Below are 144179 nucleotides of genomic sequence, written 5' to 3' on the forward strand. Positions count from 1 at the left end.
GAAAAAATAGGTATCTCAATGGTAAGGTTACAGAAGATCTCTCTCCACTAAAAATTTCAAATGCATTTAAAATCCTAACATATAGAAAAATGGTATAGTCAAAAGAGAAATCACTTAGACTTTTCAATACCTGAATTGAACATTGTGAAATCATGATAAACAAAAAGTGGTTGTGGAAGAATATAGCTCACTATTTTGAATTTTGTAAGCAACTAATCTAGCTTGATCTCTAATGTAAATTCAATGATTTAGTCATGTTGGGTGAAATATTACTTATTTCACAATCATATGAGTTTGAGGCATGGATGTGGAATTGCATTGAATAGGTGGTAAGAGGATTGAAAAAAATAGATTGGGATGGAATCATCAATGATAACAAGAATGAACAACTGGTAAATCTATAGCAAATGGAGAATTTTTAGCTCATATGGCATCTACTTGTTGGCTTGGATTAAAAATATGATGGATTGAGTTGCATGAAAAGGAATAATTGGAAGTGATTCCCAATGCTTAAAGGTACACAAATGCTACCCTAAGTTGCATTTGTATGCCAACAATGATTATGCTAGATTCAATGATTCTTTTATGATTTACATTATTAGGACTCTAAAAGGGAAATCATACATGAGATTATCATTTGATTCATTCATCTCCCTACTTCCTCTTAAATTATGTTATAGGGATTTTCTTTATAGTCATATAAGCTCTTGAGATATTGCACTAATAAAATGGTCTTGTTGGAGGTCACTAGACAATCAACAACTTATGAAAGAATTCATGAGAAGAAGAGGAAGTTAGGACTTAAATTTCCAATTTCTATTGGACATGAAGAAGTTGAGATGTGTATGTATTTGCACATAGTTGAAAGGTCATCAGAGGCACTTCATTTTAATCACCTACCACTTTTTTATGCAAGGGAAGATTGTGATCATTAACACAAAATTATATTGGTGGGAAGTGTGAAAGACCAACATAAAATGCACCTCGAAGATTTGTGGACCATTTGTAAATGAAAATGAGATAAATAACATGGTGTATTACAAGTTATCACTCAATATGATTAGGGCATAAAAGATCTTTTAGGTGATTGATCACATGGAAGGGGATATTAATATTATCCAAAAGGGATACATGTGAAAAAATGAAAGGACTATCCACCCATATTACTTCTCAAGATAATTTTAGACATTGATACATTATTTGCACTCATGATTGAATTCACAAAATTGTATGTTAATCAACATATCAATAAGTTGAAGGTATTGAATGATAATTTGACATATAAATTGATGGGTCATCAATCATTGCAAGGTGAGAGACAAAAGTATACCTTAGGAGGTATAATGGAAGGAAGATAAATCCCACTAGTAAGTGTAGAGCAGAGAAAGGGAAAAATTATTATTCAAGAAGTGCAACCGAGAGGTAGGCATGATCTTCATATTGAAAAACCCCAACAGAAGAGGAAAAGGTATGTAATACTCCATCATCACCTAGATAGACTATGAGCTTGAAAGAAATATGTTCTTTGACTAGGGAATAAATAGAGATACGTTGAAGGAGAACAGAGAAAGAAGATAACATGGTTAGGTTGGTGAAAGATAGAGAAAACATCAATGTTTATCAGGAGTTTGCATAGGGAAAAAATAATGTGCAAGATGTTTCCTTTGTAGAAATTCTTAGTTCTATCTTAGAATGATAAATGATAGAAACAAAGGTTCTTATGGGAGAAAAATAAGTTTTTGTAGTAAAGATAGAAATTCCTACTATAGAGGTGGTGACCCTTGAGACAATAGCCAATAGTCGTGTAGTTGTGGAAGATATTGATACAAGGGAAGTACAAAGGCAAAAGAAATTGATAATTTGAAATGATCAAAATTTTGTTAATTTAGGTTGGTTAAGAAAAAGGTTGTAGAGAAGTTAGAAGAAAGAGGTTGATTTTGAATTTGAGTTACAAAAAATTCTAGATTGAGTCAACTAGCTAGAGGAGAAAGGAAGGGCCAAGAGTTTTACAAAGGTCATCAAAGGAGACTCTAAATCTAAAACTCTAAAAATTTTAGTACATGTAGTTGATAAAACAAAGAATCAAATTACTACAATTAAGTACAATGTGAGACAGTTCAATCTAGGTCATGCCTCCTAAGAACAGGTTATTGAAGAGTTTGAAGATTATGTACAAGCAATGAAAGATAATGAAACTAGAAGGGAAGTATCAAAACTCAAAAAGAGAAATTAAGGCCTTGTGTGAATATCTAAACAATATAGTTCATCTAGTGAGAGAAGAGGGCCAAGCTTTCATTCCTACTATAGTTTTTCTAGTTGAGTCACTTCAAAAAAATTTATCAGTGTGCAAACACTTGGGTAGAGGGCATCCAAAATGAGGCATACGAGCATTTTGAGGACATAATGCAAATTCATGACAAGGCATTTGTCATCCTTTCTAGGATACATTCCATGGATGATTCATGGGAAGCTGAATTTATTTGTCAAGATGAGGTGATCTCACATTTATAGGATTTGATGGAGACTACTACATAGGTAATAGTTTGTAGTGGAGTAGTTGGGGAAGGAGAAATATATGATTTCCCTTTGTTGTTTAACACATTGATCATGATGAAGGAAATTTTTTAGCATTTCATTGAGTCCACTCAATTGAAGAGGTTAGTTAATAATATTTAGCAAGGGATATCCAACACAGTTGCATCATTTTTATCATTGAGATTGGTCGAGAATGAAATAACTACATATAGCCCAAAAAAGAAACTAGAATAGTTATTTTAGTTGAATTCCTTTGTGATGGTTGACTTTACGAACTTTATTTTCTCAAATGACATACACACAACCCAAGAATTTTTCCAAATTGGGAGAACATTTTGAGAAAATCTAAATGAGAGAAGACAATTCTAGAATTTAAATGGGAATCATTACTTAGTGTCAGTGTGCATGAGATGGGCATTGTATTGGGTGAATTATATAAACTCAAATAGAAAGCTCAAATATAGTTTTTTTTGGATAGAGGTGCATTTAATGCATAGTAGGTTTGCATAGTGTGCATTCATGTTGCCTTCCTCTCCTACTAAACGGGCATGCATAGTGGTCATTTATTACCTACTAAGATGGCAACTTCCTCTTGATTGCTCAATGTGGATGTCTACATTAATGTATATTTTTCTTCTTTTCCCTAACCCTAATAATAGTTGAGATGGAAAAAGCTTGATCATCAATTATTTTTTAAATCCAAGGCACTCGTTGTAATCATGGACCTATATAAAGGCTTCATCTCTCATTCATAAATGATAGAATTTTGAGATTATTGTTATGATCTATTGAGATAATAGAGTTTCCTTTGAAGTCTTGTGACTATTTGATGTGTCTTAATTCTTGTTTGTTCTTGTATTCCTAATTTAGATTAAATTGGTTACATAAAGTGTTTTGATTTCAATGGAGAATGTGATGATTTTTTGATGAATTCCATGGTTAATAATTTTGATGATTTGTTGATTGTAATTTGTTGTCTAAAGTTGTATTGAATCCTCACTTTATGAGTGCTTGACTTATATCACTCAATATGCATTATATTTTTATGATGCTCATTGTGGTGTAAAATCATTTGCATAACCCATTGAGGATTGCACCAATTTAAAAGTTGTAGTTTATCTTGGAAAAGAAGAGCTTGGTTATTCTAGAGTTTGTCCATTAAAGTAGTATTTGTTGTTTCCATAACCCTTAGGAGTAGCATATAATTCATAAACACTTTCCCTTTTTATTTTTGCATATTTGTGAAAACCAAAAAAAATACTATATTGCAATATGTTTTGATAGTTCCCCCATCTTGTGTCATTTGAAATCAACTCAAGTAATGTAAACATAATGCCCCTTGTGATAAACAAAGAATCACAATTACCATCAAGCATATACATGGTCAATACATGACAAAAAAGGAACCTTGGAATCAGTTGTGTGATCTTTTTCAATCTTAGCATAGAAATAATTTTGATCAAGAAAGGATGAGATATAGCAATACTTTGATATAATTTTGGTGAGACATAAAATGCACATGAATAAATTCAATGCTTCACTTGAATTTGGCTTTTAGGAAACTAACCACCAATGTATAGATAATGAGGTAAAGGAGCTTGAGGAAGACCTCAAGTATATTGAAGATGAGGTCATGGAGGAGGAATATTTGGAGATGTACATGTTGTATGAAGATGATGAGATTCATAAGTCACATCATTTGGAAGGACAAAAATGATCTAACAATGAAGCTGTTGAGATTAAGGAGACTTATACACATGTTTATTTACATTGCAACTAACTATTGAGCTTAATCATGATGTATATGTGTTAGTAGATGACTAAAATATTGTGGAAGAACTTACCAACATTGACATGTGAGTTAAAAGTGTCAAAGATGAGGAATGTGCATAGGATACAAGATTTAATAGTTTTTTTTTTTTGTAGAAGCAGTCAGAATTCTTTGCACTATCATAAGATAATAGACATTCCATTTGTGAAATATGGATGTATGGAGTTCCCTAGTGTTGACACTCTAACGTTGGTTGTAAGAAATAAATTATGTAACATAGATTTAGGACACAAAAAGTCTATTTTGGAAAATTAGACCTTGAAAAATAAATTAGAAAATTGATTGGTTGGAAATGAATCCTAGGATCAAGTTTTGGATGGACATGCAACTACCGTGGAAGAAGAAGTGTGCGAAGACATTTCCAAATAATTATTTTCTCCAATATCTTTTAATCCATCCTATGAGGTACATAACAATATTATATTTAGTGTTTATGTGTGCAAAGTTAATGGCACACATGTTTAAACTTATCAATCACTGAGCAATATCAAATCAACCTCTTATCATAGTGTTGATTATAAATCAAAAAATGTGTATGGTAATTATTTCTCACTTGGCCTGTAGAATTTGATTATTTAAGTAAAGGTTAATGATAGTGTGATTTATATAGCCTTAGGTCATTTTGATGTTTCTTTGTAGATGTTGGAAACTTATGATTTGAGCACTCCTAAAACTGGTGAGCATAATGATAGATGGTTTTCGCTTGCAATGTTTTAGGAACTTAGAAGTATGTTGGGGATATCAAAAAATCATTACCTACAACTTTTATCTGATAGAGATCATATTCTCATTCTCAACAAAATCTATTACAATTCTTAGAAGGGGAAGGAAGAGGAGTTTGATGATCTCACCTATGAGCCTAAGGTTACCATAGGCTCATTGAAGAACAATCAATTGGCTCTTTAGGATTATAAGTTATGAATTGATGAGCTTACTGTACAGTTGAGTTTTGCACAATCATTACCATCTTCAAGTATAGTTTAGGATTTCATGGAACTAGCGGTTGTTGGGAATCTTATGTCCATGGATTATAGATGTGATAAGGTTGAGGATGTGTCTACACCTATCATAGTCCTAGGTGAATTTTCTACAGATGGGATGAGTGCATCTATTGAGAGAATAAGAGAACTATATGTTTCACTAGGTATTTTTTGGTTAAATCCACCATAGGTGTTGTTGGTAGTGAGTCAAATGACAAGGATTACATTTAAAACTGTGATAGTCATCCATTGATTGGGGTGGGATATTTTTATAATGATTATGTAGGGACAAATACTCATCACTTCTTTTCTAATCAATGCACTACATTGGTGTGAATTGGCTCTAAGGCTATACAATCCTTTTGTGGGATGGGTACTCACCATATTCACTAGATGCAAGCATTAGTTTCAATTATTTGACTCCATTTTTGGTGGGAAATCACTTGTAGAGTCACCACATCCATGGGAGTCTAGCAGGGGTTGGAGATAGTTATGGCCATGTTGCAAAATATTCCAATGATTCATATCTACACATAGAAAATAGATGTGAGTTCAATCTTCTACGAGGCTTGAGTGATGATAGGGTTAGCATCACAATTTCAGTAGGTCCCATTGGTTGGATTTTCCATTTTTGGTAGGATGAACTTAATATTAGAGTTGAGAAATAAAATTTTGAGGATGTTCTTCTTGGAAGGCTTCTATTCAGAGTTTCAGATATCTCCAATATATTGATATCTGAAATAGAGCTTATTGAGGAGTTTTCAAGTGTTTACATAGTGAGGAGTTCCTAAATTATTACTTTTGATCCTCATGCACACTACCCCTTTCGGATATATGGTTTAGATGTGCTTGAGTTAGATAGTGTGTCTAACAATTCAACTTGCACAACTTTGGGAACTAAATTTTGTCAACCTTCCAATTTGCTTCCCTTTGAGTTGTCTCCTCCTACAACACCAATTATTAGTATTGGTTTGGTTTGGTATGTATGTAATAGTTATTCTAGTGTTCGTGTTATAAGAGCTAGTAGGTATTAGTAGCAACATTATACAATTTTTCCCTTGGGAGCCAAACAAACTAGTGTGTTATTTTATTTTTGATATTTTTTGAGCACAAGCAATTTCAAGGAGGAAGAATTTTAATGGCCCCTCATGGGATTATATGGTTAATGATTGGTTTATCTGATTACCTCGACCCATGTAGGCTAATTGATATGGATAAAAGGTTTTAGAAGAAGCTACTTGGGTGATTGGTGGCATCGCTCCACTCTAGTGCTTTTCTAGGTTCTAGAATTTACCTTGGTAGTTTCTTTTGGGCTCAAATTGATGGACTTACTATATATAGTAAGGCAATGGTAGTTAGAGAGGGGACCTTACTATTTAGAGTAAGAGAACATGGTTAGCAGTAAATCTAGTGGGTTATCTGTTAAAGTTATATTTTAATAATAATTAATTATTAAGTGCATATAATTAATTGAGTTAAAGAGTCACTATAATAAAGTTATAATATAAAATCCCTTTATTAATTTAAGTCCAAAAACTTGTAAAGAATCCATTTCATTAGAAGAAAATTAAAAGATTAAAAGTAAGAGTATGCACTTATTTAAGAAGCTATATAAAAAAATCTAGTATTCATTCATTAGGGATATGTTATGAGAATTTTATATAGAAGCCATTTCTTCTTGTTGGTAAAAGTTGGTGACTAATTTCTAAGAACAAAAACCCTTAGAAAGTTGAAGGTTGGACACAAACCTAGACCTTCTTGGGAGTATATTTATTTTAGCCTATAATTGAAATCAATACTTAAGTTGGATTCTTGAATAATAGATTGTAGACACAAGAAGAGAAAGTACCATTTAGAGGAGACATCTATTCTAGCTTTCATAGTTTAATGAATGATTGAAGAAGTGGATTTGTGGTACAAACACACATCCTAGTACCAAAATCTTTGAATCTCTATTTTTATCAACATTTTTTAGAGTTGAATTGGATATTCGGAGGTCTTAGTGTTACCAAGTATGTAATATATTCTATAGAATATGATAGATGATTGAATTGGGTTTAAATGAAAGATTTTGAGCCATATTTCTTATCATAATTTGATAATATCCTAGAACTAGGTCTGAAAGTGATAATTAGTAGAAAATAGGCCATCCCATGTCTTATGTTGCAAGTTGGAACATTATTAAATTGACACTCATAAAATTACCAATTGAAAAAGTAAGGATTGATAAGTAGGAGATATTTCCACAACAAGTCAAACTGTGATATTGCTATCAGGATTTTACTGTGTAGTTTTTGAGTCAAATTCACTGACCCGTTTCATGACTAGTGATTCGCACATGAATCCATCTCTCATGAGAATAAATAGAAAACTTAGCACCTATTGTATCTAGGTGATGCTCATAGAGGTGAAGTCTCGGTGCTCCACTTCTGATCACCTAGATACAATGAGTACCAAGTGTTCCATTTATTCTCATGGGAGATGAATTCATGTGTGAATCACTACTTATGAAATATGGGCCAGTGAGTTTGACTCAAAAACTACACATTTATATCCTGATAGCAATATCACAAAGTAAGGATTGTGTATGCTTTGTCAAATGTTCCCTTATAATTTTGTAGTAGAAAATATTTCATTGTCTCTAGATTGTATGCAAATTGAATGCCAAAATTTCACTATAAATTTTGGAACACTTTCAAAATACATGGCATCCAATTTTTTGTAAAAGTGTTTTCTTATGAAATTGTGGACACTGTGGGAATAATTTTGATACAATTTTCTAGTGTTCATTGATATGTTGATACAAAAGACATTTGATTTGGTGCAGTTTGGCTTGGGTTCTAAGTGTAGGGTTTATGAATTCAAAATTCAATTAATTATTAAAAAAATTAATTATCATGGATGTGTTTGACAATATTTCTATGCGAGGAAAATTGTGTTTGTAATGTATTTTTGGCATCATTCCAATAAGGGATCTTACAATTGAAAATGTCAATACTTCATGGATTATCCCTCTATTTGGTTAGCACTTGGATGATTTTCATAGATGTTGTAAAGATGATAGGATTTTTCATTTATGACAACATATGTGCTTATATTCATGATAGACTAAAAAAATTATATATTGCACATATATATATATATATATATATATATATATATATATATATATATATATATATATATATATATATATATATATATATATATATATGTTTGTGTGTGTGTGTGTTTATATTGTAGATTAATTATCAGAACTGCAAGGTCAGTGGTTGAAAAAACTAGACATGGGAGCTTAAATGTGTGCAATAAAATAAGTGTAGACATTGTGTCTATGCTCTCTATACTTTGTGTTATGATTTGGCTAAGTTATAGGTTGCTTGGTGAAGATTGGTAGTAGACCAATGAACAAGAAATAATGACAAAGATAGTTGCAAGTATTTTTTCTATATCTTATTGGTGAACAAGAATTAATTCTTGCAAGAATAGAAGGTGGTAGAAGACTTGTTCATGCACTATCTTTGGAAGTAATAAACATCTGGATTATTTTGAAAAGGTTTCTATTGTGTAATGTGTAGTATATTTTACTAGTAGTCTATTGTGTTGAGAGGGTGTTTGATTTATCATTGGAAAATGTAACATCTTCTTTGTAATGTGTGAAAAACTTAATGCAAGGGTTGTATTTATGCTTATGAAGATGTGTATTCTTAACATGGTCCTATACAATTAATTGTACATTGGGGAAGCTCTAAAAATTTGATCTAATTAAACTATTTGTATAGGGTATAAAGGAAATTTATTTTCCTTTTTTGAGAGAGATGATGAGATGATATGATGTATGATATGTCTGGATACATATGATGCAAGCCTTGATTCACACATGAAACCATCTCTCATGAGAATAAATGGAACACTTGGCACTCATTGTATCTAGGTGATTCTCATAGATGTGAAGTCTACTAGTCTATTGTGTTGAGAGAGTGATTGATTTATCATTAAAAAATGTAATATCTTCTTTGTAATGTGTGAAAAACTTAATAAAGTGTTGTATTTATGCCTATGAAGATGTGCATGTCTTAGCATGGTCCTATGTAATTAATTGTGCATTAGGGAAGCTCTAACAAAATAACCTAATTAAATTATTTGTAAAGGGTATAAAAGAAATTTATTTTCCTTGTTTGAGAGAGATGATGAGATGATATGAATATTCTATTTCTAGATACATATGATGCAAGCCTTGATTCACACATGAATCCATCTCTCATGAGAATAAATAGAACACTTAGCACTCATTGTATATAGGTGATGCTCACAGAGGTGAAGTCATGGTGTTTCACCTCTATGAGCATCACCTACATACAATGAGTGCTAAGTGTTTCATTTATTCTCATGAGAGATGGATTCATGTGTGAATCACTACTCATGAAATATGGTTTAGTGATTTTAACTCAAAAAATACACAATTAAATCACGATAGTAATATCACAAAGTAAGGATTGTGTATACTTTATCAAATGTTCTCTTCTAATTTTATAGTATAAAATATTTCATTGTCTCTGGATTGTATACAAATTGAATGCCAAAACTTTACTATAAATTTTGTAACACTTTAAAAATATATGACATCCAAGTGTTTTCTTATGAAATTGTGGACACAGTGGGAAGAATTTTGATATAACTTTCTAGTGTTCATTGATATGTTGATACAAAAGATATTTGATTTGGTGTAGTTTTCCATGGGTTCTAAGTGTTAGGTTTATGACTTCAAAATTCAAGTAATTATAACAAATTTTAATTATCATGTAAGTGTTTGACAAAATTTCTATGCAAGAAAATTATGTTTGTAATGTATTTTTGGCATCATTCCAATAAGGGATTTTACAGTTTGAAATGTCAATACTTCATCGATTGTCTCTTGGTTAGGTTAGCACTTGGATTATTTGCAAAGATCTTGTATATATGATAGGTTTTATCATTGATGACAACATATGTTCTTATATTCATGACAGACTGAGATTATATATATTGCAGATTATTTATCAGAACAACAAGGTCAGTCATTGAAAAAAACTAGACATGTGAGCTTAAATGTGTGTAGTAAAATAAGTGTAGACATCATGTCTATGTTCTCTATACTTTGTGTTATGATTTGTCTAAGTTCTAGGTTGCTCGGTGAAGATTGGCAGCAAACCAATGAACAAGAAATAATGACAGAGATAGTTGCAAGTATTTTTTCTATATCTTATTGGTGAACAAGAATTAATGCTTGCAAGAATAGAAGGTGGTAGAAGAATTTTTCATGCACTATCTTTGGAAGTAAGAAACATTTGGATTATTCTAAAAAGGTTTCTATTGTGTAATGTTTGGTATATTTTACTAGTAGTCTATTGTGTTGAGAGGGTGTTTGATTTATCATTGGAAAATGTAATATCTTCTTTGTAACATGTGAAAAATTTAATGCAAGGGTTGTATTTATTCTTATGAAGATGTGTATGTCTTAGCATGGTCCTATGTAATTAATTGTACATTGAGGAAGCACTAACAAATTTACCTAATTAAACTCTTTGTAAAGGGTATAAAGAAATTTTTTTTTCCTTGTTTGAGAGAGATGATGAGATTATATGAGGTATGGTATGTCTGGATACATATGATGCAAGCCTTGATTCATAGATGAATTCATCTCTCATAAGAATAAATGTAACACTCGGTACTCATTGTATCTAGGTGATGCTCACAAAGGTAAATTCTTGGTGCTTCACCCCTATGAGCATCACCTAGATACAATGAGTTCCAAGTGTTTCATTTATTCTAATAAGAGATGGATTCATGTGTGAATCAATACTCATGAAATATGGGCCAGTGAGTTTGACTCAAAAACTACACGGTTAAATTTTGATAGTAATATCAAAAAGCAAGGATTGTGTATGCTTTGTCAAATGTTTCCTTCTAACTTCGTATAATTTCATCATCTCTAGATTGTATGCAAATTGAATGCCAAATTTTCACTATAAATTTTGGAAGACTTTAAAAATACATGGCATCCATATTTTTGTAAAAATGTTTTCTTATTAAATTGTGGCACTATGAGAATAATTTTGATACAATTTCTAGTGTTCATTGATATGTTGATACAAAAGATATTTGATTTGGTGCAATTTGCCTTGAGTTCTAAGCGGTGGGTTTATGACTTTAAAATTCAAGTAATTATAACAAATTTTAATTATCATGCAAGTGTTTGACAAAATTTCTATTCAAGGAAAATTGTGTTTGTAATGTATTTTTGGCATCATTGCAATAAAGGATCTTACAGTTTGAAATGTCAATGCTCCATAGATTGTCCCTCTATTAGGTTAGCACTTGGATGATTTGGAAAAATGTTGTATAGAGGATAGGTTTTTCTATTGATGACAACATTTTTTTAAAAAAAATTTGATAGACTAAGATTGTATATATTAAAAATTATATACATTATATATTATTTATCAAAACAACATGGTTAGTGATTGAGAAAACTAGACATGCTACCTTAAATGTGTGCAGTACAATAAGTGTAGACATCATGTCTATGTTCTCTATACTTTGTGTTATGATTTGGCTAAGTTACAAGTTACTTGGTGAAGATTGGTAGTAGACCAATGAACAAGAAATAATGACAGAGATAGTTGCAAGTATTTTTCTATATCTTATTGGTGAACAAGAATTAATGCTAGCAAGCATAGAAGGTGGTAGAAGACTTGTTCATGCACTACCTTTAGAAGTAAGAAACATTTAGATTATTCTAAAAAGGTTTCTATTGTGTAATGTGTGGTATATTTTATTGGTAGTCTATTGTGTTGAGAGAGTGTTTGATTTATCATTGGTAAATGTAATATCTTCTTTGTAATTTGTGAAAAACTTAATACAAGGGTTGTATTTATGCTTATGAAGATGTGTATGTCTTAGCATGGTCCTATGCAATTAATTGTACATTGGGGAAGATCAAAAAATTGGCCTAATTAAATTATTTGTAAAGGGTATAAAGGAAATTTATTTTCCTTGTTTGAGAGAGATGATGAGATGATATGATATACGGCATGTCTAGATACATATGATGCAAGCCTTGATGTTGGATTATGAGAGTAGAGTAGTGATGATGTCGGTTGATTAAGTTTACTTCAAAGGAATTTTTTTGCAATTAATTTTCATATCAGCCATCTCATCCTCATTGGATATGTCATCATGAAAGTATTGTCTTTCACTTTTGTTAGAGCACTTAGACAATGGGTCTACTTGTTCTTTTTAGTCTTTAATAGAGTTAGAACCTTCTAACAAGGGTTCAAGGTCTCCTAACATAGATGTATCCTTTAACATGAACTATTGTATTAAATGAATTGTATTTGACCCCTAGCAGGGTCACACTCTTTCACAAAGAATGTATATATTTGTACATTATCTTGTGGGTACCATCCCCACCAAGGTTATCCCTTTGATCAAGGGTTTCCCTAGTCAATAAATCATTGTATTATGATGTATCATGTATAAATTTTGTGCATCAATATTTTAATTTTTGAAGATCAGATTAACAAGTTTGCATTTAGTTATATTTGTTCAAAACTAATTCACCCCCCTCGCACCCAGCTCTTAGTTGTGTGTGGACTTTACTTCTTTACAATTTGTATCAGAGCATCAAGTCCTCTTAGAAAAGGAAGCTTAGAATCTTGAGGAGATCTATTATGGCTTACAAGAAGGAGAAACCTAAATTTGATGGTGATAACTATGAAAAATCAAAGAACAAGATGCAAACACATATGATATAGTTTGCATTTAGTTATACTTTACTTCTTTACAATTTGTATCAGAGCATCAAGTCCTCTTTGAAAAGGAAGCTTAGCATCTTGAGGAGATCTATTATGGTTTACAAGAAGGAGAAACCTAAATTTGATGGTGATAACTATGAAAAATCAACGAACAAGATGAAAACACATATGATATGTGTGGGATTTGATTATTGGTTGATTACAGGAGATAAAGTTGATGTCACATCTAAAAGAGATCTATCTTCATTCATTGATGAGGAGAAGAAGATATTTCACTTCAAAATTATTGCAAGGAAAGAATTCATAAGTCCCCTATTTGAATTAGAATTCATTAAAATATATGAATGTGACCTAGGACATGATATTTGGGCTAAATAAGAAAAGTTATATAAAGGAGATGAATATATAAAGAAAGTGAAGTTGTAGAACTGGAAAACTAGATTAGAGAATTCTAGAATGCGAGAAGATGAAACTAGTAGAGAATATGTGCAAATATTTATTGAAATTACAATAGGGATACAGAGCACGGGAGGAACTATAACAAAAGATGAATTTCTTTAGAAGATTCTCAAATTTTTAACACTAGCTAAAGAGAACAAGGTAAACGTAGCTGAGGAATTTGTCTCTCTCATCAAAAGTTTTAACAAGGAAATGTTAATTAGTAAGTTACAAGCTTTAGAAAATGGAAGATTGAAAGACCCTTTACCTAGAATTGAGACTCCATATAAAGCTAATGTACATAAGGATAAAAGAGTACTAACCAAAAATGCAAGCACCAATGGCAGAAATCCCTGAGAATATGTAAGTGAAAAGACAAAAAGAAGAGAAAAGAAAAAGAAAGATGGATGAACTTGAAGACTTGATTGTGAAGAGAGAACAAAAAGGTAGGGGAGTATTTAAAAGTAAGTTCCCTATGCACTATTATAAATGTACCAAAATTGGTCATTGGCATCAAGATGGCCTACAAGATACCCTAAGGTTAAACCTAGAACTTACAAGTGAAATTTTCCTAAAGAATATATGTATGTTAGTGATTATGAGATTGAGATAAAGATATTAATTTTGAGCATAATGATAATGATGATGAAATAGGATTTGTTGCTATTAAATAAGAAAGACATGTTAAAGAGGAAGAATCACTTGTTTCACATGTTGAAAAAAAGAGAATAGATTGGATTATAGATGGTGGATGTTTTTGTCACATGGCAGGTAACAAAAGAAAGTTTGTAGAGTTGAAAAACTATGATGGAGGTGTTGTCAATGTTGGTAACAATGTACCCTTCTAGATAAAAGGAAAACATTCAATATCACTTGATGGTAAGACTAGCACTGATGATGTTTTTTTTATTTATGGACTGAAACATAATTTGCTAAGTGTCGGATGGCTTAGAGACAAGGGAAACATAATTGCTAAGTGTTGGACAACTTAGAGACAAGGGTTATCATTTACAATTCATTGATGAGAAATGTTCAATTAAGGATAACGAAAGAAATAAGATTTTAACTAGTATTAGGACTAGAGGTAATTTATTTCAATTGAATCCATTAGAGATAAGCTTTTTTTTTGGAAAATTTGATGATAATTGGTTGTGGCATAGGATATTTTTTCATATAAACTTTGATAACATAGTGAAGGTTTTTAGTTCCAAGGTAGTCAAGGATCTACCTAAAATTTGTGAAACCTTCTGACATGATGTGTAAGGAATGTATGATCACAAAGAAGAAAAGGAGTACATTTCAAAGAAAAACATTTACTACTCTAGAGAAGTTGGAGATTGTACACACAAATTTGTGGGGACCTACCAAAACAAGAATATTCTATGGTGAGGGATATTTTATTCTTTTTTTTCATGATTTCACTAAAGATGATGTAATTTTCTTTTCTAAGAGACAAATCTGAGGCATTTGATAAGTTTAAGATCTTAAAGACAAATGTTCATAATGAATCATGACTAAAGATAAAATGTTTGAGATTTGAAAGAGGTGGAGAATTTACATCTAATCAGTTCAATGCATATTGTGAGGATAATTGAATTTGCAAAAAAACTTTAGTCCCTAAAACACCACAACATAATGGAGTAGCAGAGAGAAAAATAGAATAGTTTGTGAGAAACCAAGAGTGGTGTTACTTGAAGGTTAAGTGGGACATGTGCATTCAAGAGAAGTAGTAAATATTTTAGTATACACTGTGAACAGAGTTCATGATTTTATAAAAGGAATGGGTAAAACACATTATGAACTTTGGATCTCATACACCTACTATTAAGTATTACAGATTTTTCAGAAGCAAATGTTATATCAAAAGAGATGATGAAATAGAGAAGTTTGATCCTAAAATTGATGAAGGTATATTTCTTGAATATTCTACTAAATGTAAGGCTTACATATATTATAACTTGAGACTACTAAGATTGTTGAAAGTGAAAATGTAAGAATTGATGAATGATTTCAAGTACAAGAAATAAATTTTGAGTATGATTCAAATAATGATACAAAAAAAGCAAGCACAAGTCAAAGATCAACACAAAACCAAAATGCAAAGCAAGAACTATTTTTTTTAATTGGCAATGGAATTCATGTTCAACTTGATGAACCTAGAGAATAATGAAGAACACCAAGGTATGTTTCTTTAAATCTATTGGAAACACAATAGGGAAAGTAAACTCTAAGGGGGGGGGGAGGGGGGAGAGTGAATTAGCACTTAAAACTTCAACCTCATAATCATTCACCACACATTCATCTTACAATTTATATATGTAAACTGAAATACCAAATTAAACATATACATATATAGCATGAAAGTAAAAACATTCAAAACATGTATGACACAAGATATTTGGTTACCCAGAAACCCTCCAAGGTGAAAGTAAAAGTGTGGTGGGGATGACACCCATAAATCTCCACTACTGCAGTAATAAAGTGTATCTAATGAAGGTTACAATTTTGTTATCATGAAATATGGTCTACCTTGTGAAAGGTTTTCCCTGTTAAAGGCTTACAAGATTGTTAGATCTTACCCTGTTAAAGGATTTCAACACCCTATTAAAAGTGTGCCTAGTAAAAGGACTTTAACTTACAATGAAGTAAGCAACCTGTTAAAGGATTTACAATAGCCTATTTAGACTACTTTGTTAAGAGATTGAACTAATTCACTTGTTAGAATGTCTCAACAATGATCCTTCAGTTAGCACTTTGTTTCTTGATGATAGGTCACCTCTTTCCTTATGTGTACTTGATCCTTTCTGATAAGATGTATCCCTATTTTTTTCTAATTCCTTTCCTTTGTTCTCCTCTAACTGATTCTTCTATGTATCACAACTCCTTAGTCACCATGAATTCTCTATCTACACATACAAAATTCTCTCTTTTCTCATTACTACATTCATAAAAAGTTTAGGTTTTGTCCTCCTTAAGAAGACCTAGGTGACTTAGGGTTAGGTATGAATCAACATTTTTTATTCACCCATATTGCCGCTTAATCCTTCCCTTTTCCTGATTTTCTACATGTAATGCATAGAGATTCACAATAAAGATTCATTCTTATCATCTAAGATCGCAAAAAAATCCTTAAGATGGCTCAAAAATAGTTGACATAGAAGTTTGTGCCATTACAAAACTATGTCAAAACTATAATACTCAACACTTGAAGTCTCTGATGCTCAACATCAACTGCAAGTTCAATGTTGTAACTTGGCCTCTGAATTATTTTCTATCCATTTATCACTTGGTCGGCACATATTATCTACTCGGCACTTGACTGACTTGGCACTTACTAGTTACTCAACACATACTAAATAGCTCTCACTCGGCATATACTATCTGACAACTTATGGTCAGTATGTATTATTTGTTCGGCATGAACTAAGTAAATTACTTAAGTAAATTATCACTCATATGTCAAAACCAATCTAAGATTAACAATCTCCCCCTTTGACATGTGTGGCAAAATACTTGGTCATGCATGAATAACCTTAAGCCTTTCAAGCATAACTCAGATAATATCCACTTACATACAAATTTTCAAAACTTCAAAATTTTGCAAAAATTTATGACTCATCATTCATACCTCAAAATTCAATAACTCCCCCTAAGTTAATTGTGTTGTTCTATATCTAAACCAAAATCTTTCCTCCTACTGAGTAAATTTGCATAAGTTGATATGTGCACTCTAATTTTTTCATTGACTCCTCCTTTCTCAAAAATAGTATCTCCCCCAAAAATATTATCTCCTTCATTATCTCTCCCATACTTCTTTTTCTCTTATCTCTCCCCCTTTTTGATACTTATGTCAAAGGTTTATACACTTACAATGTGTTTGTCCAAAAAAGTTTATGGACCTCAAGAATAATTTTTAAAGCAGCATCCCAATTGTCACAAGCTACCTCCAATGATTTGATTTGGATGGCCAACTCGGCAACAAGGTGTATTAAGCCTTCATGAGAAGAAAGATGTAGATCTTTCTTCATGAGTGTTTCAGCAAAGGCAAGTTCCTTGTGCAATATCTCCATATGTGGAGTCAATATAGATTAGATGTTGATCAGTTTAGCCTTTATGTTTGCTTCAACTACATGTAGCACTAATAACTAACTATGGGAGCTCACAAGATTCCTGAAATGTTTCTCACTCTAGGATGGAGACCTTGGTAGAGTTATGCCAATTGACTGCATGACTCTCTAAATTTATTATGTGGCTTCTGACTTCCTGAGTGAAAAGTTTTGGATTGCACAATTTGGTGTATAAAGAGAAAATGTTATTTAGTACTTTCTTCACATTGTCAACTTTGGTCGCTAACTCAACCTGTGATAGTGCAATAACACTTGATATCTTTTCACTAACCTTATTTTGAAACTTTCTTTCATAACATTCAAGTAATTTCACATTTGAATCCAAGTCTGTGTCATTAACCTTCTCAACTAAGCTATTTAACTGCTCTATGATAGGCTTTGTTTCTTCTGGTGATGGCAGGCTAAATGCATCAAGAAAAAATTTCTTGATATCTAGCAAAGCTTACTTCTTCCTATGCTCCCTTCTGAGTAGTTCTTGGTTTTTCTTCTTTGCAAGAGTATCATGTAGTATGCTCATATGTTCAATAGTGATTGTTGCAAGATCAAACTTTGGAAACTCAATCATTTTATCCAAGTTCACATCACCAAATGATGTAACTTCATCTACCTTGGATATGCTTGCACTCTACCTTGATGATTACAAATATATAGCTTCTATACTTAGCCTATGAAGAGCTTGACTTGGAGGAGTAGCAGTTTCTAGCAAACTCACCAGTATTTGTATTGCTAGTTGCTCCTCATGTTTTGTAGTCAAACCTAGCTCTTTAGTCCTATCCTTTGCTTTCTCTACATTCTTAGTTGCAACTTGATCTTGTGTTGTAGGTGCAAGAGTAACATCTTGTCCTATTTGTGCTTGTGTTCCTTCATTCTCTTCTTTTTCATATTTTTTCTCTCCATTTGTCTCATCCTTGTCATTTTATTTTTCCTTTTCATTGCCTAAGACTAGAGCACTTTGTACCAATGTACTAACAGTAGAAGTTGTTGTCTCCTTCCTTTGATATACTACACTAGGAAATGTAGCTTGTGCCATGGTGGATTAAGGAGGGGCTATAGATGTCTCTTGTGTCTGAATTTCCTCCCCTGTAGAAGCCATGTCTACCTTCTCAACCTCATCAACACTTACCAGTATAGGATTTTCACAAAGTTTTACCTTGGTAGTGGATTATATCAGTATCTTCTTCAAGTCTTCCTCTATAAGGGGGTTGATGTTCTAAGTGATAGTATCAGAAACATCCTTAATCTTTACAGTATCAGTTTCTATATTCAACTCATGTTGAGGACTAGCACTTGGCAGTAGTGTATCTAGTATACTCTGTTCCGTTTGTTGCTCAACCTCAGCTAGTGCCTATGTGTCTATGTTGATTTCAGTGCCTTCCACAACTATATCTTTTTCAATGTCTTCTTTGGTAACCTCAGTTACTTTTTTTTGTTCACCTTTGTCCTCACCTAGCTCAATAGGTGTCTACCCTATTGCCTTGGGTGTTGTCAAACCAAATAATGATTTCCACAACTGGGTGGTCTTCTATACAACATCTTCAATATTATTTTACAACATGTTGAATGTTATGTATTTAGGTGAAAATTTCCATGTGTACTTCTTTATTGCCTTTTTCATTATTTCCCTATCCAATTCTAGCATCACTTGTGCAAGTGTAGTCTCTCTGATTTGTATTTTTGTATTGAGACTATATTGTCACTTTTGCTCAACTCTGCAATATAGATCTTTTGGTAATGAGTTGGCAATCTATATCGGAGTTTGTTTGAATGTTTCCATCATGGTATATATTGACTCCCCTACTTGGTTCATCTCAATTTTTACAAGTTTATCAAACTCAATATGTGTGAAATCAGATCGTCAGCATTACTCTTTATTTTTTCACACATATTGTTTAAATCTGAGGAAGGACTATGACTTACCACTTTGAATTGGTTGTTTTCATTAGATTTTGTCCTCTCTTCATCAAATTCAACTAGAGCTATATACTTTCTCCTTAGTCTCTTCTTAGACTCTTCTTCTTTACTAGCTAATCAAGCTCTCTTCTATTTTGGCTTTTTTGCTTCTTAAGACTTTTTAACAGTAGCTCTTGTGTTATCCCTAGTAGTAGGAACTATAGGCTTAGGTTTTGTGGGTTTTGCAACCTTCTTTTGCTTGCTCACTACTGAAGTCTTAACTTTTCTCTTCTTTTTCTTAGTGGTTGTAGGTGCTTCACTAGCTTCTTCTCCCTCGGCACCTTCTTCAATTTCTACCTCTTCTTCTTTGTCTTCACCTTGACCTTGAGTAATGGCTAATGTTGCTTAGGCAGGTACATCTTCACCTTCTTAATCATCACCTTCTTCCTCTTATGCCCCCTCATCAAATTTCTCCTTGAGTTTCTTGACCATTTTATTCTTCTTTCTCATAACTAAGACACTCTTTAAATCCATTGTAATTTTAGATTTAGCCACATCATAATTTCCAAAGGTTGTATCCTTCTTATCTATTTCTTCTACAAGTAATGTTGTAATAGTTGCAGAGGCTTCATCCACATTAATCTCATAGCCTAGTGGTCTTAACCATCTTACTCTTGGGACTGCAGCCCATACATATGAAAAATCAATGTCAACTAGAAAGAAAACATCGTTGAAATTTTTCTCAACTAGTGAAACTAGTATCCTCAATCTTTTCTTCATTAACTGCTTAAAATCTTCAAAGTAACTAGTCATTACAGACTCAAAATTTTCTCCAAGTTGCTCAAAAAATTCACCTATTTGTATTGCAATAGATTTGTTTGTCTTCCATGCAACTTTACCAAAAGTAGGGAAAAAGTAGGGAATCTATTCTATACATAGAATAATATACATACAAGAATTGAATCAAATCCACTCTTGGTCTTCCTTATTGCTCCCAAATTTTCTATCATTTTTCGCAACTACATCTCGACAAAGTTATAAGTATGATCCTTCTTAGCTATCTTGTAGCCCATGTCAACAGCAATACAAGGTACATTGTTGAGCTTGTTAGATTGATAGAATTTGTGTGTTATAATCCTTATTGCAAAAGCAATTAGGGGATCTGAGATAGTTTCAATTGTCATTCCTCTTTTCTTCCACACTGCCCTTATATTCTTCTCAATAACTTCTTTTGCTTCAATCCTCATGGTTTTAGGTCAGGCTAGGGTTGGATACCCTATTACTCTATGTATAATCTTCTTTGTGATCTTCACCGGTCCATTTTCCAACCATATAGAATTATCATGAATTCTTCTCAGAACTATCTTTATCCACTTTGTTTTGAAGACATTGGGGAAATCTAGGGCACGAGTTAACCCTTTTCTCTCTACAATTTTGAATTTATCTTTCAATACTCCATTTTCACATAGTTTCCCTCACCTATGCTACCCACCTTACATGTGTAGCAACATCTCCCATCTTGAATCATTAAAAACTTGTGGTGGTATCATCGATAATGCACCAGATAAATCTTGCTTGTAAGAATTATCAGGAATAGCTCTAAAGATTGGTTGTTTGGTCTCATTTCTTATCAATTGTACATTCAAAACTTTCTTACCCTCTTTAACCTTAGTAGATGAAGAACTAGACGCCATTATGAAAACCTAGGGATTACAAAAATTCAAACTGCGTAGCTCGGCACATGATAAATACTTTATAAATCTGTTGTGGTGTTGAGCAACCGTTGTATCCTATTTGCAAATGCTTGGAATGATCTCTTCAATTCATCTTTAGCTCTTTGTGCTCTTCTTCAAATTCCAATGATGTCAAATGAGTAGAAATTGATTATATAGCCCTTAAAACATCGCATTTAATGTTAAATGCTTACATAGTTGTAAGCTCAACTTCAATAGAAATTTAGACTCACTCTGCTTCCATGTTATTTTTCCTCATGCTCAAAAACTACTATGAGCTCAGCCAACACTATCACCTTTGATAGCTTGACATCAACTAACATTTCACTTGGCAAGTAAAGTGAAACTCTTCATGCTTAGCAGTAACATGAAAATTGACAAAATTTAAAGATTTCTTCCAGATTCTTAACAACACTTTGCATCTTTCTCCATGCAGATATAATCTTTTCATAAATATGTCCTTGAAACTTATGTATAGTATAATTTTAAATATCAGTCCACCACATACCTCTTGATTTCTTAATTGGAGTTGGTGTGATCACCTGACCCATTGGGTGAAGTGATTATATCTGAACTTGATGTGTTGTAATCTTCCTTTCTCTTCCATGTCTTGTTCATCTCATCTTTGACATTTTCAACATCTTCCTTTCCTTTTCCTTTGTTGAACTCACTGCTCGATGCCTTTGACTTTGTTAAATAATTCTTGCTTATGTGACCAGTCTTTAAACAGCTAAAACATGTAGTTTGACTCAACCATCTTTTGTAGTCACTTTTGAAATGTGTTCTTATGCAATTTTCAGCAACATGTCCATACTCTTGACAATAGTGACAACTATACCTAGTATTATAATCCCAATTATAAGAGTTGATATTGTGTTTTACCTTTGTTTGCTTGTTTGATGACCATTTAGGCTTAGATCTACACTCATATTTTATATGTCCATACTTTTGACAATTATAGCAATATCCTTCAAATCTTTTTGTGCATATGATCTTGGTTATGCATTCATGTACCTGATGTCCTTTTTTGTTGCATTTGTAGCAATGACCGATGAACTTCTATATAAGATTTTGATTTGCAGTCTCGCTCCTGCAAACATCGGTAGTATGACCTATGTTACCACAATTATGACAAGTAAGTTTGGATTTCTTACCTTTGTTACTTCTTTCTTCACCACTTTTGGATGATTCTCCTTCTTCGGTACTAGTGTAACCCAATCCAAAAGTATCATTGTTGGATCTAGCAGATCTCATCAATTGCCCAAAGTACTTGATAGCTTCACTAGGTCTATTGAGGCTTTCAGCAAACTCTTTTTCTCTTTTCGGATCATTTCTCAGTTGTTCATTTTGCAACTTCAGTGTTGTGATCTCAATATCTTTTCCATTTAGTTCATGATTTGCAATCATCATTTGATTCAATGTTTCCAATTGCATGTGAGCAATCCTATTTACCTCTGATGTTTTCTCTTTCAGTCTATTGGTCAATATCTTTTTGTCATCTTCAATCATGACTTTGTCTTCTTCAAATTTTTTCTTTTTCATAGTCACCTCACACAGTAATACTAATTGGACTTTTTGTTCTCTCTTGAGATTTCTGACCTCTTCATTTAGGGCTCCATTCTTTACAATCAAATTTGCAACTGCTACATCAAATTCACTTGTGTCTCCATTTGTAAAAAATTCAGTAGTGTCAATCTCTTGGTAATGTGTGTCACTCTCTTCAATAATTATTTCCTTCCTTCTCTTCAATGATCACTTTAACTCATTTCTTGCTTCATTCAACTAATGTAGGGAAATTTGTATTTCAATCTTCTAGTTCTCAATAGTCTTTCCCAACTTGTAGACTCCCATCTCCAAGATCTTTCCTCAAAGTTGCAAAGCTTTACTTTTAGAGAACCTCGCTCTGATACCTATTGTTGGAAATACAACAGGGAAAGTAAACTCTGAGAGGTTGGGTGAATCAATACTTAAAAGTTCAACCTCAAAATCATTCACCACACATCCATCTCACAATTTTTATATGCAAACTAAAATACCAAATTAAGCATATACATCCATAACATGAAAGTAAAAACATTCAACACATGTATGACACAAGATATTTGGTTACCCAGAAACCCTCCAAGGAGAAGGTAAAACCAGGGTGGGCATGACACCCACAAATCTCCCCTACTACAATGATAAAGTGTATCCAATCAAGGTTACATCTAATAGTAGTAAAAAGAATATTTAGATACTTGAAGGGAACTTTGGAATTCAGTTTATGGTATGTTAGATCAAATGATTTCACATTATATGCCTATACTAAGGTTGATTGGGAAGGAAATGTTGATGACAAAAAAGTACTATCGAAGGAGCATTTTTCCTTCAAAGAATATTGGTTTCATGGTTAAGCAAGAACAAGATTGCATATCACAATCCACAGTAGAAGCCAAATATGTAGTAGTAGCAAACATTGTAATTAACTAAAATGGATGAAATAGATGCTAAAGGGTATTGGTGTAACACTCTTTGAACCTATTCTATGCATTATGATAATACAAGTACAATTAACATAATCTAGTTTTGCATTCAAAGACTAAGTGTATTGCAACTAAGCATCATTTTCTGAGAGAGGATCACTGAGAAGGAAATCAGATTGGAATATGTGAGTACAAAAGACCAAGTAGAAAATATATTTCACTAAATCTTTGAGTAAAGACACTTTTGAGTACCTTAGAGGTATGCTTGAGGTAATGACCCCACCTTGTGAAGAGTAATTGATGCAGATATGCATTAGTCTGGTAAATTCGAAGCACACACATTTATTTTGATGTGATGCTCAGTACTTCTTAGGGAGAGTGGTCGCATGGTGTAGAGCTAGTTCTAGAGCTCTTATGTGATGATTTTTCAAGAACAGAATTTGTTGGCACTTGACATTATTTTTGGTTGCAGATTGACTTGATCAACACAGGTACTTTGATTAAGATCACCATTAAAAGGGGAGAGAACATCAAAAACAGAGAAGATCAATGAAAAATATTGATATTTGGCATATTGGAACCCTTTCCATTAATGTCAAAGGGGGAGAATATTAATGAAAAACCTTTCATAAAGGAATGTATATGCAGGGTGTATCAAAATTAATCAAGAAAGGTATATGCACAAGAAGTTATAATTTTTGAAGATTGTATATGTTGAGGATATTCATAAAATTATACTTTTTTGTTTATTTATGGATTGATGGTTTTTCACAATATGTTGCCATCAATGCCAAAGAGGAAGATTGTTAGGAATTGAAGATATTGTTGGCACTTGGATGAGTTGCATAAATGTTGTATTGATGACAACATATGTTTTTATGTTCATAAAAAAATTAGATTATGTATATCGTAGGTCATTTATCATATCAACGAGGTCAGTGGTTGAAAGAATTAGACATGCAATATTGCATGTGTCCAGTAGATTGAGCATAGACATCATGTCTATGTTCACTAACTTTGTGTTATGATTTGGCTAAGTTACAGGTTGTTTGGTGAAGATTGGTAGTAGGCCAATGAACAAAAAATAACGACATAGTTAGTTGTAAGTATTTTTCTATATCTTATTGGCAAACAAGGATTAATGCTACTAAGCATAGAAGGTGGTAGAAAGCTTTTTTGTGTGCCAATGTTTGGAAGTGGGAAGCATTTGGATTATCTTGAAAAGGTCGCTAGTGTGTAATCTATGGTATATTTTACTAGCAAAAGATTGTGTTGAGCAAGTGTGTGAGTTATCATTGACAAATATAATATCTTTATTGTAATGTGTAGGAAACTTAATGTAAGGGTTGTATTGATTCTTATAAAGGTGTGTATGTCTTAGCATGGTCCTATGTAATTAATTTTATATTGGTGAAGCTCTAATAGGATGACCTAATTTCATTATTTGTGAAGTGTAAGAAGGAAAGTTGTTTTCTTGTTTGAGAGAGATGATGAGATGATATGATGTATGGTATGTTTGGATACATATGATATGAACCTTTATGTTGTATTATCAGAGCATAGCAGTGATAATGTTGGTTGATTAAGTGGACTTCAAAAGAATTATGTTGGCAAGTAAGTTGTAGATTAATTAGTACTTATTGAATATGTCATCCTAAAAGTATTGAATTTTACTTTTGTTGGAGCACTTAAATAGTGGGTCTTCTTGTTCTTTGCAACCTTTAAAAGGGTTAGAACCTTCTAACAAGGTTTCAAGGCCTCCTAACAGTGATATATCCTTTAACAAAGACTATTGTACTAAATGAACTATATTTTACTCCTAATAGGGTCACACCCTTTAACAAGGAATTTATATATTAGTAGATTATCTTTTGGGTACCATCCCCACCAAGGTTTTCCCTCTCTGATCAAGAATTTTCCTAGTCAATAAATTATTATGTTATGGTGTAAGGTTTATTATTCTTGTGTATCATTTTTTTAATTGTTGGAGATCATATTTATAAGTTTGGATTTAATTATATTTGTTCACAACTGATTCAGTCGCAACCTCTCCCCCCTCCTAGTCATGTGTGGACTTTACTTCTTAACACCCTCTTCCATGGGTTACAAATTTCCCAATCTAATAAGGGAATATATATTCCACAAACCAATATATTAAGGAGATGGTGAAGACTTTAGTTCAATGAACACTTACATGGTTATAGATGTAAATTAAGGATGATGAATCCCCTGAGGGTAAATAAACTTTATACATGTCCATGATTGAAAGTCTATTATATGTGATAGTTGCAAGGCCTACTATTATGCAAGTAATTAGATCAATAGTGTGGTTTTGAGTGGTACCAAAGGAAACTCATATGCAACTGATAAAAATATTATTCAACTATCTAAAGGGTGCTATAGATTTTTTGTTTTGGTATCAATGAGGTGAAGATTTCATTCTTAAAACATTTACAAAAGAAAATTAGACCAATAAAGTGTATGATAGAGAAAGCTTTGTGCGGGAACATTCTCCCAAACTTTTAGTTTTGTTGAGTTAAAAAAATGTTTCAATTTCTCTATCTACAGTAGAGTTGAAATAGATCGCAATAGCAATTTGTTGCATACAAGTTCTCTAGAAGAGATAGACACTAAAGGATATTAAGGTTAACTATGAACATCCCATCTCCATATTCTCTAACAATACAAATACAATCAACATCTTGAAGATTGTGGTTATGCAAGCCAAGGAAAAGCACATTCTAATCAAAAATCATTTCTTAAAAGAGCATGTGGTCAATCAACAAGTGGAGTTGGAGCATATTGCTACATAGAAAAAATGCAAGCATTAGCATTTTCACAAAGCCCATTTTGAGAATTTGAGGAGAAAGTGGAAGTGATGTTATGCTCATCCAGCCACTATGTTCTCTAAAACAAGCATTTGTTTGAGGGGAACTATGCATATTTGTTAGCCCCAAATAGTATTTTGTAGTAATGTTAGCAAGAATTGGGAGAGGCGAGGGGAAAGGGGGTCAAGGGCCGGTGGTAGAGTAAGGGAGTGTGTTTCCATTAGGGAAAAAGTTTGTCTATGTTTCTTTCTAAGATTATTTTTGTAAAGTTACCGTCAATGACAAGGGATTGCTAGAATTTGTTTCCATTGATATCAAAGGAGGTGAAAGGTTAAATGATGCCAGTAAGATCATTAAAGGAGGATTTTGATAATGTTGGTTGGCAGCTTTACATGAAGGAAAATAATTAAGTATTATTTTGGGTCAATGTCCTAATCTTTGACACCTTGTCTTGAAGAATAACAAAATTGAATAAAATTATTCTTGCTATGTCTTGGCCACACTTATCATGGCACCAAATTTGAAGACCTTAAAATTCAATAAATATATTGTATTTTAATGTTAATGGGTTTCCAAATCCATGAAATCATGTATGTTGTGCTTCTGGATTAGATTGTCTACGTGTGATCTAAAATATTGATACAAAAATTGCATATGCAATCTAATCTAGAAGCATTGTAGACATTACATATTATATTTTTCAAATTGTGCGCCAAACTATGTTAGTATCATTTTTGGAGGACTTACAAAAGTGAGAACTTTCTAGAGGTTGAGCATCCTCAATTAGGGACCCCTCTTGAGAATTAAAAGTGTTTTGGGTTAGGTTGATCCCTCTTGGAGAGTCACCTACTCTAGGCGAAGTGACATATAGTGGGGTAAAAAGAAAAGAAAGAGGAAGATATATTTGGCAATAAATTAATAAATATCCTTATGTTTCATAGCAGATGTAAAAGTATAGAATCAAAGCTTTGGAGCAGCCACATGGCAGATCTATGAGCAAGTTGTTGATGTGACATTGCTGATTTCTGAGCAATTATATGAAAAATTTATGAGAATATTGTTGACTATTATATTGCAAGTTTGTGAGCAAATATTAAGGCCATTTTTTATGAAGTCATAAAGAGATTTGTCAAGGAAAACCAAAGCAAATCCAAGAAGAAGTTTCAAATAATTATCATTATATGTTACCCCAAGTTTCTAGGATGGAGGGTTGGGGAAACAGATTTCCGAAACACGTTTTTTTCTCTGGTGTAAGGGACAGCAATGGGGCCAGCTATATTAAAATAGGGAAATTTTTAAATATGTAGAGAAATTTTATATATTCATATGAGAAATTTGATAAAACATGCTTATATACATTATAGAACCTAACATATAACATTTTTGTCAAATAATTTAAATTAAGAGTTCACATGAGAGTGCAAATCAAACAATTATTCAAAAGTCAAATACTAATTTTATGGGACGGCCAAGGGAGAAGTTTCTAGAGCATTCCAGAAAGTTATTTGAGGTCATAATGTACATTTAGTAACTAATGATTTCTTCGATAGCTTCTAATAAAAAAATACAAGTATCTACTATTGTGTCATAAAAGCATAAAAGAACATAGTTGATTTTCCACAATTTAAACCTTAAAGGAAAGTGATTGCAATTTACAAATCTAACAAATGTTAGCAACATTACAGCATACATATTTTATATTCTAGAATCATAAAACTAGAAGAATGAGACATGATAGAAAACATAGATATGCGTATGCGAAAAAAATAACTGTGTAAAAAATCCCACATTTCAAAACATCAAACTAATATATTATTTAGCAACAATTTACAATACATTTTCAGCCTTCACGTAGAGATTTACATCTTGCTCCATCCTAGAGAAAATTTGGTAGCATAACCCTACGAAATGAGACCCTCATCTCTCTCAGATCTCTTCACTAATACATTGAATTTATAGATTTTTCATGCATAAGGAAACTATTTTTAAGGCATCTACATTCAATGTATTTACAAAATATTAGAAACTTCCTTTGTGCACAACTCTTGCATAAAAATAAAGCCAAGAGAATATACCAAAAAGATAAACTTTCTGATTGTTACTCCATCACTGTAGAAGATTTGGTCTTATTTAGCATCTTTCTAAAAATGCATATATAATTAACCAATAAAACATCCTAAGGTTGAGTCACATTATCTTGAAAATCTCCCACTTGACGAAGACCTTACACGAGTCAAACAGCTACAGAATACTACCAATACTCCACTATGCTCATAAGCTATGCAGAAGCATTAAAAAATCAGCTTCTTAGCCCAACACAATTGTGAAGTAATCCTCAAGAAAACAAGATAAAACATCAACCAAACGGGTTGGTCCAATCCAACTGATAAACCCATGAGATTGAAAATAACATCCACAACGAATGCTAACCCATCCAATCACCCATACCTCAAAGCTATCGAAAACCAACATACTCATGCTAGCAAAAACAACCCATAGAGTGCAGAATCAAGATCTGTGTAGACTAGATGATAAAGACCAAACACATACAAAAACTCTCACTGCATGGGTAATGTCAAATCTGAAAGATCAAAAGCATACTAAGTCTATCGATAACAACACAAAGAAAGTGTAACCATGTAGTACCAAGGACTATCCACAAAGATATGCAAACTCTTGTAGAAAAATTGTTTCAAGTAATGTCTCTCTCGTCCAGTCTCCACAACTCTCCCATGTTCTCCACATCCAACAAACAAAAGAGAATTAAGGAATCACCATGTCATCCCCAAAAAACAATGAAGTATAAGTGATAACACATGACCATAAAAGAGTGATCACCGTAGTTCCAACTAAGATCTCAAAAATTAAAGTTACGTCAACCCAAACGTCTAAGAAGATATCAAGAGCAAAGAGAGAGCATGCAAATCGTAAACATGTAGCATGTCCTTCCACAAATACCTCTAAATGCCATTTGAACCAAGTATGATCTTCAAAATCACAAGAGAAAAGCACACCATCACCCAAAACTTTTCAACCTCAAGAGATCAAACATAGCATGATATCATGAATCTGCATGGATGTAAGCATCTCAAAGAAGATCAAACTACTCAATTTCCCATTTCAAGAAATCAACTCACTACCATCTCCTACTATCATCATAAATGAAAATATGTTTCAGAGAGATAACCATGTTATCCATCTCTCACAATGAATCCTCCAGAACCATCTAACTACTACTCAAGATCCATGAATATGAAAGAAAACATAAAGCACCTGAAAGTAACATTAGGCAATACTTCTCAAGTAATAAATTGTTGAGTAGATCAAGAGCAGGGAAAGAGAATGTTCCTCCAAGATATGCAAGTCATTGTGACTTATCCAAGAACAATCTCTTCATAGATCTCTATTGAACTCAAGTCCAACCAAGGAGTAGGCTCCTTAGACTTTTTGTTGAAATCCCATGAACAATATACATCTCAACATGTCTCTCATATCAAAAGAACTCTAGCCTCATCTAAGTCTCCAAGTATCCATGAGCACCTATAATCTATCTATATATCTATCTATCTATGTCAAACTCAGAATGCAACACAACACTATCATGAAGTATCAAGAAAATGATTAAAAAGTATTCAATACCAAGAAACCAAACGAAGATCAATGTCAAAGCTCCAACTATTGAGTCAGGAACATAAACATGACAGCATAATATATTCCATCTCCTTCATGGAGATAACATGCTCCAAGTGGACAAATCATGGTCTCGAGAAAAATGCATTATGCCAAAACTCTAATGTCCAATCAAGAGTGTATCACAACATAACACAAACATACTTTAAATTGTCGCTTGTCAAGCACCACATAAACCTCAACCAAAGACTCTAAGAGTACTCCATAGCTCTAAGATGTTCTCCAATGACATAAAGATACAATCTCCAACTAGTGAACCAACAAATGTGAAAGACCCTTCTGCAGCAATACAATGTAAGGCACCCTCCAACATTTGTAACACTAAAGATCATCCATCACTATGTATTGAATATACAGTCACTACTATAGCTCCCACTAAACATGATACTGAGCTCTCCAAGCATACGACACACCATCCCCCAAACCTGAAAATCATCTAGGCCCACACATCACACCAAGTGAAACCAAAATTTACAAACTAAGGAAATACACCATGCTATAGGATCCCATAACTGACTAAACAAGTACTCATTTATCATTCATCCTCTCACCCCAAACCAGCCACACCAATGCACAAGTGACTATAGACAAGGGCAACTAATAAGTTTGTCCAACACTGAATTAAATCAGGTGCATACAGACAACACACATCTAGGTTATCCTACTGCAATTAAATGGGTGGCCTACCCAACTAACTACATAACTTGTAGATCCAATCATTGCAACATGCAAACCCACTACCACATCGTTGACATGTAAAAATGAGATCTCAAATAGAACAATCATGTAGACAACGTGACTCAAACACCAGATCAAACACATATCTTGCCAATTATGTCCACATTGAGCACCATAGTCTAGGAATCCAAAAAGCATCACCATAGAAATGTTGAGTGAATGGTCATGTACGAACATCCCCATGCAAAGAAAGAATTACACCTCACACAACACATGCATGCATGTAGACCTACAACTATCTCATCCAATAACACCCTAAAGGAACCAAGGTCTAGAAAATAACTCTCCAATAGATCCACAAAAAACCACAACTTTTTCTTTGAGCGTGCAAAACCACTCTGTTCAAGAACAACCATGCACATCCACACCCACTTCTCATTTGGATGATGCAAAAGCCTGAAAACACTAAATAACTAAACCAAGAATAATGGATTGTCATAGATCATCATCACCCTAGATTCTTAAGGAGAATCGATACCAACAAACAAGATTCCAAGCCATGAAAGTACAATCATCCAAATGAAAAACGTAGTACAGGAACTCTAGGCCAACTTGTAGACCAACTCCACAACTACTACTAACATATGCATTTGAGAGAGATAGGCTATCCAGAAGCTTCCAGATCATCCAATGATCAACTGCATGGCCTCTATGCAATTCACGTAACAAAGGAGACACCTTCCAATGCCATGCATCAGGAATTATTCTGTTATCAACCAAGACCTCAGATCAATGTCATTTCAACATGAACAACTCCATTTTCTCTATCTTTGCCATACTTCAAAAAATGTTTGTTGTCCCTTGAAAAATGAAATCAACTACAAGACTTTCACTCATCAAAAGATTAATTATTAGTCAATTCTTTCAAAACAAATTCCTTCAAGCTCTGCAAGCTAAGATATATTAATAGAAGAAATATCGAGAACCAAAAACACTCTGAATGTTCACATGCAACTCACAAAACTAAGCTCTAATACCAATTTGAAGGGAAACAAGAGCATCCCGGAAAGTTATCTGAGATTAGTATGTACATCCAGTAACCAATGGTTTCTTCAATAGCTTCTAATAAGTAAATACATGTACATACTACTATGTCATAAAAGTGGAAACAGAATACTTGATTTGTCATGATTTAAGCCTTAAAGGAAAGTGATTACAATTAATCTAACAAATTTCAGCAACGTTAAAACATACATATTTAATATTCTAGAAACATAAAACTAGAAGAATGGGACATGATAGAAAACACAGAAGTACACATGGGGAAAATCTTTCCATGTAAAAAACCCCACACTAAAAAACATCAAGCTTATGTACTTTTCAACAAGTTAAAATACATTTTCAGCCTTCATGTGGAGATTTACATATTGCTCCAACCTAGAGAAAATTTGACAGCATAACTTTGTGTAATGAAATCCCCATCTCTCTCTCTCTCACATCTCTTCAGCAACACATTGTATTTATAGAATTTTGAATGGTTTTTAAAGCATCTGCATTCAATGTATTTACAACCTATTAGAAACTTCATTTGTGCACAATTCTTGCATAAAAACAAATCCAAGAGAATATGCCAAAAAGGTAAACTTTCTGATTTTGGTTCGAAGTCTATCCTTGTAGAAGATTTGGTCTCATTTAGCATCTTTCCAAAAATGCATAAATAATTGACCAATAAAATATCCTAAGGTTGAGTCACCTTATCCCAACAAACTTATGTCAGAAACACATCTTCAGATCACATTGTTATCATACTACTCATTTGGAGGTTGGTGCCTCCTGTGCAGATTGGAAGGTTGGAGCCTCTCATTAAAGAAGATTGGTGTCTTTGCTAGGTTGGTGCTTAGTGCTGGGTGATAGTTGTCTTCAGTGGGATCGTGCCTACATATCATCAAGATGGCAGATGCCTACAAAATATGTAAGAAGTTTTTGTACAAGCAATATTTGTTGTGGTTTTTTTCGTATGAGTCTCCATGTATCATGTGTCTCTTATATATGTGGATTTTGCAATTGATTTACTGCAATATTAAAGTTTACTTAATTAAAAATAGTCATTCCCAACCCACCAGTATAATGTGTTCCATTAACTCAATTTGGTTTCATGACTTAATTCTCTTTTTATCCCCATGTAATTATGTCAGTCATTTTTTCTTATTAGCTGTATCTTTTGTACATTTTCAAAATCTTATTACAAAACTATTGCTGTCAAAATAACAATACCAAAAAACTCCATGAATATACAGAGGTACTAAGATTACAATCAAAATAAAAAATGCCCCACATACCACCTCCGTAGTATCTGAAAGGAACTGAAGCTGCATTAGAGGGCTTTTTTGGTTATTGTATCTATGAAAAGGTTAGATAATCAATTTCCAAGTATCTTGTGTACATTTTGAAAATCTTATTGCAAAACTATTGCTGTCAAAATAACAATACCAAAAAACTCCATGAATATACAGAGGTCCTAAGATTACAATCAAAATTTAAAATGCCCCACATACCACCTCCGTAGTATCTGAAAGGAACTGAAGCTGCATTAGAGGGCTTATTTTGCTATTGTATCTATGAAAAGGTTAGATAATCAATTTCCAAGGCACTCACCCATCCATCCACTCATCACACACAGCTCGCCAAATTTCTAACAATATGTGAGCGCACAGAATACACCTGCTAACAAACTATCTAGTTTTGAAGAAAAAGCAGATAATCATAATCAGTAGCAGCTCTATTCTAAAAAACATAATGATTTTAAAATAGCATCACTTTTTAGTTGTTAAATTTCTATGATTTAACAATCAAATCATTATTCAACTAAACGATTGTGTACAGCTTTCACCTTTACCTGCCCCCAAGAGCAAAAGTGTGAAACTCCATTCCTTAAAATGTGGTGGGATTCTTCATTGAGAATTATGGCAATTCATTTTAAAATAGAGAGGTCAATACTTATATATGGGCCTAAAATATTTGTAATACCAATTATTTTAAAATAAACAAGATTAGGGCATACTATACATGACTTAATTAGACAAAATATCATAAACATTTTCAACTTACAACAGCAATTGTTATAATGTGCCAATGTGCAGCACACAAATTCAGAATCATAGAAGATACAAAAACATTTTAACACTCGTTTGAAATAAAGCTTCCATAAATAAGATTTGTTGGGATCAAAAGAAGACTGTTAACTATTTAAACTTATAAATAAGCCAAGGACAATTAAAGGAAAAAGATCCCTCTATATACTTCAAGAGCTGGCATAAGAAGAATGAATGCCGGGCTTCAGCCTCTATAAACTCTGTGTCCAAAAATAATAATATTTCACTTATAAACTGGATATTACCAATTGAAAAATGATGGCCCGGCCTTTTCAAGTAGCTCTTTCCCTGCATCTATTCCCATGGAAACCATGTCCTCGTATACATATCGCCCTTTTCTTGAAGTCTCAAGCACTACAAAATAAACATTAAAGATATTAGAAACAATCTTATTCGTTACTGGACTTACTTTTAAACAAGAGAGGGATGACATTATATGCATCTGCAGGTAATAGTTCATTTAATATTTATTTTTTAAATAAATTTGGCCAAAAGAGGACTAAAACTCCTCTAATCATATCCAAATTACTAATTGCCATGCACAAACCATCTGATCATAACAAAATCCCTTCATCAAAAACTAGATTCAAAACTACATAGTTTAATAACTAGAAAGCATGCTCAAATATTGAATCAAAAACATGTGGCATTATAGTTACATTGTAAGATAACAGAAGGTAATAGGGAATACCTTTTTAATGGTGCTAAGAACAGTAGAAAGTCTCGTTACCAATTAAACACATCTTGAGAACCCATAACCATTATAACTCAATTTGGTGGCAAAATTTGGGTTATAATTATGCTACGTTAGTAGTTATGCTAACACCAATGAACTAACTCTCTCTCTCTCTCTCTCTCATGAAGTGAGCTTTCTTCATCTGCATCATTATAAACTTGTCTCAAATTCTACTTCCCTTTGCATGGCCTTCCTAGATAACTCAGCAAAAAATACACAAATGGTATTGACTGATGAATAATGTAACACAAGAGCACCACTGCATCTGCCTGTTGAACATATGCATAACAGTTCAAGTTTTTCAAAATGCAACTATAGAGTTTCCCATCCCAATTCCTATCAAAGTGGTTAGTGTTCAACTCTTCTCCATCATTGCAGCTGTTTAATTTTAAAATTTGATGCTTACCAATGCACTAGTTGACACTGTAAGAAGGATCACAGGCATTACATCAACAGTTCAACATCCTAATCTATCTTCTGTTATACTGACATTACCCAATATGTTGAAATTGGATTATAGGCATTTGCAGGAAGATTTCCATGGAGACTGTACACAAACTCACAGCTATCTTGGAGTTTTCTCTTTTGACAAACATACATGTTCTTGTCAAGCCCTAGACACATCTTACATCATCCTTTAGTTGGAAAGGAATCGCTTATTAAAGGAGAAATAAATAAATCAGTAGTCATATGAAATTTGAATTGATTTCTTGTTAGAATCCAACTGTAGCACAAAATTTAGAATGACACTATTATAATAAGATTTCTTCAATGCTTCACTTCATGATTAGACTGCTTCAGACCCTGGCAGTCCAAGCAAGCAAAACTAAATGTTAAGACTTCTTTGCTCCTACACAACCAGATAGCCATGTACCAGGTTCTGCATGAACCCTGGCCAAACTTGAACCAGTCTCGACCAGATCTTGATCCCCTTAATGGTCTGGCTTTGATTTGCCCATGGTCCTGCGTTGGGCCTCTAGATTTGAACCGGGTACATAAGAACATACCCAAGTTGAATCCAGGAGCCCAAGCCAAATACAAAGGCCCAAAGGAAGAAATCCACTGAAGCCTGAGACCCAGAAAAAGTGTTTTTTAAGGAAACAAAATATTGAAAAACTCAAACTTGAGAAACAGCTTTCCTTAGTCTCAGTCAAGAATGAGAAGCATGGAGCTTCTATATAATGTCATTTGCATGGTGCAGCTAGTGAGAGTGACACCAGCATGGCCTGCCTTTAATGAACCAGCTGATGACATTGATGTTCTCAATGAAGAGCAATATGATGATTACAACATTTGATGTGTTAATGCCTTAGTTACTGGTTCTCTCCTGGCATGCCGGATGCGGATGCAGATGCACTCCAGAGGTGCCCAGAAAGCACAGAACAGGCCTTCTGGATACGCTGTGGAGACACTGGAGAGCATCCACAGAGCATCTCAATATGAATTTTCCTTGCTTACTATTGATTTGACCTGAGGTTTGTCATTTTAATGACAGAACACAACTGCAATCTGAGGTGCCATCAGGGTTATGTCCGATTCATCTACTTAGCAACCCAGTATAAGGGTTATCATCACAATTGACAGTACCAAGCCTAATCACTCACCATTAGAGGGCTATTCGCAGCAGTCCCACTACTCAACGTTCTTTATTGAAGGGCGATAATTAAAAGAAAGAAGCAACTATTTACCTGGGACTCCTGCAAGCACAGATTTGAATTAGAGTCACAGAACATGTGCTGCAGCATCCAGTCTGATCACACTGAATGCTCATGGTGCAGGCAGTTTAGCAATCAGGTTTGAGGGTTAAACTGCCTCAAACACTAGCTCTGTTCTTAACTATTTTCTTCCAGACAGAGCTATACTACCTACAGCAGTCCCTTACACGTTTGCATGGATTTTCTGATTCACATTGAAATCATGAACATAGAAGTATATGACATGATTTATTAGTTATTTAAATATTTGTGAACTATCAATTAGCATTTGATATTTATCTTGATCAATGATGAAGTATCATACTATCAAATGACTTAGTTTTGTATTTTTTTTGCATTTCTTTGTATGTGTGTGTGTGTGTGTGTGTGTGTGTGTGTGTGTAGATAGATAGATAAACGCATCCAAAACTCCCAAAAAAAAATCGTGCATCCGTGCACCTGATTTTCACACCTGCATCCATGCCCAAACCCACATCAGCAACTTAGGTAGATGTAACTACAATCCACTTTGATTTATCTTTAACATTTGAAAATGTCATTGAGTTATTAATTATCAATTGTCTTCTATAATTAATTTTGTACATATTTTGCAAATAATGTATATTTCTATACATATATATGACCAAATGCCAGCCATACCAAACCCAGGGGAGAAAACAATTAACTGCCAAACCTGGACTGACAACATAGCCAAAAAGATTGTTTATTTCTACCTTTTTTTAAGAATTTGAACAATACTATTTTTGCCTGATTGACACATAACAAATTGGGTACTAAAGGAAAAGCAATTGCACAGTTATAGCTCTGTACAATTCTTTACTACAAATACAAGATGATGCAAACAGTATAAGCTATGCCACTGAGTCTGGGAATCCAAAAGTTGGCTAAAGCTTAAAAAAATCTCTGGCTTATCATAAAAAATTAAAAAACAACAATGTATCATAGGTCCTGAAAAAGAAAAACCAAAGTGTGAGGACTTGAAATTGCACTTATTTGATATTTGGGCAATCAAACAGCTCAACATCTCTTCACACAGTCCCATATTCTACTACTATATTACACCAAAACTCAAAGGATCAAAATGGCTTATGCTACCAAAACTGTGCTGAAGTCCATTCCAGGAAATTATACTCAAGTGGCACAGAAACAAATTTCAGTCCTGAATGCCAAATTATTAACTCAAGCTTGTGCTCTACTTCAAATCTAAGTTGCCAGTACAAGTTTGGGTACGAGTAGAAGAATCAAAGAAACGTGAATCAGAATTGGATCGGAATCGGCAAGGCCGAATCGAATCGTGAATCGGCAATGAATCGGCAAATTTGAAAAAACCCTTTAAATTTAAAGATTTTAACAATTTAAAACTTATTTCATGCACCCTTTATTGAATATAACTTAAGCACACTATAACATCATCAAATAGAAGTTAAAACTTAACATACATAAACATGGAACATAAAATCCATCACATACGTAACTATGTTATCTAAAATGTAAATTGTAGGCTAGCTGAAGTATATAGAAATCAAATGATCATAATGATTTAAATCATAGAATGTATGTAAGATGATCCATAAGACATCAAATCATAAATGTATGTAAGAATCTAAGATGAAGATCCATGAAAGTTTGAAACATATGTCTATCAATGATTCAGTATCAAGATCTGTAAACAAAATATAAAAACAAGGCTCCAGCTCAAGCCTCAGGCTCATAGTCATCATCATCCTCAACATCATCCTCAAGCTCGGCTACAGCCTCAGCCTCAGCCTCTGAGTATCCAGTCTGCCTAGTAGCAAGGCGTCTAATGTAGGTCCTAGAGGACTGTCGAGCCATATCTCCCGCATATAAGATGGGCTCACGAACGTCGCTAGGGCCTGTGTCTGTGCGTGCACGTGTGCGTCTACCAATGCCTGAAGAACGTGCTCTAGCTGCCTCAGCCTCTATATCCACCTGGTCAATCCACGCACGGTCTTCCTCAGTGAAGACTGGATCTACAACCTCTGTGAGCCACTCTGATTCTGGATCAATCTCCTCCAGAATGATCGGAGAGGAGTGAATGCCCAAAATCTGTCTGATCCTAAGACGGAGGTTGTAATGAACGAAGACAAGATCATTCAACCTCTGCACTGTCAACCTGTTTCTCGTCTTTGAGTGGATGTGCTCGAACATGGACCAACTGCGCTCACATCCAAAAGCGCTGCTTGGCTGACTCAGAATACGAATGGCAATTTTTTGAAGTTTTGGGGTTGTGGCCCCAAACATTTGCCACCATCTATCTAAAATAAGGGAAAATAAAAATAATTAGTCTCATTTACAAATTACAAATTACAAGTTAACTCTAAAATTACTAAGTTACACGGGTACCCCTCCCCCCCCTCCGAACCTCGAACTGGTTCGAACCGGTTCGAGATTCGGGTCCGGTTCGACCACGGTTCGCCTAGGGTTCGATTTTCGAATCCTGGTTTGAACCATGGTTCGAACCCAGGCGGACCAGGCTGGGAAAATCGAACCAAGTTCGAACCCAGCCAAGAACCCGCCCACGGACGCGAAATTAAAGTTATTTATTTGCATTTTTTAATAATTTTTGGGGTCCACGTACCCTAAAAAGGTGTTATGAATTGGTTTTTTGCTCTCTCATAGTCATTTGTTGTTTCTAAATAGGTTGTTTTGCCTTGAAGGAGAGCACATAAGTTATTGAGCAAGCATCCGGTTGTGCAAGGAGGAGTTTGAAGATTGACTTGTTGGTGTTCTTGAAGTGTTTGTGCATCATTTATACACATTTGCAAACTTGCAATGGCTGGAAAAGGACCAAGAGGTAAGATCTTATTCCATTTACTATTGTTTTATTCTAGTTTTTCCATTTTTTTTTCATTTCTCTTTCAATCTTCATATGTTCTAAGTTCTTGAATCTTTTCCATTATTTCAAAATTCGTCATTTTCTTGCATATAGATTATGAACATATATCTAATTAGTAATTTATTGCCATAGGGAAAGGTTCGAAAGTAATGTCATCTACCTCTTCATCAATAGGCAACACCGAACAAAGAATGGAAACCAACTCTGATTCTCCTCTATGGAAGTATGTAGACATTATAAAACCCATTCCAGGAGGTGGTGCATTCCGTTGGAGATGTCGAGGATGTGATGTAGAAAGAAATAATTCTTATTATCGTGTGGTAGGCCATCTATGTGGTTATACTGGAAGAGGAGTCAAGAAATGCCCTGGCAAAAATGGTGTCCCTATACCAAATCACACCGTGTTAAAATATATTGAAGAGCATGAGGCAGCAGAAGAGAGAAGGACACATGGCAATAGAACTCGATACTAGTAGCAATAAAAGTAAAAAAGCTAAGGGAATGCAGCCCCCCTCAGATGTTATTGTACAAGACCATCCCTTCTTCAATACTACAATGGACATTGACACTGAATCTGTCCCCATTGTACACAAAAGAAAGGGGCCAATAGAAACTTCTTTTCAAAACAAGGCTCGGGATATTGCTGACATTAAGGTGGGAAGATGCCTCTATGCAAATGGGTTGTCTTTTAATGTTGTCCACTCTCTGTTTTGGAAGGACATGTTGAGGGGTGCCAATGAAGCTCCAAAAGGGTATTGTGGCCCCGGTTATGAGAAAGTGCGCACCACCTTGTTGGATGATGAGGTCCAACGGGTTGAAAATCAATTGAAGCCCATAAGGGACTCATGGGTTGAGACAGGGGTGACAATTGTTTCAGATGGCTGGAAGGATTCTAGGAACCGTCCCTTGATCAATGTCCTTGCGGTGTCCCCTAAAGGGGCAATGTTTCTGAAAGCGGTGGATTGTGAGGGCAAAGTAAAAGATGGGCCATTTATTGCTGATATCTTAATTGAGGCCATTGAACAAGTGGGTGCAAGAAACGTTGTCCAAGTCATAATGGACAATGCAAAGAATTGTAGAGCAGCAGGTTTGTTGGTTGAATCATGATATCCACATATCTTTTGGACACCTTGTGCAGTCCATTCACTCAATCTTATGCTACAAAAGATTGGGAACCAAATTGAGTGGATCAAAACAGTGTATGAAGAGGCCGAGGACATACAAATGTTTGTCACAAACCACCACATGACTCAATCTCTTTTCAGGAACTACTCAAAATTGGAGCTATTGAAGGTAAATGAACTTGAACTCAAATTAGTAATTTAATTTTTAATATTTGACAATTTCTGATTTTTCATATTTTACTTGTGCAATTGCCAATGTGTATACTTTTCTTAGTTTTCTAAAATATGTATCTAATAGTTGTTTTTTGCTCTAATTTATGTCACAGGTTGCTGAGACCCATTTTGCATCACATATAATCGTCTTAAGACGACTTGTGCAAGTGAAAGATGCACTTCAAGGTATGGTAATCAGCAACAATTGGGGTGTATAGAAGCAAAAGAACACTGAAAGGGCAAACAAAATAAAGGATAGGCTATTGGCTGACTCATGGTGGGAACGTGTGGAATATCTCCTTAAGATCACCGAGCCCATTATGAGCATGCTTAGGTACACTGACATGCATAGGCCTTGCCTTGGAGAGATCTATGATGGCATAGACTCAATGATTGAGAAGATCAGGCAAGTTATAAATGAGCAGGAGCAAGATCCGCAAGAGACCTTTTTCAAACAAGTGCAAAAAAATTATTGATGAAAGATGGAACAAAATGACCACTCCATTACATTTGCTTGCCTATGCCTTGACCCCCAAATACTATAGCTCACAATATTGTGATCTACCAGGAAGGTTGCCACCATACAGAGATATGGAAGTGTCTGACGGGTACCAAGCAGCATTTAGAAGAATATTTGCTGATGATGATATAAGAGATGTAATCATGGATGAGTTCATAGCATTTGTCAATGCTAGAGGTCTAAGTAATGATGCTCTTCGTCATCGGTTCAAGAAGCATGCTCATGGTTGGTGGTACCTCCATGGCCAAAAATTCCGAAAATTGCAGCCCCTTGCAATCAAAGTTATATCACAAGTAAGTTTTATTTTTTTTTTTAAATTAGCTCACTTTATCTTCAAAAGAATTTTTTAATAAGATTGAATTAATTCCTTTTTAATTGCCTACCCTATGTTGTCTTTATAGGTTGCTAGTTCTTCTGCATCAGAAAGAAATTGGAGCACCTATTCTTTCATCCACTCGGTGAAGCGCAATAGGTTGCAATCAAAAAAAGCCGAGAACCTGGTATTTGTGCATAACAACTTGCGCCTTCTTTCACACAAGAGTCAAGAATACAAAGAAGGGGAGACAAAGAAGTGAGATGTAGATGCAGAGATTGCGGACTTGGATGCTTCCACTGGTGCGCTTACAATTGATGATTTTGATAACTTTGATGCCAATACCATTGTTGATTCTGCTGCTGATCCCATTGGCCTTGGTGCAAGTAATAGCGTAGGCGAAGAAGGAGATGAAAAAGAAGATGAAGAAGAAGAAGATGAATATGAAGAAGATGAAGATGAAGAATGAAGAACTTAGAACTAGAAATTCAGAATTTTAATAGATTTTCATTCTATTAGTTACTGTTAAACATTGAACGTGAAACAATGACACTTGAACTTGATATTTTAAATGTTTTGAATCTTTCATCTTTGATGTTGAAGTTGATTGAATTATGTTACTATATGATGGTATGCTCACCATGATACATTGATATGTTATTGTTTATGCTGTTTTAAAGTTTTAAATGTGTTTATGGTACTATGTTACATTCTAATTTTAACTCATGCTTCATAAAAATATATATATATATATATATATATATATATATATATATATATATATATATTTATAATTTTTACATTTTTTGTACTAACAAACCCAAACGAATCCAAACCCCTTTCCAAAATTTCGTCGAACTAGCGAACCGGTTCTCGAACCCGAACCCAGAACCGAACCACGAACCGGCAACTTAGTAAAATTACATAATCAACTTTAAGTTTAGAATCTAGATTCATGAACATTGAATATATTATTTAATTTTTACCTGGCTGTATTGTTTCCCGAGCATCTATGGCTACCCTGCTAGAGAAAAGTGGCCCTTCTTTATTATTGAACTTATCAAGCTCAATAATTGCAGCACTGCTATCCTCATCAGTACTCAACCTCTGGATCACTGTATATAATCCGGTGAGAACCTCCTCATCCGCCTTGAAGTCAGGACGGAAACGAAATGCCGAATTCAAAAAGTAAGCTGCTGCATGGATGGGTCTGTGGAGTTGATTTTGCCATCTCCTATCAATGATGTCCCAAATAGGGGCGTACTTCTCCTGCACTCCTGCATACTGAGCTCTAATGGCCTCCTTGGCCCTATCCATGCCCTCATATATGTAGCCCATAGAGGGCTTCTCCCCATCAACAGTTCGTAGGAGAGATACAAGGGGCTCAGTGGCCTACATATAAAGTAAAACAAAAATTTGAGTCAAAACTTAAACATAGAATAATTCAATAATATAACTTAAGGTAAAACTAAATCATTAAACAATTAGCATAGTAAACTGTAAAATATTAAATGTTAAATTGCAATAAAATTACCTTAAGGATTTCTCTAGCAAGTTTCCAAAAACCATCATCATCAAATATGCAATCCACCACATCTATCCCTGCAGTGGTCGTAGCATAGGAAGATGAAATCCACTCCCGCCCAACAAACATGCTCCTCAAATCATCCCTTGATGTCAACAAGGACTGCAAGGTGATGAAATTCGAGGCAAACCTCATGATCCCTAGACGAGCTAACTCTTTGTCTCCTGTGTACTTCCTCATTGTGCTAAGGACAAATGAATGATTATAAATAAACTTGCATATGTTTTTTGCCCTTTCCACACATGACTTGACCCACTCAAGTTTGCCAATTTCCTCCAACATGAGGTCAAGGCAGTGGGCTGCACAAGGGGACCAAAATATGGTGGGGTGCCTCTCCATCAAAAGTTTGCCTACAACAATTTTAAGATAATTAGAAATTCAAATTTCAAACATGTTAGAACTTAGGAAACTTAAAAATTCTAAGTTAGAATTAGAAAAAGTTCAAAATTCAAATAAATTTATTTTCAAAACTTAAAAATTTAAAAGTTTACCTGCAGCAACATAACTTGCTGCATTATCCGTCACCACTTGCACCACATGTTGTTCCCCCACCTCTGCTATAACTTCCTCAATAACCTCACATAAGTATGTGGCGTTTTTTACATGAGCAGAAGCATCAATGGATTTGAGGAACATGGTATATCCTACAAGTAACAAAACAACGAATTATAATTACTATTAGCAATCAACAAATCAAAATTTGAAATAGTCAATCACGATTCAAAATTATGTATGTAGGAAAGTAGAATGATCAATCACCTCCACAGGATACAAGAAAATTGAGGAATGTTCTTCCCCTCCTATCTGTCCAACCATCAGTCATGATGGTGCAACCCTTTTCGATCCACTCCTTTCGGTTGTCCTCAAGCTCATGCCTCATATCCTCAACCATTTCCTCTAGGAGGTATCCACTCAACTCAACCTCAGTTGGGGCTTTAAACCCCGGCCCACAAATGGTAACTGCATCTATCATGTTCTGCCAATAAGGAGTCCTGTCACAAATAGATAATGATATTGATTAGAAATTTAGATGTCAAAAACTAAAATCATAAAACAAGTAGATATAATTAAAGTTTTACTTTTACTTTTAACTTTAACTTTGAAGATAACAAAGAAAAAAGAATCAATTACCTGGCTGCAATAAATGGAATGTTGCAAAAGTACCAGAATTTGCAAATCTCTTTTCTGGCAGCATCATGAATCTCCTCGTTCAAACCCATGCCCTCAAGTGTGGGTTGGGAGCCAGGAGTAGTGCGAGGCACAAAGTAACTATCCATTCTGTTTTTCCGCACTCTAGGCCGCAATAGGTTGGTGTTGGACTCTGTCTCAGTATGAGACCGACTACCACTAACACTCACATGAGCACTAGCACTAGGATGAAAAGGAGGCCTAGAAGAACCCTCTCCAACACAACCTACGGATGCGGAAGCTGATGCAGATGCACTTGCAGATGTAGATGCGGTTGCGGATGTGGGAGCACGGGAGCCAATACCTCTTAACCCTTCAAGTTGCATTTTCTTAGTCAACTTGTCTTGTTCAATTTTTTCTAATGCCACTAAACAAGTACATTTTGCCTCAGCGGTTTGATGAGTGCAAACTGTGACATCATGGCCAGGTATGCCAGCAATGTGGTATTTCAATCTATAGATACCTCTCGAATTTATTTTTTCTTTGCAAAATATACATTTTGTTTGATATTTGGTTCTCCCAAGAAACTCTTCATTATATTTCCAGCATTCATCTTTTTTACCCATTGTGGAAATTGGAAAATGAAAGCAAAGGGCTGCTGCAATAAAAAAATTCATGTAAAAAATCAAAGTTTGCAACTAATAAACAAAAATTACAAAACAACAAACCCTAGTTTGCAATTTAGTAAAAATAAAAAACATTCAAGATTTGCAAATGAACACTAAAAAAATTTAACAAAAAATGCATACTACACTAACATGCAAAAAAAAAACCAACACTTACCTCTTGCAAATGAGTTGAGGAGAGTTGATATTGACTCCTTAATGCTCCCAATGCAATTTATGGCCTCCCCAGATGGACTTCTGATCTCTTTGGTGCTCTTCCTTCTTGCCGGTTGGAAACCTATGGATTCTCTTTTCTCTTCTTCTCTCTCACTCTTCCTCTCTTCTACTCATACTAAGCAAATAGAAGGCTCTTTAGGGTTATAACAAAGAGGAAAGTCAACTTAGAAAGCAAATAAAACATGTGTTTTTTTTTTTAAATTGAACTTTCTATCCTTGCTGCCGAGGCCGATTTCTGGAGATTCACGATGGCGATTTTGGCGATTTTTGCCATGAATCGCCGATTTTGGCGATTCAGGTGATTCACAGGAAAAAATCGCCACCAACGATTTCCAATTCCAAAAAAATCGGGAGCCATGAATCTTATCGCAATTTCGGCGATTTCATGGCGATTTTTGGAACTATGACGAGAATCATATACGTGGTTATATGCAACTTTATTTGGCCCTTGGCAATGTAGGTTTGAATATGTATTTATATTATTATGTTATTTAATTTACAAAAAAATATATATATACAGAATTGTAAAAATAAATACATTTGAAAGTATGATACCTCGTCATTGATCAATGTCAAATGCCAAAATGGTATTATAAAGATAAATATTAAATGCCAATTGATAGTTCAGAATTTCAATATTATGTCATGTGGCATATGTCTAACTTCACAATTCAAATGAAAATTATTATAGTTACAAAATTGACAATGAAATAAAAATAACTGTCTTGTATCTTCATCAATCATCAAAGGGATGGCCAGAAGTCTTCGGGACGACCAGGGGACTCCTAGTTAGAAGCACCCTGCCTGTCCCTAATCTGTACAGAACTTCAGAAACATTTCTAGGATGGCTCCCAGAGTGATCAGGGACATAGAGGTTGGCCAAGAGTCCCCAGGACAGGCAGGGGACCCGTGGCCGTCCCAGGGACTGCTGGCCATCCCCTATGGCCCAGGCCACTATTGGACAGACAGTTCCTAAAAAAACACAACTTTTTTTAATTTTAAAAAGGCTGGCCAGGCCCAAAAGGATACCCAAACCACTTTAAACAATACCAAAACCTAATATATGCTTAAAACAACCAAAAAGAAGAACAAAATTCATTTGCAAAGGAGAAAAGTAGCAAGAGAAGGAGCATCTGATCAAGGAGTCAACAGCAATTGAAAGAAGAGAATAGGGCGTCAAATCTACTTGAATTAGACTCTTACACCGACTATATGCTGATTATGGAAAATGATATATTATTATGTTTTCTTAGTTCTATTTTTATTGTTTATAATTAATGTCATTTCATAGTTGAAACTTGGAGCCTTTGGGCATTTTTGTTACAATTCGAATATATATGCATGCTCATTGACAACGAAAGTTTCTAAAAAGATGAATCACTTCTCCAAATCCTTCTAAAATGTCTATGGTGAATGTTTTATAAATGTCATGATCTGCATATTTGAAATTTCCCTATATTTTTAGAACTAGCTCCATTTTTTTACAGCTGTACACTGTTGTCCCTATAAAATGGCCCAAAAGTACCTCCGTAGCAGAAACACGTCCCACTGTCCCCTATCCTCTGTCCCTGAAACTCAGTAGAACATAGGATCAAATAACTCTATGCCAAAGCTGCAAAGACCCAAATGTTCATAACAAACCACATCTCACATGACACAAACTATTTAGTATTTTTAGATCATTGTCACAGCTAGAGCTACTGAAGGTAATTCAAATTTCAAAAGATGCTGTTTTTTAATTTTTATTTTTTACTTCACTAAATTATTAATAAAAAACTATATATATGTTATTAATTATTAAATTTTTTTATTCAAATAGGTGGTTGAGACTATATTTGCATCCAACACAATTGTCTTGAGACAAGTTGTGAAGGTTTGAGAGACACCTTTTGGTATGTTCAATAGCCAATAATGCACTTTATGGAGGCAATCCAGCACTGAGAAGGCGGCAAATGTAAAGCAAATGATTCTAGATGCAACTCAATGGGAACATGTGAAACATCTTAGTTTCATCAAGCCCATCATGAGTATGATCCACTTTATTGACATGATTAAGGCATGCTTGGGGGACGTTTATGATTGTATAAACTCAGTGATTGAGAAAATGAAATCAATTATAAATGCAAAAGAGAAAGATCCCAAAGAAACCTTCTTCAAAGAGGTGCAGTAAATTTGTGTTGAGTGTTGAAACAAAATGACCACCACACTCCATTTCCTTGCCTTCGCATTGACTACCAAATATTATAGTGAAGAGATCCTTGTTACGCCAACATAGGTGCCACCATATCATGATGCAGAAATCAATGAAGGGTTCAGAAAAGCTCTTACTAAACTCTTCCCTAATATTGACGTGGAAGATGCAATTACAAGTGAATTTGCTGATTTCACAGTCTCCAATGGTCAAAGTACTTCTCTTCATGACAAGTATAGGAAGGATGCTCACTCTTGGTGGTACCTCAACGGCCACAAATTGCCACAAACAAAATTTTATCACAAATAAGTTTATGAATTTTTACCCTCTAAAATTCGTTGTCATTTGAAAATCATTTTTATATTTGATGTTTGATTTACAAAAGTGTTAATTCAACAAATCTAATAAGAGCACCCTTCACTTAAATAAGTTGATAGTTCTTCTTCGGCTGAAAGGATTTGGAGAAGATGCACCTTCATCCACTCAGTGAAGCACAATCAAATAGCATAAAATGGAATAGAGGAGTTAATTTTTGTGCAATCCAACTTGCGTTGTGTTACAAAAATGATGAGTACAAAGAAGGGGCAACAAAGTTGTGGGATGTAGAACTGGAGCATACTAACTTGAATCTTTGTTGCACAATCTCAGTTTATTGAGAAGTTGAGTAGAGAACATCCTTTTAATGCAAATGGCAGTGGGGTTTCATCATCTAATGTTCAAGTTGATGACAATCTGGGTCTTCATGATGACTCATATGATGTTGATTAGCATATGATTGATTACTAATTGTATTATTTAAATGTTAAACAATTATCATCTATCATGATATTCATGCTTGATACTAAAGATGAAAATACAAACTACCTAATAAATGAAAGACTTACTAAGATGACCATTAAAGAAACATTACAATATTCTAATACCCTCCCTTAACAATCATCATTTAACTACCCTGCAGAAGACTATACATATCTTGTGGTCATAAGTTCTTAAGAACATTTTGTTGTTGTCGCAACCCTCCCTAGATCAATAGAATGTCAATGACCAAAAGTAGCCAAAATCCATTTAGAAAAAATAGAGAAGGCAGACCCCTTCTTTAGAATGCTTTGTAAGAAGAGATGAGAGCCTACCATTGACTCTGTCGCTATCATGTCCCCAAATTCTAATGTAATAATTTAATTTAATTAATTAATTAATTGGTCTCAAAATTTAAATAATATAATAAAAGGACCTTTCATTAGTTACTTTAATTAATTAATATGGAGCCCAAGTTAATAATATTTGTATTTGTGGTTCCGATTGATTTATCATATCTCGGACCTATTTTTATTCTAATTGTTTCCGTAAGTGTTGCCATCAGCTATCTTTGTAAACCCTCGAGAGTTCCTCTAAAGAGTATTTAAGCACAGTATGTAGGTAGTAGTTGTCATGCGATTTGGGATTATTTTCTTTGTACTATGAATTCTTGTTGGAGTTCTTTGTTGTTCACCATTTCAGAAGTGAAAGATCTTCCCTACTTGGCTAGTTTGGTTTCGGTAAGAGTCAACCCTCACCCTATTCTGATTCTCTGTATTACTTTGTTTTAGATTTGACACATCTAGAGCACCATCATTGTCTACTAATATATATTTACATGATTTAGATTGCCCATCTGTGTGTTGATTTATGTTTGTTCTTGGCAATTGTTTTAACTTGTATTGGATTCGGCATCGTGGAAGCTGCACACACACTCCACTATTCCTTGGCACAGATCTATCTCCATCCGTACGGACTGATCGTCGTATGACACACCAACAACCATCACCCCGCCATACGTCATCACCACAACTTTGTTGTATGCCAACACCTCACATTCCCTAGTCGTACAGACACCGTTCCAAATTACTGTACGACACCTAGCCAACATCACCATACGGTTACATTACCTCCATTGCATGGACTTACACTCCACCTGCGCGATCTGAATCTTTCCACCATATGCACATACCATTCCAACTTCACTGTACGGACAACTTGCTACTACCATAGACCACTCGTTGGTCTTGGCTACCATACAAACAAGGCAAATTCCAGTTGATTTGCCGCATGCATGAAACTATATACATTCTTTAACCAAAAATTTGAGGCCAACGGGCATAGGAACATTGCAATGGTATCAGAGCAATTGGCTTCCAGACGAGATCCCCTTTGGGCCGAGATCATCGAGATCCACTTTGAGAAGTCATTGCCTTCGGGTTGAGATCCCCTTCAGATCAAGATCCCCTTCGGGCAGAGATTGCCTTCGGATCAAGATTGCCTCTGAAAAGAGATCCCCTTCGGGTCGATATTGCCTCCGGACAAAGATCCCCTTTGGATAGATATTGCCTCCGGACAAAGATCCCCTTCGGGACGAAATCCCTTTCCGGTCGAGATTGCCTTCAAGCCGAAATTGCCTTTAGACCGAATTCACCTTCAGGACATTATAGTGGTATCAGAGCAATTGCCTTCGGATTGAGATCACCTTCAAGCCGACTTTGCCTTCGAAACATTATAGTCACTAAGATGACTCTGCCACTAACCCTCCCAGAATCTGCAAACTAACCAAAAATCATCAAAAAATGCCCAACCTAATGTTGACTAACAAAATTGTCCCTCCCTGTAGCCAAAGACATGCCGAGAACAACTGCCATGATTTTGAGGAAAAATTGACAAACCCTCCAAAGTTTTTCAGAAGAGCGCAATGCTCCAAAATAGACTACAAATAATCACGATTTTTTACGAAAATATTGCCAAACCCAAGATTACAAATCATTGTTTTTTTTCTAGAAATAATCGGGAAAAATTCGCAAAGAAATCCCACACAACCTCGTGAATTACAAAATCAAAAATTTTGTAAGGAAAAAAATTATGAAAAAAACCATCAAAAAATATTAAGGGAAAAAATTATGAAAACTATTAGAAAGTCTTTAAAGGTACAAAATTATGAAAATCTATCAAAAAAAATTTAGGGGAAAAATTATGAAAACCCATCAGGAAAAACCTTTATAAACCAAAACACAAGACTTTACGTGGTAAACAACACATGCAGGCAACATTCAACTCATAAAAGAAATGTAAGTACATGCAACTATCATGCAAGTACATGCAAACCTTTGAAAATTGGAGACTTTTGCTCAAACCAGAAAATCATGCAATCAAAACCCTCGACTAAGCTTACAATGTTTAGCAAAAATCTTTGAAGATGAATCACAAAATTTTCATAAAATACCTCCAATTTTTATTTTAAAAACTTGGAAAACAAATTTCTGGAAAAAAATTCAGATCAAAAGAGGCTTGAATTTTTCTTTAAAACTTCGTCAAATTTTATGAAATCCTATCAAACCCACTTTGTGATATCCCAGCCAAAATAAAACTTATATAATTAAATTGTACATGAATAATTAAAAGAATAATATAATATAAGCAATGATATAATTATAATGCTATAATATTATAATATCACATGATATATTATGAAAATAATATGAAAGAATGAAAATGAATGAAATGATAGTTGAATATTATAATAAAATATAATTTTTGAATTGTATAGAATTATGTATATAATAAAATTAATACGAATAGTAATATTATTTGAATTGTATAGAATTATGTATATAATAGTATTATTAATATTAATAAATAATAATATAATAGATTTATTAAACAAAAAGAGACACCTTTTCTCATTACAAAGTATACAGAGGAATATTTAACCTAAGAAATAGATGTTCAAAAATATGGAGGAAAAATACATGAAACACTAAGAGGGTATTTTTAAGGCATATTAAAGGTCCAAAATTGGGGACAAACAATTGGTATCAGAGGAGTGTATCCTATCATTTTGAAGGGGCTAAAGTTTGTAGAAATTAGATTTTTATTGAAATCAGGCAATTATATATTGGAAACCAAAAAGGAGTTTACATGTCATGCTTGTTCTATTATATTCTGAAGATGTTATCGATGTGAAATCCATGAAAGTTCTGGGCTTTAAATATTATGCCGAAACTATTGCAAGGATTGACAACTCTTATAAACAAATTGTGCACTGAGATTTATTATCACTTAACAAAATTTGGGTGCTTATCTTATCAAAGTCTACTCCATACTTTGTTGTGCATGGGCCCCATTCAATATCATGAAACATTTCTGAAGCGCAGTGAGTAGTAGACTATGTTAATGTGTCATCAATAATTTTTGAACAGTAATAGCCAATTTAATTACTCCGTGGAACATTAACATTGGTAGAAGACTTCCCAGTGTGTTGATATATAACTAATTCTATATTAAAGGTTCTCGCCATATTTCAAATCATCTGATGCGGATATTATTATTTATTCAACCTTCCAAAGGCCTTGAAGGTGTATCAAACAAGGATTATATGTGGAATCAATGTTACATTTTGAAGAAAGGGTGTGACATTTATAGTCGTATATAGGTCTAAACCATGGGAAAATATCCAAATGGCCAATTTTATTGTTGGACAATGATATATTACATACTTGATACATGTTAAAGATTGTAGTTTCTAAATAATCGACATATAAAGATAAATAATAATGTTGCGACTATAAGAGCCTTGGAATAAATTAGCTTTTTCATCCCGACTCTTATCGCAGAATTTGTAAACATTTATTTTATCCCAGACAGTTTGTATTGAATGGCATAAGGAAGATGTTATTGACACCAAGACTGTATTTATTATTTGGCATCAAATCTTGATTGCACTCCATTTTCTTTTCTAACGTTGACCCCTTGGTGTGGATAAATACATTAAAGTTGGATAAAGAGAGGAGTCATTTGAAATTGCTTACCGTCAATCATCCTTTGCAGTAACAGTTCGCATACTTTACTACTGCCCTAATATTTATGAAATTCTAATGTAATTTGGGGAGACATCCAGATTCATTCTATTACAAGGAATGAATCTGACTATAGTAGACGTTCATCATATAATTTAGTGGAAACCTGTTGTTCCAGAAAGCCAACACATTGGAAGAAAAGAAATTACAATAGCAAGTAATTTGTAGATCATTTAACAGCCAACACTTGTGCTTAACACATTATTGAAGATATAGAATTTGATTTGACACCTAAACAGTAGACAATATTAAAAAGAAACAAATTTGACTACTATCTATCGCACCATAGGGAATATTTGTTAATTTCTTAAATCTAGTATCTAGGTAAATTGATCAAATCTAGACTCACACTACTAGATTTATTTAACGAAATAAAGCAGTGGAAAACTTAGAAAAGAAAAACACATTCATACACAGTTCATATGCTCTTCAGTCAGTTCATCATTTAAAATAACTTCAGAACTTACAAGAGCTCCCAGTACATGGGAAAATGGCTCTGAAACAAGTTACAAACAAAACAGAAAACCTAGAATATGCTTGGTATTGCTACCTTCTCCTTTACTACTAACTGTTGTAAACTTTGCTCTTTTTGTCCTACTGAAAATAGGCAATCTCTCTCTCTCTCTCTCTCTCTCTCTCTCTCTCTCTCTCTCTCTCTCTCTCACACACACACACACACACACAATGTCCTCTGTGAGAAAAATTATTGAAATCTATTTTAACCCTGAGCTTCCTTTTATAACAGCGATTGGGAAAAGTAGAGTCCTACTTGAAGTCTACTTCCATAAGTAGAGTCCTACTTGAAGTCTTCTTCTTAGGTGACTACTTTAATTAGTTCGATGGATAAAGTAGAGTTCAAGTTACTTCCTCAAAGAAGAGTCCTACTTGAACTCTACATCTAACTTACCTTTATGAGCTACAATTATCAACACTCCCTCTTAGTGAGAAAGGTATTCACCACCACTCCAAGCTTGTCTCAAACGAAAACAAACTTCCCTTTTACCAAGGGTGGTGAGTATGTCTGCAACTTATTCATACGTCGAAATATACTAAAGCTTAATTGCTCCCTTTATGACCTTATCTCTGATGAAATGATATCTAATCTCAATGTGTTTTGACCGGTCATGAAAGACTAGGTTCTCTAAGAGTTTTATGCAACTTTGATTGTCACAATTAATCACAGTAGGCTCCAAATCCTGATCAAATAAATTTGTAAACAACTTATGAAGTCAAATTGCTTCACAACTTGCCAAATTGGCTTCCATGTACTTAGCTTCAGCTGAACTAAGTGCTACTAAGTTTTGCTTCCTATTGAACCAAGAAATCATGGCTGACCCTAAACTAAAACAACATCCAAGAGTACTCCTCCGATTGGTATCACTCCTTGCCCAATCTGAATTAGAATACCCTTGCAACTTTACCCCATCTCCACAAAGGTATTGCAAACCATACTCCATTGTGCCCTGCAAATATCTGACCACATGCTTTGTTGCAATCCAATGAAATTGTCTTGGCTCTACCATATACTAACTCAAGGTGTTTACAGTAAAAAAAATCCCTGGTCAAGTATTGACGAGATACATCAATGAGCCAATTAATTACCTGTATTGTCTGGAATCTACCAACTTTGACTTTGAAGAATCAACCTTCTTCAAGTTGGTTATCATTGGAGTAGTCACTGATCTACTGTTCTCCATCTTGAATCTCTTAAGGATCTGTAGTGTATGCTTCCCTTGTCCAAGAAAGATCTCTCCCAATCTTTTCCAAACCTCAAGTCCCATAAAGTAATACATCAACCCAATGTCCTTCATCTCAAATTTTGTTACCAAATCTGACTTGCACTCATCAATTAACTTCTTTGCCCCTATAAGAATTAAGTCATCAACATAGAGCACCAAGATGAGGATCTCAAATCCAACTAGTATGAAGTATAGGTTGAAATCTACCTCACTCTTGGTGAATCCCATACTCTACAAATTGCTGTAAATCCTGGAGTACCATGCCCTCGAAGCTTGTTTGAGTCCATACAAGGATATCTTTAGTCTGCATACATGTGACTCCGTCATGTATCTCAAACCCTTGTGGCTGCTCTATACATACTTCTTCCTCAATGAATCCATTGAGGAATGTTGTCTTCACATCCATCTAGTGAATCCTCTACCCTAACTCTAAAGCAATGGATATAACAGCTCAAATAGAAGAATATCTATCAACGGGAGCAAAGGTCTCCTTGTAGTCTACTCCCTGTTTCTAACAGAATCCTCTGGCCACAAATCTTGCTTTATGCTTCTCAACACTATCATCTATTGCATGTTTGATTTTAAACAACCATCTAGAAGTCACTACTGACTTCCCCACTAGTTTTTGCACACATTCCCAAACATCATTCTTCATAATGGAGTTATGCTCCTCCACCATTGCATCTCCCCACACTTGTTGGCTAGTTGCTTCATCAATGCTGGAAGGCTCTGAGTCTATGATGTTGGTCATCAAGGCCATATATGTCGGAAACTTTTGTGGAGGCCTACTCTCCTTGAATGTGGTTCTAGGAGTGTCAACATGTTCCCGAGCATCTCTCAAGGTCTACTCAAACCATCTGGGCCTCCTAACTAATTTAGAAGGGACTAATTGTCCCTCTTGAAGTTTGGGCCTTTGTACTAGAAGTTTGTGAACTCTTCTCACCTTTTGAATCCTCCTGCAAAATATCCTCTGCAACTGTAGGTAGATCATGAGATTTCTTAGAGGCCAAATTTTCTTCATACTTGACATCCCTACTCACAACTATCCTCTATTGTGTTGGTATAAAGCACCTGTAGGCTTTTGACTCTTTATTGTATTCCAAAAGAATGCCCAACTTTGTCCTCTTCTCCACAAGCACATGAATATAGATTGGACAACCAAAAATCTTAAGATGTCCTATCTCAGGTTTAATCCCTGTGAATGCCTCCTCTAGGGTCTTGTCCTCTAGAACCTTGTGAGGGCTCCTTCTGCCCAAAGAAACAATGGCAAACTCCGATCATGGATCATGGCCTTTACAAAACTAATGATAGATATGTTCTTCCTCTCTGTAACCCCATTTTGTTGCAGATTATAGGCAATTGTCTTCTCCCTCTTCATTCATGCATCCCAGTAGAAATCTCTAAACTCATTTGAGGTATACTCAGCCTCGTTGTCTCATCTTATCACCTTGATCTTCTTCTCTACTAGATTCTCCACTTGAGCTTTGAACTCCTTGACTAGACTAAAGGCCTCATCTTTGATCTTCATGAAGTAGATCTAGGTCTTCTTGGAGAAATCACCAATGAAGGTGACATAATAGGATGCACCATTCATTGATGCCACTGACATAGGCCCACAAGCATCGGAATGTATTAGATCCAAAATCTCTTTGGATCGAGTTCACTATTGGGAAATGAAGCTTTGACACTTTTGCCAAAAGCACAACCTTTACATACCCCTTCTTGCTCTAGACTAAACTCTGGAAGTCCAATGACCATCTCTCTCAATATAGGTAGTGCTGTGTGATGCAAGTGCCTCATCCTCTTGTGCCATAACTCACACAAGCTCTCACTATTATGCACCAGTGCTTGAATGGAGTTACCTTGTAGCCTATATAAGTTGCCTTCCATTACTCCAATCCTCACAATTGTGTCTGGATTGGCTCCCTCTGGGCATATAAACACTTTCCCTTTCTGGAAGGTAATTGTATACCCTTCGTCCTCCATAACTGAGATGGACAACAAGTTCTTCAAACCAAGTACATACAACACTTCCTGAGCATCAATTGATCCTTCCGACTCAAGTTGGAACTGCACAATTCCTTGTCCCTTAACTGCATAGAAGGCATCATTGCCAAGCGCCAAGTGATCCCTCATTCATACTCAAAAATTTGACTAAACAACTCATGTGCTTCAGTCATGTGACAAGAGGCACCATTGTCTAGGTACCAAGTACTTCTAACTATAGTTCTAGTAGAAAGGCAAGCTACAATGGAAAAATCATTCTCAAACTTTGTTGCAAATTTACTCAATTGAGACTCTGTTGTTGTTGTTGTTGCTACTTGTTGTGTTTTCCTTGTGCCTTTCTTCTTCTCTGGATATTGAGAAGCATAGTGACCTTGCTTATGGAAAACAAAGCACTTGATCTTGCTTAAGTCTTTCTTTTCAAGAAGATGTCCTCCGTTATTTTTACCTTTATTGCTGAAATTTTTCCCTTTGCTTTTCTTAGTCTTGGTGATGAGGGCCAAGTTTTCATCACCACCTCCCAGCTTGTTGGTTCTAATATCCTCACGAGTCTCCTCTTGAATACAATCATCCCATAGCCTTTCCCAATCTGAAATGCTCTATCGAGCACAAATTCCCTTCACAAATGGTTCCCATGGCTTGGTGAAACCATTTAGAGCTACATTCACTAGCTCTACATCCAAGATCTTTTCTCCAACTGCTGCAAGCTGATCACGGATCTGTGTGATCCAAATAAGGTAACTCGTAAAATTATCAGATTTGGTCTTCCTACCCTCTCAGCGCTTGTTCTTCAGAACCATCTTCCGGTTCATATTATCACTTCGAAAAAGACCAAGGCATCAAACATGTCCTTGGCTTTCGTCTTTTCTGCTATATGCAGAATCAAGTGATCCTTTACAACATCTAGAATGACCCTTTGTCCTTTAGTGTCCTTATCCGGTATTGACTGAAGTGTAAGATCTATTTGTAGTGGAAGAACCTTTTCTACACTCTCCCACAAGTCTTGCCCTTTAAGAAGTAGTATGACTCTTGCCTTCCATGGCAAGAAGTTTAAAACCCTATCTAGCCTGTCCTCGAACCTGAGATTGTTGGCTGCCATATCTGTCTTGTGCTTTTCTTTTAGAGCTTAAAGCTCTGATACCGTGTAATTTCTTAAATCCAGTATCTAGGTAAATAGATCAGATCTATACTTACATTACTAGATTTATTTAATGAAATAAAGCAGCGAAAAACTTAGAAAAATAAAACACATTCATACACAGTTCATATGCTCTTCAATCAGTTCATCATTTAAAATAACTTCATAACTTACAAGAGCACTCAGTACATGGGAAAATGGCTCTGAAACAAGTTACAATCAGAAATTTCCCCTCTCTCTCTCTCTCTCTCCCCTCTCCTTGAGAAAGATTATTGAGATCTATTTTAACACCCTTAGCTTTCTTTTATAACAGCGGTTGAGAAAAGTAGAATCCTACTTGAAGTCTACTTCCATAAAGTAGAGTCCTACTTGAAGTCTTCTTCCATAAAGTAGAGTCCTTCTTGTAAGTCTTCTTCATAGGTGACTACTTTCATTAGTTAGGTGGATAAAGTAGAGTTCAACTTGAACTCTACTTCCTCAAAGTAGAGTCCTACTTGAACTCTACTTCCAACTTACCTTTATGAGCTACAATTATCACAATATTGTCTTTGTTTACTATCTGTATCGATATTGGGGTTTCCTCGTTCAAGTCCCTAGCCATTATTATTAAACAAATTGCATGGATTGAAGGATAAAACAGAAATAACACCCCATAGTCATACATTGCAGATTTTCCAAGACATGATCAGAAACAACAATTATCCTTCATCACTATAGGTGACAAGAGAATATTATCAACGTATTTTTTACTCCCATAGTAGACACACTGAGGAGAAAAGACATTCAAGTCATATGAGACTCAAAACAATCAATTGACTTTCTGATGAATATATATGAATGGAACAACAAGCAATTAAAAGAGAAGTTGATTACTTCTAAGAAAGATATCTGATTATAGGCAATTCCGGGTCTCCATACTGCATTCACATAAACTTCCGGCACAGCCAATATCATCAATTAAGACAGAAAGACACACAGGCAACACTCTATGCAACCCTATATCTAGCAAGAATAAGAATTAACTATTTTATTTATAACAATAACAAATTCAATAGGAGAAGGAACCACAACATTAGAAACCTTTGTAACCGTTATGTATAGTTTTGTTCATTTATGATCATGCATATTTAGAATTTCAATAAGAAATGTCAGAGCATTACTCTTAATTAAACATACATGCTTAAGACTAGTTATTATTTCTAAGTTGGGAAGAAGAGCAACATTGCAATAAGAGAGAGGCTTGTGTAAATCCAAGTTGTTCCCAAGACACGGTAGAGATCAGCGACCTCAAGCACCTTGCCAACATGTGCAAGAAAGGCTTAAGGGTTGGATTTGTAAAACCTTGATGGAAACCGTTTAGTTTGGTGTCTAAGCAACCTATTGCATATCATCATTCTCATAGACTGCAACAATAACTAGGATTACATGGACTTTTCAATCTGCATATAATCTATTACTATTTTACCTATAATGATGATCTCAGGAGAGAGAACAAAGGTGTATTTAGGCAAAGGCTGGTGCAAATCCTGCCAATCGGCTATTCCCAAGATAGGGCATGATAAGCGACCCTAAGCGCCTTGCAGGCAGGTCCCAAAGAAAGGTTTGAAGACTTGGATCTGTAAACTTTGAGGGAAAATATTGAGTCTGGTGTCTAGGGAAACTATTGAGTTTGGTGTCTAAGCAAACTGTTTACATCCTAAGTATCCTAAGTGTTCTTCTCGACTAAGAATAATAGAGCAAAACAAAACAAAAAACATCCCACTAAATAGGCCAACTCATATGGATGCTTAACACCCACCACTAAGGCCAAGGGGGCCAAAGTTTTGCTTTTGGGCTTAGTATGGGATTGGCTTGGAAAAATTTATCATGACTCACATTTTCCTTGAAAGTTATATATACACTTATCTACTAATGATCTCTTGTGGTTGCAAGATTCTATTGAAGTAAGTTTTATAAATTATTTTCTTGACCCTAATTCATTACAAGGCATTGATAAAGGATTCATGTATTATGTGTCTACTTCGTGTCATCATCCATTCATGTGTCTACTTCACATTTTTCATGCATTTATGTGTTCATTTAGTGTATGCTTCATATTTTCATGCATTAAGATATATACTCCATGAATCCCATGCTTCTTGCATCCAATTAAATGCTTTCTATGTTGGCTCTATGAGAAAGGTTATGTATGAATGATTTTTGCTCGAGGACAAGCAAAATTTGAGAGGGGAGAACTATGATATAACCACCAAAATAAAACATATAGTTAAATTGTACATGAGGAATTAAAAGAATAATATAATATAAGTAATGATATAATTATTATAATATCACAATATATTACAAATATAATATGAAAGAATTAAAATGAATCAATGGTGAGTTAATCAATTTTAAGAGGAGTTATCCCTCTATGAGCTATGGGACAATATTTTTTTTAAACTATTAGGAATGTGAGCTAATCTTAAGGCAAGGCCTAAGTGAGACAATTATGTCAGATCTAGGTAAACCCTTTATATGGAAGTTGTGTCCCTGATTACCGAGACTTCTAGGAGGAAGTCGATAGCTAGGGAGGGAGGATGTAAGGCCCACACTCGTACCCTATTATAAACCCTAAGGAATGAATATGATTAGGAGTTAATTAGGACATGATTGACATTTTTGTTATTGACAATGATTTATGAAACCCTATTAGAGACTAATGTAGATTTTCATTATTAAAAGGTTGATACTCTATCCAATAACATTAGGTCGATAAGATCAGACCACATGAAAACAAGACTCAATATGTTCAAGCTAAGAACCTAGTCACGAGACTCAAGGCAATTAGGAAAGCTAAATTGACATTCACTCTAATGAGAAAAACAATGAATATAGGTTATAATGAGAACAAGACACATGGTTATATTCGGAAATTGGTTTTAAATTATGATGACATAATTATGGAAACATTCTAACAGTATGAGAAATTAACCTTGGAAACTCATACACAAACCCCTCATAGTGTGATAAAAGGATATTGCTAGGAATGTCACTATGTTTAACTTGATTGAAAGGATACTAGTTAACAAGTCTGCATATTAGTGATTTCCACTTAAGACATTTACTAGGATCCATTTTTTTTGCTTAAATGATTAAATAGATATGACTTGAATATTTCATGGTTATGATAGACAAGTATTGCGATAGTGTTTAGAATGGTAATTTCGTTATGATAAGAAAGATAAATGTTGATACACATATTTTGATATTGCAATGTTTTGAATATTTTATGGAAATTATTAGATGGAAGTTAACTAAATATGTTAATGCGAATTAAGTGATATTGGATTATTTTACACTTATCTACATGTATTTCTATAATATTTCATTGGGCTACTGACGTTAAGTTGAGTGTGCAAGAAAGTGGAACCATGGATATTATTCGGGGAAACAAGGTTCAAACCTATGTGAACACGGTTAAGCCAAGGTGAATCTTTGGAAGATTCAAAACCTCATTATATTGTGTTTATTTCGTAATGTGATTGCGCATGGGTGTTATAAGTTTAAAGATCATGGTTAATTAGCGACATGTCATCGTGATGTGTAAAGTATTTAATGTGTATGTGTCACTTGACACTTATGTTGTTATGTGAAAATGACATGTCATGTAGGATTTTGGGCATGAAGTCACTTAACCTAAAGTTAATCCCCATTGTCAAATTAAGTTAACCCACCTTGGATAGTGTAGGATGAGTCACCTTCATGATGGAATTCAAATTAAAATTAGATAGGAACTTTAGAGAGCCTAAAAGTGGTTCCCAAGTGCTATATTGGTGAAAATAAGTCACCCACATGGTAGTAGTATAGGTTGGGGGTCTAAATATAACCATAAGTTGGCCTAGGGGACTCAGGAGACCCTCTAAACTAGTCACCTTCAAGCCAATTCGAAAATCAAAGTGTCACATGACTTTTGTCCTCATCCCTCCACTTGGGTAAGTTCCGATTGGTAGAAGGTACAAGGGTGTACGAGGGGTAGGTGAGGATGGAAGTGGAGATCTTTTTAGGGAGCTTGTGCCAAACTTAGGGGTTGTTCACCCACTCTCTAATTGTAGAGACAAATCTAAGGTTTTGGAAGAGGAAGCTTGGAAGCCAAGGAATGAAAGATCCTCATCACCATTTCATAACCATAGCTTGGAAGGAGGTTAGTGCTTCATGCCATGTTTTCTTTCATCTCATGGAAGTTAGAGATGGATATTGTAAGAGTGTCTCTTGTAGGATCTATGTGTTTGCATATGGTGCATGTTGCAAATGTTTGTGTATGTGAGTGAGCATGTTGAATCTATTTGCATTTGGTTTTTTTTTCTTAGATAGTGGTTGTGGTTTGAATGTTCTGTTGGGTGTGAAGGCTTCACTCACCCTTGGGAGGGAAGAGAAGCCTTGGGGTGAAGAGGTTAGTTGGGCTTTACATTGGAGTTGAGAAATCCTTCTCTTGGAGAGGGGATAGTTTTAATGGAGTATGGGCTCCATTGAAGCCATATGTCTTTCTATTGTTCTATGGGAGGTATAAGTGAGGATATGTGAATAAGTGAGGATATGTGAAGAGGAGTAAGTGTTAATAGCCTTGTTGAGGCATGTTTTATTGATGGCCTTGTTGTGGCATGTTCTTGGAGCATTATTGATATGTTGCAATTGCAAGATTTGTTATTTCACAAGGATATGGCATTCTCCTCCTTATAGAGCCCACCTTCACCCAATGTTTATGATTCCATCTGTGAATTATTGTGCAAGCCTTGGTTGGGGGTTGGAAATGTGTTGTTAAACTGTGGTATTCATGCTGATTCTTGTTATTGTGATGTTAATTGAATGTATCCCAGTTGAGCCTTGTTTCCCTTGGTGCGGGGGTGGCCTCCTTGAGGCCTAGGTTGGGAGGTGAGCCTCCATGGTTCCCCATTTGTCTCTCTTTGCAGGTTCTTATTTGATGATCTCGGAAGCTTGAAATTTCATGTGGTTAATTCATTGCATAAGAAGGAAAACTGAATGGTGTTGTGTTGGAATAGAGAAATAAACTCCATCATGTTATGTGATCATAATGTATTGTAGTAGTGTTGCCTTGTTCTATTTTAGTTGAGTCATTTATGTAGGGAGAAAATATATTGTTAGTGTATATTTCATTTCAGAATTAAGCCTTGACCACCCTATGTTCATGGATGACAAGAATGTAGTATGGAAGAAAAGAAAGAACTTTGGATGGAAATTATGTTGAGTTGTAATGGTAGTTATATTCTCTTGAATATGGATGTGTTGAAAGGAAGAATTAAGTTTCATGATGGACTTAGAAGAATAAATAGAAGATTATCAATTCTATTGCTCTTATTTTCTCAAGTCTCATATGTATAATTAGATGCATTTGTGCCTATTCTTAAATCTTATCAAGTGTAGAATTGCTGCTACTGAGAATGAATTCGTAGGCATGAAGAATATTTCACAATAGAATTTGATAAATAGAAGTTGCATGAAATTACAATTGAGGAATTGTGTTGTCTCTGAGGCAAGATATCTTGCAGTTTAGTTTGTTAGTTTTAAAGCATTTATCTTATTCTAATCATAGAATTCATTATGTGAAATGAGCTTGAAATTTCATAATACCAAGTCCAAATTAAGTCCATTCAATTTATGACTTACCATAGAAAAATAAATAAAAAGAAATGAACAAGGAGCCTGTAGATGAGTAATAGTTCTGGAAAATGTATGGCAAACAAAGAAATAATCTCTTCCAAAGATGCAGACAATAAAATAAGGATAGTAGAATAAATTAATCTTATTTTCCTATTAGCAATATAGATATAAAAGTCAACTACCATGGTAATGATGGCCAAGAAGATATATATATATATATATATATATATATATATATATATATATAAAGGTGTACTTGAACAAACAACAATGTATACACAGTTGAAAAGAAACCCCAAAAAAATTTAAAAAAATAAATAATATGTTAACCCCCATAAAGGAGGCAACCAGGCATTCATTATATGTCAGATGGTCTTGTTTTATTAAAAAATTATATAATAATTTAAATCAAGTGGGAGGGAAGGCAAGCCGTCCCATCCCACTAATGTTTTGGGCAGCCATTCCATGGTGGGTGGGCGTTTAATAAATAGAGTGCACGCTTTACTTATACGCCCCCTCCTCTCCTCATATTCACGTGGGCAATAAGAAATGAAGGAGTGGGGGGCACGTACAAGGAGTAGAAAAAGTGTTTTTTTTTAATAAAACCATGTCATGGGTAGAATTCGTAGAGGTTAAAGTGGTAGGGAAAAGTCATCGGGTATGTTAAGGGGTAGACATAAGTTAGTAATTTTTAGTTTGTTTAGTTATTGTTTATAAATGATAATGGTTAGTAAGTAGATAGGTGGTTAGAATGTTAGTTGATATTTATTTATTTTTTAAATTGTTAGAAGTTAGTATCAGATTTTTAGTATTTAAATTTATAGTATTAAATTTGTAGTATTAGATTTTTAGTATTTAAATTTATAGTATTAGATTTAAATAGTAATAAATTTATAGTATTAGATTTTTAGCATTAAATTTATAGTATTAGATTTTTAGTATTAAATTTACATATTAAATTTATAGTATTAGATTTATAGTAATGTAAATTAGTAAGGTAAATTAGTATTAAATTATAGAAATAATTAGTAATGTAAGTTTTTCTAAAACAAAAGAATATAAGTGTATTGGCTTTTCAACTTGTTTGTCTTCATATTTCAAGAACGTGTAGATATAGGTAAAAAGTTGATAATGTAATTTGTTTTAGGTTTGTTTTAATTTATTTATTTTTATTTTTATTTTTTAAAAAGGGTTTCTTGGATGGAATTAAAGATAGGTAAAAAGAAAATTGATAATGTAAATTGCTATTTAATATTAGTACATGTAACAAGAAAAAATTCAATTACTAATGTGTTAAGTTAAATTTAGGATATGGTAAAAAAAATTGGGGTGGTTAGTTAATTGTTTTTTTTGTTATATATATAGATTTAGTTACTTGAGTAAGTGTATTAGAGGCTAGATAGTTGATTGTTATTCTATTTATTTTATTCTCTTTTTCTTTTTAAGGAAAATTTAAATATACATAAACTTGCATTTAATTAGACTTGTGAATGTAAGTATGGTGATATGTTTAAAGAAATCAAAGTATATGATTGGATGGTACTATTATATGATTACTAATTGAACATTAGATGCAAATATAGAAATTTTAATTTTATATTAAATAATGATAATGTAGAAATTAAAATAAAAGATGTATATTAAGAATAGAAAGTATAGATGACTTTAAAATAGTAATTATAATAATAAAATAATAATAATAATAATAAAATATTAATATAAAGATAGTCCTAATATTAATAGAAATAAAATGATTAATTGATAAAAACATCTTCTCATTGAAATCCTTAGATCTTTTACCATTACACTGACAATTGGAATTTTACTTGCACATCAAATTGCCTCATATTAAGGGCTCATAACCATAACATCTCAAGTAGTTTTGAATTAACTAACTGGCAACCAGGTGTACATCTCATAGGGAACTTGAAAACCAGGTTTTGAGTAAAACAAACTTCGTTCCATCATCATAATTCATCACCTCCAAGCTAAGAATAGGTTACGTATCTTGACTTCAGTCTCGTCTCGAGTTAACAAAAAAAAAAAATTGTAGTTGTGTTTTTGCCTTGTAAAAATTAGGGCATGACAAGAGAACTATGATATAACCACCAGAGAACTATGATATAACCACCAAAATAAGACATATAGTTAAATTGTACATGAGGAATTAAAAGAATAATATAATATAAGTAATGATATAATTATTATATTATCACATTATAATATCACAATATATTACAAATATAATACGAAAGAATTAAAATGAATCAAACGATAATTAAATATTGCAATAAAATACAATTTTTGAAGCGTATATAATTATAAATATAATAATATTAATACTAATAATAATATTGTTTTGATTATGTAAAAATAGGTTTTAAAGGATCCAAAACCTTGTACAAAGTATCATAGAAACAAGAGCAGAGTAGCTCAGATGAAAAAAAGCCTCAGAATCTAAAAAAGAGCTGACTAAACACACTAAAAACAAGGGGCCAAGATACATCTATGCATAAAAAGACAGCAAAAGGAAAGCAAAAAAACAGCCCTGAGACAGCTACAGTGTCTTCAGAAGATCCGTTGCTTGATCTGCTAGGATGTTCATGTTTTCTGCAGAGGCTTTCATATCATCCAACTTTTTTGCTTCCACACCCTCGCTCTTCTTGGAGTTAGCCCTTGTACGCTTGCTAGGACCCTGGTCCTCTTTCGTATCCTTAGAGCCTTAGCCTTTACCTTGTTCAAACATGTTCAACAGGGTGTTAAAGTTGTCAGCCACTATCTTCAAGATAGTGCAGTTCTGATCGGCCAGTTGCTTTCTCCAAATTACCCGAATGATAACATAACAAAATGATAATATTAATAACTAATAACATAATGATAAATAATAATATAATATATTTATTAAACGAAAAGAGACCTTTTCTCATTACAAAATATATACAGGAATATTAAACCCAAGAAATAGATGCTCAGACATATGGAGGAAAAATACATGAAACACTAAGAGGATATTTTAAGGGCATATTAAAGGTCCAAAATTGGGGACATTACACACTTTGATACCATGTTACAGTAAATCGAAATTGTATTAAATAAAGGAGATGAAAGCTCCTTATATAGATTTACAAAAACAACATTTCCAAAAGAAACGATTGTGAACTAAAAACAAAAATAGAAACTACCTAATAAACTAAAGACTAAGATACCATGAAAGAAACATTACAATAAGCTAATACAGTTTTGTCTTTGTGGGAGCAGCAAATATGGCCACTGTCACAAGAAAAGAAACCAATGCCTAGAAAAATTGTACTAACCCAGTGCTATTAAAAGGAGCAGTAAACACTTCTTAAGTTGAAACAAAAGTGAAAATTTCTTTAGCACCTTATCATAAATAAATATATACAAACTTTAAATTCATAAATTTAATCCAAACAACAAAAATCAGAAGAACTCCTAGAAGCAGATTGTTTTTCTATAAGTTTTTAAGTTGTTAGGAAAGAGGACTAGTGTGACAAACATACTCTCTATCCAGCTGATACATACCTCTAGTTCCATCTGGTGATGCAACTAAGCCCCTGAAAGAACAGCAACCATCTTTATCACGAAATGCATATCCGGCAATTGGAGTTCTACAGGAACCATCCAATGTCGTCAAAAACGCTCTTTCACATGCCACTGCTAATCTTGTCTCCTCATCATTAAGGGAAGCAATATAGTTAGCCTGGATTCAAAGGGAAAAACCAGTCAATTAATTACATATTTTATATTTAATGCTTTGTAATATATATATATATATATATATATATATATATATATATATATATATATAAAAGATAGAATTTAAATGCAAGGTTAACAGAAACAAAGATGCAACATTACTGAAAGTAAAGTTTCAATTGGCAATTCTTAATTACATATATTTTTGGCATTATAATGTCATATACCCTAGAAAATAAAATCCAGACCAAAGTGCAAATAGATGAAGTGTAATCAGTCAAACTGAATAGCGTGTACAACATTAAGCCATAGAAGTACTAGAAAAAAGTGAGGCATAACCACATCAACTGTGACTCTATATTTATGCTTTTAACGAAAATAATTCTATTCGAGAAACTTTCAGAACTTATAAAATAAGGTAGTAACTAAATTCCAATGCAAAGATGCACTTCTCCTGTCATGTCCATGACTATAATTTATTAGCAATCAAAAAAGTTTCTCAATAATCTAAGGATTTGGAGATGTACAGAACTGATGGAAAGAACTACACAAGATTGCACTAATCAAGTGCATCAACAAAAAAAACAAAGGCCTCTCAAGTCTATCACAACCATACTTGGCAAAACTAGATAAGCATTATCAACACAAACTGTGTGGAGTACGCAACATTAAACATTAGCAAGAACAGCTAAAATGAGCTCTAGTCGCATTACATTTGAGTCAATGAGTGGCTTCTTTAAATAAAAGGAGTGATATAATAGAAAAAGTTACTGAAAAGGTATAGTCACATCAATTTTGAGTCAATGAGCATTTTCTTTTAATCAAAGGAATCATATACTAGAAAAATATATAAGTTACTAAAAAGGTATAGTTGAATCATGTACTAGAATAGTTTTGAAGGAAGTCACTGAAATAGCAATAATCAAAGTCCATTGCCAATATGCAATTTCCTTGTCATGATCACAAAAGTTTCTTAGAAACGTAAGGATTTAAAAATTTACAAAAAAAGAAACTACAAAGGCTGCACAGAGGATGTACAACAAAAAGGAATTATGGCCTGTTGAAGCTATCATGGCCATATGTGACAGATACTATCAAGAAAAGGAGTGAAAATGCAATGAATTACATCTGAAGAACTTTTGATTGAGGTTTCACTGATTATGTCCTTAAGATGATGGATAGAAAGGTTGATATTTCATAGCTTCTCTTTCCTTGGATTCTGTAGAAATGAAGAGTAAAATTATCTCTTACTCCAAGATTTCAAACATCTAATAGAAATCCAGTGAAGCTTATATGCACCCTGATCAGTCTTTGGATTTCTATTAAATAACTCAGCTCACATTTGCCTCACCAAATATTCTAGTATGCCAAACGCATTAAGACGTTGAAATTTTGGTGCCGCAATTTAGAGTTAATGCAATGATAAATATTACATGATGATTAGACGTACAACAGTTCCATCCTGAAAATTTATTAGATTAGTCCAACACATACCATCTTCTCATCATTATTTCTGCAAGCTATTCCTATTGCCCCTTGAGCAATTGCAGGAAGCATTTGATCTGTTGACAGGGCACAGGTAACATGTTGTGTCATGCCTAGACGTTTGAGCCCTGCTAAGGCCAGAAGTGTAGCATGAACCACCCCTTCATTTAATTTTTTCAACCTTGTTTGAACATTGCCTCTGAAATTGGTAACCTGCAATTTAAAATATGCAAATACATTCAGTAGCAACATAATTGTGATTCAAATAGCTTAAGTGCAAACAAAAATGCGAATACATGATATCAAAATGCATAAACATAAAAAAATTATATCATTTCAAGGATTAATTGTATAGAGAAAAATAAATGGCATTTACATGACATTGATGATATGAGCTCCCAGATGATAGTTCAATATAATTGAAACGGTATTGCTTTCCCATGAAATTTAATATAATGGGAACAATTCTGAGCTATAGATTAAACTGTATGAATCCTATATTTTCAAAATAAAGGATTACAAATATTATAAGATGTTGACTCAATATGCTAAGGAACAACCTATTGCAGCGGTGTGTAATAATCATTGGTAGATAGAGGACTATAATTCAGTGGGTAGGCATTGAAACCTTATACATTTGCATCTTTGAATGGAAATGTAGTCTCGGTAGCGTTAATGCGCACATTCTATGTATATTTCATTTAGGAGTTGGACTAAACAATAATCTCACACCTGACAAGAGGGCTCGAACGATTATATTGTATAATGGGAAGATCCCTCCATTATCTGTTACCAGCCCTTCCTCTATGGATACTAAACATGGTTCTACAACTCTTGGGATTCCAACTTCTGAGATAAGCGCCTTGGAACCAAAAGGGAAAAGATAGGCCATGTATTTTACCACAAACCTAGTTATACGTATTTGTCAATGTGTAGGCTTGAGAAGGTGCATAGGACCCCATGTTATGTGGGTGCAATAAACAAGGCACTATGGCAATGGGATACTTAATTGTGTCAGATGCATTGGAGGTACAGATGTTCTTATAAAACCAACAAACCTAATTGGCACCTTTTCAATATTTTTTGAGAAAGGAATTATTGAGCCAATTGAGGCCTGGCTCACTTGAGTTGCAAGAATCCTTGCAAATATTGATCCTAATACAAGAGAGAGAATTAGGTTTGGAAGGTGCAAGAGGGATCAAAGGAAAAGGGTTAAGGATATGGTGGTGAGGTAAATCACATCTATTTCATCTGCTATTTTTACTGTCATTAAATACAAAGACTAACAATATTAACCTTGTAGAGATCCATGAAGCCATGAATAGCATATCAGAAAAACAAAATGTTTGCGATTCATTAGAGAAACCCCACATGGCAGTTCTACAATGAGCATGTTCAGGATATCAGTTGCAGATGCAGAAGAAGTTGAACAGCTGTTTAAACATGATCATGTATGCAGTCAGTCTAAAATAGTTTGTTGAGAGCCCTACTAGAATCTTTCATATTGACAAGGAGGTGAAGAAGGGCTTCATGAAAGCCCTCAGTAAAATCTAGGGTTTGGAGAGCACTAAAATAATCAAGGCTTGATTAAATTAGGTAAATTTGATGCCTACAAGAGTTCAGCAAAGATACACAGACCAGAGAAGCACAGGACAAACTAGCATGTTGGAGACAATTACATGGGTTTCCATCATTTGTTACTGACACTTGCCCTTTGCCAACTCTATACAGCCGTATCCACTCAATTAAGAAGAACAAGCCTCTATGACAGCAGAAAATCTTGTCATTATACAAAGGGCCCTGTGTCTTGTTGATTGCAAGACAAACAAGTACAAGGAGATTCCAGCAACATAGTAAACTGGAGAGCCCAAAGAGTTAAAGCAAGTTGATAAGGGCCAGGGTGCTGCATAAATTGATTGAAGTCCTGTTGCAGGAAACAAATGAGTCTAGCAGTTCTAGTGAGAAACATGTTATTTCCATCTAATGATGAATCTGTTAAATTAGCATGATGTTAAATGCAGCCAAGCATTTCTCATTTCAGCATTTAATTTCGATGCTCAATTTGTACCTCAAACTCCATGAAGCATATTTTTTCAATGGTAGTTAATGATATTAATGTCAGATGGGTCATTGAAATAATTGATTGCCACTGTAAACTAAGCCCTGTTCAATCAATGTTTAAGCTATTGTTTATATCTTTTATATTTTAATTTTCAAAAATTAATTTGTATATATCTTTTCCACAGCTATCTTCCTGCCATCCCCACAATCTGAAAGCCTTTTTTTTCAACCCAGGAAAGCATCCCTTTGTCCCCAAAACTCATAGAAACAATGGGTGCAATTATCTTCCACAATTTATGATGAACATCAATATAGCAGAATAGGGGACAATTTGGCCCTTGTCACAAAAATGCTTACCAAGAATGTCACTTAATGATGCAATAAGTTTCCAATATAGATACTGAAAAGCTTAGTTTTTAACTGATTTACTAGTTTGGATTCACAAAGAGGTTCCGTATACACAAACAGCGTGAAAAAATTGGGGCTGCATTTATTTTGGGCTCATCTGTACAAAAATTACATAAAAATCTGATCAATTACATGTTTGTATCCTAAAAAAAAATAGTTTATGGGTTCATCTGTAAAAAAGTACATAAAAATATAAAAACTTACATGCGTGTATCCTATCAAAAAATAGTTTATTGTATAAAATTAATATTGAAGTTGAAAAAATCATAATTCATTGTCATGGCTCGCTATACATCTTCACATAAAAAAAAGATACTTACAAAAAGATATTTCATTATAATGTTATATGCATTCAATATACATCATTTTCAAAATTCAATAAATTTAACCTAAAGCTACAACTTAAATTATTAGAAGTTAGGTTGTGCACAATCCAAGACACAGAATAACTAGCCGTTGAGCATAAAGATTGATCCTCTAACCATGGTCGAGAGGGAAGATCAGTCGTCTATCCATTTCTCATGAGAGTCAGTTTTAGGTTTGTTTCTCTTGTCTAGTGGGTCCTCTATCCATTCCAAATGACAGGTTTATGACATATTTTTTGTCGCTGATCTGTTCATTGGAAAGATGTCTGCAGCCTGGAAAAAGGACACAATTCTAAATTTTTCTCTCCTGCTGCTATCTCCCGACTCCTGTCACTACACATCCACTCAATCATTCCACACTTCCGATGCAATATTTGGAAATTTAAAAACAGTCAAAAAAGTTAAGTTAAATGCTGCTGGTTTTCCAGATTCATTAAAACAAATCCAGCCCCATTTGGTGAGACTCTGGGTGTCCCCAAAATTGAAGCAACCAGGAATCCAGCCCAGGTACAAACCAGGACCAGATCTGGCTCTTATTAATATAATATTATATTTACTATAATGGTCATCTTAGGTTCTATATTAAGATTCAGATACTTATAGTAGTTTAGTCCACTATTTTAACTGTCCCTCTTTATAGAAAATTCTGCCTTGTGATTTTTTATTTAAGTCCTTCTCCTCAGTTTAATGCAATCATGTAGCCAATTTTGTTTTTTAATAATTTTATGATATCAAAGCGGGAGCTAGTCTGGGTATGATTCCCTTACTGGAGGGTTTAAATAATTTTCTCCTCATAAATCATTTGTTGGGTTTTAATAATTTTTTTGAACTTTTCTCAAAAATTATGTGTTTTGTATTCTCAGATCCGGGTTTGTTCGGTTTTGATTGAATTTTCACCTCAAAAATCATGTTTGTTTTTGGTCAATTTTTCTCCTCAAAAATCACTTCTAGTTTCTGTAATTTGTGAACTTCGCCTAGGATTTTTTGTCAGGGATTTATGTTTTATCATTTTCTCCAAAAAAGCGATGCTTCATGAACTTCAAATTATGGTATATTGCAATCGGTTTTGGGGCATCCCCTCATCTACAATAGTTTGGAAGATTTGGCATTTGTCTCAGCGTACCTCTATCTAGAGGGCAGGGCAGCTCAATTATCCAACATCAGGTTGGATGTTATTGTGATAATTTCTAGTCAATAGTTTTGCAAATTCTGGGAGGGCCAATAGAAGGGTCAATGGCAGGCTCTACTCTCTTGTTGCAAACCATTCTAAAAAAGATGACAACCTTCTAAACTTTTTGGCTACTTTTGGTCATTGACATTCTGTAAATCCAAGGAGGGTCTCAGCAGTAGAAAAATGTTCTAAAAACATTGTGACCACAAGACATGCAGTCTTCTGTAGGGTAGTTGATGCAAGAGCATCCTGGGTGCAAGGACAATCTTGCATCACCCAAAAAAATTTATTTTCAGTCTTTTCCATTTAAATAAGGACTAGTAGACAGGGTGGTTACTATTTATGAGAACGTACTATTTTTAGTAAGTTTGTCGTACAAGCTCGGAATGTTCTCATTTTCTATAGGAAGGTTAATTTTAGAGTTGTAAGCCTACCATAAAAATCTCATTGCTCAAGCATTAGTATCAGAGAAGTTATTGCAGATTTTTGGTGGAAAACTTTGCAGAAAAATCTTCAGGCTCACTGTTGGAGGCTTTAGAGTGCCCAGATGAGGTCCGAAAACTCGACTGAAGAGTGCTAGAGCAGTTTCGAGCCTGTAGATCGGGAGTTGGCATTTCTGAAAAGTGGTTATAATAGCCAATCGGAGCAACGGTTCGTAGTTATGGCCTTTGGAAGTTGGGCTACCGAAATTTCTAAAATAATTTGTCAAAGATGTATTTGGCCGACTCTATGTGTATTGTTAGGGTCTATCGGGCCCTAGGTATTAAGTTTGAGCATCTAAAACCTTCTCTGGCGACATAAAACTGCCTCTTTAAGAAAAGCCCAAACATTGTCTAAGACAACTCGAGGTGATAGTTCACAGTTTGTCTTGCAAATTATTGTACTGAAGGTGCCCATGTGGGTTAGCATATTATACTTATGAATTCTATAATTCCACATTTGCGGTGCAAATAAGAAGTCCATATTTTGTTCTCGCATTTCCTGTTGTTTCTATGTTTCTGTTATGAGTTTATGGTATTAAGGGGAGCTTCCTGCATCAAGTGGTATCAGAGCTAGAGTTCTTGAGTGTATGGACAGATCACCGACTGTGAGGTAGTTCACACCAAGACCGTGGTTTGGGCTGAGTGTGTAGACAAATCGCTAATTGTGAGGCAGTTTGCACTAGGGTTTCAGCGAAAGCACAAAAATGCCTCCACGAAGAGAGCATAGCGAAAGAGCTGTAAATGTTACACCTGAGAGTTTTTGAGCCCTCCAAAGACAAATGCAAGCATTGGAAGAACAAATGCATAGAGGAATGAATCTTCCCATAAGAGATGAAAGCGAGGATGAGGATGAAGTAAAAGAAAATGCCGAAGTAGAGGCAGTTCTAAATCCAGAGGAAGAGAGGCTTTTTAGGGCCATCTCCAAAATTGGAAAAAGACCTAAGTTTGAGGTTCTCACGTTTTCGGGAAATCTTAACCCAGAGGAGTTGATCAATTGGATCAATGAACTAGAGCAGTACTTTGAGTATGAAGATATTGATGATCCTAATAGGATCAAGTTTGCGAAGGCAAAACTAAAAGGACATGTGAAGATTTGGTGGCAGGAGGTTTAGTTGGAGCGAAATAGAAAGGGAAAGGACAAAATCACCAAATGGGATCGGATGAAAGATAAACTGAAGCAACAATTCATTCCCGTGGATTATGAGCTTGATTTGATGAAAAAGATGCAAGGGTTGAAGCAAGCAGGGAAATCTATTCAAGAGTATACTAAAGAGTTTTACCAAATTCTCATTAGAACCGGCCATGCAAAAGCTAATAAGGAGAAAGTCGCCCATTATCTTAATGGGTTAAGGCCCAACATTCAGGATGAGCTAAGTCTGGTTCGAATGAGCAATATTGAGGAGGCATACCAGTTTGCCCTAAGAGTTGAGGAGAAACTAAGCAAGAAGTTTGACAATAAGAACAGTGGAAGAGGTCGCGGTGGAAGATCTGGTGGACGATCTTATGGTGGTCGTAATGATGATCAAAAGAACAAGGATGAGGCTGAAAGTAGCAGTCAGAACTAGAGGGGAAACAATTTCAATCGTTTCCATGATCAGAACAATAGAGATTAGAGAGGAAGAGGCAAAGGACAAGGATCTAGAAGAGGATGCTTCTGTGGAAAATGCTTTCACTGTGAAGAAGAAGGGCATAGAGCATTTGAATGTACCCAGCGCCAAGGAAGGATAGATCAAAGAACAGAAGGTCAAGCGAGAGTTGCACATGTTGATGAAGATGTCAAATCCTCACATTCTGAAGATGTTGAAAGAGGAGAAGTCCTAGTTAACCGAAGAGTCCTACTGAGTGGTGAGAATGAACCTAAGCAAAGAAGGAGCTTGTTTCGCACAAGGTGCAAATGTGAAGATAAGTGTTGTGATGTGATCATTGATGGTGGAAGTACTGACAATCTGGTGTCAGAAACAATGGTCACCAAGTTGAAGCTGAAGAGACAGAAACACTCATGTCCATACCATATTGCTTGAGATAGTAAGGACAATTCAACCCAGATAATCAATTCATACTACCACCCTACCCACTGCCATTTAGACGTACAGAACCATGCCAAATCAGCACCTGAAGGTAGGGCCCAAAGCGGAACAACAGCTAGGGTGGGGCTTGAGACTAGATTATATAGTATGGTGCCCATAGCCCTGGCGGCGGGGGCCGCTACTCTACTATATACTGGTACTGATCTACTACTAGTACTTGTATCTTCACTCTCTTACTACTAGTGTCTCTATATAGGTAGGGTCGGTGCTTTCTACTAATCTGGGTACTGCTATACCTACGGGGTACTTTATTTGCTTGCTCTTGGTGCTGGACTTTAGATCTCGGTAGGGCATCTCGATCTCTAATGGGTACAAGGCGTGGATCAATACATAGTTGAAAAACTCGCCGAGTTTCCTAGCTCGGCGAGTTTTTCACCAGTTAACTCGCCAATTCAAAAACTCGGCAGACTGGTAAAAACTCGGCGAGTTTTTCAAAAAAACTCGCGATTTACTGGTGAGATTTTCGCCCGCGGCCTATGACGGATTAAAGCAGCAGTGAATGTGTTTTTTTCTCATTTTTTCTTGTATTTGGATTGTTTAGAGCCTTGAGAAGTGAAGAGAAGAAGGTTTGGAGGCATTATTGGCTGATTGCAAGTGATTTTAGGCACATTTGAGTAGATTGTAGAGGATTCTTACCGATTTTAGAAGACAAATTTCTTTCCAGGTATGTTCATCTTATCATAGTTTGAAAACTTTTTATAGTTTTATAACAAATGTTCTTTTGTTTTTCTTGTTGTTAACTTATTTGTAAATGTTTTCAAATCATTTAAAATCATTTTGAATCATTTTGATTTGAAACCCTAGCTTCTAAGGATATGGTTGAAGTTTGTTGTTTGCTAAGGATATGGTTGAAGTTTGAAGTTTGAAACTTTGAATCATTTGAAACCCTAGCTTCTAAGTTCTAACTTTGTTTATTCATTTTTCTATATATTTATGTGTAGGGCAGCGGTCAACCATTAAAAAAATGACAAACCCGCAAGAAGAGTGGCCACAAACACCATGCCCATCTGGATATATAGGCACTCGGCCTAAAAATGCAAGAGATAAGGCATGGCGGTATGCCTATGAAGCTCCAAATCCAAATGATATTGGGAAGGTGATATGCATTCCCTGTAAGAGAATTATTTCTGGAGGCATAAACCGCCTCAAATACCACCTTGCAGGCATAAAGAAACATGACTCAAATCCTTGTCTCAAGGTAACTGATGAAGAAAACAGATTCATCCATGCCCTACTTGCAGCTGCTGAAGAGAAAAAATTGAATAGGGGGAGGGCAAAATTAGCTATGAGGGCAGCCATAGCTGAATCAGAAGGAGCTCCTTTTGATATGCAAGAGGAAGAAGAAGCACTTGAGAACATACCACGATCTCTTCGTGGCCCACGGATCCACAAACAAAATTTCTCATTTACCGGTTCCACTTCTTCTACATCTCCTACTTCTTCATCATCACCATCCGGATCCCCATCAGGGATAGGTGGTTATTTTGTGCCCAGGAACACACCTGGAGCACAGCCATCATTAGAGGGCACTGCATGGTTTAAGGAGGTGCATGAGCAAACTGATATTGCAGCAGCTGATTTTTGGTTTTTCAACAATATCTCAATGAATGCCGCTGATAGTCCCTATTGGGTCAATATGGTGAATGCAATGACAATATCAGGCAAAGGGTACAAGCCGCCTAATCGCAAAGATATGAGTGGAAGGTTAGCATTTTACTATTTAGTAATTGTAAATAATTGTGATTCACTTTAGTTCATTGTTATATTTTAAATCTTAATTGTTATAACTTATTTCCTAATTTTTTACTAACACTTACACTTTATTTAATATTACACCTAAATTTTGTAGGTTGCTTGACAAAGCGGTTGGTAGGGCAACATTGTTGATAGAAGACCAAAAGAAAGAGTGGAAGAAGTATGGCTGCACCATTTTATCTGATGGGTGGATAGATGGAAGAAGTAGAACCATTATTAACTTCTTGATTGCTTGCAAAGATGATGTGGTGTTTTGGAAATCTGTCGATGCCTCCAACAAAGTGAAAAATGCAGCCACATTGGCTTTAATGTTGGAGAATGTTGTCATGGAGGTGGGAATAGAGAATGTGGTGCAAATAATCACAGATAATGCAGCAGCATATGTGGCAGCAGGTAGATTAATTTTTTATATTTGAATCAATATGAATCATGAATGTAATGCTATGGATAATGGTATTATTCAATTTAGATTTGATGTAATTTGTAAATACTAAACATGGAAAGTTTGTTACTGATTATTGATTTTTTGCTAATCTTTTAGGTAGAATCCTCCAAGAGAGGCATCCCACACTTTTTTGGTCACCTTGTGCAGCACATGTCCTTCACCTTCTTTTGGAGGACATAGGAAAACTTGATTGGGTGAGTCCAGTTGTGGAAGATGCTAGGCGAGTCACGAAATATATCTATAATCACCCATGGGTTCTCAGTTTGATGAGAAAAGCCACTAAAGGCAAAGATTTGATGAGACCTACTATGACAAGGTTTGCAACGGTCTTCTTGACATTGCAAAGTATTCTTGACCACATATTGGCTTTGAAGCAAATGTTTGTGTGTGCTGATTGGGTTGCTTCACCTTACTCAAAGAAGCCCGAAGGAGAGGCTGTGGCACGAATAGTCTTTGATGATAGCTTTTTTTGCAAAGGCTAAGGAGATTGTGGAGGTAACTTCATTATATTTTTAGTTTATTCAAGTTTCATTATCAATTCATAACTTACTATGTTATTAACTAATTTGTATTTTTCAAATTTCAAATGTAGATGTCTCTGCCCCTGGTTCTAGTCTTGCGCACATGTGATGGGCAGCAATCCCCAATGGGATGTCTTTATGAGGCCATGGATAGGGCGAAAGAGGCTGTTAGAAGTTACTATCACGGGGACAGTCTCAGATTTGACCCCATTTGGGAAATAATTGATAGAAGGTGGAACAATATGCTCCACCAACCTATTCATGCAGCAGGCTACTTCCTCAATCCCAAATTCAGGTACTATGATAATTGATTGTCCTTGAAGTTGGGATTTTAATAAGCCTTTATTTTACTTTACTTTTTAAGGTTGTGTAGTAAGACTTGATATCATTTTCTATTTGTTTTAGGGCTGATGATTCCTACTCAGATCCTAATGGAGAGGTCATGGAAGGTCTCTCTAAATGCATTGAGAGAATGATATCAAGTGAAGAGGAGAGAGACCTTATTGTGACTGAACAACAAATCTATGTGGAATCAAGGGGTCCTTTGTTCTCTTCTATGCTAGCAAAGAGAGCAAGATCTACTCAAGCACCAAGTAAAGCGTCAAACTTTAAAATTTTTGCTAATTGATAAGTTGTGCTTCTGATTTTTTTTTTTATTGCTTTATAACTTTTTTAATTTTGTTTTGCAGATGCTTGGTGGGCAAGTTGGGGTGGCAATACCCCCAATTTAAGGAAATTTGCTCTCAGAGTCCTATCCCAACCTTGTAGCTCATCCCATTGTGAGCGCAATTGGAGCTTATTTGAGTCCATCCATACAAAGAAAAGAAACAGATTGACTCAAAAACGGCTTAATGACCTTGTTTATGTGCACTATAATCTTAAGTTGCGCATAAAAAAGGCACAGCTCTTAGAACTACCTGGTCCGCTTAATCTAGATGAGATAGATCCTTATTCTGATTGGACAGCACAGGAGCCAAGTCCATTGTTTACACCAGATGAGATCGCTAATTTGGAGAGGCAGGCCATGGAGGGGGAGGCTAACACTGATTTTCAGTTCACTATGGATGACATTGAGGATGAGGACGAGGATGATGATGATTCAGGCGAAGATCAAGCATTACCATTAGGAGGAGATGCATCCTCTTCTAGGACGCCGAGCCAGTCAGTAGGGACGTCGAGCGAGGGGGCACAGCCACAGAGTTCACAATCACGCAGCTCACGCCCTATCCCAGTGCGGGGCACTTCTTCTAGGACTAGACCCCCTTGCTTTCTTGCTAGTGCAAGTGGAAAGAGGAAGATGTGATTGACATTGTCAAATTGTATTGATGTATTTAGACTTTTAGTATTTACTTCTAGTTTGACAGATTGAAACTATTTAGTAATTTACTATTTTGCTTCCTACCATGAGCATTCTGCATAAGAATGCAATTTTGTACGCATTATATATTTATATATATCTAAACTTTGTTTCTTTCTTTTGTATTGTCTTTAATTAACTTATTAGATGCATCTTCTCATTGAATTTTGCAAAATAAATGTATTTTTAATTAAATTTCAGCGGTTTTTTAGGTTCCCGAGTTTTTTTTTTAAATCGCCGAGTTTTTCCCAATTAAACTTTTAGGGGGCTTGGCCAGTTTTTGCATTTGGCGAGTTTTCCAACTATGGATCAATACATGGATATGGAACCCTTACCTATAGAAACAATGGACAAGGTCATGGTCAATGAGCAGTGCTCAGTGAAGTTCAAGATTTGAAGCTACCAGGATGAGGTACTATGCGATATCATACCTATGGACAAATGTCATATGTTGTTGGGTAGGCCATGGGCGAGCAAATACCTACACTCTAACTAAGGATGGAATGAAACATAAGTTGAAGCCGTTGAAGGATAAAGAAGAAAAGGTATGTAGTGGTACCAGAATATTGTTTTGTTGATGGAAAAGAGTTTCTTAAGGGTATGAAACATGAGCATATGTGTTTTGCTATAATTTCTAAAGATAGTAAAGAAGAAGTAGAGGAGGTACTTGCAAAAGTTGTAGATATGTTGGAAGAGTTTTCTAATATTGTATCAGATAACGTACCTGATGGATTGCCCCCAATGAGGAAGATCAGTCACCAAATGGATTTGGTTCCAGGAGCTAGCTTGCCAAACAAGGTAGCGCACAGAATGACACCAGCAGAAAGTGAAGAGTTGAACAGGCAAGTTCATGAGTTGTTGCAGAAGGGATTGATTCGAGAGAGTCTGAGTCCATGAGCTATACCAACAGTATTAGCACCAAAGAAGAATGGAGAATGGAGAATGTGCATAGATTCTCGCACTATTAACAAGATCACAACAACGTATAGATTTACATTGCCAAGGATGGATGATATTATGAACTATTTGAGTAGAAATAGAGTAGAGCTAAGTATTTCACAAAGATAGATCTGAAGAGTGGATACCATCAGATTCATATCAGAGAAGGTGATGAGTAGAAGACTGCTTTTAAGACAAGGGAAGGACTATATGAGTGGTTAGTCATGCCTTTGGGCTAACCAATGCACCAAGCACTTTCATGAGGCTTATGAATGAGGTACTGAAGGAGTTTCTAGGTAAGTTTGTCATTGTTTACCTAGATGATATATTGATCTTTAGTAAGATATTAGAGGAGAATTTGATTCATATTCGCAAGGTGTTTGATAAGTTGAGGGAAGAAAAGTTGCTAATAAACCTAAAGAAGTGCAATTTTGTAAAGAAAGAATTGGTGTACTTGGGATTTGTAGTCTCAAGAGAAGGTCTGAAAATGGACCCAGAGAAAGTGAAGGCTATCCTTGAATGGCCTACTCCAAAGAGTGCGACAGAGGTAAGATCTTTTCATGGACTGGCTACATTTTACAAAAAGTTCATAAGAAGTTTTAGCAGTATTTGTGGACCCTTGACAGAAACAATGAGAGGGGATAGGAAAGAGTTTAAGTGGACTATAGGAGTAGATAAGAGTTTTAATCTGTTGAAACAAAAAGTTACTGAGCAACTTGTTTTAGCACTTCCTAATTTTAACAAGGTGTTTCAAGTAGACTATGATGCTAGTGGTACTGCAATAGGAGCTGTTTTGAACCAGGAAGGTAGACCTATTGCTTATTTCAGTGAAAAGTTGAATGATGCTAAAAGAAAATATTTTGTTTATGATCAGGAATTTTATGCTATAGTTCAAGCATTGAAGAAGTGGAGACACTATCTTCTTCCTAAGGAGTTTGTTTTGTATATTGATCATCAAGCTTTGCAATATTTGAATAGTCAAGAAAAATTGAACCAAAGACATTTAAAGTGGGTTGAGTTTTTGCAGAGTTATACATTTGTTTTGAAACACAAGAGTTTAACAAAGTTGCAGATGCTCTTACTAGAAGACAACTTTTGCTGACAGAAATGCAAATAGAGTTGGTTGGGTTCAAGGAACTCAGTACATTGTATCCAGATGTTCTTGATTTTGGTGAAGTGTGGAAGGCTTGTACAGAACTTGTTACACTTGACAGGACAAAGTGGTTGGATTTCATGATCCAAGATAATATCTTGTTCAAAGGAAGCCAGTTGTGCATTCCCAGAAGTTCAATGAGAGAATCTCATCAAGGAGAAGCATAGTGGAGGATTGGTTGGACATTTTGGCAGAGATAAAACCATAGCTTTGGTTGCTGAAAATTACTACTGGCCACAGTTGCAGCAAGATGTGATGAAGTTTGTACAAAGTTGTAGAGTATGTCAGATGGTGAAAGGAGCGAAGAACAATACCGAGTTGTATCAGCCATTACCTATACCGGAGAAGCCGTGGGAGGATATCAGCATGGATTTTGTTCTTGGATTACCGAGGACACAGCGTAGGCATGATTCTATTTTTGTGGTGGTTGACAAATTTTCAAAGATGATACATTTTATTCCTTGCAAGAAGACTAGTGATGTTGTTCATGTAGCAAAGTTGTTTTTCAGAGAAGTGGTGAGATTACATGGTCTACCAAAGAGTATAGTTTCAGATCGAGATACCAAATTTGTTGGGTATTTATGGCATACATTGTGGAAGAAGTTGAAGATAGATTTGAAGTTCAATTCATCACATTATCCACAGACTGATGGATAGATAGAAGCTGTGAATCGCAGTTTGGGAAATTCGCTGAGATGCTAGGTTGGAGATAAACCAAAAGGATGGGATATGATTTTACCACAGGCGGAATTTGCATATAATAATTCTGTCAATAGGAGTACTGGTAAATCACCATTCCAGATTGTATATGGGAATAGTCCCAGAAACGCTTCTAAACTGAGGCAGTTGGATAAAGGAGAGATAAGGAGTGTTGAAGCAGAAGATTTTGCTAAACATTTGAAGAACATCCATGAGGAGGTGAGGAAGCACATCATAAAAATAAATACACAGTATAAAGCTAAGGCAGATGTGAAAAGGAGATATAAGGAACTTCAAATTGGAAATGAAGTCATGGTTCATTTGAGAAAGGAGAGTTTTCCAGTGGATACATATAATAAGTTGAAGATGAAGAAGTTTGGACCGTGCAAGATAGTGAAGAGGCATGATTCTGGCAATGCACATGAAGTGGAGTTGCCTGCTGAATTGAATATTTCACCAGTATTTAATATTTCAGATTTAACAGAGTATTATGAACGAGGTGATGGGGATGAAGTTGCAGAAGCGCAGTGGAGCATTCCAGCAACTAATTCGACTACAAAGGAGATTGAGGAGATACTAGACAATCGTGTTGGAAAGAGTACCAGAAAATAAACTTATGAGGAATATTCGGTCAAATGGAAAGGGAGACCAGTTGAGGATTCATCATGGCTAGCAAAGGAGGTTAACCGTCTTAGTTTACCTCTAAACACCTAAGATGTGATGGGGTCACTTCTCAAATTACCCTAGGTGTCTGATGTAGGAGCATCCTAGGTGCAAGGGCAATCTTGCATCACCCAAAAATATTTTATTTTCAATCTTTTCCATTTTAATAAGGACTAGTAGACAGGGTGGTTACTATCTATGAGAACTTACTATTTTTAGTAAGTTTTTCATACAAGCTCGGAATGTTCTCATTTTCTATAGGAAGGTTCATTTTAGAGTTGTAAGCCTACCATAAAAATCTCATTGCTCAAGCATTAGTATCAAAGAATTTATTGCGGATTTTCGGTGGAAAAATTTGCAAAAAAATCTTCAAGCTCACCGTTGGAGGCTTTAGAGTACCCGGATGAGGTTCAAAAATTCGAAAAAAGAGCACTAGTGCAGCTCCTAGCCTATAGATCAGGAGCTAGCGTTTTCAAAAAGTGATTATAATAGCCAATTGGAGCAACGGTTCGTGAGTTATGGCCTTCGGAAGTTGGGCTACCGAAATTTCTAAAATAATTTGTCAAAGATGTATTTGGCCGACTCTATGTGTATTGTTAGGGTCTGTTGGCCCTAGGTATTAAGTTTGAGCATCTAGAACCTTCCTGGGCGACATAAAACTGCCTATTTAAGAAAGGCCAAAACATTGTCTAGGACAGCTCGGGGTGATAGTTCGCAGCTTGTCTTCCAAATTATTGTACTGAAGGTGCCCATGTGGGTTAGCATATTATACTTATGAATTCTATAATTCCACATTTGCGGTGCAAATAAGAAGTCCATATTTTGTTCTCGCATTTTCTGTTGTTTCTATTTTTTCATTATGAGTTTATGGTATTAAGGAGAGCTTCTTGCATCAATAGTACAATGACCATTAAGGGAGGGTATTAAAATAATATTATATTTACTATAATAGTCATCTTAGGTTCTATATTTAGAATCAAATAATTTTAGTTCTTTAGTCCGCTATTTTTAGCATCGCTATTTATAGCAAATTTTGCCTTGTAATTTTTTATTCAAGGAGCTCAGTTTAATGCAATCTTGTAGACAATTCCATCTATTAATAATTTCATGGTATTATGGCGGGAGCCAGTCTAGGTATGACTCCCTTATGGAAGGATTTCAATAAAAAAAAATCTCAAAAATTATATGTTGGGTTTCAATAATTATTTACCCCAAAAATAATTTGTTTCATATTCTCAAATCCAAATTTGTTTGGTTCTGATGAATATTTCACCTCAAAAATCGTGTTTGGCTTTGGTTGATTTTTCTCCTCAAAAATCATTGCAAATTGCAAAGTTCGCGTGGGATTTTTAGTCAAAGATTTATGTTCTAGGGCTTTTACCATTTTTTCTGAAAAACAATACTTTGTGAACTTCAAATCATGGTATCTTGCAGTCGGTTTTAGAGCATCCTGCTCGTCTACAATAGTTTGGAGGGTTTTGCAATTGTTCTCAGTGTGTCTCTTTTGATAGGGAAGAGCAACTTAGTTATCCAACATCAAATTGGGTGTTTTTGTGAATTTTTTGGTTAACGGTTTTGCAAATTCTGGGAGGGTCAATGGAAGAGTAAGTGGCAGGCTCTACTCTCTTGTTGCAGACCATTCTGAAGAAGGGGACAACCTTCTCTGTTTTTTGGCTACTCTTGGTTGTTGACATTTTGCAGATCCAAGGTGGGTCTCAGCAGAATGTTTTGAAGAATTTGTGGCCACAAGACATGCAAAGTTTTATGTAGGGTAGTACAATGACCATTAAGGGAGGGTATTAAAATAATATTATATTTACCATAATGATCATCTTGGGTTCTATATTTAGATTCAGATAGTTTTAGTGCGTTTTCTCGCTATTTTCAATGTTGTTTTTTATAGCGAATTTTGCCCTATATTTTTTTGTTTAAGGAGCTTGGTTTAATGCAATCATGTAGACAATTTTATTTTCTAATAATTTCATGGTATCAAAGCAAGAGCCAATCTAGGTATGACTTCCTTATGGGAGTGTTTTAATAAGTTTTTCCTCAAAAATTATCCGTTGGGATTTAATAGTTTATTTTTTCAAAAAGTGTTTGTTCCATATTCTTAGGTCTAGGTTGGTTTGATTTTGATTGATTTTTCACCTCAAAGTGATGTTTGGTTTTGGTCAATTTTTCTCCTCAAAAATTGTTTCTCATTTCTGTAATTTGCAAAGTTTCCATGTGATTTTCTGTCAAGGATTTTTGTTCTAGGGTTTTTACCATTTTTTTCAAAAAAATGATGCTTTGTGAACTGCAAATCATGTACCTTGTGGTCAGTTTGGGGCATCCTACTCATCTACAATAGTTTGGAGGATTTGGCAGTTGTTCTTAGTATGTCTCTGTCTACAAGGAAGGGAAGCTCAGTTTTTTTGTGATAATTTTTGGTTGACAGTTTTGCAAATTCTAGGAGAGTCAATGGAAGATTCAGTGGCAAGCTCTACTCTCTTGTTGCAGACCATTCTGAAGATGGGACAACCTTCTCTGTTTTTTGGCTACTCTTGGTCATTGACATTCTACAGATCCAAGGAGGGTCTCAGCAGTAGAAAACTGTTCTACAGTCTCTGTAACCACAAGACATGCATAATCTTTTGCAAGGTAGTACAATGACCATTAAGGGAGGGTATTAAAATAATATTATATTTACTATAATGGTCATCTTAGGTTCTATATTTAGATTCAAATATTTTTAGTGCTTTAGTCCACTACTTTCAATATCGCTATGTTTAGGGAATTTTGCCATGTAATTATTTATTTGACGAGATCTCCTTAGTTTAATGCAATCATGTAGACAATTCTTGTTTTTAAAATTTCAGTTTTAACCTAAGATGCTTCACAAATTTTTCTGTGCACCACCTTACTAAGATTCAAAAAACAGTCACAATGTGTTTTACACAAGGGCTTTCAAGATTAAGCTCTAATTTCTACCTAACTCTAAAATATGCTTTGCTCAGCAATTTCATTTTCCAACCCCTAAAAATCTAGAGACAGGAATCCATTGATGACAACACCTAGGCTACATGGAAGCAGGGGTGCAGCCATGCAAGGGTGGCATTGGTGTAGATGCCTATACCCAATGAAGACTTTCAAAAGTTAGGTGCTCCAAGCCAAGTACTTCAAAAATAACCTATGATCCTTCCAAAGACAAGGTTGACAAATTCAAATAAGAAGAGAAAAAATCATTGAACATGAATGAAGAAAAACATTGAAATTTCAGATTTATCAATCAACTTCCAGAAATTAAATGAGACCTATTTCCCAAAATGATATTATAAAAAAGGAAGTATCTGGGATGTATTCCAGATCAATTCAGCATTTTTGACAAGCCAATGCATCTCCTCAAAACCATATCTACAAACTGAAAAGCATGAAGACAGAGGGTCCATGACCGTTAAAGAGCTTAAGGTCCTAAAACCTTTCAAAGCCTCCTACACCCACACCTGTGCTCCTAGTACAAGAATGTCCCAAACTGGTATTCTCCAGGCAGGTCTGCACACCATCAATACTTGTGATGCACATTCCAGATGGCTTAACAGTAATCTTATTACCAATATAACAATTCAAAACACTGCAATGACAATAACTGGAAAATCTACTCAAGAGAACCAATAATTATAAAAGCAGCTGCCCAAGTCAAGATAAGTTTAATTTCAAACCAGTAATAATCATGGTTAGTAGGTTTCAAATTTTTGATCCATTGGAGAGGTAGAAAATTTTAACTTTCAAAAATATTCTGAAAAGTTTCTATAGTGATTGAAAAATAAGGACTGAACAAAACAAATAAATCTGGTCCAAATAATCTGTCTGAACTGGATTCGGCAATTATGGCAATTACACATCCGTAGAAGATATTATTAGATAGGTAGTGTGTAAGAATTCAAGAAAATGTGATCCTGAGATTGAACTGGAGCTAAGAATGTTAGCTATTTCATATTTTCATTAATGGTCCATGTAGTTGAGACTTGATGGAAATAAGGTGGCATATAAAGTATATTATATAAACAATGCAGATAGGGCCTAGTTGTCACTCTATACATGTATGTTTGCAACTAGATATACCATGCTCAGTACAATCAGATTATGTTGTATTTTTATTTGTTCATGTAATGTGCTCTGGATAAATTTCTTGGATGTAATATATGTACACAAATATCAAAAATGTCCTTAGAATGTCGCAAATGGTACAAATTTCATGGAATGTTTATCTTCTAGATCTCTTGAAACTTGCATTCCTACTAAACCCCATAAACTCCTGCATTCACCATACATTGGAAAACTCTAAATCATACACCTTTCATCAAGCAAAGGCAATAGAGCAGAGACATTTAGATCTTGCCACAGAAATATCAGGTCATAAAATTTTACAGGATATCTCCATATTTTGAATTTGATCACATCAAACCCTATATGTCGAAGCTACTAATACTTGCACTTGAATGGAAGTTAACAGGTTTTTCGTGTCCAATGTCAGCATGACAAAATTGTGCTATATATCTTTTAGCCATGCAAACAGCTACAGCCTTTTTATCAGTGCATTTGCAGAAAACAGAACAATCTTGCTTTGAGTCCCTCACATTGTAAAGGGGCTTCACTGGGAGATTCTTGGATGGTCATAGACCACAGAAAGGAAATATAGTTAAATGTATAGCTTACTGCAATTTGTTGCTTTACAAATGAAGATCCATTTCACTCTCCAAGCTCAATTTTTTTAACCGCCTAAGCTAATTGTATTATGTCTAAAATGGAGTTTTTGACAACAAATGAAAAATATTTGCAAGTTGCTGAAAAGGAAAGATTTTATCTCTCCTCACACTTTGGAGAGAAGATGTTTCATAAGGCACCCCCTTATGTAACTCTATTTTCCATATATTCTGATCCTTTATCATGATGACATGTTCAAACCAGATTTATAGCAGTGGTGCATTTAAATGAAGTCCATATTGTATTTAATTCTAAAGCAAAGAATCTACACAAATTAGTTTCAGCAATCATATCTAGTCTTGGAAAATTAACATACAGAAAACAAAGCATCAATCAGTCACTACAGAAAAAAACAAGTCATCTGGTTACCGGGTAGATATCAACCAGTCTACCCTAAAGAAACACAAAGCCTAATAGTGGATACAATTTGTGGAAAAAATATGATAGGCTCTAAAGCATGACCCAAAATTCCAATCAATTTTTTTCCTACTCAATTTTCTCCCAAAGCTTGTTCACCAAAAAAAGATGTCAAACGTCTTGAGAAATTTTAGAACACATCTTCAAACAAACAATAGATCAATATATGGCATTTATAAATAAAGTAATCTGGAAAAAACTTCAAGCCACACTTAAAACAAATGCAATATAAACGCCAAAATTAATAATTAATGAGGTGAAAGTTATGTAAAATGCATGCTTCTTACTTTCAATAATGGATATTTGTTAAGCAACTGAGATTGCCTTCGAAGAGAAGCACTGCCAATAATGCTTCCAGCAGGGAGCTCTGCTAGAGAACTTGCAGTAAGGCATATAAATGCATCTCGTACATCTTCACGAGGAAGATTGCAAGGTAAACTTATTTCACTGGGCAAATATGTGGGCACATCCTTCATTGAGTGTACAGCAATATCAATCTTTCCCTCTATGAGTTCATAATCTATTTCTTTTGTGAATAGCCCCTTGCCACCAATATCTGCAAGTGGTTGATCTAACACCATGTCCCCTTTTGTCTTAATAATTCTAATCTCCACTGCACCCTCTTCTGCAAGTTCAGAATGTGCTGCTTTTAGCTTGTCTCGCGTCTCGTAGGCCTGTGCAAGTGCCAGAGGACTGTTCTACATAAACAGCAATAAAGTCTATCATATCATGAATGGAACAATTATCATCTTTATATTTTCTCAGGACTGATCAACCAGAATAGCAAGATATATTAGGGTTGGTCAACCAGCACAACAAGATATATTAAGCATTTATGCACAAAGAATGAGATGCTGGTTTCCCCAAATATTTGAAAAAAATCTTAGTCATCTCATATAGAGAAGATCTATCATATCATGAATGGAATGACTATCATCTCTAAATTTTCTCCGAACTGATCAACCAGCACAGCAAGATATATTAGGACTGACCAACCAACATGGAAAGATATATTACGCATTTATGCACAAAGAATGAGATGCTGTTTTCCCCAACTCTTTAAAATAAAATAAAAAATTAGTCATCTCAATTAGAGAATATTTAAATCTTGTATTTTAGACTGACTTTTTTATGCCCAGACATAAGACAGAATCTCCTTAAACAAATTGAGTTAATAATATTATTCCATAAAATTAGCAGAAAACTGTATAACATCAAATTTTAGAGAAACTGAGTCCAAGCGAGTGTGTATCAATCAACTACATGAACAAAATCAATCATTGATAGGTCGGAGATATTTTCCACAGCAAGCCAAATTGTGATATTAGTATATTACTATCAGGATTTAATTATTTAGTTTCAACTCAAACTCATTGACCCATGTTTCACAAATAACCCATCTCTCATGAGAATGAATAGAACATTAGTAATCATTGTACCTAGGTGATGCTCCCAGAGGTGAAGCATTAGGCCTTTCCAAGAGATCACCTATCCCAGTACTACTCCAACTCTTATTTAACTTGTTGTGGAAAATATCTCTTGCTTATCAATTGATGAGCTAAAGGGCCTCTATAATGAATGGTTCATAAGGCACAACATTTGTTAAAGATTTTGCAGATGGGATTGCAAGCTAAGTGGGCTTAACCTTAAAAGGAAACTCCATGGTTAAATGCACCTGAGTAAAAGTAGTATTGGGATGGGTGACCTCCCAGGAAGGCGTAATGCTTCACCTCTTCATGAACTACTAATCATGAAACATGGGTTCATGAATTCGTCTCGGAAACTACACAATTGAATCTTGATAGCAATAGCAAAAGCAATCATGCCAAAGTGAACTTTCCAAGCCTTGCTTGAATTATAGAGGCCCAGCTTTCTTACAATTTGAAGCACTACTAACAGTATTGAAAAAATGCACTATGTCCTAATTCCACAGCATTCACAGATATTGACATCTAAACCCTAATTTTGACCAATAAAGCATGCATTTGGTCATTTGATGATCATTCATTCATCTCTCAAGCATTTTCACCGTTTTTGCTTTGTTCTTCAGCTGTTTTATTTTATTAATAATTTTATTGGCAGTTATAGATTTATCATTTCATGAGAATCACACTTCTAACTTATTATTATATGTTTGAAGTCTTGAACCAATGATGAATGAACATTGACATGTTACATGTATGAATCTATGAACACACATACATACATGCATATATGTATATGTATATGTATATATACATATACATATATACATATATACATATACATATACATATACATACATACATCCATACATATATATATATATATATATATATATATATTGAAAATGTTTATATATATCCAAGGGATTTAACTTGGTTGGTGAAGCAATGAGTTCTCATTGTGGAGACCCCAGTTCAAATCTCAAGAGGGACATCTTTGTGCAATTCTAAGTTGTGACTCTTGGTCTTCCATTGGTTGTATTTGTCTCATTGTAAAAGGTGGATTCTAAGTTGTGACTCTTGGTCATCCAATTGTTGTTTCTAGTGTGGCCGCTCGTAAGGAGCTCGAATAAGGTTTTGAGTCTCATGTTGTTGCTCGTAAGGAGCACAAGCTTTGTAAATGATTTCAATATATATATAAAATGTCTATATATATACCTATAGGCTGTGGTACTACCCGCCCAAAAAAATTGCCAAATCCTGGAATTTGATTCTGAACCCGAATCCAAACCAAAACCAAGATCGGCTAATTAGTTTATCTCTATCAATAAATCAAGCTTTTGCGCATTAAGCACATGCAGACTTTACAACATAACATCAAAGTTATTGGCTTGGGTTTGGGTCAAGGGTTTAGGTATGCAATAAAAAAATGAGGTTGGCACATTTTGGGGATATCCATACAAAAATAATCATAAATATAAACATATTTTACGATATGAAGAGGATTTACACTAAGATAACTACACAACATGAATATTATAAGGAAACCTAGGAAAATGTCACCACTGTTTTTTGAGGCATCACAATTTCTAGAACGTTTCAGGGATGTGGGGATCTCTGATCTCGAAAGCTTAAAGGAGGCAATCAACTGTCCCCATAAAAGAACTGACGTTTTAAAAAAACATAAATAGACTATTTATCCTGTGATGCTATATAATCAAAAAGCACATGCAAGCTTTTTGACATTATATAAAAATTGTTACATCCCCTATTTTGTTGTTTTGAAAAAATTCATTCAACTGTTGATATTTCAAGTAGTTAGTTAAATTAGCTACTCATTTTCATTTTTTTGAGGTTCATATGAATTGGAAATACTTGTTGATCATTATGTTCAAGTGAAAAGGAAAAAGTTAGTTAAATTTCCTACTATTGCGGTTAAATTGGTTATTTGTTATAATGATTAATTGCAGTTGATCTATGTTTTAGTATGCTTTCACCATGCTAATTCTTCTTGCAGGTAGCGCGGCGACGTGGGGGGAGCATTGGTAGATAGGGAATTGGGTACGAGAGCATCATCATGCCACTAAAGTTAATAGGTATGAATCTAAACTACCATGGTCAAGGAAAGCAGGCTAGGACAAACTAGACACATCAAGTAACCACCATGAGCTAAATAGGTCAACAAGCATAATAAGATATAAAAATAAATGTTACCTTCGAAGTGAGTCGACCTCAAGTCCTTTCCTGTAACGCTAGACATGTTCTAGTATAATGGTACCATGGTACTTACATCTATACATGTTACATAGATATGTATGTATGCGTATATTCAAGTATGACATATATGTATGCATACATATATTCAAAATACAATGTATGCATAAAAATATGTATATTTGGGAATATCACATGTAAAAATACGTATATTTGGGAATATCACGTGTATGTATGTATATGTGTGTGCAACATACACAAATATATGTAAATAATATAGATACCATTATAGTCAGACATGGGGAATTATTTTATTCCACTTAATATCAGTGAATTATTTTAAAGCCATTGGCTATTTTCTTTTATTCATTATTCTTGGTTTTGCATTTGGAATCCAAGATTGTAACTTCTATGCGCCACCTTGCACTTTCGTCCATGCACATAACTCTTGTTTTGGCTCACATGTTCTAATGATAGAGCCTCATTCTATAAAGAAGGGAGGATCGCAACCAATCTCATTTTTGCATTCAAAGTGTCTACTCTTGCATCTATCACACCATATTCTGCAATAATCACTTGCTAGCAGTGATCGTAATAAAGATATTAGGAAGCATTTATTGCTATTGCATTCTGGGTGACCCTATTGCAGCAGATCATAGTTGAAGCATCTGCAGTATTTATTACCAGTGTCTCATACCCATCAAGTCGCATCTCCATTGTTCATATTTCCTTTAATGATATTACGTTTGGTTCTTGAAAGATATCGAACCTGCAAATACTTTTGAATTTTATACATGTCTAATTCATGGAAGATATTGAGCCTGCAATTGTTTTGAATTTATGCATGTCACGCTTTACGAAAGATATCAAGCCTGCAAATGCTTTTGAATTTATCCATGCTAAGTTTCATTTGTACTCTTGAAAGAGAGGTCACAAGCTCAAATTCCACTGGGGGGTAGGGTATGTACGCCTCATTTGTAGTGCAGTTAGGTACCTCCCGAAAAGGAGTACGAGGTAGTCCCATATCACTGTCACCCCAAAAACTATGGCTGGTGTCGTGGACTATAAAAGCCCCTTTTCTTTCCTTTTAAGAGTTCGTATAAGTATGATCATATAATTGCATGACCAATCCCTGTCTTTTAAATCTAAACGGCCCTGAGAGAGTCAAAGCCTGTTGTATTGACTCATGACATGATAACTTATCAAGTAATGATTGGTCAAGAGAGCCGCAAGTATAGGGGCATCAATATATATGTCCCTGAGACTGGAAAGCTTACCTCATGGCAATGTGTCTTCTAGCTTGTTAATCATATTCTAAATCAGAGAATAGCATCATATTCACATGCAATAACCACTTAAGGAATGGGAAATCTGTTTGTAAAAGGAACAGTAATCTATGAACACAATAAATATATATGGCTACATCAATGAATCATCAAGGACAGCCACGCGGGGCTGAGATAAAGATGTAAACACATGAAGTTATGTATTGTGTTGGAATGTCCTACAAATGTGAGAGTTATATTAGTAAGAATAACCAGGAAGGAAAGAAAAGTTAAAGTCTAGTAAATATAACCTAGTCATCTCACGGTGGTTAAATGACGGGTGTCTTATTTGTCAAGCCAAATAGTGGGCGATCGGGTATTCAGTGTCCATGTAAATCCCTAGCAAGGGTAGGTTTAGTAGCAATTGATGTTGTTGTGATCACTAGAGGTAAGAATAGCCACCGATCAAATAGATAGATAGGTAGGAGGGAATCCAAGCTCTAGTCAGCTGGATGGTTGACACGCTAACACCAAGATGCTCAGGTAGTGGGATGTGATGGTGTTCCCGTCCTCTTTCCCACGCAAGGAGGGTCTTTCTTAGTTGAGGTTGTGTGGCAATACTTAGGGTCCATGGTTGAGAGGTTAAGCCTCTGAAAATGCTTCTCCTCTCCACCAGATGCCAAGACTTGCACAAGGCAGATCAAGACTGCATTCTTAGTTATTATGATTAGTGGGTATCTTTCCTCCTTTCATGTCTATTCTAGTTAGTTACAAAATTATTTATATGGCTGTTGCATTTATTTTCTTTCAGATTTATAAAGTATTGTTCAATAGTATCAAGTAGGAAGTGATCTCCCTCTCTCTCATTATGTTTTGGTTAGCTTTGATGACAATTTATAAAAGCATTAGTTAGATAATGATTTCTCAATTCAAATTGTTAGTTAAGGCAATACCTATAAATCAGTTAATCTGTTAAAAAAGTTAATCCCATGCATGTGAATATGTAAACTTGCTGATTTGGATATTAATTGAGAAGGTAAATATAGGGATAGAAAAATTGGTTGTTACAAAAATATTCAGAAAAGAGCATAAGGGATACTAATGACGTATTGAGTTCACTGTAGGTTACAATCCACTACCAGATTGAACATCGTTTATATTCTGAAATTTCGTCAATAGGTTCACGCTTTGAAAAGTCTATTCTTGGCCACTTGTAGATATTAAGCTAATAATTTCCTCAGTGAAAGAAGTGTATTAAATTTTGCTAGAAACTAAAAATTACATTAGACAACAGAAACTGAGACATTGTGAGGCCATGAACCTGAAACTTGAAACTGTCTAATCAGAAAATATCTTAGTTTGCCAAATCGCTATGCACCAATATTTCTAGGAGATCAAGTGCAGTCCCCATGTCTACATCTTCTTAACACACAAAGACGTTCTATCTGTTCTAATTTTTCTTTGAATTATCAGATCCTAGAGTTACAAAGAATTTCAATTATATATCTGACACAAGCTTGCATAATGATGTGATGGGAAATGTAAAGCTGCTTTTCCCCAAGCATAAAAAATTGTATAGATTTAATGTGTTAATTGTATATGGCAACCAATTAATTTATTGGTGTTAATAACTAAGCTTAAACATTATAAATTATAATTATAATTTCGATACAAATGAACAAAAATGCTTATTTATTATTGTTATCTAACTTAAGACTGAAGAACATTAAGATCACCATCATGAATACATATAAATTGGCATCCAGCAATGTTAAAATGATAATGGAGAATAAAGTAACATCTTTAAAGAATTTAATCAAATCAATGCCATCTCATATATTTATAAAAGCCTTGGCTAGAACAATCCCAAGTATGCACTATACCCCAAGTTGGACACACTCGTAAGCCCCTTCTCCAATGCCCATAGCCCACCAAACCACCTTCTTCTTCTTTAAGCAATATCCATGGCCCCTTTCCAAGGCTCATATAAATGCTTTTTATAGGCCTTAAGGAATGGTTTTCAAACCATCATACACTTTCACAAAGCTTGCCTTTAATTATTATTTTTTTTAAATTATTATTCCTCCCTTTTTAACATAGTTTTAAAACATTCTTCAGTACTCATTATTTTAATAAAGGACTATATTATCCTTTATTATTCTATCTCCTTTTAATGCTTTCGTAACTTTCTTTTCACTTCAGAAAAAAGCCTTTGATGCACAAGCATCCAGGGTGTAAGAGCAATCTTACATTATCCAAAAAAAATGTCTAATTTTTCAAAAAGGGCTAACTATGACAGGATTACTATTTTTGGCAAGTTTTCTATTTTTCGCAAGCTTCCATTTACACATATATTGTTCCAATTACTTTCTTGGAGGTTCATTTTGGATATATAAGGATGTCGCTGAAGTTTTATGGCAAGATCAAGTCTGGTTTTGAAGATATTGAATTTTTTGTTTTGGCAAGGTGGTTCAAAAACTTTGAACTCAGTTTTGAAAGCCTTAGAGGTTCCAAATGGGGTCAAATTTTGCTTGAGATCGCACTGGGCAATCCGAGTTGTAGAGCACTTTGAGAGGTTTCTAGAAAGTGGTTATAATAGCCAATCAAGTACACACGGTTCACAAGGTATCATATCCAAAAGTTGCGCTACTTTAGGAGAAAAAAAAATCCCTTCAAATACTCCAATTAGTATCGAAACCTGTTTCGGGGCATATTCTCAACATATTCCAATGTAGGGAAAAATAATATAAAGATTGTTGGCCTCAACAATAGGGGATTACAATTTTCAAAACCTTCTAGGGTTGTTAAACTTCCCAATGTAAAGAAGACAAATAGGGGTTACAAGAGCAATTTTGATGGTCTATATGGCGGCTCTAGCTTGCAAATTATTGTAATGAAAATGCCCATGTGGTTTTAGATGTTATTTTTTGAACATTAGAATGTCATTTTCATTAAAGATAATAGAAAGCAAGTGTTTTTGTTCATGCAATTATTCAGTTCTTGCAATTTTGGGTTTTTTTGTCTATTTTGTTGTGTGTTTAGGTTAGCAAGGGGAGTACCCTTCATCAAGTGGTATCATTGTAGAAGTTCCTCAATGTGTTGATAGATTGTCAAACATGAGGCAATTTACACTAGGACTTTGGTTGTAGGTTTGAAAGATAAGAGCGGAAAAATGTCTCCATGAAAGAACCATGATGAAAGAATTGGTAGTGTGATAGAAGAGGGTTTTAAATCCCTCTAGAGACAAGTGTAAGCACTACAAGAGGAGCTTCCTAGAGGAGTCAATATTAAGGCAAGAGATAAAAGTGAGGATGAATTTGAAGAAGAATGACACTTTGAAGAAGAACAAGAAACGATCAGAGATTTTGATGAGGCTAGCTTTTTTAGGGCCATTTCCAAGATTGGGAAGAGACCAGCAATTGAAGCTTCCACATTTTCAAGAAATCTTATCTAGAAGAGTTGATCGATTAGATCAATGATATGGAAGAGCATTTTGAGTATGAAGAAGTATATGATCTTGAGAGGGTTAGATTTGTAAAGGCCAAACTAAAACGTCATGCTAAAATTTGGTGGAAAAAGGTTCAAATGGAGAAAAATGCAAGAGGGAAGGAGAAGATAACAAGATGGAACCGGATGGTGGAAAAGTTGAAGAGAGAGTTCATTCTTGTTGACTATGAGCTTGATTTGCTGAAGAAAATGGTAGGGTTGAAGTAGCAGGAAGATCTATCCAAGAATATACAGAAGAGTTCTATAGAGTCCTTATCATAATGGGTCACTCTAAAGCCAACAAGGAAAAGGTTGTCCGTTACATAAATGTGTTGAAATCGAGTAGTCAAGAAGAGTTGATAATGGTAAAAATGTCTACCATTGAAGATGCATATCAATGTGCTTTGAAGGTAGAAGAAAAGTTGAACAAGAGGTTTAAGAGAAAGCAAAACGGAAGCAATTGTGGTGGAAAGTATGGTGGATGATTTTACAGAGGTTGAAATGAAGATTAGAAGAAGAATAGTGATTCTAGTAGCAGTCAAAGTCAAAAGGGAAATAATTTCTATCAACTTCACAATCAAAATAATAGAGATTTGAGAAGAAGATGATAAAAACAGGAAGAGATTTCCATGGGATGTATTTTTAGTGTGGAGGACATAGGGCTTATGAGTGTCCCTAAGATCAAGGGAGGACAAATAGAAGACTAGACAGCAAAAGCACGAGTTGCACATATAGATGAAGATGGTAAGTCATCACATTCTGAAGATGCTGAAAAGGGAAAGGTCCTTATTACCTAGAAGAGTCTTGTTAAATGATGAAAAGGAACCTAAGCAAAGGAAGAATTTGTTTCACACAAGATGTAATTGTAACGGTACAGTATGCAATCTCATTATTGATGGTGGTAGTACTGATAACCTTGTTTCGTAGGAAATGACTAATAAATTGAAGTTAGAGAGAAAGAAGCATCTAAATCCCTAATGAATCGCTTGGTTGCAGAAGGATCACAAGGCTTTGGTCAATGAGCAATGTCTAGTAAAGTTCAAAATTAGAAACTATGATGAGTTATTATGTGATCTTATGCCTATGAATGCTTGTCATCTGTTGTTAGGGAGACCATGTAAATTTGATAATCATACAGCATATGATGGGTGTGCAAATACCTATTCCTTGACAAATGATGGATGGTGTCTGATACAAGCTGAAGCCATTGAAGGAAACAAAAGAAAAGGTATGCAGTAATGCAAGAATATGTTTAGTTGATGGAAGGAAGTTTGTAGAAGGCGTGAAGCACGAGTATGTGTGTTTGGCTTTAATTCCAAAAGTTGGTAAAGAAGTAGTCGAAGATGTACTTGTGAAAGTTGCATATTTGTTGGATGAGTTTCAGGGTATTATATCTAATAATGTGCCTGATGGATTGTCACCAATAAGAAAGATTAGTCATCAAATGGGCTTGATTCCTAGAGCCAGTTTGCCAAGAAAGGCAGCCCATAGAATGACTCCAACAGATGGTGAAGAGTTGAACAAACAAGTGCAAAAGTTGTTATACAAGGAGTTGAATCAAGAGGGTTTGAGTCCATATGGTGTACTTGTAGTACTAGAACCAAAGAAAAATGGAGAATGGAGGATGTGTACAGATTCTCGAGATATCAATAAGATTAATATCAAGTACCAGTTTCTCTTTCCAAGGATGGATGACAATATGGAATGTTTGAGTGGAATTAAGTACTTCACAAAGATAGATTTGAAGAATGGATATCACCAAATCCGGATCAAAGGAGATGAATGGAAAACAACCTTCATGACAAAGGAGGGCATGTAAGTTACATCCCAATTTTTGACCTAACTTGAAATATAGCTGTTGAGGTTCGCATGAAGTCAATTGGCAGTTTAATTTGTTATATCTAGCGAAATGGTAAGATAGTTAGACATTATGATTTCAAGTGAAGATGACATGCTAGTTGATCGTTAATCACGAATTCATGGAATTGAGAAGATGGTTAACCGTTATGATTAATTATGATTAAATAATTCATTATGATAATATAATTTAACTACAGGAAATTTCCTTTTAGGAAACATGTCGAAGGGGGTGGAAGCATTGTCAGAAAAGAATTAGGCAAGAGCATCACCATCACTGGACAAATGGGTAGAGGACCTAACGACTTGGAATAGATACATTTGTGGGACCCGCATGAGTTATTTAAAAAAAAAATTTAATTAAATAATTGAGTTAAAATATAAAACATATCTCAAAGGATTTTAATTTATCTTTCATCATATTATTTTGATAATAATTTATATTCATGCATTTAAATATAAAAATGATTTAACAACATTATAATTTAATAATTTAAATAAGTGATTATAATAATGTTCAAAATATACTAATGTTTGCATTTATTATATTCAAACTATAATTTCTTACTTTTAACCAATTAATTCTTGACATGAAAATCAATTTAATATTTGACGATTTGAATTGTATAATCGTTCAACTTTATTTTTCCAACCTTTATTTATCTTTCCTTCTTATTCTTTTTCTCTTATTTTCCTTCTTTTTATAAATTCGATTTGAATGGCATTCGAATGGCTTCTTGTAATTGATGGTAGCCAAAGAGCCAAGCTCTTTCTTTTTAATATAGAGTCTATTTGAATGTATTTGGGGGGGAGAGACATATCTTCATGTTTGGTCTTGGATGGACGGCAAGTCACATCTTTTGTATATGGCCTGCATGGACAACCCACTCTGAAACGCTGTTGTTGCAATTTAACCAGGAAGACTGATCAAGTATGCTTCCAGCCTGGATACTTCTGGTTTGCTCAGTAATCCTCAATGTCGACGCAGACCAATCAAGTACAATTCATCATTCTTGTATGATAAAGGCTTGCATCTTATACTAATTTTTATGAATGGCCGAAAATAGATTTCTATGTACCCCAATTCATTAATTTTTCATAAGAATCTTGCTTGGATTAGGCCGGATGGTTGAGCCATTGAAAAACCATGAACAGCGATTTTGTTTTAAAAGCTATATTCAAATGAAGAGCATCCGAGTTACAGCTGCAAAGTTATACAATCAGTTCTAATAGCTGTTGAGCGATTGATAAAACAAGGAATTTTCAGACGTTCATGAGATTGCCAGTTTAAAAGACCAAAATTTGTATATTTAACCATTTTCAAGTTCTTCCCGATGTACTTTTCCTATTCGGATTCTAAATGTATAAAACATTATTTCTTTGGTTCTAAATCATAGTAAACTTACAACATATAAGAAGAGCATATAATTTGGGATGTTATATTTACCAGTTCTAAATGTTGGTAGATTGATAAATAGTTTCTTTGATCAGCACCAGATCCTGAATTCTGATTTTGACCACTTCAGTGTTTCTGAGAAAGTTGAACTAAGTGCAAGTTAAGCATAACTCACTCTGAAGAGTCTCCAGGGTCCACTTAACTATTTTAATAGAAAAATAATCAAATATGCACAACTGTAATAGGTCTCCAATTAACCATAACAGGAAAATAAAGTATATCTGCTTAACTTCAAGAGTCCTCCAATTAACCATAACAGAAATGATATCTGCTTAATTGTAACAAGTCTCCAGGAATCCAATTAACCATAACTCTAAAACGTTGTTGTTGCAATTTAACCAGGAAGACTGATCAAGTATGCTTCCAGCCTGGATACTTCTGGTTTGCTCAGTAATCCTCAATGTCGAAGCAGACCAATCAAGTACAATTCATCATTCTTGTATGATAAAGGCTTGCATCTTATACTAATTTTTATGAATGGCCGAAAATAGATTTCTATGTACCCCAATTCATTAATTTTTCATAAGAATCTTGCTTGGATTAGGCCGGATGGTTGAGCCATTGAAAAACCATGAAGAGCGATTTTGTTTTAAAAGCTATATTCAAATGAAGAGCATCCAAGTTACAGCTGCAAAAGTTATACAATCAGTTCTAATAGCTGTTGAGCGATTGATAAAACAAGGAATTTTCAGACGTTCATGAGATTGCCAGTTTAAAAGACCAAAATTTGTATATTTAACCATTTTCAAGTTCTTCTCGATGTACTTTTCCTATTCGGATTCTAAATGTATAAAACATTATTTCTTTGGTTCTAAATTATAGTAAACTTACAACATATAAGAAGAGCATATAATTTGGGATGTTATATTTACCAGTTCTAAATGTTGGTAGATTGATAAATAGTTTCTTTGATCAGCACCAGATCCTGAATTCTGATTTTGACCACTTCAGTGTTTCTGAGAAAGTTGAACTAAGTGCAAGTTAAGCATAACTCACTCTGAAGAGTCTCCAGGGTCCACTTAACTATTTTAATAGAAAAATAATCAAATATGCACAACTGTAATAGGTCTCCAATTAACCATAACAAGAAAATAAAGTATATCTGCTTAACTTCAAGAGTCCTCCAATTAACCATAACAGAAATGATATCTGCTTAATTGTAACAGGTCTCCAGGAATCCATGTGGCCTCGCTTAACCTGTAGATTTGTGTGTTATAGTAAGTTCAAATTCATTGTACTTACAACTTCCAAGTAGAAATCTTGAGGGCTGTATGAAGGAACAATTTTTGTTGATTTATGGTAGGGTCACTTAAGCAAAGATCTACTTGCATTCTGAAATGTATATGAGATCAATTACCCAATATCTATGAGTATATATATATCATTTGTGAATTCATTTGGCAGTTGTATTAAATTGATAAGTAGGAGATGATTTCCACAGCTAGTCAAATTGTGGCTTCACCCCTGTGAGCATCACCTAGATCCAATGAGTGCTAAGTGTTCCATTTATTCTCATGAGAGATGGATTCATGTTGAATCACTACTCATGAAACATGGGTCATCGAGTTTGACTCAAAATCACACAGTTAAATCCTGATATTCACATCACAGTTGTATTAAACTTGATTGAATATGTAAATCCACTTCAATGCACATGTTTTTATAAATTTTCCAAACATATTCAGAGTATTTGTAACACTGAGGAATTCACCGGCAGTGAAGCCATGAAAAGGTAAAGAGGTGGAGTTAATCTACAAGAACGCAATAGAGGAATTAGTAATGATTGAATTAATTAAGCATTCAATTTTGAAATCTTTAAAGAACATAATTATGTAATCACAAAGTGTGAAATGCTAGATGTATGTAATCTTCTTGAATAATTGACCCGAATGCCTGGGATTCACCAGGCTGTGTAACCAAGGAGATGGGTGATGAGGTGAGAGAAAGGAATCATCAATATTAGGAATCAGTATCAAATATGACAGAACAACGTTTATCATTTTTAATATGAATTAATTAATAGCTCATGCATGTTCCTGTTATTGTGATCTCCTGCTGTCAAGTCGTATGATGCATTAATTACCAGGAAGCCTAGTGGATGGCAAGATGTTCCCTGTCCATTTCGGGTAGGGAGGGCCTTTCTCGTTAGAGATCGTGTGGGGATAAGTTGTGGTCCAAGGTTGGGTGGTTAAGCCCCTGACAATGTTTCACCGCTTCTCAAGATGTCAGTCATGCGTCAAACAAAGATAAGCTATACTTTCAATTGTTTATTGGAAACAGGTATTATCACTTTTATTTAGAAGGAGGCAAGATTAAATTGAGTTATTTCATTATAACTGCTATTTTACACCTAGATGCAAGAAATAGATTTAAGGATTGTTTTCATTTATATGAATAACGAATATAAGTATACTTTCTAATCTTGTGTTACTATCACAGTTAAGTAATCGGAAGGAACAGAATTTGAAGCCCTAATTGATTGAGTGATAGAGGGAAACCTAAATGATACAACAGTATCAAAAGCCCTAATTGAATCCGTGGTAGCAGAAGCCCTATTTGAATCCGTGGTAGTGGAAGCCCTATTTGAATCAGTGGTATCGGAAGCCCTATTTGAATCAGTGGTATTGGAAGCTCTAATTGAATCAATGGTAAACAATGCCCTAATTGATACAGTGGTATGTGATGCCCTAATTTTAGATATAGTGGTATTTAATTGTAATCATTATTTGATTTTGAGATAGCGGTTTTAGATGATAGTCGTCATATGATATTGTTAGTAGTATTTGTGGACTAACCCAGGTGGTTGCAGAAGCATCCCTAGTTTGATTTGGATCTCAATTTTTCGAGGTATGTGGTTTTCAATTTCTATAGTAATTTCATTTGATGGTATTTCAAGTTTCTAATTAGAAAATTTTGTCTAACTGATTTTAACGGTAAATCTTATTCACATGAACATGAATGATATAACAGTCTTCCTATGAAACGAAGTAATAATTGTATTCTTTGAGTATGATCGATATTAATTTAGACCTGGGAAAACCGGATGTTACAATGTATGAGTGGTTAGCCATGCCCTTTGGGCTAACCAATGCACCAAGAACATACATGAGGCTCATGAAAGAGGCATTGAAAGAATTTTTCAGTAAGTTTATTATTGTTTACTTGGATGATAGTTTGATCTTCATTAAGACATTCGAAGAGCATATAATGCATATCCATAGGGTCTTTGAGAAGTTAAGGGAAGAAAAGTTATTGATTAATCTGAAGAAGTGCAATTTTGTGAACAAGTTAGTGTACCTAGGATTTGTTGTCTCAGCAGATGGTCTTAAAATGGACCCAAATGAAGACTACCCTTGAATAGCCTACTTCAAGGAGTGTTGTTGAGGTAAGACCTTTTCATGGTTTGGTTAACTTTTACAAAAAAATAATCAAAAGTTTAAGTAGTATAAGTGAATCCCTAACTGAAACAATAAGAGAGGATAGAAAATAGTTTTAGTGGACTACAAGAGTAGCAAAAGTTTTGATTTATTGAAAATAAAAGTTGCAAGGCAGCCTATTTTGGCACTACCATACTTTAATAAGGTATGTCAAGTAGACTATGATGCTAGTGGAAATGCTATTGGAGCTTTTTCAAGTCAAAAAGGTAAACCCATTGCTCATTTTAGTGAGAAGTTGAACAGTGCCACAAGAAAATATTCTATTTATTATTAGGATTTTTATGCTATAATTCAAGCATTGAGGAAGTGGGATCATTATCTTTTGCCTAAGAAGTTTGTTTTATTTATTGATCATCAAGCTTTACAATATTTGAATAGGCAACAAAAATTGAATCAAAGGCATTTAAAATGGCTTTAGTTTTTGCAAAGCTATACTTTTTTTTAGAAGCACAAGAGTGGAAAATCTAATAGAGTTGCAGATACCTTGAGTCGGAGACAAAATCTGCTGACAAAGATGCAGATAGAAGTTGTTGGGTTCCAAGAACTCAAGAGTTTGTATCTTGAGGATCCTCATTTCAGGCGAGGCATGGAAAGCTTGCACAAAACTTGTTACTCTAGATAGGACCAGATGATTGGATTTTTGTAATGTCCCCAATTTTAATGTAATAATTTAATTTAACTAATTAATTAACTGGTCCCAGAATTTAAATAATATGATAAAAAGACCTTTAATTAGTTACTTTAATTAATTAATGTGGGGCCCAAGTTAATATTTGTATTTGTGGTTCTGATTGATTTAATATATCTCGAACCTATTTTTATTTTAGTTTATGTTGGTTAGTGTTGCCGTCGGCTATCTTTTTACACCCTCGGAAAGGTTTTCCCCAACGAGTATTTAAGCACGGCTTGTAGGTAGTCATAGGTATGCGATTTGGATTATTTCTTTTGTATTGCAAATTCCCATTGGGATTCTCTATTGTTTGCCATTTCGGAAGTGAAAGATCTTCCCTACTTGGCTTGTCCGGTTTCGGAGGGATTCAACCCTCACCCTATTCTGTTGCATGTAATACTTCGCTCGGATTTGGCAAATCGGAGCACCATCTTATTGCAAATATTAATTGAAGGATATTTGTGTTCAATCTCCATTCTTGTTTGGCTTCATCTGATGTATTCGAGACTATAAGTTTGTTTATTGTTTGAAGACTAAATCCACCTATCCGTATACCATCCACTACCCTTGGTTTGACGCAACACGCAGTGCATCTGTCTGTGCTACAGCATTACCATTACATACGGCCATCTCTGCTTGTGCTACAACATTACCATACTATATGGCATTCTCTGTCCGTACTGCAACATCACCATACCGTACAGCCATCTCTGCCCGTGCTACAACATTACCATACTATACGGCCTTCTCTATCCATACTGCAACATCACCATACTGTACGGCTCTCCAGGCTATCGTACAGCCCACCCCAAACAGTTTGTACATCACTATTCACTCCATTCAGCTATACTATACGGCCATTAGGTAACTGGCCATCAGGCACACAAGACCAACGGGTAGCTGGCCATCAGGCACACGAGACCAATGGGTAGCTCGCCATCAGGCACACAGGACTAACGGGTAACTGGCCATCAGGCACATGAGACCAATGGGTAATTGGCTATCAGGCACATGGGACCAACAGGTAACTGACCATCAGGCACACGGGACCAACGGGTAACTAGCTATCAGGCACACGGGATCAATAGGTAGCTGGCTATCAGGCACACGAGACCAACGGGTAACTGGCCATCAGGCACATACGACCAACAGGTAACTGCTATCAAACACACAAGACCAACGAAATATTTCAATTTTATAATCCATAACAGTATATTATTCAAAGGTAACCAATTGTGCATTCCAAAGAGTTCCATGAGGGAAAAGCTAATCAAAGAGAAGCATAGTAGAGTATTGGTTGGACACATTGTTGAGATAAATCATTGGTTAGTCAGCATTACTATTGGCCAAAATTGGCACAAAATGTTAAGAACTTTGTGCAAAGTTGTAGAATATGTCAAATGGCAAAAGGAATCAAGTAGAATACAGGGTTATATCAGCCGTTACTTGTACTAGAGAGGCCATCAGAGGATATTAGTATGGACTTTGTTCTTGATTTACCAAGGACTCAAAGAGAACACAATTTTATTTTCGTAGTGGTGGACAAGTTTTCAAAGATGGCACATTTCATTTCTTCTAGAAATGACTAAAGATGTTGTTCATGTGGCTAAATTGTTTCTTAGTTTAGTGGTGAGACTACATGGTCTGCCCAAAACAGTGTTCCAAAACTCGCAGTGAGTTGTCTAAGTTGTGCGGGTCTGCTGGTTGTGTAGTGCTAGACGGGTTTCAATGACTCGTCACCATGACACATCACATCCATGGCCTATGACTCGCAGCGGCAACAAGTGATTTTACTTGCAAAAAACAAAAAAAAATAAACATTGTTTTCCTTCTTGCCTTCTTTTCTTTTGCGTATGTTTTCTATTTTTCCCTAAAAGGCATTCTATTTTCTTGTTATGAAAAGAGAGGAAGAAAAACAAGAGGCCATAGGTTTGCACCTCATGGGAGGAGACTATGGCTACTCAATCATTCAGGGCCTACCTTAGACACCTTGGTAGGAGGCAAATAGACTACATTGAGACTAAGGTCGAGCTAGAGCCTGAAGCATAGACTCATTTTTGTTTACAATTACACATATGTTTGGGAACATTTGATGACATGGATTTTATATACATTTGATAATATTAATAATTCTATTTATCGATGTTTTCTATTTCCTTCAGCTACAATTTACGTTTGTACTTATATGATGGATGTATGTTTATGTATGTGATCAAATTAGCTTTTATTTGACAATGTTAAAGTGTCTTTAAGCTTTATTTAGTAATGGGTGCATGAAACTAGTTTTAAATCATTAAATATTTCTCAATTTCAAGGGTTTTTTCAATTTACCAAGTCATTGTCAAGTCACAAGTTGAGTCGGCCTTGCCAAGTCCAAGTCGAGACTAGCTATAGAAACTATGGCCCAAAAGCACAGTTTTAGATCAAGACACTAAGTTTGTTGGATACTTTTGAAGAACACTGTAGAAGGAGCTAAAGACCAATTTGAAGTTCAACTCAGCACACCATCCACAGACTGATGGACAGACATAAGTTATGAATAGGAATTTTGGAAATCTACTAAGATGCTTAGTAGGAGATAACCAAAGGGGCGAGATCTAATTTTATCATAGGCAAAAGTTGCATAGAATATTTATGTTAAGAGAAGCACTAATAAATCATCATTCCAGATTGTAAATGGAAGCAATTCTAGAAATACTTCAAAATTAAGGAAATTGGTCAAAGGAGAAAAAAGTAACATTGAAGCTGTGAAGGCTTTATAGAACACTTGAAGAATTTACATAAAGAGGTGAGAAAACATATTAATAAAATGAATATTCAGTACAAAGCTAAGGCAAATCATAAACGAAAATATAAGAAATTTCAAATTGAAGATGAAGTCATGGTTCATTTGAGAAAGGAGAGATTTCTAGTGGGATCATATAATAAGTTGAAGATGAAGTAGTTTGGACCATGCAAAATCCTAAAGAAACATGATTCAAGGAATGCATATGAAGTACAGTTGCCTAGTGAACTCAATATTTCACGTATGTTTAATATTTCATATTTGACAAAGTGTCATGAAGAAAGTATTAAAGATAAGATACCAAAAGAACAATGGAATATTCCAGCACCTACCTCAACTACAAAGGAGATGGAAGACATTTTGGATAGTCATGTTAGCAAAAGCACAAGAAACAGGAAATATGAAGAGTACTTGGTCAAATGGAAAGGACAACTTGTTGAAGATTCATCATGGCTATCAAAAGAAGAGGTTGATTGCTTTAGTTTTCTTTGAAGGCATAAGATGTTACGAGGTCGCTTCTCAAGTTATCATGAATGTCTAATGCAATCCAGGGTATAAGAGCAATCTTGCATCACCAAAAATTATTGTCTAGTTTTTCCATAAGAGCTATTTTGGACAAGATTACTATTTTTAGCAAGTTTTGTATTTTTAGCAAGATTTCATTTAAACACATCCAATTACTTTCCTGGGGGTCATTTTGGATACATAAGCATGTTGGTGAAGTTTCATGGCAAGATCAAGTTTTCTTTTGAAGATATTGAATTTTTTGTATTGGTAGGATGGTATAAAAACTTTCAACTCAGTTTTGAAGGCCTTCAAAACTAGGTTCTAACAAGAAATCTTATTGATGTGGTCATGTACACACTATTTGACTTGTAACCTTTGGCCATTTTCTTGTAAATTGTGTTGTCCTGCATTTTGTCATCACAGAATGTTGGTAACAGCACGAAACTTTTCCAAGCTAGTTTCGTGTTTCTCTAAGCTTGAATTTGATATTCAATTGCTTAATGTTGATCAACTGATCCATTTCAATTCGAATATCAAATTATTTTTCTGAAAGCCTTTGTCAAGTCGTTTTTGTTTTGCTTTCTGTTGAGCCTTTGCTTGATTTTTGAAGCCTTTATAATCCATTCTTTGCTTTTGAGTTTGTGTTTGCTTGTTTTTGGTTCTTTGGATTTGCTCATGTCATGCCTACATTTTCCCTTTTGATTCGGTCTAACCCAGAGGTCGATCAGAGTTGTCAGTCAAGAGATATGGTTATTTTAGTGCCTCAAAAGTGGACATTTTAGGTGCAACAGCACGAATTAAAAAAATGATGTTATATTTTCATTTTGACATTCACTTTTTCAAAAATATAACATTTACTCACTTTTTGTTATGTTTTGAAGTTACTTTTCATTTAAATTTATAACTTAAAGTGACTATAGTGCACTTTATGTTATAATTTTAAGTTGAGTTACTTTTTAATTTTTCACTTAAAGTGACTATAGAACTATATAGTTACTTTTTAAATTTTTTATTTTTAAATCAAATACTTATATAAATGTCACTTTAACTTAATGTTTATGAATGATATCAATTAATATGATGCATAAATGTTATTTTTGACTCGTATTGATGACATTTTTATAAAAATAAATGAAATGCATAACTTAAAAACCTTAAAGTGGACTTTTTATGTGCATATGCATGTAAAAAACTATGAAAAGGGGAAACTTTTCATGTTATTGCATATAAAAACTCACTTTGAGGACATTTTTCATAACATTACATCAAAAGCTTGTAAAAGTGGACCTTTTTGATACAATGACATGAAAAGTTGAGTTTTTATGCTTGTGCATCAAAAAGGTGAGACATGTTTATAAAATATGTAAGTGACTCCAAAAGGTCCGATTTTGGAGTCTTACACATTTTTAAATATGCAATGAGCTTCAAAAAGTGAGATTATGTCTAAAGACATATTTTAAAACATGCAGTGGACTCTAAAAGGTCTAATTTTGCCTTCCAACATGTTTTAAAACATGTAATGAACATAAAAATGTCCTATTGTGTGAAGAAAACATGTTCTTGCTCCAAAAACCTCCGATTTTGATCATAACTCTTGATTTTCTCCATGGATTTGGATGAAATCACTTGCATTCAAAACGTTTTGAAGTAGTGATCATTTTGCCCTCGTAAAAAATCAGTTTATTGAGCCCAAAAACATGTTCAAAACTCCCAATCTAGGGCACGAGTTTGCATAAAACTCCATAAATCTTCAAAGTTTGATCACGTTTTTTGCTTGCAACCAAGTCGTTTTTACCTTATATGCTGATTACATCATATTGCGATCATCATTTTGGTGTTAAAACATCAAATCGTTTTGCTTGGTGAATCACATTTTTACTTGGAAGAACGCTTTTTTGGAAAAACGTCTCAAGAACGTGAAATCTTCAAAACGTTGCAAGAAGGAGACAATCTAGGGCACATTTTGGCATCTTGCACAATAATCTCCTTGTTTGCTACCCTTCATCATTCGAATTTTGAAGATTTGAAAAGTTCTCACCATTTTTTAAGAAGATTTCAAAGAAAGAGCATCTTTTCCTTCATTTTTGGCACTTATTCTTCATGTAAGTGGACCTCTTCTTTCTTGCATTTTAAATCATGCTTATCTTTGCTAATTTTATGCATGAAATCGCTGAATAGATGCCATTTGTAAAAATCTTTGCCTTAGAATGTGCATTTTTCCTTTAAAATGAATTTCTCCTTCATTTTGATTTTTTGGTTTTCCCCAAGTTCCAAATTCGAATTTCATCTTTGGAGTGCATTGCATCTTGGCATGTTTTGAGTTGTTTTCAAAGATATGTTTTTTCTTTTGTTTTGGTTTTGTGTGCTTGTTTGTCAGTTTTTCTCCATTTGGAGAAGTTGCAAGTTTTTCTCCCAAAAACTTGTTTTCCCTTCATTAGATGCAAAAGCATTATCATTTTTCACATTCTATTTTCATGTCATTACATCTCACATCTCATCCGATAAATGCGATTACATGTTTTCACTTCATTCACCATCTGCATATGCATGTAATCCCATTTTTCATTTTCATTTTCATCCATCTCATTTTTCGCTTCCATTCACATGACACGATTACACAAAATGCCTTATGTGTAATTGCATCCAAAAGGTCCGATTTTGATCAAAAGTCATATTTTGAAAAGACAAAAAGATGTCATTTTCACTTTTCGTGTACTTCAGCTTCTTCCTTTCTCCAAAAGTGACTATATAATTCATTATCTCACCTCCATTGTTTCATTTCCATCTTCATATATGCATTCGCGCTTACATGAATAAGTACATGTTTCAACCTCATAACATATTTGACATGTTACCCTTCATCCACATATACACGTAAAGTGTACCTTTCATTTGACCTAACATCTCATTTCACTTTTCACTTTCTATTACATGTTGCATTTACATTTATGCATGTTTCATTCAATAAAGCCTTGAAAACTTTAAGTCACTTTTGAAATCAACAACTTCCATTTGCACGCATTCCCATGCGCCAAGCACTTTACTTCAAAAAAAAAGAGTTAAAGGTGTTCATGGAAAGTTGTTCCGAGTGTACATCCAGACATCATCAAGAAGGTTTTCAAAGTGTTAGAGACTCCAATTTGTGCTGATCTACAAAGGAGAATTTACGACAACTTGAACAAGAAAAATTTAATCACATCAAGCTATCAAAAGACGTAACACCATGGTTATCAAGGTGAATGCAGCAGTACAAAGTACAGGAACTTTTGATCCTATGATCCTCTGGGATTGCATCGTCAAGCACAAGGTGCTTCAAGATTGTTTCAACTCTCTTCCGTCTTCTTTTTTCATGTTTGTAATTGAAGAGGATGTATTACATGAAGATGTGTAATTACATGTAATGCAAGTTGCATGTGTATGTAAAGAATGTAATGCGAGTTGCATGTGCAGTTGCATGTAACCCTTTATTTTTTGTAGTTAGACTAGGTCAAAGTTGGTTGAGTTGCTCCCACTTTTTCCTCCACCTTTTTCTCAACTTCTTTGCCTATATAAAGGAATGCCCCCTCATTGTAAAATTATCATTATCTTTATGCAAGAAAACTCTGGAGAAATTGAGTCAGCATAACTTTGTTTGTGTAAGCACTATTTTGAGAAAAAGTGAATACAAAGGAGCATTTGAGGCTTAACTTTGAGTAAGTGAGATTGTAATTTGAGTGAATTGTAAGCTTTGTCTATGATTCACCCAAGTTGTCTTTGATTCATTATCTTGTGTTATTGGTAATTGTTCTAGTGAATTAAATTGAAAAGAGTTAAGAAACAATTGAAGCCCGAGCTTTGACCAAGAACAATTGTGAAAATCCATAGCTAGAAGCTTTGTTTGTAGCTTGTATTTCCATCTTAATTCGCAAAATAGTTAGATTGTTCTTACTTTTAGGAGTCTTTGTGCCCTAATTGTAAAACTTTTAACATATAGAAGTACGACCGGACTTAGAGCCAAACCAGTACGTTTTTAGCTAGCCTTTGAATTAGTGAAGATTTATCGGTATCAATGTTTCCAGCTCTTGATAGAAGTGTAGTTAGAGATTTACCTTGCCCATTATTCACTATACGAGTAAGTGAATCCTTTCTTGAAAGTTAAGAAGAAAGGATATTAGTAACACCCTGTTTACGAGATCTCTCGACTTCTTGCTTATCTTGAGTTGATCCAAGGAATGGTGAGAAGGGGGAGCCTTCCCTTTAAGGTAAGAGAGACTGTGTCTCACACGCTTTGGCTGGTCCTCCTATTTTGCGACTAGATTTTTACCCAAAACTGTCGGTTGCAAAATATCCACCCAACAAATTGTATACTAGATTTTAGCATCACATGCATATTGACAATGAGTTATGAAAGCAACTAAGTTTTCACATTTGCTAATATGTTAGACTCTGATGTCAACTCTTAATTCAACACAAAATGTTATGTATTAAGAATCTATAATGTATATGATGATTTTTTTATCAATGTTGTCACATGGATATTTGAAATTTTCCTATACATTTTAATGTTTTCCTATTTTTTATATAGTTGTCTTTTTTTTCCACTTGCTCTTAAAATTGGCCCCAAAGAAACTATCCCAACAACTCATCCCTACGTCTCTATGTCCCCAACCATCCCCATCCTAGAGACTTGGGGTAACATAGGAATTTAAACATTGTATTTAACCAAAACAACCATAAAATAATAATTCAAAGTCACTTTGTCAAACTCAATATTTATAAAATTAAAATATTATTATTAAGAATTATAAAATTGAAAAATTATAGCAAAAACAATGAAACATGTTCCAACTCATATCTTCCAAATGCTTTTTGTGTTAGACATTTTCCAGTACATGTGCCAACTATATTTCTTATAGTTGCACCCTCATATACATCATGGTTTTGAATTCCAGCTATGTTTATCACGAGTGTCAATCGATACCTCAATCATCTTCCGAATGTGCAATCCCAATGAAAATCCCAACCACCTCGCTAACATGGAGCATCAATCAAGACCTATGTTATCAAGTACCTCTAGAACCCACTACCCTACCCATATTATTGAAGACAAGTTCTTGGGTTGGTTACCCTCTAGACTCGTGCATGTTGCCCAGAGGCCCTCGGTGAACCTAGGCTAAATTCAAGAAAAACCAAGGGGCCAAAGGGCTGCCCAAAAAGAACAAACAGTTACTTTTTAAAACATTTTTTAATACAAAAAAGTGCTTGTGTACCTAAATTTTCCCTTAAATGATAAATTTGTGAAAAAGCCTTGCATCATAAAGGTTTGTGTGATTTCAAAGGCCTAATATGGCCTTGGCGGTAGGGGCGTTTCCCATCAACCCTACCCTCTATCGTAATAGGGAATCCACCAATGGTGCCCCCAAAGCTCACTAGGGTGCTGCCAGTCAACCCTACTAGAAGTGTCGCCCCCAGTCCTCCGCCAGGGACATAGCCCTTCAACCCTAATGGGGGCATTGCCCAGAAAGCCCCTCAATCCCATTGGGGTCTCCACTCCCTAACCCCCACTAATTATTAGGATCATTTGTCAATTAAGAAACTTGATTATAATGCCATAGGAGGGGACGAGGAATGGAGATATAGCTCTTGAGCCTGTTGACTTAGACATATTGTTGCACATCTTATCAAAAATCTCTAAAGATGAGGGAGCTTGTACAATACATGGCCAATGGAAGTGGCATTGTAACCCATGGTGGTTCAAGTGAAGAACCAAATGTTGAGTTTGATGATTTTGATGAAAAGAACTATGAAGATTATTAAATATAGATCGTAATTTTTATTGTGTGTTGAAAATTGACAAACCACTAAATTACATTATTAAATATAGATTGCAATTTTCACTGTATATGGACATGATAGTTCTGATTCTGTCATTCTGGTAATCATTGCTTGGGAAAAATGTTTCAAAGTATTCCGCTTGAGATTTCCAATAGAACCCTAAACAACAAGTCCTGATTTGTATTTCTCAATGCTCTCATTTGCAGCATGTTTTCTCATTTTACAACCATCAGAAATTTTTAATTAACCATTGACTTCTCCTTTGATCTTTGAATAATCTCCCAGACATCATTTTGACACTGATGTGACTAATTCCTATACAACTTCATTCCATACTTGTTCTTGGGCAGCCTTCACTAAATGGCAATGCATCAAGAATAGAAGTCATTAATGCAAGATACCAGAAAAATACTTAAGACTGGCAGCTTACTCGAAATAAATTCTTGAACTTGCCAATATGCTCCTCTGCATCTTGCAACCTGTCCCAGATTTCAGCCTGAACTAGAGGATGCCTCCTTCTTGGCTAGAATCAATTACATCAGTGTCTGATTTGTGATCTAAAATTTTGTAAAGCAGGTATCTAGACATCTTCAATCGCCAAAAGCGGTTTGCAAAAACAAAGTGCCATGTTGGCTAGAATTAATCAAATTGGAGAATGATTGATGATCTGAATTTTGTACAGCAGGTACATAGACAACTTGGATCACCAAAGAAGGTTCCTCTAAACTAAGGCACGTCCCTTCAAATTAAAACCACTTTGACATAATGAAGAAGCCTACAACATTGTACTGTTCTAGCTCTGAGGCTTGGGGTTCTATCTTGGGCTCTTGTGATTGGACTCAGATTAAGAGGGTTCGGACAATTGTGCTTTAGCATATGATCAAGTGCAAATGGATGGTTCCTAAATGTATTGTCCACGCCAAATTGTTGTGCAACCCCTTTGTCTCACAAGTATCTTCAGACTCACTTGGTTTATACACAAACTGAGATCCATGGATGGATTTGCATCATCCTATGGGAGATTTTTTTTTTTATCTTTTTTTCTTCGAAAAAGATCACCTCTTTGTCTCTCTCCAGACATCAGCATCACTGGTTCTCCAAGGTCAATTTACTTTCCAATCCGTCAGCATTTCTTTGGACAAGCTTCATTGCTTCAGGCCCTCGTATGTTCTTCATTCACCTTCTTCCACGGGAAAAGGTGCTCAATTGATATATCAGAGAGGTCACTAATTGACATACATCCAGGTTACTTGGAGCTTGCCCCCCACCCCACTTTCCCCCATACCCCCACCCACCCATTTTCTCACAGCCCCAAACTAGCTTTCTGCGTTGATCATTTCTTACAGTTGCTAATGGGACTTGCGGTCGTCCCACCTATCATGAGTATCAATAGTCTTAAGATATTGAGGATTCCCCTTGACCCAATCCAAGTATGTCCCCATTATGAGATGGACCACAATATTTTAACCGAGTCAGAAAGTTCTGCCTGTGTTCTTTCCATGAGTGAAATCATGTCAAGATGGACCACAAATTTTTACCAAGTAAGAATTGTCTGTCTTTGTTCTCTTCATAACATGAAATCATGTCAAGATGAACCACAAATCTTTACCATGTAAGAATTGTCTGCCTTCGTTCTCTCCATGACGTGAAATCATGTTGAGATGGACTCCAATATTTTTACCAAGTAAGAATTTTCTGTCTTTGTTCTTTATATAAAGTGAAACACTGAAATCTAAGAAGAATTTTAATATCTGGTTTCCACCCTACTATAAAATCCATGGAAGGTTATTATTATTTAAATAAACAATTGATGGTTCTCCATTCATCTGTGGTGGTCCCGTTATCTACCAAAAAGATTACTTCTTTCAATCTTTCACAAGTGTTGAAGACTGTAAGCATACTATGGATACTATTGATTCACATATAGGTAGACAAAGATTGGTGAGGCATTGCTCGTTCTTGTGGTCTACCATGGCTCAGGCTTCTCAGCAGCTAGGCTCTAGTTCTAATGGTCAGGGCTCTATCACTTCTCCACGTCAAGGACCCTCTCATACCCCTCTTCCGTGGCGCAAGTCTTACAGGCAAGGTTACATTACCAATTTCTTCCCTACCACCAACAAGTGCTTCAGCTTTTAATTTTAAGAGAGCTTGTATGCAAAATCAACCACCTTCTAGGATTATTTAACATTGCTCTCTTAGACTTGGACTATCCCCAACAAGCATTTTCCAACTCTACATTGGTACTCAGAGTATTCAATGAAAATATCATCGATTCCTTCAATGCCTCCCAATATTTACTAAGAGTCTTCACTTCTTTTTTTTATTTTTTGAAAAAGCTAGGGAGGAATTACTTTTATCAGACCTCAGCTGATTGTAGCACAATTGCAGATGGGTCAGCATGATTCACTTGTCTCAAAGACTGTAGAGATGCAAAATTTGAATAATGCATCAAGTAAATTAAAAATGTAATACTCAAGCGTGATTGGTCTTAAAAATCAAACTGGCATATCATTTGGGCCTCACCAGTGTAAGAAAAGAAAGTGATCAGCATTCTAGGGGGAGCGTCCCCAGGAGTCTGAGTGATATCCTGACGTACCATGGAATTAAGGACTCCGAAGAGACCTCACACTTTTTCATGATTAAAGAGCCTGTTCTGTTTGTTGCATAAATATTAAAAGGTTTTAAAAAATGCTAAGAACCATTTAAAAGTTAAAAGAGAGAAAATTGTCATTCTAAATCCAGCACAGTGCATTTAATTTTCACATTTCTAATTGCTGTTACTTTGTTTGTTTAATTAAAAGGTTGGCCCTTGCCATCCCCAAAATTTGGTAAAACTTTGCTATCCCTGTGTCCCAGAAACTCCAAAAACACTGCTTAGATATGCCCTTTTAGTTTTTTATGTCTTTCATCATTCAGGATAAATTTATTTCAATGTCTTCTCCAATATGTTAAAGAGTTAAATCAAAGTTAAATTGAAGCAGTTGATTTTAAATATTGTCTTCTTCTTCTTCTTTTAATTTCCTTATGGACATTGGATATAACTAAGATGCATATTAAATAAGTTGCACAGAATTCAGTACATCGGTCTAATATGCTAAATGAGCATTTATTTATAACAGAACTATCTTTCAACTAAGCTGTCATGATTACGAGATCCATTCCCTCGAGTCACAACTAAAGGTAACAGACTTGAGTGTTCACGTAAAAAATCTGATTCCTCCAGTTATGTTGGAGAAAAGCCCTTAGTCTGAAGGATTAGTATTCTTAAAAAAAGTGTAGTTTAAAAGATAATATTTTGCATGGTGTTTCAGACGGGATTCAAGCTGGGAAGCAAAACAATTAGAAAGGAGAGAGAATTAGTACCTTCCCCGAGCATCAATTCGCAATAGAGGGCTAATGGAACTCTATCATCAGTATCAGTATCAGTAGTCTTGGAGTTTGAGGATTCCCCTTGACCAAGTGCAAGTGTGCTCTAGTCATGACAGGGACTACGATATTTTTACCAAGTGAGAAATTTCAGCCTTTGTTCTCTCCAAGAGTGAAATCATGTTGAGATGGACCACAACTTTTTATAGAGTAAGAATTGTCTGCCTTTGTTCTCTCCATGAAGTGAAATCATGTTGAGATGGACCACAACATTTCAACCAAAAAAGAATTTTCTGTCTTTTTTCTTTATATGAAGTGAAATCTAAGAAGAATTTTAATATCTGATGTCCACCCTATTATAAAATGCATGGAAGGTTATTATTGTTTAAATAAATAATTGATGGTTCTCTATTCACTTATTTCTGCTACCCTCATCAAAAATGCTTGGCCTTTTCTTCTTCTGTAGATCGCCATATTCAAGCACAGATCCATCTGTGGTACTCCCATATCTACCAAGGTGATTACTTCTTTCAACCTTTCACAAGTGTTGAAGACAGTAAGCATACCTTGGATGCTATTTATTCACGTATAGATAGACAAAGATTGGTGAGGTGTTGCTCATTCTTGTGGTCTACCAAGGCTGAGGCTCCTCAGCACGTAGGTTCTAATTCCAATGGTCATGGTTCTATCACTTCTGAATGTCAAGGACCCTCTCAGACCCCTCTTCCATGGCACAAGTCTTGCAGGTAAGCTTACATTACTAATTTCTTCCCTACCATGAACAGTGCTTCAGCTTTTAATGTTAAGAGAGCTTCTATGCAAAATCAACTATCTTCTAGGATTATTTAACCTAGCTCTCTTGGACTTGGATTATCCCTAACAAACATTTTCAGACTCTACATTGGTACACCTAGTGTTCAATGAAAATATCATTGATTCCTTCCTTCAACGCCTCCCCAAATTTACTGAGAGTTTTCACTTCTTTCAAAACAAATTTAGAAGCTGGGGAGAAACTGATTTTATCAGACCTCAGCTGATTGTAGTACAAGTGCAGGCGAGTCGGCATGATTCATGTTAGTCTCAAAGACTGCAGAATGCAAAATCTGAATGATAAATTGAGTAAATTAAAAAAGAAGTACTTAGAGTGATTGGTCTAAAAAATTAAACTGGCATATCATTTGGCCCTGACCGGTGTAAGAAAAGAAAGTGATCAACATCCTAGATGGGAGCGTACCCAGGAGTTTGAGTGATGTCCTGATGTACCAGGGACTTAAGGACACGGAAGAGACTTCACACTTTTTTCAGGATTAAAGATCCTGTTCTATTTGTTGCATATTATAAAAAGGTTATAAAAATGCTAAAAACACTGAGGGAGCATTGTCATTGTGAATGCAGCACAGTGCACTTAATTTTCATAATTTTAATTGCTTTTACTTAGATGGTTACCCCTTGTCCTCCCCAATATTTGGCAAAATTTTACCATCCCAAAGACCCAGAAACTCCAATACACTGCTTAGATATTCCTTTTTTCACGTCTGTGGTCATTCAGGGTAAATCACTTTCAATATTGTTCTGAATATGTTAAAGAAGCTCAATAAAAGTTAAAAGGAAACAGCAGATTTTAATTATTGTCTTCTTCTTCTTCTTTTAATTTCCTCATGGATATAATTAAGATACATATAAATCAGTACAACTAACTTGCACAGAAATCAGTACATTCGTAAAATATGCTAAATGAGCATTATTTATAACAGAAGTATCTTTCAACTTAGCTGTCATGATTACGAGATCCATTCCCTTGAATCACAACTAAAGGTAACAGACTTCAGTGTCTACTTAAAAAACCTGATTCCTTCAGTTATGTCGGAGAAAGCCCTTAATTCGAAAGATTGGAATTTTAGAAACATAGTGTAGTTTGTGGCTTCATTGCCAACAGAAAGGTAATATTGTGCATGGTGTTTCAGATAAGATTCAAGCTGGGAAGCAAAAAATTAGAAAGGAGAGAGAATTAGAACCTTCCCCGAGTACCAATTCGTAGCACAGGGCGAGGCACATTTTTGGAAGGCCTTGCATCCTCAACAGCGACAGCTGCCCTTTTACTCACGCCATTTCCATTGCTCTTGCTTCTTCCTCTTCGCCTTCTGTAGCTCTTCTCATCGGTTGAGTGTAGAAAACTTTGTTTATCTTGGATTCCATTGCAGTTAAAAGATAAGAAATTAATATGGCTTCCGGCTGCCATATTGCACGCCATCTTCTACTTCAAATCCTCACCACTCATCAGCGCCTGCTCTTCGGCTATAAATACTGCTGTCTAAACTAAAGCTGTCATAAATCTCGATAAGATAATAGCTTCAAAGCTATTGGCGTTTGACCCAAAACAGATTACTCCCAGCTTTTTTAATAATACTGTGATAAACTTAGGAGGATCAATGTAGGACATTTGACGGTCACTTCTACCGTCACAGTGAAATTTTCAAGAATGGTTTGAGCATTCAATTGTTTTTCTTTTTTCCTGAAAATCGGAACAATTTGGAAATTTTCATTTCCTAAACTGGCCTTTGATTTGATCGGGGTTGAAATTATATTTTATTCTATTGAAGTTTACATAAAAATATAAATTCTCAAAATAATATTCAATTTATCAAAATAAAATGATTTAATTAAAATATTTTTAATAATTACATATTAAATATTGAAAAAATATAGATTTTTACATAAAATGTTTGTTGACAATTTTTTATAGATTTTGTTTAATAATTATTTTTAGAAAGTATACATACATTAAATTGTTGCAAAAAGTAAATTAATAATAAATGTGGTTTTCTAGCACTCTTTTAACTATACTAACATTTCATTATTATCAATTGCATTCTAACAAGGTGTAGTGGGGATGTCCATACTCTCGGGTAAAATTTTGAAGGGAAGGAAGGGGCCTGGTGGGGGTAGGGTGAATATTGATTAGACAAATTACAATCTTCTAAAACTTTTATCAATCAATCAAAATATACAACTAAGATCAAATTATGAAATGAGTTTTGGAGCTCTCAAATGATAAAAGTATGACAAAATATTGACAAAGTGACATACAAAATGTATTTTGCAAGTGTAATGGGACAAACATGAAGCTTATTTGGCAAGCTCTTCTCATAAAAGCACCTTGAACATTAGATGTTTCGGACAACCCAAAGATAAACTAGAAAGTCCTGATAATGTTAAATAGTATAAAATATTTCATCAAATATTGCATTATAGTAGGAACTTCTACATTAAAGACTATAGAAAACAAGAAAAGGTCAAGATTGTAGTAGGTTTTCCTTCAATTTAATGGCATTATTAGATGTCACATTATATTAGTCAAAAGATTAAGTTGAGGCACTAACTAGATGTCTTTTTTTATAAAATAAAGTCTTCTTATGTGTCAATGAAAGGCAAATATTCAAATTTGGAGCTTAAAAATAAAAGAAAAAATTGCAGCTCAAATGCAAATGAGTTAAGAGGGGGTATTTTCAGATAATGGAAGCAATAAAAAATTATTTTTGTTCATGCAATCATGTTACTAATTTCAACAACATTTATCAGCAATGGTAGGTCTAAAATGGGTGGATATGAATAAAATGTATGTGTGTTCTAGAGGAAAATGATCAAATTGGATTGTTTCTCTAAGACTAATAATATGATAGCTATCCCAAAATATTTATCGCTAGCTAAAAAAATATCATAACTCACCAAGTGAATAAGATCCTTACAACATTTCTCTACGACATCTAGCATTATTTTACCATATATGTAACTAGGGATTCATTGACTTTTTTTAAAAAAAAAAAATTTAAAAAATAATAATAATTAAAATAACAAATTTTGTATGGTTCAATAATATTATGCAAGGTATACAACATGTAAATTTATCATAAAACTTAATTCAAATCTTTTTCTACATTGTGTTATGTTTATCAAGTCTCCACTTCCATAGTGAGAATTGCCATTAAATGGTTAGGTTTTCTCTGCATTTGAGAGTGATATCTCCCTTGTATGACTTATATGATGGAGGTATGTATAATATTTTGTCTATCTTAAGTACAAAAGGACACAAAAGGAGGAATTAAAAAGAAGGGAAACTTGGGAATTTACATGAGTGAAACAATATTACATTTTCCATTAATAAAAAAGTAAACATTGAAGTATTTGTTTCTTTTTACGAAACCCGCAAGGAAAAAGACAGATGAATGAATCGTCATTTGTAACTTAAAACTAGTATGAAACCCCATGAGAAATAGAAAGGGGTACAAATTTCCAAATAATATGTAAAGAAAAGATTAAAAGATTTAAATTTAAGTCTAAGAATTTTATGAAATCCCAAAAAGCATCCAAAAATGCAAAGTTTTATGCAAATCATATTCTTACTTCAAAGATGGGTGTAAAGTTCTATGTAGGTATTCCTTATATAATGGTGCACCCCTCTGGAAAATAAATATTAATATAACATTATTTTTAACAATAAATATCAGAACCAATAATTCTCCTTTGGAATAAATCTTTGGCAGCTTTGAGCTTCGTTGTCCTCAATTTTGACATCATAAAATTGAGGCAACCTTGTGCAATTTTCTCATGAATTTGTAGGTGCGCCTTCTTTGTTTTACATATTGGTAAAGCATCATGAAGGAAATTTGATATCCCTGAATTGTACTCTATGTAACTTTATTCATTTGTTTATTTTGAAAGATTTCGTCGAGTTAAATCCCCAAATGTTTGTAGTGAAGAGGTCTTCTGGTCTAACTGCAAATGCTTGATTTTTGGTAAAATTTCATGTATTTTCTTCATTTTTATTTTTTTTGTAAATAGTTTTCAGCCTTTTTTGCATTATGGTAATAACCCTTGCAAGTACGCTTGTTTTGTGCTAATGTAGGCCTCAAACAGAGTTGTCTAGCTCAAGTTAGAAAGGAAAAGGTGGGGGTTTTCAAGGAGACAACACATCTTGACTAAAAATCCTCTAAAAGTGATTTTTCTAATCAATCAAGCAAGAGTGACAATTTTTTAGAGGAAACCATGTTTTTTAACATGTAAAAACCCACTTATTTTGGGCAATTTTAGCAAAAAATAGACTTTGGAACAAAGAATCACAAGATTCATCACCAAAACTCAATGATTTTGCCTTCAATAGGTTTATTGCATTCAATATCTCAAGGCTAATTCTTGGCTTGTCAAAAGTGTAGATTTGAGAGGATTTTGTTCATATTATGGGTCATTTAGGGCATGTTTTGCACAAATGTGCATTGGTTTTTATCATTTTTCTCCATCAAATCTTCAATTCATTGCCTCAAGGTAAGTTCTAAAGCATTATTTATCATTTCCATCTTGTTAAAAATCATTTTTAAGCTTCATATAATGCTTTGGATGTCATTTTTAATACGCATTGCATATTGCATATTGCTGGGTCAAAATAGTTGCCAAAATGATGCATTTTTAATTTGCAGCTTCCTACAATTGGAAAGCTACAAATTTTGACTCAAGAATATATTCATTTAACAAAGATTGAAGATTGAGTCAAGATTAAAAGTCTATTTAAATATCATTCATGCAATTGTTTTATTTCCAAAAATCTCATTGGATTCATTTTCAAATTATGCATAAGAGACTAAAAGACTTCTTCCTTTGCTTCTTGAGGAAAAAGGTAAGAATCTTTGCCAATTTCATAGGGCTTTGTTGCATATATTTTTATTTTATTTTTGCAAGTCTTTTCATTTCAATTTTCATATTTGCATAATGTATATGATGTGCTCCTTCTATTTTATGTCTAAATTCTCCAAGTTGCATGTGTAAGTACTTCACACTACTTGTATCTGCAGTCGGGATTAAAAACCCCATTCTTGAAAATAGCTCTCCTTAAGTGAGCTCATTTTCCATGCCTTTGCATCCAAAAATTCCACTTCCATGATTACACACACTCCATTCATACTTTACATACCACTTCCACATGACTTAAAAACTCATGGTCGTGGTTCCTTGCATGCGCTTGCACATTTACTTATGATGAAAATACAAACACTCATTATAAGTAGACATCTTCCCATCCATTTCCATACATTTTCCATACAACATCATTATTGTTTGCATATGTTTTCATACTTCAAAAACCCATTTTTAGGCATTTCACATAAAAATGCATAATTTTGAGCTCAAACATTTGCATATATTTGTTGTCCTAATAACTTCCTTTTATACCTTCCATTAAAATTTCCATACTTCACACTTGAATGCTAAAAAATATACAATGGATCCCCCTCTTGAAGATGTGCTTCTATTTTAGTTTTTTCATGTCACAGTTGGTTGCTACCTACACACTTGTCATGAAAAAGGATATCACTCTAGGTAAAGACAAAGAGAAATAAAAAATGAAGTACTAATATGATTGTATCACAACTCCATTCTTCCTTCATAAGTCACTTCATATTGTGAAAACATCAAGTACATTGATATCTCACACTTGGATATTGAATATTTCTTAAAGAGAGTAGATGTTGCATCTACAAGTGATATGTTTTTTTATTAATGGTAAAAATAGGTTTTGAAGGGATCTTGAAACCCTTTACAATCTCTTACATATAGATATTTAATTAGTACACATTCAGCTAATAGTTACCCAAAGAAAGATAGTTCACAAACACATCAGACAAAAACAACAACTATTAGCACCAACTAGTAGACAAAATAGAGTTGTAGACCCAACACAACAAACAATGAAAAACCAAAAGAGACCAGCATGGGACCAAAGCAACAAGGTCCAAGATCACCCGACTACACCATCTGCATAAGGAGAGTCTCTATTTCCTTTTCGAGTTCCTTAAGCTTTTGTAGGGACTCAGTAATGTAATCTACTCTTTAATAGTTTCATTTTTCTCACTTTCCAACTTTTTTCTGGTAATTGCCCATGTTCTATTTTTAGGTCCTTCTCTAACCTCAGTTATATGTTGTATACCAAAAAAAGTGGGATTTATCTAATTTCCACTTTCCTTTGGTTTCCCATGAGTCTGAGTTCATATGTCCACGTGCCAAGAATTTGGATGTTTCACCAAGAACTATTAGATATCAAGATGGGAAGACCATCATCATTCTAGATCTAGAAACTCTTCACAAAATATTTCGAGTTCCACCTGCTCTATTAGTGACTAACATCGCTAAATAGAAAGTCTTGGAAAGATAGAACAATGACATGGCAAAATGCAATGGGTGTGTGAATGTAAACTGGTTCATAAACAAGAGCTTAATCTTGTTACATGGACAAAAGGAGTGTTTAATTCTAACTTTAAAGAAGGAATCAATGATCTTATCACAATACTTAGTTGTATTGTTGGGCTCAAAGAATCCAATGTCTCTAAGCCAATGGATTTACATTTATATATCTCTCATCATTCACTACAAAAAAGAAGATATTTTGGGGAGATATAATAAGTGATATGTTATTGGAGTAGATACCCCATCTCTCTTCAAATTATGCTTTATGTATGAACTCAAATTTGGTTGACATTGTTGCTACCCTAGGTTCATTCTCAGGCCTATCTACAAAGGGTGACTACATGACAGTGCCAGTGTAGGAGTATTTTAATCAACTCACCTTGAGGTCCACTCAAATGCATTATAAGAGAGTGAAATATTCCTCCTTTGGGAATGACACGTTCCTATTCAACAAGGAACTATTGAAGAAGCATGCATCAGTTGAGGCTTGGAAAAAAAGTAAATGAGTATTTCTATTTGTTCCTCTAGTTTCCCAACTTTCCACACATGAGATTTTTTTTAGAGGTGATCCATATACTCTGCCAAGGTATCCTGTCATAAAAGATCATCCTTATGAGTTAGCAAGGCAATTTACAATAATTAAATCTTATCAATCTTCCTTGCATAGGGTAGATGTTGGTATTTCATCAAGGAATCCTTCAAAGGTTGGTGGTTATTCACTAGACACAGTGCCAAACACCAAGAACATGGATTTTGAACTGCAAAGGCTCACTTTGAATAAGTACATAACCCATGTTTGTTTTGGTTGGAGAGACATGACTAATAAAATCATGAAATCCAACATTTATGCTCATCACCTTGAAGACCATTGGTTTTATTTGCACATAGAGATTGGCATTCGTTAGATGGAGCATTAGTAGTTGACCCTCAATAAAATTGTTGACTTCAACCTTATGGTGATTCCCATAGGGGTTGAAGATTATGATTAAATCCTAGATCTAGAGTACACTGAGCATCATCTTGGTAGGTAACCTATCTTGTCTTTATACTACTCGTCTAGCTAAAGTGTTTATGTATGGGATCATTTTCCATTTACTCATACCAACACAAACATATGGTTGAAGAGAAGAGGGATAAAACCCATAAATATTAAGCTTGGATAATATTTTGATTCATCAAGTTGGATCTAGTTGGATTGGTCTAAGGGTTAAAATGAGAGGCAAACAAAAGGATGATACATAGTCTTCAACATATCCATTCCAAAGCTCACCATAAAGGGTGACAAAGTGAAGAGACATGTTCTTGAGGTAAAATCTATAGAATGCCATAATATTCACATTGATCTTAGCAATGATGAACTTCCTCCACCTCCAAGAAAGTGATCTCCAAGGATACCTCCTCCTCCAAAAGTGTTTAGTGCAACCACTCTTCTTGATTTTGTACCGCCCTTAGATGAGTCAACAGATTTACCCATGCATGTTTTTGTGGGATCATTTTCTCTTGAGCTAGCACCATTTCATGTGGATCCAACTCTGATCACACCAATAATGCACATCTCTTCAATTGCTCCTATTGTTCTTACAATAGAGCAATATCACATCTTTGAAAATCTGTTTGATGCTTAGATTGTGTCAATCCATAATGTCATAGCTCCATCTATGGCATTAATGGATACTTTGTTAATGCAATTTGAGTAATTCATGATAGAAGTCACACATAGCAGCCCATCTCCAATAGCAATTATGTTAGAGGCCTCAACTATTGTAACTATAGTTGCACACATTGATCTAGTATCCACTCTAGTTACTACTATAGGTATAGGGTCCCCTTCCTACACTCTTCCTCCTTGTCTCACTACAATTACTCAAAAGAGAAAGAAAGAAAAACTTCCACCTATATATCATGATTCTAACATGGTTATAAAGACCAAAGTTCCTAAGATCAATAAGGCCAAAATGGTGCCAAGGATCATAATGGGTGTTTACAAGACCAAATATGTAGAGTTGCACCACAACATTTGGGTTCAAATTGCAACAACAATTTGTCAACAGCAGTATAATTTGTGGTGATTTTCATGTTTTTTTTGCAATTGTCCCCGACATCGTCACAATATCGATGTTGGCATCATAATTGTGAAATTGGCATGATTATAAACCCAAAAAAAAAATCATGACATCATTCCCGATTTATTTTGAGCAATTGTGGTGGAGTTGCACATGAAAGAGGTGAAGAGCTCTAAACAAGGGTTGGTGTGCCCTTATGATCAGTGAATTTTGTTGGTGTGCCCTTATGATCTCATTGGCATGCCCTTGTGATCTCATTATCATGCCCTTGCCCTTGTGATCTCATTATTGTGCCCTTGCCCTTGTGATCTGAATACTTAGAGGAAAAAATTATTTTAAATTTTTTGATAATTTTTAAGTTTTTTACATCTATTAATAAAATATATTTTGTTATTAATATGTATATTTTTAAAATATTTTTATCAATACTTAATATACATAATTACACACACACACACACACACACACACACACACATTTTATAGAGATAGATAATGTTAGCATTATTTTATATTAGGAATTGTTCAATACAAGTCTATAAATTGAAAAATTACTTCATTTCATAGTAAACAATATATAACATTATAATTGTATATAAATATAAGGGATCGATGAATTCTTAGATACATTAGATGGTGAAATTTTATGGAAGTGTTGACAAAATGTTTTATTGAATGTCCATTTTTCTCCAAAGAAATTGACACTTCAAATCATGGCATCATTCTTGCAACATGTTTTGTTTTATAAAATGATATTTATGAGTTTACTTTGCAGTATTTAGATGTCTGTGAAACAAATCATAATGTGTGAATTTAGTAATTAAAATATTTCTTAGGTTCTTATTTGGATAACAAAGCTCTACAAATTACATCATTACAATGGTATGAAGATTATTTATGTAGATCTATAAAGTTTGTTCATCATGCTAGATGATTTTCAAGTTCCAGGGGGTACTCAATAGAAACAAGAAACAACATTTTTTTCAATGTACGACATCCAAGTAAATGAAACCAAAAATAACAAACCATCAATCACAACATCAAATGATCCTCCTATAAACCTTTACCTATAGATGGGTTACATTCTAGAATTTCTTTCATCATCAATGAATGTATAAGATGCTTTGAAATCAATTTTTTCTTGGGAATGTTCTTCTGCCATAGAAAAGGGATATAAAACAAGTTTATATGTTTCCATTTAGATTTTGAACATTGAAGGAGATTGTACGAGCAACAACTCTCTTTTCTAGACATAGACGTAAGAGTCTAAGACGGTTCTTTATCTTGCTTTTGTCTTTATAGAAGATAAAGTATGGATTTACAAAATGAAAAGTACAATTACGAGAGTCCATAATTCTTCTAAGAAAAATAGAGGATAGAATCCATAATTCTTGCAAGAAAAATACATGATACCAGGGTAATATGGTAGCAAGTATACATTTTTGTTACAAAACTAGGCACAAAAAAATGTTTAGCATGTCTGATATACAAAGAAATATAGAGCTCTAATAACAACAATGATTAGAACCACATGTTTGCAATGAAATGACATAAAACTTCAATTCAAGGGTCCAGATTATGGTTGGTATCTCTGGGCTATAGTATGCCAAAATGAGATGGTTAAGTGGTCCTGAATTTAAATAGTATCATATTGATTACTTTAATTAATTAATCAAATTATTAAGTAAAAAGTAATAACATAATAAATAATAAATCATGTCGGCCTATTTAAACCTTCCAAATATTTCTTGGAACCATTTATAAGGAGGGGCCTGGTATTATAGGGAGCCATCATGGAGTTATATTTTCTTGTGTATTTGTGATTCTTGTTAAAATTGGGTTTGTGTGCCATTTTGGAGGTGGAAGATCCTCCCTAGTCTGACATTTACAATTTTGATGGGAGTGTCTCCTCACTCTATCTGTTGTTTGTACATATTTGTAACATTTGTGAAGTCCATCCCCTAGCATTGGATTGAGTTGAAAATAGGTATTCTCCTTTTGCATCCATGCTCTCACCGATGTCATTTCGGATCCATCACAAGTAGAATGACTCATCTTGTCAATCTTCCACTTAATGCCACTATTCTAGTAGTCATGGTTCTTGGTGTCAGAATATTTTATTCACAATTATGCATATTCTTTGAGGGATATTTCTTCCTCAAGATTATCATTCCTCTAGTCTTGTCTCAAATCCTCTTGAATCTCCAAGAAGGTGGGTTCTCACTCTCTACATTGTTCTCTTCTTTGGGGAAATGTAAGCATCAATGGATACATATGCGAGCACCTTGTGTTTGTCCTTCCATTGATGGAGTTATCACCATGGTAGAACTAATAGGGAACCTAATCAATTTATAATAAGTCATGACATATATGGCCTTTTAAAGGGTTTGATTAAAGATCCTAATCTGTAATTAGGTGTTGCCAAGATGGAGCTGTAGAATGAAAAATAAGTCATCCAAATGCAAATTAATACCAGGTGAAGTAGAGACTAGTGGGCTTAAGATAAATCTGGTTTATGAATTTAGTCCATGAAACATAATTAGATTCATCCTCCATATTGAAAAGATGGACCTCTTCCATCCCAACACATTGATTGGGTGCCCATTAAACATGTTTATGTTGATCTCCCCTAACCAACCAATACATAAAAAATGTTTTTTTTATCAGATTGGGTAGTCCAATTTTGGTAGCAAATAGAGGAAGATTAAATATCTTTCAAGTGAAACCAAATGGGTAATTTGGATTAGATCAGTAATACAACCCCAACCCCAAATAGAGAAATAAAAGAGTGCTCCCTACTTTTGAAGAAGCAACAAACATAATTTACAATATATTCAAGAAATGATAATAGTTAGGGATTCACTAGAATTACTAGTCAGTTCCTATCAATGAAGACACATGTCCTGCACTAAATTTGTCACTTCGTGATATGTGGAGACATGCCAAAAATTTGGAGTACAATGCTAATGTTTATTGTCCTTGAAATCACTGAGGCAACATAATTCAGTGATGTTAATATGTCCCAATATTTATGTCTCCTTGTGGATCCCTGATATCACGTTTCAAGTTGATTTCCTTATTCGCACCAACCATGTGTCATGTTGTCTATGGATGTACATGAAACATTTAGAGTTTCTATCTGGTAGGATTCTATGGTTGGGAAGCATAATTAAATCCATTGCTAGGTTTTAATATTTGGTAGGTAAATAGTAGTCTCCATTAGGTGTTTTAGTGATGAAGTTAAAAAACCAGTGAAATAAAAAATATTTAAGAATTTACATCTTCAAGAAGAATTAAGAATTAAGTGAGATAAAGGAGGATATTAACAAAGAGCATTGTAAGAAGACAACTTTTCATTGATTATAACATGGGTTTCATTTTGTCCATCCTTGTCTATATCATGAGCTTGTTGATTATGGTTTATTTTGAGATATTTTCTAATAACATGGAGGTAGTGCTCTTAATGATGATGACTGTGAACAAATGTAGTTAAGGTTAAGGGTCTTTTTAAACATTATAAGTAATGGAAAAGCTGAACATTATGCATAATAGAGAACATTTTATCTAGTGTAGTACAAGATGGAGATATAAATGGAGCATATTTATAGAGGTGAGATGGGTTGATCATTAGGTGAGAAATGTGATGGATAGGGATGAAATGCAAATGTGGGATGTTGAAAAGGAATAATGGTGAATTTGAGTGAGGTGACCAAAGTTTTCTTTCAAAACCATATGTGCAGATATAAACATTAAGTACAACATGTCCAATATTTTTGTAGATATACACATTAATTAGACCAATTTTTTCTTTCAAAACCATATGTGCAAATATAAACATTAAGTACAACATGTCCGATATTTTTGCAGATATACACATTAATTAGACCAATTTTTTCTTTCAAAACCATATATGCATATATAAACATTAAGTACAACATGTCCAATATTTTTGTAGATATACACATTAATTACACCAAATTTTTCTTTCAAAACCATTTGTGCAAATATAAACATTAAGTACATGTCCAATATTTTTACAGATATACACATTAATTACACCAAAATTTTCTTTCAAAACCATATTTGCAGATATAAACATTAAATACAACCAACTCAATAAGCATACAAGAATAAATTATTCCCATGAAGAAGGATCATGTCAAAAAATACAAGGGAATTTGATCAAAATAAGGAGACAATCACTAGATTGTTGTCTAACTCTCAAAGAGAAGGCAATGACAAAAGTTATTGTCCTTGCAAGAGTTGTAATAGATTAAAGACAAGAAGATTCAAAATCAAAACAACTAAGAGACATTTTAGGGAGAATGGTCACACTGAAGGGGGGTTTGACTATCATCCATTGGTATGTTGGTTTTTATATTATTTTCATAATTAATATACATATGAACCATAGAATGGGGGTTTGATTGTCATCATTTTTATATAGGTTGATCTCCCTAGGTTAGTACATGATATGGACCACTACATCTTAGAGGAACATGAAGGTGTGAATATGGAGTTGTGAGTATTAAAGGAGAAGATCATGATCCCATGGAAGATGATGATCATGCACCAGAAAACATATTTGAAGATGATGGTATGAATGCATTGATCCATGACGCATTTGGTACTAGTGATGTTGTTGTTGCCGATGATTATGATGAGGATGACATTGAGGTCATCCTCAATATACCTCTACTTGATAAGGCAAACATGACCTTTTACAAAGGATCCCAATCAACTCCTCTCTCTATTGTATTATTGTTGGTGAATTTGTAGGTTATGAATGGTTTATCCAACATAACAATGTCACGTATGCTAAGGTTTGTCATATACATCAATATAGTCCATAAAAGGTGAAATATGTACCATTAAGATTGTTTATACTAATTACTTATATTTTTATTGTAGATTGATAGGTGACTATTTGTTACCACCATCAAGTGTTCTCCCTAGCTCATATTGAGAATTATGTGCCACTATGAAACATATTGGAATTGAGTATCAAGCAATAGATGCTTGTCCTGAAGATCATGTTATTTATCATAAAGATCATGAAAATGAAACAGAATGCCCTAAATGCCATACGAGAAAATATCAAGATGATCAAGTGACAAAAAAGTGCCTTGCAAGGTTATTTGTTACACCCTTATTATTCCACATCTTAAACAATTATTTAGGTGTAGTAGCTTGGCACAATTTATGGATTAATTATACATGTAATAGAAGTCGAGATGATATTATTCGAATGCCTATGGATGGTTCAGCATTTATGGACATAGAGGAAAAGTGGCCAACTTTAAAGAAGAACCTCAAAATCTCAGGCTTTCTCTAGCAATTGACGATGTCAATCCATTTGGAGAAATGAGACCTGTTTACTTGATGTGGCCTATTTTTGTTATCAACAATAACCTTCCTCCATGGATGTCAATAAAGAGGGAGCACATTATGTTGAAAATGATTGTTCCAGGTATTTTATTATTTTATTGTTATCTACATATAATTATAGGTCTTGGAGTGAAATAAACACCTCTGATCGACGAGTTGCTGGAGTTATGGAATGGTTTCACTATGTATGATATCTCTAGACCAATTGGACAAAAATAATTTAAATTTCATGCAATGCCCATGTGGACAATTCATGATGCCCTAGGGTTGACACATTTATGTGGTATGTTATGTTGAAATCTAGTTGTATGCAATAATACTAATTCCAAAAACAAAAATATTCAATCCAATTGTATTGTTATCTTGTAGGTCTTCAAACAAAGGGAAAATTTGCATGTCCAATGTGTGGTCCAAAGATGAAATCTTGTCATTCCAAAAGTTTAAGAAAGTAGGTGTTTGATGAGAATAGACACTACCTCCATAGAAATCATAAATTTCAAAGTGCAAAAAAATATATTTTCAATGGGAAAGAAGAGACTACATCAAAGCCACGAAGAATGACACCTCACCTATGACAGTTCGAATATAATAGAATTCAAGGTAGTATTGCTCCACCTAATGGTTTATGTTTTGAAATTATATATTTTAATTGTGTTTTGTTGGCTAATTATGTAATTGATGATCATAAAGGTTGTCAAGGCATCACTAACCACCTTCAAAAGGGACTAAAATGTTATCCCAAAGGATTTAGTAGGTTGCCCTACTACGAGCAGCTACAAATTGTACATTTGTTTGATACTATGCATATTGGAAATAATGTAATAGAGACACTGTAGAAAATATTGGATGGAAGACGCGACAAAGAAAAAACTTGCCAAAATTTGTAGTGACATTCATGATTCCAATCATGCAATGAAAGATTTCATTGAATCAAATGGCAATGGAGACCAGATTAATGCAAGTTCCCTTCCTTGGTTATTGATGGAGAAACAAAGTAATGCCATAAAAGAAGTTATACAAAAAATTTAATTTCCTACAAGATTTGTTGTGAATATAAGCAATCTCATACCAAATAAAAGTGAATTTGGGCCAGGGCTGAAAACACATGATTGGCATACCTTCATCAAGGCAAGTCATGGTCTTTTGTATTTACAATATATTTGTGAAACTACATTCAATTTTCATTGTATTACGTTAGAAAATAATGAAATGATTAGATGAAAATTGTTGCAATATGTGCTACCCCTATCACTCCCAAAAAACTTCAACAATGATATCAAACAAGTAACATATGATCTTGGAAAGTACATGAGGTAAGTAGTGATATTTGTTTAATATATCAAACAAGTAATATATTGTAAAGTCTCATATTTATATGTTTTTGTTTCTTGAATCCTTTGTAGGTGGCTTTCATAGAAAGAAATCCATAAAGAAGATATAAAATATTGGAAGAAAAGAATTCATCTACTAATGTGTGAAATGTAAAAGTGTTTACCTTCAACTTTTTTCAATGCACAAGAACACTATCTCATTCACCAAGTCGAGGAGATTGAATTGTGTGGACCTGTACAACCTAGGTCAATGGGCATGGTTGAGAGACACTTGACATTTTTGAAGGGTTTGGTTCGACAAAGAGCATGTCCTAAGGGTTCTATGATTGAGGGATATATAGTATATTAGATGATGGTGTATGTTACTCAATATCTTCCTAATCTTGCAGCAAAGACCCATATAGATTGCATTTGGGATCTTGACTCCATTAAAAAATTTGAAGGGGAGTGCTTGGTGGGGAACAATATATTTAGGAAAGAAGAAGGTAATAAATTATGAGATGTTATTATAGTTTATAAATTCTTAATCTTCAAAATAAATCTGTTGTAAGTCATCTATTTACTTTTGTACAGTTGCTAAAGAGAGGGATGCAATACATTTGTTTATTGCAAACAATCAAGATTCGATGATGGTATGGATTGAACAATGTCAACATTCTAGTCATATATTAAAATGGGAATCCATGTCTTCATTGGTTAAACAAGGTCAATGTAATGGAGATCCCAATGTTACACAAAAGGAAATAGATTTAGCATATGGTTTAAGAGATCTCCATGTACTTATAAGTTTGTTAATCAACTGTATGTTTTTGAAATCATGTTGCAATAATTTATACATGTTTGACATTATTGTAGGTGAAACACCATAAGGCTATGTTATGCAATGGTTACAAATTTCACATTAAGGATTTTGATGACATGAAGAGAACTTGTGATTGTGGGATAAGTGCAGTCTTCAAGATGACCAATATCTCATCTAGAAATGACTTACATCCTTGAGAATCTCAAAATTGATGCTATGACATTTTGGTTGATATACTTGACCGTGACTTTATTTCCTTAAAATTAGTTCTCTTCTTTATCAAATGGTACAAACTATGACTCAATCAAAATGATCATAATAAAATTGTTGTTGAGCACGAGAGTGGATTTCCAATGATTAATACAAGGTTGTTTGAGCCAATTGGGAATGAGCCCTATGTTCTTCCAAGCCAATGTGAGAAGGTATTTTACTCAGAGGTTACACATAAACCAACTTGGTCATTTGTTATTATACATGATCCAAGAGGAAGGCCAATAAAGTATAATGTGATGGAAAAAGAAGATACCGAGGAAGAGGAAGAAGTGGATCATGATCGAGAGTTAGTCAATGATGCTCCTGATGTTGCTATTGATCACAATGATGATGCTTCTACTAATGATGATAATGATGATGTTGAGGATGAGGATGAGGATGATGATGATGATGATGATGACAATGACAATAATGATGACCACAAGAATGGTGGTGATGATGTCAATGATGATGATGATCTTGATGATGAGATGGATGAAGAATAATATCAATGATGGGGAGTTTGATTAACTAACATTGAAGAGGGGTTTGATTATCAATGACAAGAATAAAATGTATAGTTATGTGATCAATGCCTATGATATTCAATATTAAGTTCTTGATAGATCAATGATTAATATGATTAACTTGTCATGTAACTTTTACTATTTATAATTCATATGTGATGCTAATATTCAATCTAATTTGAGTATATGTATCATGAATTGTTTAGCTAACATAAGACAATTGATTTACATATGCAAAAACTGGAAGCCCTTTCACGAGAATCACACACAATCTCATGGATCATCAGGTATAAGTCAGTACACTCCATAGAGATTAATGTCTTTTACCATTTGTAAAATATCTCTCTCATTGCCACCTATCTCTCTTATTTCCATGGAGTGTAGGAACCAACAAATAGGTATTTGTCAAATTTGTCTTCCTCAAGTGTGAAAATATAGGAAATGAAGAAGAAGCTGAGACATTTAGTATGTCTAAATCAAAGAGATCAACTTGAGGTCAAAATATCAGAAAGAAATTCAATAAGCACATGAAATTTTTCCTTGCTCGAGTGGGGTCATGGTCTTATGATGATGAGAGTGAAGGTGACTCTAATGTGCCCTTTAGGTACAAACATTTACAAAAATAATGAGTCCTTGATGAACTTCCTCCAATAAACACTAATTTTTGTGTTGCAGAGAGGATATATTGCATAACACCATCCTAATTACATGGTTTGGGCCTATTTTCCATGGATGGCATATAGGCATCTTACAACAAGGTTGTTGAATTAATGGAGTATGTCAGACCTTGCTATGATTACAATAGTTGGATGGAGATTGTTAGATATAAAAAAGTATGTGTATGTATACACTCGTGGAATATTATATACAAAAAAAAGTTAGTGAAAAAAGTAAAATAATAGCTATATACATTAACAAAAGGCCAAAAGCATCAGGAAATATTATATGTTTTATAAATAGTACATGACCTACGTCAGCTAAGAAGTGACCCAATTGCATATTTGAGATGTGCAAGGGAAATCAAGTATTTGTATGTGCAATAAATTCAATACATGGAGGCGAAGAGCTTCTTATTGATTACAGTTTGAATCACATAGATACAAACAAAGCCACTATCATGGGCAAGGTGGTACATACTATGCACATTTAAAATCAACTCCAATCAATGAAGCCAACACACCATTAACTTTTGATATATTTTTTTCTAACTTAGAATAATAACACATATGTTTTAATATGTCTCAATAATTTTTTTTGAAATACAGGGGTACATTATGGATCAACAGCCATAGGATACACATGGCGGTGATGATTTTCATGAGACTTCTTCTTCCCAACAAGTAAAAATCATTGTTGTTGTACAAATTAGATACAATAAATATGTTAATATGTATTTTTTATTACGTTTTATTCTTAACTACTATTTTGGATTAATTTTAAATACAACACTAATAATATTTTTCTTGCAAATGAGTGCTAATCAGGAAAAGGGAAAGGAAAAAATAGTACATGAGGAGCCATACAATAAGCAAGATGAATTCATCATTGGTTTTGCGTCAGCTACTGAAACTGTGGTTGCAGTACAAAAGGTGCTTCGTGATTTAGCAAGAATGTTAAAGCAATTGGAATCAACTTGACCTCAGACTCCCAAAATACAATAGACAGAGGATAAGTTGATGCACCTAGTTTAGACATATATAGTAAGTATTAATGTAGTTTTTAATTATAACAAAAGTTCAATAACAGTTTTTATAGTATACTCTTTTATTTATGTCATTAAATAAAATGCATATGTGTTATTTTTACAGAGGATATTGAGGAGGTACAAGGGTGATGCCCCAAAGGATGATACTTCAAGTTCAAGTACATCATATATTCTATCCTACACTTGTGTTTTTCTCGAACAATGTTTTTGTTAATAGCTCTAACAATCTTGTTTTATTGTGCTCTAAATATATCATTTTTCAACTCCTACCATTGATCCTATGTTTACTACGCCACCTTCTACAAGGAACAAAACTGAAGAGGTAATGCCAACTGCAAATTCGACAACATATAGCATGGCTACAGATGCGGTGATAGCACCTATTGGTAAGTAGATTCCTCTTTTTCTCTCTCATTTTTCATGTGTTTATTTCACTTGAACTATTATTTCTTAGGGGGCATTTTGTAATATTGGATTCATTTTATGCAGGAGGTGATGACGACATTCCTGCGTATACCTATGTTTTTTTTTTGGTTAGTAATAAGTTTGTTTTTATTAATACTATAATAATATTTACAACAAGATTATAAGGTCCTTAATTCTATCTAGAGGACCATCATTTACAATATGATATGTTTCTCCTTTAGATCTTAAACACAAAAGGCCTCTACATTAGGTTGATTTCCTTAAAAAGCATTTCCTTCTTTTTTGAAAAACTCAACACCTAAACCTACAACCATTATAAACTCGATGCTTCCAAAAAAATTTCACTGAGTCGATCCTCCAAAAAATCCATATTCTGAAGTTGCTCGTTCAAATCGAATACTTCCATTTGCAAAGCTAAACATCCTTGTCTTTTTGCTTGTCAAAAAATGGCTTTCCTACTTAGACAAAAGGTAGCATTGTTATGCTATCTTCGTGCACTTCCAACCATCAAAAAAACCCTACCCTCTCATTTCGTTAGCCTTCACGACAGTATTTTCTTTAGCTGCATCAAAATTCATCACTGTCCTCCCTCTCTCTAAATTCAAAAAAAAATTCTTGCTGACCTCTTTCTCTTTGGGAAATCCATTGGGAAAGTGGCCCCCTTCTTTTGGTCATGGTAGGACAAGATTGCAGACTTAAGACTATTCCATGCATGGCGTCACTCATTTGTGTAGGTTTCCGTGTCTATCTACCTACATGGCCAATTTACAAAGGGAAAAACCCCTTTTTCTATCCCTTCTTCCTCATCTTCTTAACCTTCACTAAAGTTGAAGGCCCATTCTAGTAACGCCTCCAAGTTCGGAATTAAGGCCTCTTCAAAGAGCGCCCTCATAACCCATGCCACAATTTGTTCATGTTCTCCAACATGCAAACCCCCATGCGATTATCATTATTGCTATATCCACATAAACCTTCCAACGGTGGTAAGCTTCATGAAAGAGAGGGCCTAAAGTCTCTTACATTGCTTGAATCATTGCATCAGAGGAGCATTTCACCATTTTCCTTAGATGATAGTCTGCCACGCGCTCGAAAAAAGCCTTCTGTTGCTTCATCATTTTGAAAGTGAAGATTGACTCCATGACACCTGCACCAAATTACTTCTTAATTAAGACTTTTGTTGTGAAGAGCTACTCTCCTCATTGTTTTAAAGACCTTTGTATGCTTTTGCTAATGTAATCTTTGTCGCATTATCATAGCCCATTCATTCCCTTTTTTTTTACTTAGTCCTACTGTTGCACATTTTAATAAACACACATGCTCGACAAAGATTTATAATCTTTAAGAAATCTTACTAAATCCTCCTCCTTTCATAGGTTCACTTAGAGGTTTCTTACATTCCTTCATCACTCGAATTGTAATTTATATTTTTTCCACACTTTGAATGCTTGACTCTAACTGTTTCATCATTTAATGACAATGCCCACTTTGACAAAGTGTCCACCTCTATGTTTCCTTCCTGTTTGATGTGCGTGATTTTAAAATCTTCAAAGTTACTTAATTTGTCCACAATTAAATTAATTATTGTTTGAAGATGCTAGGCACTAATTTGTATTTTTGATATTGCCTACACTACTATAAGAGAGTCAACTTCTAAGTGCAACTTCTTGATCCCCTCCTTTCTTGCTAACCTTACTGCTAACAATGTTGCTTGACATTTTGCTATGTTGTTGGTGCTTGTGGGTAGTTTTTTTGAGCCTTTTAGAAGAATACGTCCTTCACTATCCCTCAACACAACCCCAATCCCTGAGGTCCCTAGATTGCCACTTGCAGCTCCATCAAAATTTGCCTTTACCCATCCCTGTGGAGCTTTCCACTCCATCTTTTCCAGTCTATTCTTTTTCTTTTTGGTTACCAATGCCCCGAAGGGAGATTTGAACCTTATCCCTGGCCATGAAGATTGTAACACACTATCATCTTTTGTGTAAGGAATCTGCATTGCTTGTCTTTTCGTGGCCGAGACACTTACTATCTCCTCTATTGCATTTATAATTCTATTTAAACATCTTCTCAAATTTTCCCTTTCTCCTTTAAAAATCCTTCTGTTATGTTCCTTCCATAATTCCCAAATAATCAAAGATGGAGCAACTAGCCATATGCTTGAGAGAGTTGGTTTTCTATGCTCCCTTGGCCATCCATCAAAAACCCCCTTGACACTTTGGGCTCTTGGGCCTTGCCACCTTAATTTGAATTGAACCAAATCCCAACATTCCCTTACATACTGACATTGAATTAAAAGGTGATCTACTATTTCCTCATGCTTCTCACATAAAGGGCATCTTGATGGACCTATTATGCCTATTTTCCTCAGTCTTTCTATAATTAAAATTCTTCCATAATAGACTAACCATGCAAAAGCCCCTACCTTAGGTAAAATGTCCTTATTCCAACAAAGATCTTTTGGAGTGAAGGCCTCCCTATTTGTTTTAGCCAAAATATTATATCCTATTTTAAATAAGTAATTACCTAGTAAGGAGCCACACCAAATTATTTTATCCTTCTTGAGACTCACCATCAAATTTCTTTCTTTGAATATGCTCTGCATTCACTGCTTCTGTATATCCGTCAACTCCTCTCTTGAGACATCTTTCCAGCACCATTCTTTCCCTAATAAACCATCCTTTTCGACCATATAGTCAGCCACTAAATTTCCCCACTTATCTTTGAAGTATTTTTTTAAGTCCAAGTTACCATCATCCTCCCCCAAAACTATATGCCCATTCCAAGAGTCCTCCCAAAATTTTTCTTGCTTCCCATCCCCAATACACCAAGAGATGTGCTTTACTATAATCTATCTACAAGAGAGCATGAAGTTCCATATAGCTGAACCTTTTGGTGGGTCTTGAATTGTTAAAATCCTTTGAACTTCATCTGAGTCTAAATATTTACCTTTCAAAATTCTCACCCAATAGAGTTGTGGATTCTCATACATTGCCCATATTAATTTGGCTCCTAGTGCTTTATTTATAAGTTGTCAATTCCTTAGCCCAACTACCTCTTCATCCTTCGGTCGACATATCTTTTCCCATGCTAGTACGGGAATTTTGTCACCTTCATTAGACCCATTCCAAAAAAACTTTCTCATCTTCTGTTCCAGAATGCAGACAACATTTTTGGGTAAATTTAGACACATCATTGCAAAAATAGGCATGGTTGAGATTAATGTTTGGAGCATTAGGATTCAGAATGTCAAAGATAACCACTTCCCTCTCCAACCTTCCATATTTTTCTGACATTTCTCTATCAATTTATCCCATAGCTTCGCTTTGTTTCAGCCTGCAAAAAAGGGAATCCCTAAATACTTATTTGGCAACAGCCCTATTTTTATATCCATAATCCAATATAATCTCAATTTGACATTTTGTTGGGTGTTGAAGAAAAAGATCTCTAATTTATTCCAATGTATAAATGCCTTGAAATTCTTCCATAGAGTTCTAGAGTATGCTTCATAGTCTTTGCTTCCTCTATACTTGTTGCTCCTGCTAAAAAAGTATCATCTACAAATTGTAAGTGAGTAAGGGCTTCAACTATCTCTGTAATTTTGATTCCTCTCCATAATCCCTGCTCCTGTTGCCTATGTATTAACCTTCCTAACACCTCTGCCATTATGATAAAGAGAAAGGGGTATAGGGGGTCCCCTTGTCTAATGCCTTTTTCTAGTTCAAAGAAGCCTTGAAGGCTTCCATTAATCAACAATGAGAAACATGGTGTAAATAAGCAACTTTCTACCCATTGTAACCATTCCAGACCAAAACCAAACCTCCTTAACACACTCGTCAAGAAACCTCTATCCACCTTATCATAAGCATGCTTTATATCTAATTTAACCATCATGTTTTGTGTTTTTGAGGTACAGATAATGTGGAATACCTCATCTGGTACCACCACCCCCTCAAATATGGACCTTCCTGGTAAGAAGCCACTCTATTCTATTGAAACGATTGAGCTTAGAACTTTTTTGAGTCTATTTTCCATAACCTTCAAAATAATCTTGTAAACTATATTACATAAAGAGATTGGTCTAAAATCTTCAAAGGTTATTTTTGTTTCTTTTTTTGGCACTATAGCTATAAAGGTGTTGTTTAAATCTTTAAGGATGAATCCTTCTTGTCTAGATTCTTCAACTACTTCCCACAAATCCTTTTGAAAGATAAAACTCAATTTCTAAAAAAACATTGCAGGAAAATTGTCTAGGCCTGGTGCTTTATCCCCTCCTAAACCTTTTAAAGCTTCAACTTCACTGTCTTTGACTGGATCCATTAGTGCTTTGTTTTGGGATGTTGTTATTAGTGCCGAGATAACATTCAACACCTCATCCACCTCATTTTGATTCTTTGCAATCCGATGTCCCTTGTGAGAGAAAAAATTAACTACTTCTAAATTGATTTCCTCTTTATCTTGGATGAGAACCCCTTCAGCATTTTGAATCTCATAGATTTTATTAGTCCCCATTCTAATTTTTACTAAATTATGAAAAAAATGAGTATTCTTGTCCCCCTCCTTTAACCACACTTCTCTTGATTTCTGTCTCCAATAAATTTCTTTTTTATTAAGACATGCTTCTAATTCCTTTCTACGCATTTTCTCCTCCTTAAAGTCCTCTTCAAACATACCATTTTCAATGACTTTAAGACTTAAATTTTTAATTTCTCCTCTAGTTCCTTTTTTTATCAAAAATATTGCCAAAATGTTCTCTATTCCAAATCTTCAACTCTTCCTTGAGGAATTGTAATTTTTTGAAGAAAATGAAGGCTTTCTTACTTTTCCTTAATTGGAGCATTATTCCACCATTCTTCACTCAAGTCTGCAGAGCCTTCCATTTTCATCCACATGGCCTCAAATTTAAAAGGACACCTATCTAGAGTTTTTTCATCTTGAATTCTGAAGAAAATAGGGAAGTGATCAGAACCTTGGTAAGGGAGAATTTCTGTAGAGCATGACCAATTTTATCTCTGCCCAATTGCCTATTGCAAGAAATCTGTCCAACTTTTTTGTTATATGCACAAAACCTTTTTTTTTTTTTGTCCATGTGAAATCCTCTTTTTTGAAATGGATTTCCACTAATCCACTATCATGAACAAAATTACTAAAATCTTTTTGGCTTTTTGAAATCCATCTTTTCCCACCCTTTTTGTCTTTTGGGTTTAGAATTGCATTAAAATCCCCACCTAAGATTGCCACATCATTATCTAAATCTTGCACTTTTGTAGATATGGTTTGCCATAGAATCCTTTTTTGAGAATTATTATTTGGACCATATACATTTATCACCGAGAAAGAACAATGTAATTGTTTTACATATACATTGATCCATTGCCAGTTAGTATCTACATGGGTTTCAGTTATTTCTAAAGCATTTGATCTCCATAAAATAGCCATACCTCCTGAGGCTCCCTGAGCTCCTATCAACAAACATTATCATCTTCTGAATTTACTTTTAAAATTAGTAAAATCCTCCTCCTTAATCTTTGTTTCCTATAAAAGCACCAAGTGTGGCTTTGATTGATCAAGACACCTTTTGATCAATCAGATATTGTCAAGGGCATTCTAGCCCTTGATATTCCACGATACAATTTTCATGGCTCCTGAGAAAAAGATAAACCTTTTCTCGATCTCAATATTTTTTATTGGCTTGCTATATTGCCTACCAATTCTAGTTTTAATTTGATAGATTTGGGGAAACTTTTCTTCTTGCTCCCTACATTTGGTTTCTTCTTTTTAGAGCTTGTTTTCTCTATTGATCTTTCCTCCTAAATGCATAGCTATTCTAATAGACCTAAGTCATTTAGGTTGTATTCCTCTTCTGGAGCCTCTTGAGATGAATCTCCTCCTTCCTTTGTGTTGCTACTTTCCATTGTTTCCTCAAAGGATTCACATAGGTTCCAGTTTGGGGATACTTCTATATCCTTAAAGACTTGGTTTTCCTCTCTCGATATGGTCTTCCCACTTTGATCTTGCATTTTCAAGGGTGTTTCCATAATATTTCCTAAAAATCCTTTGAGGTCTAGATTTTCAGGCAGGCTAATTTCTCTATTCTTATTTGACATCAATATTAGAGAGGGAGTGTCATTTACCTTTTCCTGCATCTCTATTTCCTTCTCTAGATTTCTCATTTGCAGGTCCTCTCCCCTATTTGCTTGCCATTGTTCCATAGTGGTTTTTGTCACCAATTGGGTTGAGATCTCTTTATCCTCATGCTCCCTCGCATTTTTTTCCAAAAAAACTTTCTCCACCATAGCTGACTTTATTGTAGTTGAAATCTCCTAATTCTTGCAGAGATCATTTAAGTGAATATGATTATTTAAGCTTTTTTCTTTCTCCAACTAGCATTCTCTCCATTCCATTTCCTCTAAAAGTTTGTCAGCCTCTAGCCCTTTCGCTTTCAAAAAAATACTGCTCTGTAATGCCTCTTCTAGGATTGGATTTTCTTCCCCTTCCCACACCTCAATAGGTTGCTTCCATACTCCATTTTCTATGCTTAGAGGTATGAAGTCTGGGAAAGGGTTCCCTTCCTTCATATTGATTAGAATCCTTGGGTGAGAGGAAGAGTCTTTAATGTTCAAAACTTCCTCTGCTCTAATAAAAGTTCCAATCGCATTCCCAATCTATGCTAGAGCCTTCTCCCCCCAATATTCTGCTAGTAAGTTGTAGAGATTAATCCATAAAGGAAATGTCTGCAACTTTTCTTTGCCTGGGTCAAAATTTGGCTCCCAATCCTTCATAAATATACCTTTTCCTTCTAAAAGGTAAGGGCCATTGTTTAGGATATCCCATTTGTTTGTTTTTCTCGATGCTAACCCCATGTAAAAGTCATTTGTTAGGGTTTTTAGCCTACATTCCTTTCCCCATAAAGCTTTACATCTTAACCTTATTGTTCTTACAGAAGGCCATGGGCCTAGCCACTTGAAAAAGAAAGCTTTTTCCTTTAATTCACCTATAGTTTCTTGCCATTTTGCATTATCTATGTGAACAGTGGACATTACCTCATAGGTGATATGCTCTTCTAGGTTTTGCGAGGGGTCTTTGATTGCCTCTTTCTCCTTTGCTAGAGCTTGTTGCTACTGTTTGGGTTTGTAAAACTTGTGTGTAATCTTTGTAAAGTGAAATCTGTCAAACTTTCTATAAATCAACTTTTGTCCATGGGCCCGGTTTTCCCATTTCCTCTCATTCCCTCTAATTTGTCTCCTTTGTGGTGGATTGAAATGGTCATTTCTTTGGGGGTAGGGCATCGGTCTCTGGAATCTTATTTTGTTATATCTATTCAAAGGCCATCTATTGTTGATTTGCTACCCGTAAGTCCAACATACATGTCGACGAAAACCTGATTGAGCATTGCTTTCCATCCATGGTTTCCCTCACCATTTGCAGGTAGTTGTTTCCTCCATCGCTCAAAGCGTTCCTGCTCCCACTCCCATGCCATGGGTGTACCTGTGTTAGATGTATGTGAATACTAAATAATTGTGATCAATTGCTCATGAGCAATGAAGATGGTATTCCCCTAAGAGTAGCCCAACTTCTAGGTACCTTAAAGATTGATCCTTTCTTTTACTATACAATCTAATACTCATAATCAAATGCACTAACCTCTCGTGCAGTCCCTTGCAATAACTACTAATCCCATTATTATTTTTTAGGGAATAATCTATTTTATGAAAAACTTAATGATGAATGTTTGCGTATATTTTGGCTGACCATACACATAGGGTATCATTTTTTGATTTCATTTCTAAATCATGTTTCCTTTGATCAATTTCTTCAAGTAAATTAAAAGGTAGCTTCAATTCATTTATGAATCTAACAATTTCTTTTCTTTTCTTATAAGGTGGAATTCACAAACTAAAGAGTTAAAGAATAAACTCATTAATGCTATGACAACACTTTTTGGACCCAACATCTTTCAAAGACTTAGACTCCTTGAGAAAGCGGGCCAAGATTTGAAGTATATTAGTTACAACTACAAGACCCAAATGAAAAACAACACTTTTTATGATTTGTCCCCTATATTCCTATTATTGAGTGGGAGAATCTTAAAAAGGATGCCACTAAGAAAAAAAAAGAGATGATGGAGAACTGGTACCACCCAAGGAAAGAAGGTATTTCATAATATTAAGAATAAAATTATGTAATAATTACTCTTAATAATTATGTAATATAACATATTTCATACTTCACATAGGTTTCTTGACACATCAAAGGTAACTGAAGCAAGAAAAGAGAAGCATAGACAACACAAGCTCTATTTAGGTGGATCTTCAGAACTCGATGCACAAATTGTAAGTATAAGTAAATGAAAAATTATATGCAAATATTTATAAATTGTAAACAATTTGGTCTTGATGAAATTAATTACAAAAAAAAATCATGATACTAAGCAAAAATGTAGGCCATGGAGTTTTAAAAAAAACTTCTGAAGAGGACAAGAAATTAGCCTACAGATGAAGCTATATAGTCATGGCTAAACCACTTTGAGCAATGAGTGTGCAAGGTCCTTCTACTAGATCTATCGATGAGGTAAATAAGTTAATTAATTTTTATTTCAAATTGAATACTTTAGCAATTATTGTATTTGATATTAAGTTCCAAAAATTATAAGTCTTATATCTATTTTAAGGAAACAATGATTATATATTTGTTTAAAACTTTAAAGTGAATATATTTATATGTATTAAAATGAATGATTAACATTTCTTAGTATTTGTCTTGTATTTATATGTATATATTGTTGATAATTGAACTAATTGTTTACATTGGATTTTAGCTTGCCAATCCTAATACGACAGTCGAGCACCATGGAGGCATCGATTCAA

General features: G+C 34.5%; 3 protein-coding genes across 3 annotated transcripts; 1 reads left to right on the forward strand and 2 right to left on the reverse strand.

Annotated features, from left to right (window-relative positions):
• Positions 1-34055: 34055 nt before the first annotated feature.
• On the reverse strand, positions 34056-118034 carry HEMC (hydroxymethylbilane synthase). The gene is made up of 5 exons (XM_089825403.1): positions 117608-118034; positions 87599-88004; positions 68055-68258; positions 66387-66564; positions 34056-34494 (listed from the first exon to the last, which is right to left on the reverse strand). Exons 1-5 carry the CDS (start codon positions 117841-117843, stop codon positions 34382-34384), a joined length of 1137 nt encoding a protein of 378 aa, XP_089681529.1. The 5' UTR covers positions 117844-118034; the 3' UTR covers positions 34056-34381.
• LOC149561872 (uncharacterized) lies at positions 35645-45081 on the reverse strand. Its single transcript, XM_089824165.1, has 8 exons — positions 44335-45081; positions 43963-44195; positions 43695-43847; positions 43153-43553; positions 42605-43010; positions 36565-36573; positions 36194-36287; positions 35645-35945 (listed from the first exon to the last, which is right to left on the reverse strand). Exons 1-8 carry the CDS (start codon positions 45006-45008, stop codon positions 35645-35647), a joined length of 2271 nt encoding a protein of 756 aa, XP_089680291.1. The 5' UTR covers positions 45009-45081.
• LOC149561873 (uncharacterized) lies at positions 75871-82100 on the forward strand. Its single transcript, XM_089824166.1, has 6 exons — positions 75871-76767; positions 76916-77314; positions 77412-77635; positions 77746-77933; positions 78030-78578; positions 81964-82100. Exons 2-6 carry the CDS (start codon positions 77276-77278, stop codon positions 82098-82100), a joined length of 1137 nt encoding a protein of 378 aa, XP_089680292.1. The 5' UTR covers positions 75871-76767; positions 76916-77275.
• Positions 118035-144179: the final 26145 nt, after the last annotated feature.

The sequence above is a fragment of the Cupressus sempervirens genome, chromosome 4, assembly GCF_028749045.1.
Source record: "Cupressus sempervirens isolate cs-2001-9-10 chromosome 4, ASM2874904v1, whole genome shotgun sequence".
Classification (NCBI taxonomy): domain Eukaryota; kingdom Viridiplantae; phylum Streptophyta; class Pinopsida; order Cupressales; family Cupressaceae; genus Cupressus; species Cupressus sempervirens.

Excerpts from the sequence above, each read along its gene's own strand:
- LOC149561873 (XM_089824166.1), top strand. The coding sequence starts at position 77,276 with ATGATAGCTTTTTTTGCAAAGGCTAAGGAGATTGTGGAG. Across the intron at positions 77,934-78,029 it reads AAGATCTACTCAAGCACCAA|ATGCTTGGTGGGCAAGTTGG; the intron begins GTAAAGCGTCAA and ends TTTGTTTTGCAG. Across the intron at positions 78,579-81,963 it reads ACGCCCTATCCCAGTGCGGG|ATTTAACAGAGTATTATGAA; the intron begins GCACTTCTTCTA and ends TTAATATTTCAG.
- LOC149561872 (XM_089824165.1), bottom strand. The coding sequence starts at position 45,008 with ATGAATTTTTTTATTGCAGCAGCCCTTTGCTTTCATTTTCCAATTTCC. Across the intron at positions 43,848-43,962 it reads TTTTCTTGTATCCTGTGGAG|GATATACCATGTTCCTCAAA; the intron begins GTGATTGATCAT and ends TGTTACTTGTAG. Across the intron at positions 43,011-43,152 it reads TTGCTAGAGAAATCCTTAAG|GCCACTGAGCCCCTTGTATC; the intron begins GTAATTTTATTG and ends CTTTATATGTAG.
- HEMC (XM_089825403.1), bottom strand. The coding sequence starts at position 117,843 with ATGGCGTGCAATATGGCAGCCGGAAGCCATATTAATTTCTTATCTTTT. Across the intron at positions 88,005-117,607 it reads CGAATTGGTACTCGGGGAAG|TCCTCTGGCACTTGCACAGG; the intron begins GTTCTAATTCTC and ends TATGTAGAACAG. Across the intron at positions 68,259-87,598 it reads ACAAATATCCATTATTGAAA|GTTACCAATTTCAGAGGCAA; the intron begins GTAAGAAGCATG and ends TTTAAATTGCAG.